Here is a 133058-nt window from a genome sequence, read left to right as displayed (position 1 = left end):
AACTTGTGCTAGCATTTTCTTTTTTTGATTTCTATGTTTTAGAAAACGCACGTCAGCTGCACGAGTGTATTAGCACCCTCCTTGAAGACTTGTAGGGCTAAAAAGCCACCCTGCACTTTAGGGAGTGTTTTAAGCAAATATCACAGCTTGCCAGTGGTAGTTTGGCAAATCAAGGGGCTTGATAAGAAAAGAACAGATGAATCCCTTTCGTGGGTGCTTTCCAGATTGAATGTTATATGCGATAATGATTTTAAATTCTTGAAGCTATCTAGTTGTTTGCCTGCAAATTCAGCAGTAGCTTAGAGAATGCATTTACTCATGGGGTACTCCATGCAATTATGCAACCAGTCTGAACATCGACATCAGCCCAATACTAATATTGATGCAATCAGTTGGTGCTAGAGAGGGTGGTTGGGAGGGCTCCTGAGAGCGCTGTTGTTCTGGTGTTGCAAACAGACCAGGTGCAGAGTCTTCAAGCAAAACCAAAATTACTTTGTAAGGTGGTTACTGAGAAAATAACGTTATTCAGATCTGTTTTAGCAGTCCCTGCTTATTTGGATGGGAAAGAGATTCCTGCACAGAGGCTTTTAGAACATGGTGTCACATACAGAATGCATTTCTGCGTTAAAGCAGGTAGGCATCTGTTGTGTGCTAAAATTTCTGGTTTTGAGGCAGGGAGGGTGACATTTCAAAATGTCATGCTAACCCTGACTAATATCTCTTTAGAGAGGTAAAAAAGATGTGAAGTTTCAAGTGTTCAGAAGCAGATTTCGGATCTCTGTACTTCTAAGTCATACCATCAAATTTGCTTGTGGAAGAGGAGTTTAAAGTGAGGTGTTTTCTTTCTTTCCCTCACTGTTCATGTCTCCAAGATTTGAGTAATGAATTTAACTGTGAAACGAAACAACAGCTTCTCTAAATGGTAGATTGAAGAACACATGAGAATACAAAACTTTTTTTCAAATACAGGTATGTAGACAGATAAATGGAGATAAGTTTTGTGTAGTTTAGGTGTTTATGGGTATAAGACAGCAGTTCTATGAAGTTTTTCCACATAGTTTTAATAATACTGGATGAAAATGCTGAGGTAGAAGAGAGGTAGTCGTGATAAAGCTGGAGGTTGGCGGAGCTCTACTTTACTGCACTTGAAACTGCCAAAATGCGTCAGATTTTAAAATAGCACTTTCCATCAAAGATGTTTAAAGCCTTAATCCTTGCATCATTTCACTAATATAGGTCAACAGATATAATAAAATGAATACGTCGTGGGAACAAACGTGTGATCTAGTTACTAACACACGTTATATTCTTAGTCTTCATAGTAATTTTGAGTATTGTAAGGTGGAAAGGGTAAAACTGCTACGTGATGTATTTTGTACCTCCCAGAATTTGGAGGATCGCTTGTAGGGCTGTGTTTTGCAAGTTCACATGTGCGTCGTAACCGCTACTAGAAGTTCGATCTTCAAAGAAAACGGAGCTGTGCTGAGGGAAAAAAAATAAAAATCAATAGTATTGTTTGCTAAACCTCTCTGTCCACCCCCATACACCCTGTTTAGTTGCCCTTGTCATACACATGAGGTGATTTTAAGAGAGAAATAGCATTCTTGTTTGCTTTGCAATTCGTTATGAAAACGCAAAACCTGCTGCAGGATTTTTGCACCCGCTTTGATGTGAATGAAGCCTTCCGTGGGTGCCTTGCAAGCACAAGGCAGGCAGAGAAAGTGCTCGTGTACCTAATGCAAAGCTGCTGGTGGCTTAGTGCATGCGTGCCGTAGGATATTTTGGGTCTGGTGTGGCTCAGTGAATAGGAGACCGGGGTGAGAGCAGGGATGTGGGCTGGATTCCCAGTAATGAAGCTGCTGGTCACTTTTTTTTTTTGAAGTCTTTAGGGGATATCTTGAGGGTTTTGCAAGTGAAAAACAATATATAGAAGCCAAGTACTATTTTGCATTATGTTCTTTTTGTGTATAATTGGGGTTTTGTTGCTTAGGGTCAGTAGGTTTTTTTTGGTTTTTTTTTGTTTTTTTTTTTTTTTTTTAAAAAAAAAAGGACAATTTGTAATTCTTTCAGTGTGGGAGCTAAATAGAGGCACTCAAACGTATTTTCATCACTACAGCATTAAAGATCAGAATGGAAACTGCCTGGCTGAAACTTGCATTTTACATGCTCTTCTAGCTTTAATTAAAATAATCTGCACTTCAGAGGTTTGATTTCCATCAGTCATGTGTGCACACACCCTCACTGGATTTTTTCCACACTTCAAAATTAGCGAAATAAGCTGGTGTTCCTTCGTTTTGCAGCTTATCCGTGCCTGTACAAGGCAAATGAGAGGCCGAGATCAGACGGTGGGAGTGGCCCTTTGAGCCCTCAAGTGCCGCTGTGACCCAGGAAGTTATATGCAGGTTGTTCATCTTTTCCACTGTGACAATTTTATTATACGGGTTTTGTCCCTTGCTTGCAAGCACTGTTTTCTTAATTTGCAGGTTCTCTTTTTTCTTTTTTTCTTTTTTCTTTCTTTTTTATTTTTTTTTTTTATTTTTTTCTTTTCCAGTTAATCCATGACCTCAGCTGAATAGAGGTTAGCTCGAGCTTACCCCTTGCTCTCAGGTTTTCTTTTCTCCCTTCGGTGTTTGTTATCGATAACTGTAAAAGCAAGCGTGACTAAAACCCCGATCTCTGGAGCACTCTGTGACCATTCTTTCACGGCTTCTCCTACACCTGAGGCATGACTTGGTTTCTGCTGGTGGTTACCACAAACTGAGTAGCCCCGCAGGAAAACAGCGAAAGAAACCTGCGGAGGAGGGGAGAGGGAAACAAGAATTAAAAAACAGTGAAGGTGGGGCTCGAGAGAAAAATCATCGGTGGGGAGAGAAATGACAGGGCTGGATTCTTCGTCTCGCCCAAGAGTTCTCGCTCACTCATAACCTTACAGCTTCCACCATGCCCCTTCCTTTCCATGAGCGCGGCCTTCTGGCTCTCATGTGTGAAGCACGGTGTCTGGCACCTGCAGTGTCATCGTCTTTCACGCCTTGCTCCCAGGGCTGAGCAATGCAGCTGAGGAGGTGTTTGACCTCTTTCTTTTGGCCTGTTACTTAAGAAGGCCTTCGTTTACCAAAAGTCCTTCAGAACTGCTTCCTCTGCTGCAGGCCCTAGACCTGGGCCGCGTTCAGCTGCCAGGCAGGGGGAGATGGTGCCCAAAGGGTAGACCTAGGTTCACATGAATGCTTCTGGTCATTGCTCCCTAAGACATTGGCTCAGTGTTCCCCAGCACATTGGTGGTGCTTCTTGGTTCAGGGGATGGATGGTGGAGTCATTGGTGGAGCTCGGTGCCACGAAAGCACCCATTTTCGTGCTTCTGAAGCTTCACTTCACACTTTTATGAATATTTCACAGATAGTAGCAGAACGAATTTTCAATGTGTGTAATAAATTATCAGAACCGGTTCGGGTCACAAGCCATTTTTTGTTTAATTTGCCAGTCAGTGAGGTTCCATTATATTGGGATTAGTTGTAGAGAAAGATGTCATATTCATAATCCGGCTATGTAAGCAGCAGAAAGAGGACACGCTGCTTTTAATCGTTAGCACTTCTGTTCTCTACATTTTGACACCTCTAAACAGGAAAACACACAAGGACTTTTACCTTTCTGCCGAGGCGTGTTTTTGCTGAACCACCCAGGCAGTTTCTCTGCCAATCTGGGGGATCTGGTCCCTTATGGAAACGGGCCAGTCTTGTTTTAATGCGTATAAATTCACATTTGACAGCTGTTGAGGAAATCACTGTGGAAGAAGAGCCATAATGGCAATTAAAGAATCAGCTTAATTTATTGCTCTGCTGTCCTTCACTAAGAAATCGTAGTGTCAGTTCTTAGTGAAATTAGCAATGCCCCACTTCTGGTCATGCATTCAATTATTTCAATGGTAAGACAGGCGAGAACATAATGGGTCAGCTTAAAATTTCCTTGAAATATAGTGTCTGTGTTTCTTGACATGCCAATAAGAGGAACTGCTCGGTCTTCGTTTCATCCCTTACTGAAGCTTGGATGCCCCCAAGGACTCTGCTGTGACTCGCTTCCCCTGGGAGGCACAGCAGGACTCATCCCTCTGGCCTCTATAAATCACACTGGGTTCAGCATCTTTTGCAAGTGGGTGTGGGGGAAAATATTTTGGTTCCCTAAAGCCTACTACTTGCATTCTTGCCCCCTCAACAAATGAGATGCCACATTTTTCATAATGCAGTCCTTTTTTGTTGTTGCTTTGAGCAACGAAGCAGGTGAACTGTAGCTACTGGGCATAGAGATTAATTCTTGAGCTATCTTTCAGGGTTTTCTGAAATGTAGGTCTGTCAAGTTTTTGAGCCGCGCCTCTAACAGAGGCTTGGTCAGGGTAACCACATGAGCTTCCAGCGAGATAATGCAAGGTATAAATCCAATTTGCTTTAAATACTGTCTCTAAAGTAAATGGAAGTATCCACAGAGTTTTTTGCCTGCCTCCATTCACTCTTGTTTTGCTGTCTTTGTGTAATCAGCCCTCTGTAAACGTTCAGAAAAGAAAACCTCATTGAGCTGATGTGGGGGCGTATGGAAGAGGCCAACAAAAGCATTGCTCAGCTCCCCACCCCCTGCCCGCGCCCAAGTCGGTCCCTGCTTGTGTCACTGCAGGCAATTAACAGTGCTTCAAAACCACACGCGGCTGCTATTCCAGAACACCATTTGATGGTATCAGGAGGCTTGAGAGTGCAAGAAAAAAATACGTTCATTTTTTAAAAGGTGTTTATTCATCGCTGGAAGATGCTGAAATAATCAAAGGCATCGAGTTTGCAACATCAGCAGGTACATCTTTGCTGCAAGGTATCGTCTGTGCAGGACAAAAACAAGCTCCTAATCTTTATTATAATACTTGATTAGAATGCACTGTAACAGATTCGGGTGTTCAGCTTTGATCCCATCATGTTGTGAGGCCGGAATGGATGTGGGTACCATCATCAGAGGAGTAGATCCTTAACACCTGGACGGATGGGCGTGCGCCACGGTTGCCACATAATAAACAAGGGTGTCGGCCCTGCAGAGCTGCCCCCAGATGGGTCACTTTTACCTCCTGCCCTCCCGGGGCTAACAGGTCGCTCGCGGCTCTGCCAGGGCAGGGTGCTTCCCCCGGCACCAGCCAGGGAGGGTTTGCTGGGTGCTCTGTAGCCCTGCAGTAATGACTTTGAGCCTTTGCCTTTGCCTTCAGGATTTCTTCTGAGTTATTTACACAAAGCAGGCTTCTCGGTGTGATTTGAAGTAACCTTAGGACAGGGATCTTTTCCTTGACTAGCACTGGTGCTAATTACGTGAAGCAAGTCGGTGGCTGGGATTTTTATTTAATTTCAACATTCAGCAAGCCACAATTCATTGTAAATGGTGTGGCTGGATATTTCATGAGAATGATTTGAGTTTACTTTGCAATGGCGAATATGGTCACAGAAACAAGACGGTGTGACAGGTTTTGTCCTTTTGCTCGGTGTTTTGGTGTTCACTGTTTGCCAGGAGTGCTGAAGTATCCCTCAGCTATTCAGGTCATGTAGAAATGGTGTTGCACCAGTGGAAAGATCTCCTTCCCCAGACTAGGAGCTGACCTAAGCCTGGTTCTGCTTCCTCTGAAGTCCTGTCACTAACACGCTCCCAGCCATTTAGCTTCCTGAGCGTGGCTGTGTTGGTGCTTGCTCAGCACAGCCTGCGGCTTTATCTGAATTAATTACCTTGCAGGGAAAGATATATTGTGTGCTATTTAGTCAAAATAAATAAATAAATCCTACCTCAACAAAAGAACATCTTAAAAGTTCTCAACACCTGTGCTAGCAGGAGCTAGATGTAACTCCCATAGTGTATCACAAAGAGAAGAGATCAAGTCCTGCACTTTCAGTCACTTTCACAACCTTCTTGATGCTGCAGAAGAGGCAGATTTCTCAACAAGTTGCCCAGTGTTTGGGAGGATACTAAGATAAGCAGCTGTAAGGTCTGTGATGTGAGTACCTTCCGTTTTGCAAGCAGAATTTGTCAGCTTGTGCCGTGAAATCTGCTGTCCTTCCTCTGCAGGGATGTGGAAATTCAGCTTCCAGGAGAACTGTGATACCAGTTTTATTGGGGAAATAAACTGGTAAAAGTCTGGGAATAAAAGATGATGCTGAAACACTACTTACGGCAGAAGGTCCTTCTCAAAGCTTGAAGCATTTGCTGCCTCTTCTAAAGATGGACCGATACTTATAACAAAAGGTGCTTTGTTTTGTTTTGTCTTCTGGAAGATTGATAAAAGATGGTGAGGTTAAAAGGAGACTGTTTTGTCCCCAGCCCAACTTTTGAGACCGTATTGTCCCAGAGAAGCCTGGCAGATCTAGTGGTACATGTGTGAAATTTCGCTCTTATTACTAATATTTTCTTGGGCACGTGAAATTAAATTCATAAATTGGTCTTTAAAGACGGGCTGGAAGCCAAGGGAGGTTCAGCCCACTTCATCAGGCTTAATGCAGAAATCAAAAAATCCTGTAGCGCAAAGGGCATGCGATACTAAATTCACAAGATGGCATAGTCTGCTAAAGGATGCACAGCCTGGGCAGTTTATTTATGGGACAACACTTCCATAGCATGGTCCACCATTAGCATTAAAAGTATCATTTTAATCACCTCAGCTGATGTTCCTCTGAAAGTGCTCAGTGGGTAATTTTAATGGGCGCTGTGCGGAAATCCTTGCAATGGCAGGTACATTATCAGTTCATCTTATTTGCTCACAAATGTTCCAAGCAATCAAGTTTGACACCTTTCTGCAAATGAGGTAATTCCCACTTGGCGCTTAGGCCTCTAAAGAAGAAAACTTTTATATTGTAACATTAAAGGCAGACGCTTTGTTTTAATCGCTTGCCAAAACAGCTGAAAACAATTATTAATTAATAGGAAACATGGACTTTTAACTTCGCGAGCTCTCCAAAGAAGCGTCTGTGACAACTTGCATCTGGATTTATGGATTATTTGGATACAGGGAAACTGGGCATCATACTGCAAAGGTTGACTGCTTTAAATTCATTGTAAGTGTACACATAGCGCTCTTAAAATTAATATGTTTATAAACCTAAATTGGTTCAGTTGAATGCCTTTTGTTCTTTTTCTGGCCTCATTTGAAGCAACAACAAAAAGCTGTGCTTGTTTGTGTGTTTAACCAAAATGCTAAATGCAATTAATCTACCAAAAGCACACAAATATTTCTTGAATAATAGAGGCGCCCCTTTCACAGTGTCTTTGGTATTTAGCACTATGGTTTGGAGAGTTGAAGGCAAGTTTTTCACATCTCATAAATAAAATTTAAAAAAAAATCTCTTGGCTTGTTTAATTTGAACAAATGCAATGCAGCAGCCTCGGAGTTTCTTGACTGTTTCGATAAGGTGGGTACACAGAGTAAGGGGGAGGTGGCATTCCTACTCTTCTAGATTCTGGACCGTACTTCCCCTTCTGGAAAACATTGTGTCTGGCAAATACAGTTCCAAATAAATCAGAAGGGGAGGATGAGCAGTCTGAGACAGAGCTTCTCCGTGATCTCACTCAGAGAGGGTGACTATGCGAGGATTCATCATGCAGACCTACTGTTTTTGCCTCTTGTTGAACCAAATAACAGAATTCCTTGGACCGTCAGAAACAGATAATACCCAAAATATTTCAACAAGATCAGACCACAATAGTTACTTTGTTATCTTAATTGGAAATCTTGAGACATCCCAATTATTTTAACAATGGGAGAGTGGTTGCCTAGCCTGCCTGCTTCTGGCCAATCCACTGCTCATTAGTTGAGAAATGTATGGTGAACACTGTGACAAGCTCAGTAACTGCAGATTTTTCATCAGTTAGGATCTCTTTTCCAGCAAAGATGAGAGCTCCTCTTCATGCATTTGCTACTCATAGAGATTCTTTTGTTTAAAAAATAAGCGCATGATGTCATCTTTTATTTAAAATTCTGCTTGTCCTGCTAAACCAGCAACTCATCCTTTGCTAGATACCTCGATCTGAGGTCATCCTCTGTGCATGGGGCTGTCTCACCGGCTGAGGGTTAGCTGGTCACACCACCTAGCTTGCGTGACTGGCGCTCTGGGTGCACCCAGAGTCTATGCCTGCATGTAGAGAGACGGGCACTGGGCTTCCATGTCATTGCTATTCACCAAGCCATGGAAGACAGAGAAACTGGTCTACATCATCCAGTACTCATGGTTGAGAAGAATGTTGTCACAGGGTTCAAATTTTAAGTTGTGCCTTCAGATAACAAAGCTTTGTTTTTTCTGGAGTGTTTTGCATAAAGTGATCACTAAGCAATTGGACTAGTCCTTGTTTTAACAAATAGAGCTTAAACAGCTACAGAAATGATTCTGGCAGCTGGTTTCCCTTTCCCTTCTTCCCACCCCGTGCTGTGCTCTTAGTGGAAAGGAGGATGGCTTAAAGGTCAGAGGTGTTGGAGGGGGAGGCAGAGGTGCACTCACGGAGCTCACACCTCTGCTCTCATCCACAGTGACCAATGATCAGTCTGTCAACAACCAGCTAAATAGCTGGGGGTTTTATGGACTGAACTGTGGCATCTGCAGAACTAAAATTGAGGTTTGCAACTTGGTCAAGTCCTTCACATGTATACTGAAATTATTTTTATTACATATGGGGGCTCTTTTCATGGAGAACTTCACCATCGCTAAGTGGTTATCTTCCTGCAAGTACTTAACTGGTGCTAGGCGTTTGTTCTCAAAAGAAGAGGAAAAAATGACTAGTCTAATACTTTTTGAATGAAGACCAAAAAGAAAAAGTAATTTCTGCAGTGGATCAGCATTTTATGTCTTCCTGTACCGTTCCACCTTCTTCTTGACACACAGCCAGTCTGGAGCCCAGTAACCAACATCCACCCTACCAGGCGTAGGCGAATGTGCAGAAGTGCACATGTGGCATCTCCAGAATATTGTGATCATTCATGTAAGAAAGCAGTAGGCTGCTTCTGTTTACTCACTGATGTATTAGATTTTTTCCAGCAGAACAATTTTCAGGTTTCTAGGCTGTGGGGCAGATGGAAATAATTGCTTTTAATATGCTCTGGGGTACTGCTATCTGAACACAGAAGAGACAGCGCTGCTTCTCTCTCCTGCCCCCCAGGTTATAGGGCATGCCTAGCTGGGGTGCAGAGCTGAGTTGATTCCTGAGTTTCATTTTGAAGGTTTTTGTTTGTTTATTATTATTATTATTACTATTTCTACAGAAGGAGTTGAGGGATGAATGCAAATTTCCAGGGAAGGTATGAATCAATTTGGTGATGGCACTCATTGAAAATGAATTCAGGGCACTGTTACTTTTTAATCTTGTGTGCTTGGTTTGGTATGTCTTGAGCAGTGTGGATCCTTTCTGCCTCTGGGAACAGTGTTGGTTTAAGCTGTTTGAGCAATGTCCTTTCCAAAGGTTGTACCTCAGTGCCTAATCCCAGGCACAAGCACCATGCAGCAGAAACCTTCCTCAGCTCTTGTGTTTCCTGAACCCATTTTGGGACTGCAGCATCCTCTGAAGCTTGTAAGAAGTTATTTGGCTTTGGTCTATTCCTCTCCAACTCTTTGGATCTGCAATCTCTGTGGAAATAATGGAACATTAAAATTTAAAAAAAAAAAAAAAAGTCAATGTGAGGAAGTGATTAGATATGCAAATGATTAGATATGCTACTGGTTGCAGTACACCTCTCTGTGCTGCCCTCTTGTCGACTGCTGAGTTCTGCTGATGGGACAGTGAAATTTGACTGTCTCACTATTTTCCTATGCTTATGGGAAATGGGAACTCACAGACATCTAGGTATAGAAATCTGGTATTAAGCAAGTGATTTGTTAATTTTGTGCAGTTGTCCAGAAGGTAAAATGCACTGTGTTACTGCAGAGGAGTTTTCACGTTGTTCCTTTAAATCAACAAGCTGCTTATTTTCATTAGGAAAACTTGCTTAAGATACGAGTGACCACGGAGTCTCCTCCATGGATTTGCTCTGTATTTGTGGAGTGTTTTGCTAACAAAAGCTGAGGGTTTGGCCATGCTTTTAAGTGGCATTGCAAATACCAGTTCCAGGACAGGAAAATGTCTCCCTGTCCACACAAGCTGAATTGAACAGATGCTGGATTTAGCAGTTGTTTTGTGTCTTGCAGCATAAAAGTCACAGCACAAACACTGAGGAGAGGCCTTTTTTCAATCAAAACTCTTAAGCAATCTCACCAGTGAGGCAAAGCTGCTTCCCCTGTCCTGAAGAGAACATCAGGGAGAAGCAAGGACTTGCCTGCAGCAATGAACGAATGAGATTTGGTCTAGCTGGTCTTTTTCCTTCCATAAGATCAGCAGAATATTATTTGCCACAGTATGTTTTTGAAATCTTCAGTTGTTATGAATCAGAACTAAAAGAAGTACCAAGATGTCTTTTCTTTGTAAGAGGAAAGAAAGGCTGATCTGAAGAAAATCAGTGGAAAAGAATGCAGGAAGCTGCTGATGTGGAAAATTTTAACCCCATGCCAGGACAACCTTTTAATCAAGCGTTTCTCTCTCTCTCCCTCTCTCTTTTTTTTTTTTTTTTTTTTTTTAAGGTGTCACTTTGAAAGGTTATTGCCCATTAAATGCTGATGGTAATGTTTTGCTGCTAAATTTGGAGGAAGTGAGGCTGATCTAAGTTTTTTTGGGTGAAAAGTTTGCGTGAAGTTGACTTCAAATAACAGAGGTGAAGGTGGTGGAGATGTTCCACTGGAGGTAGCAGGGATAGGGCTGGAGTTGTGAGCACTTCTCTCAGATTTGCATAGATGGAGGCACATTGATTCAAAACAGAAGGATTTTGATGAAGAGAGATTAGCTTCAGCCATAGCTGAGTAAAGAGGAAAAAGGTAGGTCAAATTCAAAACAACGGAAACTCAACAGCTTAATTATACGCTACAGATGGTCCTACTTCTTCAGTCAGCTAAGATGAAAAAGTCCTTTGTTAAATGTTATTAGTACACATGAAACTATGCTGCTCAAGCCAATGCCAACTGCTTCTGAAATCATGACAGAGAATCAAGCTGTGCTGCAATTTCTTTTCCGGAATTCATGCGTTTTAGGTTACAAGTGAAACTTAATTTTGTCAAGTGGGAAGGTTTGGATTTGATAAATGAGTTGGTATATGTGCTTATGATCTTTTGTTGCTGTTCTGCCTTTTCAGTCAAGAAACGCTAAAGTCTTTGGATTAAGTAAGTTAGTGAAAGTAATGCAACAGCTTAGATAATGTAACTTTCATGATGGCAAAAGGATGGCTCAACAGCAATTATACATGATCAGTAACAAGAGTAAGCTAAAATTACAGCCTGACACTGCTTAGGAGGGGACTTGGAGGATATGTGTAATATATTTCCTTCATTCCAAAACTTGTCCAACTAGCAACCTGGCTACAGGAAAATCCTTGTAATTTAGCTTTTGTTGGCAGTATTGCCAGTAGAATCTGGGGCATAAATACATTGCTTTGTATGTATCTCAGCCCAGATCTAACATGGGAGCAAGAGAATATGGAAAAGCTTGCACTGTTGTCTCTTCTTTTCTTAAACAACAGCAGAAATAGCTCAGGTTTGGTCATGCTGCAAACCAGACACTTAAAAACACTGCCTTTTTAATCTCAAATATCCTATTGAATGGAGAGATAGACACATGTTTTTGCTGGCAACCTCTGTCAGGCAGCAGGTCCATTTTTGGGCTGCCTCTGAAGAGGCACCAGGGGAAACTTCTTGGTTCAAGGTTTCAGGCTTTCCCCTTGCACCTAGCCCCTGGTTGGGACACAAGCGGTGATCATTGCTCCCTGGACTCCCATTGTACCTCACATCTGATACAACCATGCCAACCATTTTCTTTCAGCCTTGTCACCAAAAAACATCTGATGTAGCTCATGAGCTTTGCTTTGTGGTGAGTCTGGGGCAGAATTTTTTCCTAATGATAGATATGGGCTATAAATAAGAAATTTCTGGGGGTCTTGATTTTAAATTTTGGAAGACAGCATAGGATAGCCAAGTTATATACTTTAAACATTCAGTTCCACCTCCTGTGAGCTAAGGAAGCACTCGTGGTGATGTGTTTTGCCAAAAAAAATAACATAAACAGACTCAGGTCAGGCCGAAATGTGTCACTGTCCTCTTGTATGGCCCTTTTTGCCCCACTTGTAAGAAACCAGAGAATCACTCTAATCTGAAGAGCCAGACGTTTGATTTTGTGCCAGCGAGCACCTGTTAAAAGGGTTTTACTGAGGTCTTTGACCTCCAAACATAGATAAGCTGCTCTTGTGGGTTAGGAGATTTGAAACTGTTGGGCTGAAATCCAACACGTTACTTCCCAAGCTCTTTACCTTTTCCTTGGCTAATAGGTGCTTGAACTATTTGGCAGGGAGCCAACGAGGTCTGCTGGGCCTGGAGTGGGGCAAGGAGTTACATTAAAAGACCTAGTTTCTAATTAATCCAGGGCCTTGTAGCTATTTAGGTGTCTTGCTCAGGGTCACTGTATCTTCTGAGTGCAGGGAGGGGGAGATGAACACTGAAGCTCAGTATGGACCACTACCATCTTGCAACTATCCATTGAAAACTGCTGGAAAATTATCTGTGAGGTTATAACTGAGGGGCAGAGGCTAGAGCAGAGGTAACTGTGTTTCTCATGGGCCAGAATTCAACACTGACCTATGTTTAAATTCTTCATGCACATGCTGATGGTAGTTTCTGGATGTGGGGAGTTGCTTTGCTTCACCAGTCTGGAAAGTGTTAGCATGGCTTTGATGGAGGCTGCAGGAGAAGGTCCTTGCTGTAGATATGCTTTGGCCTGCTCAGCCACATGATAGTTTTTGATATGCTCTTGGTTCATGGCAACTATTTTTCAGAAGCTGTCTGTACTCTGGTGCTGAAGGACACCACATGTGAAAACATGATGACCTGGTAACTCTAACATTTGACAGAGCTTTTTGGTGTAGAGGTATCATGGTGAATGCCCCTTTTTACCAGTGGGGAAGGCATTTGCTATTGAAATGATGATCAACTACAATAAATGGGAGTTTAATGGTGAACTTGTTAAAGTTGTGCTAAAACAATTCACCCTTACAAGGACTTTTAGGTCCCTCAGATTTTACATGATCAGAAAATTCATTAAAAAAAAAATGCAAGAAGATAACAAGCATCACAGAGGAAGCTTATTTTATTCATTAATAAATTTAGTTCATTAGTAAATTTAGTGTGTTTGTTAATATAGTATGAAATGAGTAGAGATAAAAGATCTATGAAAAGGAACTCGAATTGCCCGAGTACTATACAGTGTAGATTTAATAAATTTTAACTTAATCAACCATTAAAAATAAATATGGCAATTGAGTGGTGCAGTACTAAATACTGTTCTGAAAGAAAACCACATTGAGTAAACTAAAACAACTGCATTTCTTACTAATCTACACAATGCATTTCGTTTAAAATGAGAATTTATAGTATTTGAAATATCCTACCACATACTGAAACTTTTAGTGTAAACTGCCACTTTCTGACTATCACATATTGAAATACTTGTGGTGCATAGTGAAATTTATGTTACATAGTGTAAAATATATAGTGAAACCGAACTGATGTATAATGAGACACACATGTGCCTGCAATGACTTATCAGTTCCATTATTTTCTAACTAACATTGTTTTCATGATCAAGTTTTTCTGGGTCAGAGGAAGACAATGGTGAAGACCAAGACTGGTATTACAATGGAAAGTGTAGACCTGAACTTGCACAAAAACAACAATCAAGCTGAGATATCCTTTGTCCTTTTTGGAGATAAATCCTAAATGCAAAGTCTGCTAATGGTTACAGCATGTCTCTGTTTCTCTGCCAAAGCTTCATTATGAACGTCAACATCACCCAGCCAGGGAAATACCGCCAGCCACAAGTGGAGAGGCCGAGTGCCCAATTCGCAGCAGTTTTTACCAAGATGGGGCTGCCAAGTGAGAGACCCCATTGAGATGTTCTGGGCCCCGCAGGAACACCTGAGCACAGGCCAGGTCATCTGGGACATGGAGACCTGTTCAGGTGCCACAGGAGGAGGCAGCTGAGCATCTCAGACCTGATCTCCCTCATCCAACAGTGCTCCTGACCTCCTGTGAAGGCCAGGGTGGTGGTGGCTGTGGCCTGCAAAACCTCCTTCTCTTCTGCTTAGATTTTTTTTTTCCTGGCTTAATCTGGGTCCTGACTATGCAGCCAAGCATCCCTGCTGGGCAGGGCAGGCAGGCTGCCTGTGGGGCGTGCCCTGCTGGTGGAGGAGGCCTGTAGCAGCTGGTCCCATGGCTGCTGGCCTCCTCGCGACCTGTGGTGCTCCTCAGCAGGGATGTCATCTGCAGCTCGCACTTGATCTCCAACATCAGCCACAGTTTGGGCTGAGGATGTCATCCCCTGTGCTGGTTGGACTGGGAGACCGCTTCATCCCTGTTCTGGTGGACTGTGGTCATGCAATTCCCACCAGGCAGGAGGCTGAGGGACTTCTCCAGCCCTGCCTGTCCCTGCCCAAAGCTTGCCTTCAGACCTGCAGACAAAGAGCTGCCTCCAAGAACTGGCAAAAAAAGAAATTGAGATCCCAACACTGCTTGACCTAAAGAAGAGGGCAATGATCAACAAACCTCACATCTCAATCAATACAACGCCTAACACCATTGGGGCTGTCTTTTATGAGTCTTATTTTGCCTGGTTTTGCACCACTGCCAGTGTGCCCAAAGGCTTTAGCATTCAGAAAGTGTTAATAGCAATGAAATTCCCTCTTTGTGATCTCCTTAACTGCCTCGATAGCATGCAACTCAGGGCGCGTCGGTCCCCTCCTAGTCATTGGCGCGTTGGCCTTTTGCTAAACCAAAACAATCCAGGCCGTCTTGTAATTGAAGGAAGACCTTCCTACCTCACGGCTGTTGTGCAACCAGCACTCATCAGGGATGGTTGAAGGCACAAGGCAAAACACACCCTGCGTTTGAGGGTAACGTCTATTAACCTTTCCACTTGGAATGCCTAATTGCTCAAATATTGCCAACATTGTTCAAACTGCCAGATATGTTAGGGAACAGGCAGAACTGGAGGGACAACTCTATATAAGGGGTATGACAAATTTATTGAGTAAATTGTATGGGAGGGCTTAACCCTTCTTTCTGTTCTGTTTTTTGTAAGGACAACTGCCAAGTAGATTTGATCATGACTAATTCATGTGAGGAAATAGCACAGAGAAGTTAAACAGCAACAACCAGTTTAATTTCACTTGTTACCAATAAGGCCTAACTTCAGTTTCAAAAGGAGATGAAAGGTAAGTTTGCCATTTGCTCTCTATGTTTTAAAAGCTGCAAGAGAGCTTGAAAAGAGAAGTGCTCTGCATTATTAAACCAGCCTCTGTGTTTAGAGCAAGGGGAGGAGACAAACACAATTTAATTTGTTTGTGTACCAGAACAAAAGGTCTCCAAACCATTGGACTTATTTTTTTGTTTTTCTTCTTCCCCATTCCTGTTTATTTTTTAATAATTCTAGAGAGGTATGTTAGTTATTGCTGAAGCAAGACAGACAGTGTATGTGCTCCTACACATATAAATGCACTAGCTGACAAAGATGTTATCAAAATGATAAAGAAGAAATTGTTTCAAGGGAGAAGGAGAAGTAAGCAGAAAACACAAGTTAAGTCTCTGAGCAGCAACTCCAGCAAACAATGCATTACGTGTAAATATTTCCCAGGTGGTACAGTCACCTGCTGCTTCTTTTTTGACCTATCTTATTATCTCCCCTGAATCAAAGGGTGCGACGATGGTGACAGTGAGTGGATCAGGTGCTACATATTTGGACAACATTTTAGTAGATAATTTGTCAACAGGGAAGCAGAAACCATTCATAATACTAGGAAGAAAATTCATTCAGTAATCACAGAATAATAGATTTTTAATCCTTGGTTGTTTCCTCGTATGATACACGCTGCTGAGTGTCATCTACTCCTTTGAAGCCCTCTGCAACTTCATCAAGATAGACTACTGCCTCTTGAAAGATGCTCAGGCCAGACTAAAACATTTACCAGTTCCTTTGTCTCTGTGGCCACATCACTCTCTTGCTAAAGCAGAGCAAAACCACTACATCTCTTCAAAGGCGGTACATAGAATTATTAACCCTTTGACCTAACTTTGGTAAGCCTAGCACATGGTGGCACTTTCATTAGGTCAGGCTTAAACACAGTTTTCTTCATTTAAAATGCTTCTGTGTAAAATAATCTTGATTTATATGTCCACTACACAGGTTGTAGGTGAAGACTGCCCAAAATCAGGCTGCCAAGCAAGACCTGCCCTGTGCTGGCCTAGGTGAATCCCTGTGAGGAGGTTGAAGGCATAACACCCTTGCCTACATTAGCAGCTTAACAATTTTCTCAGCATCCATGGGACAGCTGGTGCTGATCACTTGTCAGTAAAGGGGATGCTTTACTGGTGTGGGCCCAGTCATTTTCTTCCCTGGCTGCCTGCAGCCTGCTATAGGGATGTCAAGGTGCTAACAAGAGCTCCACATGGGAAGTATTGGAAATGCAAGATCGATACATCAAAATAAGGAAAGCCCTGAAAAAGGGAGTAATTTGGCAACATCAACCCAGCAAAAACCTGCAGGTGAGCTTTGGCAGGGTGGCAGCAGACTTCTGAGGAGCCACAGTGCATTGTGGATGGTATTGTTTGTCAAGTCATGGGTGAAATTTCTTGTCTAAGAGTAAAATCAGAGATGAGAAACTCTGGGCCTTTCAAAGTGGGAGAGCTGAATCTATCAAAATAGTTTCATTTTGCATCTACAGACTGTGAAGAGACCTGTCTTTTTTTTTTTTTTTTTTTCTCATATTGTTTCATCTCACCCTTGCCCTCAGTCGCGTGGGTCCCCTTGCTCAGAACCTTTTCCAAGGAAAAGGTAACATTTCACCACCTCCCTCTGCCAGGCCATGGCTAGGGACATCAAAGGGACACGGTGGCTGCTTGATTCAAAGAAAATCTCAAATCCTGCTGCGTTTCATTGACGTCCCCCGGGACAGCCACAGAGCGTTTTGTTGGCCTGCCCAAAGAGGCTGTTAGAATAGCACAGAGGCCTCAGGCTTGGCCACTCGGAGGTTGAGAAAAGCCAGAATTAGGGCTGAGTCAGACCCTTATGGATGTGTGTAATGATGTGGTCTTCACAGGACGAGTGCTACCTATTCCCCGCCACCTTTGCCGTCAGAAACCAAAGGAGGCTCTAATTTGTAAAAACCACATCTTTGTGGTTGTCTCTATGGCAAGGGGTGGGGTGAACAGAGGGGCCACCTCAGGCGGGGAGCTGGGCGCTGCCTGTCAGAAACACATTTTTCACTGGCCGGGGTCAAAGCTGCCGTGCATCACACAGAGCAAGTTGGCAAACCCACATTTTCATAGGCCATTAAATTTGGTGGTCCCTCATTTTAGGTGTCCAGTTTGAAAGTGTTGAGCATACCCAGTGACTCCTGAAGTTAGGGTGAGCTCTGCTATACTCAGATAACTCTTTTTTGGGGGGAAAAACCACCCTGAGAAGTCTGGGCATCCAAAAAAATATTTGACTTCCAGGAAGAAGAACTTCCAAGGATATTTGACTGTCAGAAATAGTGTGGCTAGCAGGGCTAGGGAAGTGGTTGCCCCCTTGTATAGGCACTGGTGAGACTGTGTGTTGAATATTGTATTCAGTTTTGGGCCCCTCACTACAAGAAGGATATTGAGTTGCTTCAGCATCTGCAGAGAAGAGCAACAGAGCTGGTAAAGGGACTAGAAAATGGATTATGAGCAGCAACTGAAGGAACTGGGGTTGTTTAGTCTGGAGAAGAGGAGGCTGAGGGGAGACCTCATTGCTCTCTACAACTACCTGAAAGGAGGTTGTTGCAATGTGGGTGTTGGTCTTTTTCCTCAGATGGCAAGTGGTAGTGCAAGTCAACTGTCTCAGGTTGTACCAGGAGATGTTTAGACTGGATATTAGAAATAACTTCTTCATGGAAATGGTGGTCAAAGATTGGAAGGGGCTGCCCATGGCAGTGGTGGGGTGCCAATTGCTGGAGGTATTTAAGAGATGTGTGGACATGGCACTAAGGGATGTGATTTAGGGATGGAACTTTGTAGGTCAGGTTGATGGCTGGGCTTTGTGATCTTGAAGGTCTTTTCCAACCAGGATGGTTCTACAACTGCAACCATACATTGTTTTAATGTGTGGAGAGGGGGTATGCGTGTGCGAGTGAGTGAAAGTAGCATTAGTGCTTTGATTAGAGCAAGGTTTCCATCAGATGCAGACAGATGTCCAACCCAATACCCGTTCATTTCCAGATGATGTGAAGAGAAGGCCCACTCAGTTTCAGCACACTTCTGGGGGCCCAGGCTTTTAATCATGTGTAATATTCCTGGCAGCAGATGAGAGCTCATATATTGTGCTTAAATCTGGGATAAGTTGCTGACCAGCTGTGGGCTGTGCGAGGAGATACCAAATGCTTCTCTGCGGGTAATGTCAGTTCCAGCCTGCAACCCACATGTGGGTCAGAGGCAGGACCAAGGACCAGCAAAAATTGCCCCTGAACCTCAGGAAACCTTGTCCCCCCTGCAGCAAGTTTGGGACACTTGTCCTTTGACTGTGCAAGCATTTTAGAAAGTTCTGGGCGAGGTGGCTCGTTTTCGGTGTGCATGTCAGCCAAGGCTGGCGGGAGGTTTCTCCCCTTCTGCCTTACCGAAGAGGTAAATTAGTTAAGCAGAGACATGAATTATTTGCATGCAGCTGAGGTGGCAAATGTGTTATCTTAACAGCAGAAAAGGAAATGGTTCTCTATAGATTATTAGTTACTGAAAAAGCAAATGCATGTCTTTTGTTGCTGCCACACCACTGGTCTGACTGTTGAGTAGATACAGATCAATATCCCCCCTTCCTCCTCACCCCCCTTGTTCTTCACATTTTCACTTCGGCTGAGGTGAAGAGGTTTCACTTTAATTTATGTCATTCTTGTATTGCCAAATGGCATGCCAGAGCAACTGAACCAGGCGTGATCTGACTCTGTGTTGTGTGCTCTCACATGCGATCCCCTCGTGGGAAAATGCTGAGAGAAAATGGAAATTTAAGCTCTGCACCTAGCCACTGTGGTTTTCGGGTTTTTAATAGTGCTTAGTTTGTAAGCTCCTTGGGGCAGAGAGAGTTTTTGTTGTGTTCAGGGCAGTCGTCGCCCGTAAGTGAGGACCTGTAAATACTGTGATATCGCAGATAGTAATACAAGCAACCTGTTCTCTCTATGAACAACAAGAACACATGCTCCTCCTGATCGGAGGATCTCAAAACAGGGTACGAATATTAGTATTACACCACAGCTTGCACAGGCCCTGTACGTATTCTACAAATGAGTCGGGTGTTCTATGGGAAGGTCAACTGACTTGTTCCAGACCTTGCTGCCAGTTAATGAAGGTACCAAAACCAGAACCCAGCGGTCTTGGCTCCTGGGGTGAGCTCTCGCTACAAAACCTAGCCTTGAAATACTGAAATTTCTAGATTAAAATAGTCTGTCTTTAAATCTCCATTGGTTGATAAGCTTGAACTTGGCTGCTTTCCCTTGTATAGATGTTTATCATTGTGTTAGTGTTGCAACTGCATTGAAAAATGAATTTTAAAAAGAAATGCATTAGAAAGGGCATCAACAAGCATTCCTGGTTTCAAATACTCCAGAGCAGGGGGAAACAAGAAGCTGTAGCTGTACTCTGTGTCTGGGTCCATCCCTGAATGTATCTTTGGAGTCAGACCCTGCATGTATTTGGGATGTTCCCTTCCTTCCATTTGTGGCTAGCATGCTGAGGGAGGCTGTAAGCAGGAGGCCAGCAGCAGAGAACTGGGATTTAGTATTCTTCACTCAGAGCGTGGTGAGGCCCTGACACAGGCTGCCCAGAGAAGCTGTGGATGCCCCATCCCTGGAGGTGCTCAAGGCCAGGCTGGATGGGGCTTTGGGCAACCTGGGCTGGTGGGAGGTGTCCCTGCCCATAGTGAGGGTTGGGGCTGGATGGGCTTTAAGGTCCCTTCCAACCCAAACCATTCTGTGATGCTACAATTCTATGATTTGTGTTTGATGAAGTTCTTCAGCATTTAGTGGGGTGCTTGCTGCTTCAGGAGAAAGGGTTTGGTGGTCAGGGAGGCTTCTTGTTGTGCAGCCTCCTTAATTCAGACAAGTAGCTGCGTTTTTGAAGGTCACCAAAGAACCCTCAGCACAGCCTGCAGCTGTAGCACCCAGCCTGCCTCTGTGTGAGGAGCTGAAGCAGAATGAGGCTCATCCCCATGCCCTGGAGCAGCCACGGGGGCTTGTGTGCCAGGGCAGGGTCATCTGTGCTGCAGAGGCTGCTCTGCGCCGAGCCCTGGGCTCGTTCTCGAGCTCGAGCAAGAAAAGTGACTGTGCAGCGAACGACACAGTCATTCCTGAATGTTGTATCTGCGGGGGGGATTGAAAACCTCAAGCAGATCTGAGGGAGGGAGGAAATCTGCATATCGCTCTGAGCCGCTATGTAGGTCATAACTTCATTTGAGAACCTCTCAAGTATTTTACGAACAAGCCTCGCAGCAAATTGTGGTGCCTGGCACCAAAGGAGGGTGAGAGGAAACGGGGTGAGGGACATCTCAGGGGAGCTGGGCTGACCTCCTGCGGAATGGCTGCAGATTTTGGGGGGTATATCCTGCGTGTATTCATCCTCCTAGATAAGACTCCTGGGGGTTCTGTTGAGGGCAGCACCTCCAGCACGTTCAAGCCAGAAGGGCTGCAGAGGGCGGTAGGCTGCATGCCCTGGGGTAGGAGCTCGTGGGGACATGGTGGGGCTGTTCTCTGTGAGGAACAGGATTTGGGGGGACACAAATCCCCACAGGACTGGGGCCATGCCCATGCAGGATCCCCTGGGCAGGAGGTACAGGGACAGAGGATGTGGGGCACCTCTTGGTCACGGCCCATCTGGGGGTGGTGGGGTGGGTAGCGTGGATGTTGGTGCATAGTCTACGATGGGTGTTTTAGTAAAGAGATGTGAAGATAACATCATTTGGAAATCAGCTGCGTGGGTGAGCACAGTGAAGGTCACGAGTCTCTGGAGCCAAACTGGAGCCCCTTCCCAAGAGCCACGAAGGACCCTTCCACCCTTCCTGGCTCTGCCCTCGCTGCCATCTCCAATCATGGGCACAATTTTGGCCAGTGGCTTTTGGTCAGGTTTACACAGGACTGGTCCAGGGATCCAGCCTGAGGGGGAACAGGGATGGGCAAGCACCTCCCGCACCAGACCCTCAGTGCTGGGCATTGGTTCCAGGGGCCTCAGGAGGTGCTCAGAGTTTTGGGGCAGCAGGGATGTAGAAGAAGAGCCCCGAGGCCCCGTCTCGACTCCCCCAGGGCTTCTCACAGCCAAGGCTGTGGCTCTGGAGGTGGTGTATGGCCCTGCCCAGTGGGGCTGAGCACTGGGGCTGTGGCGGGTCTGGGGGGATGCTCTAGTGAGAAAAAGCCCTCCGGCCATCACCTCACTTGCTCGGCTGTGCTGGAAGCGCTTTTTCTCAGTTTGCAGTGTCAGGAGGCCGGGGCATGCTGAAGCTCTTTGGATTCTGTATTGATAAGGCAAGTGCAAACTGTCCCCGTGGCTCTCGAGAGCAGAATCAAAGTGAAACTCACCACTCAAAGTAGAAAACACATAACACCCACAGCTACAGACATGCACAAATTTCTGCAGTACAGGTTAGAAAAGGAGCCTCGTTCTGCACCCTTTGGTCTCGTTAAAAAAATAAAATAAAAACCAACACACGCACACACTCATACACACACACTCAGCCCTCTCTGAATGACTACAAGCACCGGCGCGAGTTCCCTTCTGAACCTTCAACTAGCTTGTAACGGCTTATTAAAAAGGCAAATTTTCACTTTTCATGTATCCTCGCTCCCTTTCACACCTGGTTACAGTTTCTACCCCATTTGTAGCTTGTGATGTTTTTGTGACCAGTTGCAGGCACAGCGAAACCCCTGCAAGGAGCCACCCAGCCTGGTGGGTCCCCACCTCGGACACAGCCCCGGTGCAGGCAGCAGAACCAAACCCTTCCCTCCTTGTTAAGGGCCGAGCGAAGGGAAGGGTGCCCGCAAAGGGCTTTGTCAAAAAGAGCAGGTTTTGTTTGCACTAGCCCGTAAATATGCGCAGAACCTGCCCTTCAAAAAATGCTGCCTGAGTGCGCAAGGTAGGCTAAGGACAGGGGAAGGGAAATGTTGCCTGTGGATTGCAGAGGGGTGCTTCTCAAGCAGAAAGGTTTGCCATAAAAAAAAAAAAAAAAAAACTGTCTGGGAACCAAGGCTATAACCCAATAAGTCCTGAACAAACTTCTGCCTTCCTGCTCATCTTCCTGCCAAAAGCTCCTCTCTGCTTTGCTCATTTAAGTTAGGATTTAATATGTAATCTCATCTGGGAGGTGCACCAATGCAGTGGCCCCTCCAGCACATCATGATGGTCGATCCCTCAGCATAGGTGAAGTGGGGGAGAGACCTAACACACTTCAGTGTTTTATTTCGTTGTGCATGGTTTCAGTGTGAGACAAATCACTTCACTCCCCAGCAAAGTGCAGCCACTTTGGGGCTGGAATGCTGTAAGGAATCTCACTTGGTACTGGGATAAGGAAATGATCAAGGACTTGCCTAGTCACAATTAATGGGAAAAAAAAAAAAAAAGAAAAGAAAAGAAAGAAAAAAAAATAGAGAAGAAGAGATGAAGGCCCTTATTAATCATTGCACAATAAGGAAGTCATACTGGTTTGGCTCCCTTCAATGGGGCTATTTGGTCACACCCACCTAAGTGGCTCGGCATCCCAACCATCTCCCCGCGCACCCAGCGAGGTGAGGGACGGCCACAGCGCCCACGTGGCACGGAGCTGCCTGGCCTCCAGCTCTCAGGGCAAGGGGAGTAGTGTCTCCTTTGAGGGGTGTGCTGTCCCCTGAATGTGCCCCATTGTCACTGACAGTGCTCCAGGAGCATAGATCTTGCCTAGGTAAGCCTTTGCCCAGGCTGGAGTTCGCAGAGCTGAATGACCCAAGCTGGTAAAACCCACGCTGTCTGGAGGTGGAAAGCATCATCCTGTCTTCCCTATGCTGGGTTTTCCTGCACAGAGAGCCATTCCACTTGCCCATGCTGCAGGCTGTCGTGGGGAAGGCAGGGATGCAATCAGCCTCTGATCTCTCTGAAGCAGGCTTTGTGCCCATCACACACACCGGGGCAGCAAGGGCTTGGGGAGCTGCAGTGGTCCCCCTCCTCTTCCCCTTCCAGCACCACTGTGAATTGCTGAGCAGTCTTCCCCAACCTCTGTTAAAATGAGAGAAAGTAGAGTTGTGCAGCATGCTTGAAAACACCACGTATTCAGCTACAGACTGCAGTTACTGTGACCACAGCCTCGATGGATGTGAAGCTGTGCCATTTGCACGTCCACATGCTGCTGGAAAGAACTGAACAGCAGCAGCTGTGCTGTGTGTAGGATGTCCTTTTTTCAGCATCTTACGAAAAACTAAACTCACATTTTTTGGGGGAAGTATCAAGCCCTTGATGAAAAATCATGTTTTTCTGCTGTCCCACAAACCAGACAGGGCTGGTCAGCACTTGACAGCGAAGGTCTCCAAAATTTCCATCTGTGCTCCACACATCCCAGCTGAAGCAGCTGTGTAGCCCCTGCCAGCCCTCCCTGTCCCTGGCTTCATGGCTGTGCCAGGGCTCAGACGGGGATCCTGGGTGTGGGAAGGGATGGGACAGCCCTTTTGGAGGAAACCTTTTGGCAACCACCTGGAACACGTCGGCGAATTTTTCCGAGGTTCCCATTGCAGCTTCTGTTTGCCGGATACCTGCCCCGTGACGGGCACATTCCCCGGCCGCACCACATCCACTCAGCCCCGGCTCATGCAGTAATTAGCCAAGTGCTTCCTGGCTGCCTTTAATTACGGCCCAAGCTATTTCCCTCACTCTAATGTCACGCCTCTAAACAACAGCAAAGGCCTGGGCCCCGTCCCGCAAGGAGCGCAGTGCCGGCACGTGTTGGGACGACTCCACGTACCTGCAGCTGCTGACTGGAGCAGGACGGGCTCATGCCCCATGGCTGAGTCACATTTTCTTCTTCAACCTCACGTAATTGCCCACATTTGGGATTACTGGGCTCTGTAACCAGCCAGAATGGCGGGATCCTCCTTAAAGCTGTGTTCGATACGCTCTCAGCTGTCGTTTTCCTGTGTCCCGTGTGAGACAGCCAGGCTGGCAAAGTGGTGGCACATGCTGCTCTCACTGTCATGTCACACTCAGTCCCCAAATTTTGGTGATGATGCCAGTGAGGTGGACATCAAGGTCACCTGCCTCAGTCAACAGCTCTGGGAGCATGCAGCCTTGTGGGTCTCCTCCAAAAATAACCAAACCCAACCAACAGCAACCAAATCTCCTCACACTCAGGCAGTTAGCCATTGCGGCATTGTCACCGTTGCCTTTTCTGACCCCCTCCCCACATTTCTGGTCACATCATGCTCCTTTGGTGACTTCTAGCTGGCCACAGATCCACCAGAAACAACTGTACCAGCTGCCGTGCTCAGCCTCGCGAGGCTGCGATCTATAATGTGCATTGTCTTTTTATGTAATGTGTTTTATTAAACATCTTCTAAAGCTTACAAGTGTCCCCAGGACATAACTCTCCAGCGCAAACGAACGCCTTGCCAAGTAATGAAGTATGATTTATGGCGGTAACGGTTATCCTATGTTTTTTTAAAAAATTATTACAGCAATAGCTCTGTCGAATATAGGAATATAACATGCTGCATTTGGCACATTTATGACAACGGAGCTCTGGTTTTCTTAACTCCACAGCTCTGTGCTGGCAGGATGTCAAATTCTTGAGACAGATGTTTAAATGAATTTTAAGAGGACAGTGAAATACTTTTAAAGCATCGTACAGCGCTGAGTGTCTCAATATGAGACGGCACATTATTTCTTTAACGTTCAGGTAGGGAAGGCCAGCACATGGCCTTTCTGGTTTGGATCTCACAGTAAATGATGGGAGTAGCAAATGTTGAGTTTTCTTTCTGAGGCATCCTAGCATGTTGTTACTTCTTCTCTGATTATTTTTTTTTGGGGGGGTGGGGGGAAAGGACACTTGACCTTCTTCTAGGTTTGGTTCATATTCACATCTCACTTGCAGTGAAAACAGATCCACATTTGTTTTGAATGCTGTTCCCACCACGCTGATACAGGGCTAAGTGGTCTCATGCTGACATTTTGAGTGTGTCATTGTGGTCCCAGTGGTTACAGTTTCAGGCCAGAAATGACAATCATTTGGAAAAATGTAAATGAGAACCCTATTCATATATCTGAGAGGCAGATAGCATTCAAGTATTTCCATTGAAACGCTGACAAATTTTTTATATATATATGTATGTATTAAGGTATTGGCTACAACCGAAGAGAGTGCTATAATTAACAAACCAGGGTGTTTAGCTCTGGCATTGTTGTCTGCAGCTTTCAATCATGGAAAATCAGAGCCCACAAAGGCAAGAAGTCAGCATTGTTGGAGACATCATCGCCATCAGCCCAGAGTGTGTTTGCGGCTAGGAGGGGAAGGCGCCCTGGAACGAAGCTGTGCACGCAGTCAGTGCAGAGAGATTGAAGACAAGGGAAGCATCAGTAAAGCAATGAACACTTATATTTAATTTACATTTGACAATTTGCACATAAATAATGATGTAAACCAATACGTAAACATATGATAGTTTGTTGTTCTAGCAAAGTAAAAAGCCTGTTAACTTTGGTCAGAGTCTTTCTTAAGAGAGACAAAAAAAAAAAAAAAAAAAAAAAACACTGTTGATTGTTGCTACATTCACATGTAAAACTTCTAAGGGAAGGGGGAAACAGTAAAGAGAAGTAACAATTCTTAAAGCTGATGCATATAAATTCTTGTAAAATTTGTATCAAATACAAGAAAGCACTACAGGCAAATATAGGAAAAGTGTGTGTCCAGTGACAGAGTAGTGATACTTTGGTTTATCCTACAAGTAAGTACTATATTTATGAACTATTGCTACATTTAAAAGATGTCAGCCTCACAAGTTGTAGGAGTGGAAATGTAATGAACTGTAGTCCTTCAAAAGCTGTGTAAAGAGACGTGTATGTCAGGATTGTTTGTTTTAAACAGAAGGCATCAAAATACTTTGATGGGGAAAAAAAAAATCACCAAATCCTGGACTGATGAAGCGGGAGACCTTAAAAATCCTAAGAATATAAACGGACAAAAAGATACAACTGGAGGGGAAGACTGTAATAACGCTACTTAGGTTTACATGAGTTGACCATGCAACTCGTTAACGGCAGGGCAAAATGAGACTAGGGGCTCATCCCCACTAACTCAGCCTATCCTTCACTCTGTTCTGTACTTACACCACCCATGGGCAGTATTTGGCTTCTTTTCAAGTTCTTTTGGTTAAATTTTCTGGCTGCTTGTTCACTGACCACCCGCCTCTTCCCCCCAGTATACACTGCCAGGAGAGCAGGGGACCAAAGACCCCGGGGTCCTGCAGACATGGTATTTCCCACTGAATTTGCTGAGACTCCCCGTGTGAGTGATGGTTTTCACATCAGGCGTTTGCAAGTTCAGGCTTCACATGGACAATTGTGCATGTGCACTTGCAAGTGATAAATGCCTTAGTACAACCTTCTGGTTTTGAGGTCACTGGTAATATGCGAAACTGGATAACATTTGATTTTCACACTTAGATGAAAAATAAGTTTTATTACATGGTTTGGCTCACAACTTAAGTGGTATAAATATATATACATATACATATATAGTATAGTGGTATAAATATATCTATAAATATACATGTGTTCTTTGCTACACCTCAAATGTCACCATATCATCTTTGGGCTTAGCAAAACAAAAAGATAAAAGGACGTGCATTCTATCTTTCCCTGTGCACATTTTGGTTTCTTCTCTAAAGTAGCAAAGCATTTAGATAAAACAGCAACGTCTGCACCACTGGACACAAGCACTGAGGTAATTGTTGTTCAACAACTTTGCAATGCCCTTTTCTTCTTTAATTAAATTAACCACAAAATGTACAAACACAAATACTGAGAAAAATCTGAGTTGTACAGGAAGAAAGAAAAAAAATGTATGTGCCAGAAAAGGACTTTGTTCCCCACTTCTACCCAGGCAAAGTGGGAGAGGAAAACACAAGTAAAACCAAACCCCTTAATTCTCAGGGAATCTGACCATTATTTATTTTTATTTTTTTTTTTATCCCTGGAAGGCTCTGGCCAAAAAAAAAAAAAAGAGACAGAGAGAAGAAAGAAATCTGCCAAAAACTCCTTTTAGGCAGAATATTAAGAATAATGGTGTGTTTGCTTTTAAACTGCTGTTGGAATAGGAGGATGTAAGTGATATTTAATTTTGGAAGAGCCACTTTAAGCTGATGCATTCCTTTGGTCATAAAGTTACATGCCGAGGTGTGGGGCTATAGCTGTTTTCTAAAAACCTGTGGTATTGTCCATGGCAGGTAGGTGTTTGCTGTGCCACATCTGTTCCGGGTAGAGCTGCAGGTAGAAGAATCTCTCTCCCATCCTCAGAGAGGCTGGGGCACCAGTTTCTTCTCTGCTTGCTGCTACCCTTTTCTTACTCTTTTTTTTTTCTTTTTCAATCCCAACGGGGTGATTTGCACATAAAAGTACACAGCATTTTTTTTTCAAACCAACTGATCTAGGATTCTGTATGTCAAATGTCCAACTTTGGCAATGCAAAAAACCACATTTGTTTAAAAGACATTGGTACATAAAACACGGTTACTGAAACCCCAATCTTAGGTTCTTAAAACAGATGTGCAGAAAAAATATCTACAAAGAATGGCCATAAAATGAAAAATAAAAACATTTAAAGTAAAAATTACAATGAATTTTCCAGTCATTGTAAACATTTTTCTAATTATTGCTTTTAGAATGATAAATTGCATAATAAATTATGAAGTACTATCATTGAAAAAATAATTATGGATAGATGATTGTCTTTTAGTAACTGGCGAGGCAATGCACAGTCCTTTGCCTCTTTTTATGCCCTGAGAAAACAGTAACTTTGGAGTTCCTTCTTTCAGCTGTAGAGCGTAGGGAAACTACTGTAAGCCAAGATTGCTTTGCAGCATTGAAACTATGTACAAGCAATTGCTACAGGCACCCTGACTTGCCAAGTCATAAATAAAAAAAAATCACTTTGCCAAAAAGTCTTAAGGGTCCATTGGTTCAACTGTTTCTTGCTTGACCTTTACAGGTAACAGAGGTAGTGGGTGACCGTGAGGCAACTTCATAATTGACATATCTGAAGACTCGTAAAGGTTGCATCCTGAGGAGATAAGTCCATTTCCCAGGTTCCTCTGTAAAGATACTTTGAGATTAGCTCCTTCCATTTCCCTTCTGAGCATGGTCAGTATATCCTTCTCCACAACTGATGTTAAGTCGATATTGTCCTCCATTTCTTCCAACTTGTCAGCATTGTCACTGATGTCAAACTTCTCAATCTCCTCGTTGATTCGATTCAGGTCCTCCATCGAGAGGCCGGAGGCAGGGGCAACCGGGCAGTTGCCCTTCAGATGGACCTGGAGGCTGCAGAGGTGAATGTAGCTCTTGTGGCAGTGGATGCATTTATGGGGACGTTCCCGGGTGTGGAGACGCTTGTGCAGCTTCAGATGCACAAACTGGGTGAATTTGGCTGGGCACAGCTTGCACTGGTAAGGCTTCTCTCCAGAGTGGAGCCGCAGGTGGGTTTTGAGATTGCTGGTGCTGCTGAACCGCTTGTGACAAACCTAATGGGGGGCGGCAGAGAAACAGTGAGTGAGTGGGAGGGGATTTTATGTTTAAAACACAGACACCTAGGACGAGACAGCAGGATGATGAAGTTGCGGCTTTTTATATCTTCACACTTTCTCACCGGGGGGGAAAAAAAATCCCCACCTGTTTTATTTAAATATTGCTGAAGAGCATTTCAAGTATGGCTGATGGCAAGACTGTTATCAGGTGGATGGATGCTGCCCTAGCAGGCTAAAGGCAACTGCACTGTCTCACAGACACTGGAGAAGCAGGGCTGGAAACAGCTGTGGCATGGATTTGAATCCTGGGCAGCCCACTGGGCGCGTTGTGCACACAGGGTAAGGAGGGCATGAGCCCTGCCACCCCTTCGGCCTCCAAGGGAAGTTGTCTCCATGGTGTGTTACATACCTGACACTCGTGGGGTTTTTCTCCTGTGTGTACCAGATAGTGCTTCTGGAGGTGAGCCAGCTGGGTGAAGCCCTTATTGCAGGTCTGGCATTTAAATGGTCTCTCTCCGCTGTGTACTCGGAGGTGCACCTAGGGAGAAAGAAAGCAATTAACAATTTGCAGTTGCTAGTCCCGCAATGAAAGTACTTTTAGATGTTTCCTAAAGTTAGCTGAAGCCTCCCATTGCCAAGATGCACTCTTATCTAGTTAATTAGATCCCTGCTTTTCCCAGAGAATGTAAAGGGAGAAATCAGAGCCTTCCAAGGAGGCTTGTGTGCCTTATTCTCCACTGCCTACCTTCAGATTGGAGAGCTGGCCAAAGGTCTTGGAGCAAACGTTGCATTCGTACTTGATCTTCCCGTTCTGCTTCTTCAGTGGGTATGGGAGGGTTTTGTAACCAGTCACATTCCTCTTACTTTTAATGAGATTCATGGCTTCTTCACCGCCGGTGGCGGCCAACACCACTGAGGTAGGTTTAGGTTGCATTATGTGTTCTGAACTGGCTGCTGTACCAGCTGTGGGTGACCCGCTGGTGGGGCTGCATGGCTTGTCCTTCATGCTGGCAGCAGCGCCCGTGATAGAGAAGGCACTGTTAGGTGCTGGTATGAGGAAGTCTCTCGGATGATCAGGCTGCAGCAAACGACGGCCTCCTTCGCTGGGCAGTGAACTGGGGAGCGTGGCGGGGTTCAACATGTGGTGGGAAAGGCTACCTCCGCTGAGTAGGTTGCCATAGAGAGGATACATCCGCGGGAAGAGATTGAAATTGTTGATGCCATTGATATTGTTCAAAGCGCTCAGGTTATTACAGCTCATATTGAATGGAGGTAACAGAAATTTGGGGTAGTGGGGGTTATAGGATGGTAGAAAGGCAGACGGGAGGTGGCTGGGGGGTGCGTATCCAGGATAAGACCCCAATCCCTCTGAGCCGTAGGATCCATTCAAGTAAGAGTACGACTCTCTGTGCTCCTGGGACGTAGGTGCCAGAGGTGAGACTGTGACCCCTGGGCTGCTGTGAGGGCTTGAACTTTTTAAACTTTGGTCTGGGCTGCTCCTCCCAGAAGGACTTGGTGTAGTAGATGACTGGATGGGCGAGTGAGTAACGTAGCTGGGTCTGTCCATCCCATATGCTAAGGAAGCTTTCAGATAGTCTTCTGGAATGTGAGGTCGGATTGGGTAGACAACTCGAGGGAAGAAACACCTCTCTGGGCTATAGTTCTTACGCAAGTCATCCAAGTCTTTTTCTGGAGTAACTGGTGAAATGTTGGTCTGGAAGAAGTCTTTTCCTTTTGGAGGATTGGATTCCATTTTCAGGATTTCTTTCACGCTGTGCTCCTTCTTTGGGATGCTTTTCTGATAGAGTTCATCTTTATCAGCACTGTGCTGCTTTGGATTAACGTGTGTTTGTGCTGAAAGAGAGAGACATGATAATGATTATTTAGATAAGTCACCATCATTATCTCTTTTCAAAACACAGGCTAACTCCTACAAGTTTAGTGGGAAGGACAGGCCACTGTCAGAGAGGAAAAATCATTTAACTCACCAAAAATAAATTTCTCTATAAAGAAATGCCTGATAGTATGAAGTGTTAATAAAAAGCATTGCTAATTTAAGGGACATCAGCAGTACGTACAGATCCAGATGATGATTCATTTGTAGAGTGATAGTCTCCTCTTTGCAAACTGATTTCACCTTTCTTTCCCCTTAAATTTGACTAGCTTCCCTGCTGGATATCTCTTTAAGCTGTATTTCTAATAAATGCGGTAACGAGCATTTGTTCACAATACAGGTTTACCAGAAGGACTTTACAGAACTCAAGCTCCCAGAAATGTTCCTTACTGAAATAACAAGGCATGACAAATCAGCTTTTGCCAAACCGCAGCAGTCACTTCACCAGCCAGTTCAATTACTTACAGTACCAAAAAAACCATGGCTGGCTAGGATGAAAGCCTTCTTCAAAGAGAAGGTATTCTCCATCAGTAAACAGATCATTACTCATTAAATATACTGCTTAGGAACATCTACAACAAAGCAGACTATTTACTGCAGATTTCTGTGGCATTCAGTCTATGCAAAACTCCTCTGCTTACAGCTGTACTTTATAAAAAAAAATGCTGAAGCAAAGCAAAAGAAAGCAAGACTGGTCGGCTCCAGCTTAAGTTGAAATGTACTTTAAAAAGAAAAAAGGAAAAGAAACACGCATTTAGAAGGAAATAGAAGCTATCATCATTTGGCTCTGTTCAGCACATACACTGTTTATTTGTAGTGAGAGACTCTACCTTGTTATCTGGACATAATAATATACAAACAGAACACTGAAGGATAGAAAAAGAATTCTGCTTTTATCTAATCTCCCGAAGTTAATAGTTATATAATCTTGAAATGATGACTTGTAAGATGTTTTATTATAGGGGAAAAACTCCGAGAAGGTTTCGCATTTGTGGTTAGCTCATGTGCAAAGTTTTCCATCAGGAGGTACAAGTCAATGCCGAAGGTATGTGACTTGAAAGCATTGCGGCCCTTTAGCCGAACTTCTACTTCTGTGACTGACTGTTCTTACTTCGCTAACTGGGGTGAGAAACAGTTGTTTCTAATTTTTGGGAGGACCAGCTAAACCCCGTGAGGAAGATGGGAAAAGGCAATGACCACGCCGCTTTCAACGCAGATTCTTTGCTTCACTATTCACTACCCTCACGGAATCTATCATTTGGCAACATTACCCTATAAGGCAAAGAAACTGCCATTTATTAAACGTATCCAAGAAAACAGCTGCTTTCAAAAGCATGCTCCTGCTCACAGCAACCCGCTTTTACAGTAGCATCTTTTTTTTTTTTTTTTTTTTTTTTTCTCCAAACAGACTTACAGCAAGCAAATTCAGTTTGAGATAGGCAGGCACTTTGCCTATTTTCGAGTTGCGATGAAATGCAATTGAACATAAATATGGCCAGTTAAAATATTTATGATAAAATATAGGGTGTGTCGCACAGCAAGCACGTACACCCACAAGTGTGCAGATAGCTTCCCAATTACTTTTCTTGATGTTAAAGTTTAATTCAGAGCCGTTTCACAAGCAAACCTACAACAGGTCGTTGTCTGGCATTAGAAACCATCTGCTTTCTTTAGCAATTTTGTCTGTACCCACGGACTAGTAACTAATTTTCTAAATGCCTGCTCGGATTTTAGGGTATGACAGCTAGGTCCTACTAGGTCTAAGAAGCTCTGCAATGGCAGTGTGGATAACGTTATCTACACCTTCTTATCAGCTGCCTGTCACCACACCAGCATCTCTGAGCAAACATTCCCAGTGACATTATCAGCAACGGGAAGTATCGGGATTGGGAAGTATTGAAAGCTGGGGGGGGAGAGGGAGGGGCAGACTTGTGAAGCCTCGCAGCAGAATGAAGAGATAAATACCACCTTATCAGGCCCGTATTGGTTTCTCTGTGGGGTCTGTCAAGCAGGAAGCTCAAATTGACACTTTTCTTTTTTACAGAAAAAAAATAAATAAATCGTGGGGGAGGGGAAGAGGAAGGAGAAGTGCCAGCACTGCTGGAAAGTGATAGAGAAACCCAGACGCCTGAGCTGGAGGAACGGCTCGCTCTCTCTGTCACAAGGGTAGAGCCGAGGGTGGGGATGTACGTGCCTGATGTGCCGGTGCGAGCCTCTGAGTGACAGAGAGGAAGCTCACATGGAGAACACAACTTGCTGTGCACAGCTGCCCGCCTGACATCCCCACTGGACAGACTGAAGATAATGGCTCTTTCTTTCCCTTCAGATTTCTCAGAAAAGCTTTCCCTCATTCATTTCCATGTGCAGACAGAAATCGCAGTATTTAGAGATTATTTTTCAAGTCTAACTGTGACAGCCCCCTTTAGCTTGCAAGTTATCTTTGCTCCGTGAATCTCCTCTTGACTTTTTCCCCTATTACCTGAGCACAAGGAAGACTTGGGAACACCAGAGAGATCAAAATATAAACAAGTGTGTCAGCACCACGTAAAATAAGCAAAGGTAATGTCGGCGGCCAGGGAGACGTTCTGATGTTTTATGCTGAACGTGGATTTAAACCAGGGCTGAAACTGATTGAGAGGTTTACGACCTTTCTTGTTGCTCTTAAAGGAGACATACTTCAAAGTTAGAGAGATTTATTTCTTATAAATGTTTCTTTTTTTTTTTCCTTTTTTTTTCTTTTTCTTTTTCTTTTCTTTCTTTCTTTTTTTTAAAAAAAAAAAAAACTTGTGATTTTAGATTTAAGCTCTTACTGATCACAATGGCTCTGTCTCTCTTCTAACATGCATCTCTCTCCACCCTCCCCACCCTCCCAACACACACATATATAATAAATATAGGCACACACTCTTCCAAGATCTGTCTAGTTTCTGTGGTCAGGCAGGCACACAGAAAAGAGGTTCATGACAAAACAAGAATAGTGCAGTTGCATTTGCAAGTTACTGATCTGGGGGGGAAAAACCCAACAGACGTGCCTCTTTAGCAGCCTGATCCACTTCTCACTGAGGTCAACAGATTATTTGCTCAGATCTGAGATTCGTGAGTGCGTGCGAGAGAAAAAGGGACAGAACTCCTGTTACTTTTAAGTATTAATAAAACGTGAGCGGAGGGGCTGCCTGAAGTCACTCCAATGTGGGTGTTCCAGTCACAGACGGCTGCAGCGCTGTAGGTTTTGCTCATTTCTTGAGCTCCTAGCTGTAGCCTGAGAAAGGCTTCATAAAAACAATGATCTGTTTTTTCTAAAAACTTGAAAAACGGTTGTAGGCAGACAGTAATTTCAATAGTCATTTCAGGAGTGAAATGGTACTGAACGCTTTGAGTGGTGAAGCTTAATTATGCCGATTCACATTTTCGATCTAAATTAAGCACCTCTTTTGCTAGTAGAAAGAGAACCTCGAAGTTGTGAAGTAGGCAAAACAAAGAGTGTTTCCACTCAAAATGAGAACGGAGACCAACATTTAGAAGTCTACAATTTGATCATCTGTTTTCTAAATGTGTCCAAGGCAGTGTGACATGCCTTTGAAAACATTTTGCTCAAAGAAGGACTTTAAAGGAGCCTTCAAGTAATCCTCAGTATTAAGTCAACTTCAGGTTTTGCAAAGACAACCTTTTATATCATTTAAAAATCATTTTCCTCAGCCCTTTTGAAGATTCCAGTAGGCTAGGCACTTTTTAAACAAATGCAGATGTTTCCTCTCAACCCAAACAGAAAAGCTTTAAAACCAGAAAGTGAAACTGACCATAAACAAAAGGGAAAGCGAAGGGTGTGCTTTAGCTAACGACAAATTTATGAGGGCCAGCATAAAGAACGCAAGAATACATGTAGATCACATTTTAAAACCAAGCATTAAAAAGTTAACCTTCACAGAATACAGAAGATTAGGTAAGACCTCACTAAAACAGTTCATGAAACAAAAAATTGCCAAATGCTTCCTAAATATGCAAATTATCTTCCCTGAACTCAAACTTCTTTCTGAAGCTTGACCAAAATAAGATGTCACCTGCCTGTGCTTGACTGATGAGACAAACATGACATGAATAGCAGGAAGTTGCATCATATGATTGCAATACGTGAACATTATTATCAAATAGTCATGTCCTGAGTCAATGCAATTGTATTTTGTTTTTAGAAATAAAAAAACACTATTACCCTCTCCACCCTCCTTCCCAAAATAATGCTGTTATGATAAGTAGGAATGAAATGCTAGATTATGGAGGAACCCTAAACAAATTTCCTTGGTCTGTTTATCAATCCAAATGCCTACCACAGACGAAAGGTTGATCTAAAGACCTGCTGGAATGGCGTTAAGCACACTTATCAAAGACTAATTTTTTGGCCAGCAGGACACAGAAATCTTGCCATCACACTTAAAACTAAATTTACTGCACGACATCACCATGTCTGAAGGTCTCAAACCTTGATGGAAAATAACATGAGTAGTCTCAAAACAGGCAGAAAGGAAAAGGGAATGTGTTGAAATGAGACTCAGTTTCTTCCCCCAGGACAGACTGGAGTCTTGCTTCTACCTCTGTTGTGCAACCCTTGCAGGCACTTTAGCATCTACTCGAGGTTACGTAGCTCCACTCGGAGCTAATCATGGCCATGCAGGTAGGTGTGTGCTTCAGCGTCTAAAGGACTGGGTCAAAGGCCTCAATTCAAGAAAACACAGAGGACATGGTTAAACCCGTAACTAAGTTCATGCCTAATTGCTGTCTTGGATCTGGATGCTTTCCTTCTACGGTGCAAATGAACTAATGCTAGAGAAGTTACCTTTAATTTGAAAGTTTGCTGTTACAGAGGCAAGTAGATGTTATATGTGGATGTGTAAATATATTTATGCTCTAAAGTGGTAGTTCTCTCATTTTTGAGGCCACTAATTACAGGAAATAAAGCCAGAGAAATTCTCTGATACATTTTTCCCCAGAGGCCCATTCCGCTCAGGTGTTTAGAGAGGATCAGAGGTGCTGAAGGTCAGGACTGTGATCCCAAAACCCCTGAGGTGCCTAAAGCACCTGCTTATAGTCAGTAAAACTGAGGTGACACTGGGAGTTCTCCATCAGTCTGTATCCTAAGCAGCCTCTCATGTGCCATGGCCAGGTAACCAGCCAAGGCACAGCTCCTCTAAAACCTCCTGTGAATTACCCTCCACTGAATTATCACTGATTTATTCAGCTGGAGAAGGCCTTCCTCAGGAGGTGGCTGGTGGAAGGGTCCCCCCGAGCAATATCTTGCCCTCAAAGACTGTGTTAAGGCGTTTTGAAGGGGCAAAGGTCCCACATCTGCAGCCAGTGCAGGGTGTTAACAGTTCAGGGACAAGCTTTCTGCATTTTAGTCATAGGTGAATGCAGGAGGCCTGGGCCAAATTGGTGCTAGAAAGAGAGGCTGAAGAAGCAGTGGGATGCTTGCTAATTTTAGATTTAACTAGAAGAAGTGGCCTGTGAGGAAGGGGAAGAAGAGAGCTGCACAGTGCTGACATTTCCTTTAAATTCATCTGGTTCCAGTATTAATGCTACAAAAACACCCCCTGCTGTGCTGCGGCTACAGACCCACCAGTGAATAAACATCTTTGAGAGAACTATGGATTTTTTTCCATACTTTTCAAGAAATGGAACTGAAACATTAAGAATCCTCAATCCTTCCAGTACGTGAAAGGTTTCTTGCCTAACTGTAGGCCTCAGGCCTGAACATGTTTGTCACAAAGTCAAAGGATAAAAAAGTGAGAGCTACTGTTAATAGTGGAAGATGCTTAAAAAGCTGAAGAACTGTTGCTCATTTTTCTGAACTGCTATTTTCTTTACACGGAAGGGTTAACATAAAATATCTAAGTGGTTTAAACAGCATTATCTTCAAAAAGAAGAAGGGATACTTTAACCTCAATGTCTGGAAAGAGTGTCCTTTCTAATGTTAAGGCTGAACTACACAATTGTTGCTTAAGATACAGTCTCTTCAAATCCACATATTAAATCTACTTTTATTAGAATGGGATGTTCTGCACATGTCCAGTCAGCCCCAGTTTTGACCTAAGAGTAACTGGGTAATTTGTTGACATTTTGCAAATACATTCCTCACTATTCCTGCAAGGTAACTTAAGGTAACAGCCAATGCAGTAAACTGTGTCTGTATTTGTATAGCCACCCTACTAGTGTTCAAACATCTCTGGCTAGATCTTTGCAAACTCCTTGTCCATGGGAACCTTTAACACTGTTGACTTGTCCCACCTGCAAGCCCCAATATAAGGCCAACAGTTCATCGTATCAGAAAATAAAACCACACAGCGAGTGTCAAAATGACACATGTGCAAAGATGACAGAATCAGTGAGATATTTCTTGAACAGGGAATATAGAAGCATAGGACATCCCTCTTCCTCTTCCCTCTGCTATAAAAAGAAAATAAATTTTCTTCAATAGTGTGTTACATTTAGTAGGGAAAGAGGAAGACCAAAACCTGGTGAAAGGGAGACATTCATGGAAGACAGATGTCCTTTTGCTTAATTTCAATCTGTGACATCATTTTCATGATGCAAGGTTACATTTCAGCTCTAATGACCCCCAAAGTAACACTGATATTTTATAACCCATTATGTGTTGCCAAATAACAGCCAAGAGCCCTTTATATATATATATATATATATATATATATATATATATATATATATATATATAAATCTGCTTGCAGTTTTTGCTTCAAATTTCAGCGTAGGTGCTGGCAGAAGGACAAAAGAATGCTCTGCTGGATCTCAGAGCAGCTAACAGGAGGCAAGGAAGCCTAAGAATTGGATATGAAGTCAGCAGGAATCAGTCCCTTTCTTCAAGGGGCTCTGAGTGAGATGCTATGCAGTGATTAATGCTATGAGTAGAGCAATGATGCTGGAAATGGTCAGAAACCACAGCGGAACCCAGAGATAAACTCCTGGAAATACCTCTTCCCCCCTGCTATTATTTTTGAACAGAAAATGAAAGCTGCAGTATGCAGCCAAGAAATGGGGACAGAAGTATTTTCTGATCTTAAAAAATGAGTAACCAGATGAGAAGACCACATGAGGTTTGCTCCCAGAAGATAAGTAACCTTAGATACGAGACCTGAAGAACATTATATAGTCAACATATCTTTTGTCAGACACCTAGACAGAGTCACGTCACATGGCCACTTCCTTGTACAGTAAGGGCAGCACTTTGGAAAAATGACTGGAAAGCCTTTAGTATATGCTGTCAAGGCAGATTTCTGCCCAGTGTGCTAGAAGATCTGGACTTAAAAGTCTGCATGTGAACAAACATCTACAGCTCTGAAGGGAGAGGATATTTTCAGGTTGTCTGTCCAGAATTTCATCAGATAATACACAGATTATAAAAAAGTAGCTGTTGAGATTCTTGATAATCTGTTTAAATTTGAACAAGCACAGAGATCCATTCTGTTGTGCTCTTCTTTTTTTTTTTTTAATTCCTCTTTTCCACTCCAAGCTACCTACTGTGACACAACAGATGATGCAGCTGTGTAATTATACAACTTATTATTAGATCATATAGGCAGAAGAGACATTACTAGCATTCTTTGTTTATACTGTAATCTACTTACTGAGGTTCATCATTGTCAGCTCTCTGGAGGAGGGATAGTGCAGCCTCTCTGCAAAGTCTCGGCAATACCACACAAGCAGCTCTTGGTTGGCAGGGATGGGCTTGATAGTGTAGAAGTAGATGTTCATTCCATTCTGACAGGCTGCCAAGTTCTGTTCCTGAACGGAGTAGCCGGGGTTTACATAACGCATCCAGTTGCTCTTGTCCTCGTTAAATCCATCAATGAAGTGGTGAAGCTCACCACTTGAATAGATCTGGAACAGAGAGGAAGTGCCTGTGATTATATATATGCATGATATACAACGTGTGCGCACAGAGTCCAGAGTGGAAAAACTATAAGTTTTTTTTTAAAGAAAAAAAAAATGAGCAGATATTTCTGAAGTAAGAATTCAAGTTGGGTTTCTTCCTATTCCAAGTATGATATCCTCTGTGTTAAGAAAAGAAGTGCTTATTCAAAGGCAAGAAGTACACAGCTACCTTTTCCATTTCTACTCAGCCTGTGCGTCTCGGCTAGTATGGACAAATGAGACACAAAATCTGAAACACAAAGTACTCTCCCTGCGTGAACAATCTGCCTTAGAGTCCTTTTCCTGGTGCTATGATGAACAAGTGGGTGATGCTAATGACTGCAGGTCTGAGTGCGTGCTTGCATTAATGCTTTGAGTCACCTGTGTATAAGACTGACTGGCTGTGCTACGTCAGAGTCTTTCTCGCCTTTTTCTATGGCCTCTGTACTTGCAGTTTCCTACCACCCCCGCCCAAAGGTTTAAACTATGCAAACATCCTCCACCCCCCCCAGAGTCCTAAAGCAACACTTGCTCATAGTTGGACTGTAGCCCTTTTGTAGGAAGGCTGGGCGAGGCAGAGATGAACTTCACCTGCCACAACTTAGCGAAGACCTGGAAAGGGGCCAGTCGATGAGAAGTCACTTTTCCTATCGAGGGACACGCTCTGGCTTGTTCCACGGAGAGGAACGAAAATGTGGAGCTAAACGCTGCTCAGCAGCTTGGGGGAGAAAGTCCCAACCAGTGGGAGAAGCCACTGTTTCTTAAAGAGGGAAAATAAGAGAAGTATTAAGAAAGAAAAAAAATACTCCAGGAGACATGACTGTTAAGGACACATCCCTTGCTCTCGGGGAGAAGTGGCTCCACACTGGATGAAACGGGCTTCCCCAGTTTCACCAACTAAATGACCAGGCGAACGAAAGGGAGCAGCCTGCGCAAAGATGAGCCTCCCCAGGCAGGAAATGCCTTTCGGAAGGGGAGATACAGCTTATCTTGGGGAGGAAAACACTGGGCAGCCTTTATGCCTGCACTGGGATCTGCCGGGATGGGGTCCGCCGGGCCCTCTCCTCGCCTCCCCGACAGCCGCGGGCGTAGAGGGGCGAGGCGGCCTTGCCCTTTAACGCGGGCCGTAAACACCAGAATCACTTTCTTTAAGAGTAACTTCCTGTAAACCGAGAAGGGGGAAATACATGTGGCCTCATCAAAGCGGCCTGCGAGAGATTTTGCGGTGTGTTTGTTATGAGAAAATGGAAGGGAGCCGGGTGAATTTCTGCTGTCTCAAGAGGAGCCTTCAGGTTGCTCCGGTCGCAAACTTCCAGGAACGGCGCGGGGCTGTGGCGCTCGACGCCAGCCCTGGCCGCTCCCTGAAACTGGGGATGGGATGGGACAGGATGGCAGATTGGGCCCGGCAAGGGTCGGCGGACGCCCCCGCTGCCCCAGTGGCTCCCACCCCTTCTGGGGAAGACGAGGGCAGATGTGCTGAGTCACAGAGCGGTTCCCAGAAATGACGCCGGCCCCGGGCAGCTCGCTCGCCTTGAGCGTCCCCCCGCGTGTGCCGCGGGTCTTCCTGCTCCCACCAGCGAGCCCTGCGTGCCTTCCTTCGGTGACAGGCGGGAAGAGGTCATCTCCCACATTTTCCTTTCCATATACAGGCCTGCTTCAGACCCGTAGGAAAGAATTAATCTCTGGTGCAGCAGCGTGCCTTGCATCAATCAAGAGGTTACAACAGGGAATGTAATGACGCTTAGATGGCTCCTAGGATATTATTCCCGAGGATCCCCCTGCATTCAGGCTTAAAATCACATCATGAAAATGATGTCATCTTTCTCGCTGCCAGGTATGAATGAAGAAAGATGGCTAGCAGCCCCTGTCCTCAGGGTCTGCAGTATCACTGGCAGGGCTAGGGAGCACACCAAGCCTTTTCTACATCAGAAGCAAGCTCCCAAAAAACTCAGCTAAAAGAAAATTTTCGTAGCCTTATGAATGCGAAAACAGCTGCCTGCTTTGCAAGAATACTCATGCAAATTACTGCCTGTGCAATGCTGTATTACATCGCATGAGGACGATCTGAGAAAACCAAAATGATGCAATTAGGTAGGAAGAGCGGGGTGTGGGGAATGCTGGTGCTTGCCCTGGGTTTCACCTGGATGTGAGGTTGGGATGTTGCTACGGCAGGCAGGCACCTGGGCACAGAGGCTTGGATGTACTCCCAAATCCACTGATTTAGACACAACCTAAATGGCTAGAAGGCAGCAAAACAAATCCATGGGAGAAGACGGGGCTGAAGGAATGTTCTCTAACAATTAATAATGGGTCTGCAAAGGAAACTGAGGATTATGTTAATTGATAAACTGGAAGCATATTCCCCAGCACAGAATTCCCAAGCCAAAACAAGTTGGCTGTTGCTCTCTTCCAGCTTATAATGCAAAGTAGGAATTAGGCACCACCTCTAATGTTTGTTTGCCATTAATGAATTTTCTCTTCACTAAGATCCATGGGCTGCTCTTTTAACACTTTCTGAGGCATACTAGAAAAGCCTACAACTTGAATGATACATGCTGAAGATCACCACCTCTATGTTACAGTAGTTCTATTCAACACCCAGGAAAAAATGCTATAAAATATTCCATGATTCCAGAAAAAAAAAAAATTAAAAAAAATTATGAAAGTACTTTCACAGCTTCTTAATAGCTGGAAAAATTAGGTACAAGTGACATTTGCATAAACAAGAATGACTTTCTATCATGTGAACATTTCATGTGAAGAAATGCAAAATAACCTGCCCCTACAGCCAGCAGCAGAACTATTTCTTTATCCTATCAAGCACTGATCTGTTTCAGGGGACACAGCCAGGAAGGGCTGTGAGTCTTCCCTGCTCTCTCCACCCACAGAGCCCCTATATCCAAGACAGCCAGGCTTTTACTCAGCTCACCACATTCACTCTGCTCGTGCATGGCAGCAGCATACAGAAGTTGCCCCCTGCATTCATGCAGGTCTGAAGCAGGAAGTGACCCAGCTTTTCAGCTGTACTCATTTAGTGATCTGCTTACTGCAACAACATGGTGCTGTTTTTTCCTGCTTACCCGCCAAAAGTATTTTCTGTTCGCATTCTTGGGAACCGTATCGCTGGTATAGATCTCTCCTACCAGGGGTCCAAAGCGCGTTCCTTTTGGGATGTACTCTTTGCTTATAACTCCAGTGACCTACAAGAAGAGCAGCACAGGGTCAGTCCATTGCCAGCAGAAATCGAAATTTTTTCCTTCCTCTCCCCTGCCCCCCCAAGTTAGAAGGTTAAGCAACTAATGCAACAATTTTTTAGTGACAGCTCAGCAAAACAGAAATACTTAAAAACCACATTTTACATGATAATGAGCAGGTTTGTTAGATACTAACATCTTACCGAGCATATAGAAGACAAAGATGAATACAGCCTGAAAAAATTGTTTTGTGGAAATACAGCTACAAGAAGAAACAGTAAACAAAACGTACAGACTGTCAAATACCTTCAACAGTTATTTTTCCTATCAAAGGCAACCCCCAAAAGTGTAGTTCCAGCAAACAAAAATATTCAAGAACTATCAATCACTTCACAGCTACCACAGCCAACTATTCTGCTAAGTTAGGAATTGGAATGACTGCCCCTCCAGGTCAAAATGAAACCTCACCCGCCCCCCCTCCCTTTCACTCTGTACCCTTCCTGATAGCAAAAAGGAGAACAATAAAAAAAAAAGACCTACAATCCTCTCATCAGCGGTGGCATACAAAACAGAATACGAAATGGCTTTGGGACATGTACTCACAGATCACCCTCTTTTATAAAAAGGAGGCAGCAGTTCCGGTAACACATGTCAAGTGGGTTTGGTCAAAAAGGCGTAAGGGTTTTGATGAAAATGCTCCACTATGCTAGGTCTAAGAAATGTACTCTAGTTGTTCAGCTTCCTTCTTGACAGTAATTATACCAAAAAAAGTCACTGACCACAAATCAGGAAGCAATTCATCATTATTCAGAAGAACGTGCCTTAGAGTAACCCTTTGCAAAACACTGCTGAGTTATTGGTTTTGTCTCTCTCTGTTCCTCAGCAATCTTCTTAAATTTAATATAGCCAAAGAATGTTTAAAAACCAGCAATTCTGTAAACCAAAAAAAAACAAGACTTTGCAAGATTGATCCTCCTTCTCAGACAGGGCGAAAAATGAAGGTAAAAAGCCCATTAATTCAGTATTGTAACAAAACTTTTATGGCAAAATGTATCAATCATGTCCCCTTCACACATCTTGCCACTTAAAAATTGTCTTTTCACTCACTAGGATCTCAGAACAAGACAGTAATAGCAGAGGTTGTTGATAAACACTGAGAACAGGGATTACTGCTGTCTGTACTCAGCAAGGAATGAAGGTTCTTACCAAAGCAGATTAGCAGGCATCAAACCCTGCAGATAGCTCACTTCTGTGAGCTTTTATTTTCTTTGTAACAGCCCTTCACGGCAAAGGACAGTAAAAACCTTGGGCTGTAGGCACCACTTCACAAATTAGCTGAGCCTTGTGATTTTCTCATGCTACATTTTCTTCTGTTGTCTCACCTTCGGTGTGAGAGAGGAGGAGAGACAGAGAAATACTTGCCTGTGTACTGGTTAAAAATTCCAGTAAACAGCTAGTGCCCAGCATAATTTCACGTTAGATGTCAAAATAAAGGGAACAAATAACAGCCACAGCATCAAGGAGATAATCCACCCGGAAACAGATTGCTGGGTGTATGTGGTGTGGTTGTTGTTTGTGCCTGTCTGTGTTTTAACATGTGTTTCAGAACACCACACCAAAAAAATAACGTCAACAGTAGAGGTAGTTAAATGCTCCATTGATCTCTGCATCTGGACTGGAGAGAGAAAAGGGACTTCCAGAAATTTTCCTACACCTACCACAAGCTGAAACAAGCTCAGTGGCTCGGTTTTATTTTTGTCTTGCTTGTGCATTTCTCATAGAGAGCTGAAAAAGGCAGATGTTCCTCTCATCTTCCCCATATATCTTCATTTACATCCATCTGGCCTCTCAAGAAAAGTTCACAACCAAGCTACAGCACACCCTACCAGTTTGACTGCGGGGTAGCTTGAGTCTCTTTTCACGGTTTTAAAATATCTTGCCCTTAATTAAAATGACTTTAATGAAATTCTCAGAATCTCTAGAAGTCACTCCTTGAACTAGTCAACTTGAAACACCCGCTGTGCACTGGTGGCTCTGACACAGCAGATACTTTTTGATATCCACCTTAGATACAGCGTTTGCTTCTCCCCCGGTGTGGCAGAACATGAAGGCAGCTTCTCACCCTGTACCTATTGGAAAGGTGTTTTGGCAGAAGATGTTCTGGGTGCTTTGTTAAACTGGTCTAAAGCTGCCCAGCTGAGTTTTAGCCAAGGATTGCTTTCTGATCAGTGATTCTTGGCCTCTGCTGTGTCCCCAGGAGCTCAGCCACTATGTTCAAGCAGGGCTACCCTCCAGGAGAGGGGCACTATCAGTGCCAAGCTAGCACAGGGCTCCATGCCACCATCAGACACCCTGCACTGCCAAAAGGGGCTCCTGCCCCACTGTGGTGGCTTCAGGGGGTGCTCAACAGGAGCCCCCGAAGTACAGAGCCACCAAGGGCTGTAGGCACAGCAGTGAAGGAGCCCCACACCAAGCCTGAGGGGAAGCTGGCTCCCGGCTGCCGGCAAGCCATCGCAGAGAGGCATTTCAGACTTGTGTCCACCAGGTGTCCTTCAGCACATTTCTCCCTCTCTGATGAGACCTTGTGAAACAGTCTCAGGGCAGGGAACCACAGAGGAGCATGGCCTGAGCTCTCCCTGCACAATTAAAAGCCTACTGCCCTTATGCAGCCTCTGCAAGCGTGCCGTGCCTGAGCCATGCAGGAAGGGAGCACGATGCTATTTGCAGAACACCATCTTCTCTACCTACAAACACTTATCCCCTCTCTTCTCATGCTACAGCCACTTAAAAACTTCTAGCACTCCCCGCAAGTGGGCCTCTGACACTCCTCTCCTTTCACTACAACATCAGTTGTACCACGAAGGTTAAATCAAACCCGAGCATCACCACGTTTAACACCAGCTCCTGGCACTGTGGGATGGGGATGCGCAGCAGGGACCCACGCTGTCAAGGGAGTGCCCGTGGTGGGAAGGAACAGCGGCTGCACCCTGATGGGGGGCCACAGGGAAGGAGCCCAGTACACGGGGACACGGGGGCTGCGTGGCAGGGAGCACCCAGCCCAGGGACGGCCGCGTCCCTGGAACTGACCAGGGTCCTAATGCAGCGCCGGGGGCCGAGCTGCCGCGCCGGCCACCAGCCCTCCTGCTGAGATGTTTTGATGCTCCCGTGCTTCGTCTGACCATATGGGAGCCCTTCCAGGGATGCTTAATGGGCAGTGCCGACCTTCCTGCCATCCGAGAATATCTATCTTCATCAGCAGGGTGGGTTGCATGGGTAGCAGCGTGCATCCCAACCAGCCCGCAGCTCCCGGACGAGGGAGAGCGGGTCTGAGTCTGAATTCGGTATTAAAAAGCACTTTAAGAGACCAACGCTCCTACATCTTTGTGTGGAGCAAGGGCACTGGAAGTAAACAACGACTCCTATGAATTCTGAAATAGGAGGATGTTTTGCAATGGGGCCAATAAATTGCTTTAAAAATAATAAGAACAAAAGAGCGAAATAAACCTTACTGGCTTCAGCACACTGTGAACTATCAGTATTTTCCAAATGTAAATCAGGGCAGGCCATCGTGTGCCCTGGAACAACACAGATTTTTCTTCACTATGAGATCTACAGTTGCATAAGCCCACATAAATTCAACCCTTCACTCAGCTAGCACTTTTCTAAAAGGGATGCCATGAGAGGAAATGTTTCCAGACTGCTTCCTCTCTGATTGTATATTAAAGAAATAAAATAAAAGCAGTGCACGAGAGCAACTCTCTGAGGTCAGACGGGTACACTTGGCAACAGTTCCAAATCACCGCTTCAGAATTCAGCGTCCATCCCTTATCAGAGAAATGCAACAAGTCATGGGTTTGCCGAGATAGGTTTCTCCCTGTCAAACTCACGGACCGGGATGAGGCACTAGCAGTATTCAAGACAGCAGAATAACTGACCTTTGGTTTCCAGAAGGGCTGTTTGCCCTCTAAGGACCGAGACTAAATGGAAAAATTATCCAAAAAAAAAGCTTCTAAATGTTCACATGAAAAGGATTATTCACGTATGGCCTGCTAGAGTGCGATTTTGGCCCCACGTTTCATCATTTTTTGTCAACTGCGAGAACTGAAGCAAACATACATAATTCACGCATAGAAATAAATAAATGCCTTCGTGTAAATCTAGCCACCTGAAATGTTACAAGCAGTAGTAATTCATTTTTCAAAATGCTGACACATACTGTGAACTCATAATGAAAAATGCGTCCTTCAGAAAAATCCCCGATCAAGATCCAAGAATAAACAAGAGTATGATGTGTCACGGACTCCCTTGCAAATTCAGTAAACCTTTACAGAGGCGCTACTTGCTTGACAAAGCATGCAAGGGAAAGAAACACAGAAAGCAACCCTCCCCAAACAACAGCAGTTGTACTTCCTCCCTCCTAGGTAGGCACGCAGTACTTTTCCTACTCCAAACAGAGATACTGTGCTAATCATGACAGCCTTAGCAGTCCGTGATCTAATCATGACAGCATTTAGCATTTCACAAGCGATGTATTATATATGTTTTTGTCAATAAATTGACTCAGCATTTAAAACTCTCAGCCAGATGAGGCCACAGTTCTCCCGAAAGTTAACAATGAAGACAGCTCACATCTGAAATCCACTGGCAAACACGCACGCATGCATCCCCCAAAGTCTTACCTCATCCTGTTGCGAGTGAAAAAAAACCACCCTATCGGGCTGTCAGGACACCAGTGGTTTTCCATAAGGTCAAAACCAGGATCAGGCTCCCTCTCTGACCCCACAAATGCCAGTGTGTAAGGGCAACACACAGCCAGTCCCAATCCCACTGAACAAAATCAAACTTGTAAGGCAGATAGAAAAAAATCACACTTCAGGTCGGGAGTTGCGAGAAGGCAAGCGGGTTATGCCATTTGCAGCTATCTCACTCCACAGACAAGCAGCAGACGAGTGACCTGTCCATACATTTACAGCATGGGAGCTTTCACATTAAAAAAAAAGAAAAAAGAAAGGCCCTTTCTTTCAGGGCTATATTAGAAATCGCCAGGGCTCAGAAGTTGCTATTGCTCCTGACGGTAGGTGCTACTTGGTGCAAATAAACGAGCACGGGGAACTTGGGAGAACAAAAGGAGGATGTCCTATATTCAGACTCCCACTAGCAAAGAACTGTACGGGTCACGCTTTACAAGGCAGTAGTAGGAATCTCTCAACGACTTTTCTTTCCCCCCACCTCCTTTACGGAGACCATAGCAATCCTCCCACCCCGATTCAGTGAGCTGCACTACAGTGCGAGGAAATTGCACACTGGTGTTTCCAAACACACCACTGGGAATTTTGAAAGCTCCTCGGACACCCGCCGCCGTGGCAGCAGAACCAGAGCCAGCAGCCTGAACAGCCAGCCCGTCCCCGGATGGCTGCCCGGACAGCCCAGAGCTCTCTCTGCATCGCACACAGAGCCCTGACTTTCTCTCCCCCCAAAAGCAAGGCCTGTCTCCCGAGGCAATAAGGCAAAACAAGGTTCGCGCTTTTTTTTTTTTTTTTCGGGAGCGCGTCCTCCCTCTGCCAAGTTCTGTGGGGCAGGGCAGGGCAGATGCGAAGAGAAGAGTGAGTTTACATGGGAATTTATCTTTAACCTCTTAGCAAAACTTCCAGGCATCGTACGAGGTGCTGCCAAGCTAAATTCCGAGGTGCCAATACCCTCCAGCCGGGGGTCCGGCCCTATTTCTGTCTGCAGGATTAAACAAGTACCTGCTCTGGAAGGAAACATTTGATAGGCACGGATGAGTGTACCTCTTCTTTTCAGCTCTGTGGTCAGTGTGTTTAGCCAAAGTAGAAGCACAGGTAATAGCTGCTATACCACAGGTCTCAGCACAAGGAGAAATGAAGGGTTGTCCCTTGGGTTATTACCCTGCCGAACATCACACCTAGCTATAATAGCTACTCTATATGAAGGAGTAAACACAAAACCAAATTGCTCATCCGGGCTCATTTCTTTCCAGCCCTTCTGAAACAACAACAAAGAATGTACCCACTCCAGGGACGAGGATAGGACGGACTCGCACGGCCAGCTACCAGTGAAGATACTGTCCCAGATAAACACAAGTTAATTTAAGCTACGGCCATCCTGCTGTCAAACTTGCTGCAGTTCTACCATCACTTCCTTAATCGATATGCCGGTGTTTTTAAGAATTTAGGAAGTCAGGAACACGGCAAGCTCATGAAAAGAATAAAGCAATTTCATAACCAAAGGGAAAACAAAAAGAAATAATTAAACACATTTCCAGGAATTTGTTTTTTTTTTTCCCCTCTACTTTTTTTTTTTTTAAAGCTATTTATTAGACAACTGAGGCACTTTAATCTCTGAGCCAGAGGCAATGAATGGTCCTGGCAAACAGCAGTCTAGAAATTGGCACAGAGAACTGCCCCACAGTTTAAATATGCTTATTCAGATGCTGCTCAAATTGTGTGAAAATTTAACTGTTTGCGAATTGGTACAGACCCGGCTTGAGGGACAGGCTGGCTGCGAGTTCCAGTGAGCATACTACAGGACGGATGACCAGTTTGCAGGTTCTTAAAAGCAATATGAGGGTCCTGTCTGAAAAGTTGGTGGGCAGCATTTGGTGGTGGTGGTGCGTGCGTGCGTGCGTTAAAGAGTGGCAGCCGGGGTGAGTGCACGCTTTCCAAAGCGCTGAGATTTGGCTCGTCTGACTCCAACCTTCCCCAGAGCATTGCCGCTTACCTCTTTGCAGTTTGATGCGTATTTGAAAGTCAAGTTCCTTGGCAAGGAAGCCTCTGCCTGAGTTAGGGTGCCTCCGTCGGCGCTGGGATCCCATGGGTGGTCGTTTACAATGTACGTGCACTTCTCTTCAAAATCGGCTTCCGTCCACAGAGTCATGTCAGCATCCTCCATGTCCATTTTCATTGTCCACTCTCTCCCTTTCACCAGATTCTTGAAACTCACAGCGTCCGAGCTACACTGTGTAGCAGCCTGGAAAATAAGAAAACAGCCTTTAATCCTCATTGTCCTTCAGTGTTGTGGTTTCCGTTGAGACAGCGTGACTAATACAGTAGTCTGTGACACTTTAAAAGCGTACGCAGGATAGTTGGTACAGTTGAGTAATAGCCAAAAAGCAGTGTAAACTAAGCTGCTCTGACTGAAGCAGCGCCTTAAAATGCCAGCCTCGGTAATAACGAGGAGGGAACGAAAACAAAGAGGAAAAAATCCCCAGGCTGACAACTGCTTTACCTTTTTCAGACCCTCTCCTTAATGCCTCAGAGGAAAAAAAAGTGCTCCGTGCCGAAGAAAACGCGGGGTCATGGCCGCGAGACCACTTAGTTGCCTGTGGAAAGGCTGCCTTAGAAAAGTGTCACAAACAAGGAGAGGAAGAGGAAAGGAGCTGCTGTCTGCGTCTGAATGAAGCTAAAAATGGAAAGCGCATGTTGGAAGAGCGGAACCCAGCCTTGCCTTTTCCAAATGGGGAAGCCTGAACTTTCCCACCGGCTTTCAACACACAAACAACTTTCAAAACAACCTGCCCCCCCCCCCTCCTCCTCCTCCTGACGTCCCCTTATCCTTTGGCATGGGAGGCTGAGAGAGCCGACATCCTGCCAGCATCACTGCAGCGACAGCCCTTCACAAAGCGCTGCAACATATTCCCGGGGACCAAAAAAAAAAAAAAAAAAGAAAAAAAAAGAAAAAAAAAAAAAAAAGGAGCGGGGGGAATTTGGGAAAAAAAAATAGAAAAAAAAAAGTTCTTGTATCCCTTTTGATTTTGACGGCGCCTCCGAGAATTACTCGCTCAAAGCACTCAGTAGGATTCCTCACAAGACCAATTCCTCCTTCCAGTCCTCCTCCCCTGCCCCTTTCTGTGCGGGGCAAAAGCTGCGTGAGGGTGCCCAGCGCCGGGCAGGTAGCAGGACGCTGTATCCGCAAGGTAAATAAAGGACCAAACTCCGTGCCTGCGCCGGGAACGGCGAGCAGCCGGGCAGGCGAGCTCTTCCCTTCTTTTTCCTGTCCTTTTTGTTTTTGTTTTTGTTTTTTTTCCTTCTCGGCAAAGGCAGCCAAATTCCCGGCAGGAGGCACGGCGGGGCGAGGAGCTCCCAAAGCCCCGAGCCGGGGGCTGGGGGGCGCCGGGCACCGGCTGGAGGGGGCCGGGGGCGCTGCCCTCCCCGGGGACAGCACCGGCGGCCTCGCAGCGAGCCGAGACGGGGACGGCTCCGAGAGAAAACCCCCGGGGAGCCGCCGCCGAGCTCGGGGAGCCGGGAGCGGGCTCGTCCCGGCGGGGAGCCGCTCCCCCAGCCCCCGATCCCCTCCGGTCCCCCCGGTCGGGGAAGGGCCGAGCCCGGCGGCGGCTCGGCGGCATCGCGCTCCTTACCGGGGCTGAGTCGGCGAGCGTTTCCTCGCAGAAGCCCACCGTCCGAGGCGAGCCTGGCTCATATCTACCGAGTAAACATTTCTCCTTCCTTCCAGCCGCTGGGTCCCCGGGAGACTGACTCACACCTAGCGCCTCCGCTCCCTGCCGCTCCTCCTCCCGCCGCAGACAGGTGCTGCCCGCCGCGCTCGTTGCTTTTGCCTCTCGGAAACACTGGAGGGCTGAGTGCGACAGCAAAGCTCTCGGCAGCCCGCTCCCCTTCCCTCCCTGCCCCGGCTTCCCAATCAGCCGCCCGGCGGGTGCGCCGCCGGCCGCCCGCGGGAGGTGGGGCGATACCTGCGGCCCCAGCCCTCGGCGCCGAGCCGGGGAAACGCAGCTCGTTTTGCTCCTTTTGCCCCCTTTTCGGAGGTTTTTTTGCTCTTTTTTTTTTTTTTTTTTTTTTTTGCCCGGCCAGCAGGACCGAACGGCTGGGGAGAGCCGGGAGCCGCCGCTGCTTTTGCTACGAAGGGACACCTTCCCCACGAGGGGACCCCTTCCCCACACGGGGACCCCTTCCCCACGCGGGGACACCCCTTTTACTGCCAGATATTCATTACTTTTTCCGTGCTGTTTGAATCCCACAGCCCCAAAGGTCTCCGTTTCACACACACACCCCCTTTAAGTATACAGGATGCTCTAAAAATTGCACCTCCAAATGCCTTCCAGGTTACAGAGCAGGGGGTTGAAACTCTGATTTAAAGCCCCTACTGTCAAATCGGAGAGATTACAGAGTTTTGATATGCCCAATCCAGGAGCCTCGTTGCTTTGATTTTATGCCTTTCTAGACCCTCCTTCTAATCAACGTTTGTGAAAGGAATGAGGAAAAACCCCTCTGTTTCTTCCTTTAAATAAAATATCCCTCTCCCAACAGAACAACAGGGAAGTTCGGGAGAGAAAGGCAAAGCAGGCGGCATTTTAAAACTTGACACCTCTTTTGCAGTGTGGTAAAACGAAAAAAAAAATAAAAATCAGCACTGGTCCTTGTGAAAGGCAACAGGCAAGGGATGATCTGGGAGCATGCTGGTCGTGGAAGGAGGGGTGGTATAGTAATTAGCAGACCCTGAACCCCATTTCTTCCTCCGACCCAAGTCAGCATGTTGGCTGAAGGAAGGACATCCTGTGATGATGGCATACAATGTCCTGTTTGTTTATTATTAAGAGCATTCCTGCTTCTCATTACACAACAACCAGATGCCTTACTTCCTTCAGTGGTCCTGTCCCTTCAGTGAGGAATCCTCCAGCCCAGAGGAACAATGATGCACAGCTCCATTTATAGCCGTCCATAGCCCACTGCAAACATGAGCTGCTTCACCGAGAGGCAACTCTCCTACTTCGCCTTCTTGTATCATGTCTGCAAACATATTGCTCACTGCTTCCCCAACACTTTGTTTCACATTCCTCTTCTGAACAAACGCATGCTTATATTTCGGGGCGATCGGGACGTTATGTATTTCTTTACAGGAGGAAGAAAGGAGGAAAGAGCACGTTTTATGCAGCCGGATGCCTGCCAGTCTCTCTGACAGGTGTACACACACATCCCTTTCCCTTAACCTGCTCCTCCTCCCCCTGATAAAAAGTCGGGTGAAAAGGATTTACTTGCCATTTTTGGCCTGCGATGCCGAGAATAGTATATCTGGGTAAAGACCTTCCGAAGGCTCTAGCACAGGAGGGCTCGTGGCAGCGGACATAAGTAGGGCAACTGCTCGCAAGCGAGTGTCCTGGCTTAACTTCCACCCCTGCATAATTCCACAAGAGAGGTGGCCCGAGCACTGGGCTGCGGGATGTAAATGTAATTGGATATACACAGTAAAACCGAGGCACATCCAAAACGAGGTCTAGGAAGGCTCTGAAGTAGGAAGAACCATTCATTAAAGGAGAGAAATCCGGCCTACTTGATTGGGTTAATTAACTGATGCTGAGTCACACCGCATAGAACAGAAAAACAATGTAGTCATACTGAAGGTGATTATTTTACCAAAAAATAGTCTCACTTTGAGAGGCAGCTGTTTCAGAGCTTTTCACTTCCCTGTTAGCTTGAAAAAAGAAAGGAGGGGGCAAGAAAAAAAAAAAAAAGAAAAAAAAAAGGTTGATGCATTTCCTTCACAGCCTGATCTTCTTAATGTAAAGGAAAGCTGGAGAAAAGTAAATCTCTCTTTCAAGGAACTGAAAATGCTTTTGGGGCCGGAGGAGAAGAAGAGAACAGATCAGATCAGATGAGGTGAAATATCCATCAGGACGACAGGAGGATGCCAATATCGCAGGTCAGTACGGATCTCTCCCTAGGGCCAGGGAAGGTGAGTGCAGCCCGTGCAGTGCACGGACTTCAAATAACTCCGTGGCACACTCTGAGGCTAGCCCAAAATTAGCTCCAGGTGTTTCAGCAAAGCTGAGAGCAGCCTGATCTCAGAACTACAGTGGTGCAGAAAGGATTTCACTGGCACGCAGGGCTAGCCTAGCAGTGTCTGATCTGGAATAAAAGTGAGTTTATCAAGAAAGAAGAGACAGAAACAAATTGCTAAGAATGTGTGCCGAAGTCAGAATCATAAAAGAATCTCTGCTATTAAGAAATATATAGATTGACCTTCTGACCTTCCTCCTTAACAGAGAAACATAAAAAGACGCCCTACTCAACCAGCAGTTTTCTGCTCTTTTATAAAAAATCTTTCATAGCAGTAGCTGCTATTGTCTGGAATGTGCAATCTCAAAATGTTGTTCATTTCAAAAAAGAACATTTTTAGTCACATTTTCATTTTTTCCTTCTCGCTCATAGAAAACCTCAATTACCTTATTAATCAGCATTTCTTAGGCAGCTCTCTCTGCAGCAGCTTTCAGCCTGGCAACAAATCATGAATGGCCCTAACAGCTCTGATCTCAGAAATCCCCATCCATTTCCTTTGATGCTATCACCACTTCAGCTCAACAACAAGCCGGTGCGCCTCAGCCTCAGCTGCTGCTGCTGCTGCTGTTCTCCCTGCGCCTGCGAGAGCTGTAATTGTAAGGGGAAGAAGGAGGGAAGGGAGCTGGCTCTAATAGATGAAACTGCTTCAGAAAGTCGGAGGGGAGATAAAATGCACACGAGAGATTAAAGCGCAGTCTCGTTTTCACATCCTCCCCTTCCCCTTCCCCAAACAAGGTCAGTGGCAGATTGACCACATCAAGGGTAACTACCAGACCCACCCCCATTTCCCACTTCCTGCATGTAGGCATCCTTGTGCTGGTAAACATTTGGGGACCAGTTGTGGTCATTACTCGGGGAAGGTACACGATGTAGTCGCAAGACTGCACATCTTTCAAAAGCCAACTGAGAAAGAAAACTCGCAGAAGAGCCTCTTTCAAGATCTGCTGAGATACGCTCACGTTTCAGGGCCGCAGTTCTGAAAACGTGGCCACTGCCAGAGCCGGGGGAAAGACACCCAGCACAGCCCAGCGACTGTGTGACGGGACGAGCTGAAGCCTTCTTCTCACACAGTGGCCTGACCTTTGCAAAACACAGCCTATAGGCTTCAGATATGATCTCAGAGGCTTTGTATGCCCTGGACTACTCCAGCATGGGACTGCCTATAAGGAGAGAAATTAAAATTACGATTGAATCTACATGAAGGTTTTTGCAAGGGCATTTGGGGTGGTGTATGTTGTAGCCAGGAGGCTTTTGAATTAGTACATGCAGCTTTCAGGGACTGCCTTTAATTACAGAGCACCCTGGTCATTGCCTCCTAGCACTTCCAAATGCCTTTACGTTTATTTTTGTCTCTGCTGTGCAATACCACGAGCAGATCTTTTGGCTGCACTCTCAGCTACTGCCTAGTGCAAGCCTTGGTGGCTCCTTTGATTTCACTGCTCTTCTAATCTCTAAGGAAATTTTCCTTAAAAAGAGAAAAAAAGGAGCTGAACTAAAATACCATGTCCCTTTCTGTTTCCAGCTATGCCTTATTAAAATACTGTTCAGATGACTTCTGAATAAGCCCAAATTGCCCTCCCTGAATTATAAAAACAGCCTTGCAGCACGCAGAAGCGAGAAGTAAACTTCAGCCATTTCCTCTTGTTGGGGCTCGAGTTTGAGGAAAAGGAGCCGAGGTTGTTTGGGCATGCTGTCAGGAGGGTGAGAAGTCACCGTGAGAAGTTGGGCTTCTCGTTGCTGTGAACGCAGCCAGGCAGCAAAGACGAAACAGTGTGAAGCCACTCGCTCTTGTTTCCCAGGAGGCAAGCTGGGGTGAAGGTATTGAGAAACCAGCAGCAGCAGCAGCAGCTTTGTCATTGCACTTTTTTTTTTTTTTTTTTTTTTTTTTTTCAGAGTAGGAGAAGGCAACAGACTTCAAGGGCTGGAAGAGGAGAATTGACTAATGTAAGGATCCTTCTCCCTGACCTTTATGAGAAGGGAAATGCCTCACAGTGAGGACCACAGATGATTTCCTCTTGGTGATCAGCAGCCTTCCCATCACACTTGGGAGTAATGGTGGTCTTGGGAGAGTAGGGATGACAGCCAGGAGCCCACACAACACTTGTGTTGTCTTTGTGTGCTTCTACCAACTCAGATTTATACTGGATGAGAAAACCCGAGCACAAAAATCTACCTTCCAAATTTCTGAATATTCTGCCTGTAGTAACCAAGCCTGTGGAAAAATGAATTAAAACAGCCTGGCCCATTCCAACCACTTACCAACCTCACTGGTATCAGAGCACAAGCCTGATATAGGAGGTGTGTTTGGAGAAATCTTCCTAATTTCCAAGTGTTATGGAGGAGGAATGGGATGCTATACATGCATGTATATATTAGAGGCATCACTCCTATGAATATGTCAGTCTTGTCAGCCCTGCACCCACCTCACAGCAATCTGAGGTAACAAAGCCAGCTCAGAATTAACTGCACGAATTCAACTTAACTGCCTCTTCCCAACCTGACAATCCTGACACTTTTTAGGGCATCCTCTCCTCATTTGGACCATGGTGAACCTCAGTGAAACTTCAGACTGTCCCTGCACTGTTCTGGTTTCATTTCAAGTACTCCTTGGGCTGCTGGGCTGCGTGGAGCTTGTGAGCACAGCTGAAGCAGGGTGAGATCCATGGGTGGAGGAACCACGCCACTCTTAGACAAAGGACTGGCCACTGAGCACATTTCAAAACAGATTAATGAAAACAACAGCTCCGCACCATGACAAAGTGCATATGGTGGAAATGAAAATATTTATCCACAGATTATCACGGACCCAGCAATGCTGCTACCATGCACCTAGGACCAAAGGATTCAAAAGAGTGACAGCACGTCACCAGTTAGGGAATTTGGCTGGGACGGGCTGACTGACCACACTTTAAGCTTCTCAGAGTACAGTTGTCATTTCTCCACCTTTCCTAGCCCACAGTGGTGAAATAACAGTCTTTTCATACCTGTGTGTTGCGTGGGGGAGGGAAGAATTCCTCTGCTATTAAACACCACTTCTCATTAAACAGTTGACACCTTATCCTTCTTTAAATGTTGTAATGTTTACTTTGCAAAACCCAGGAAAGCTTTTAAAATAAAGATAGCCGAGAGATTCTTAAGCCCTGTGTCCTTGCTTATCTGCTCTTTATCAACCCGCTATTGTTTCTGGAGGAGCTCGCTGGGGAAGGTGGAGCAAAGGGGGTTAATGTTCAATAGGTATCTCTCGGCTCCCCTGCAGGAACCGGTGCTGCTGACAGAAGAGCAGCACTGGGCTCTCCGCTACTTCCTGCAGAATGGGACAAGCCACAGAGAGAAAAAACCTAGGGCTGCAGCTCTTTTTTTTTTTTTTTTTTTTTTTTTTCTCTCCCAAAACAACTAGTTTGAAAGAAAGACATTGTCCTTAGGAGAGATAATCCCACAATAGAGAGTCCATTAGAGGTATTAAAGCATTGGCAGCGCCTGATCTACAAGAAGGGCTCTGTCCTGACAATAGACAATTAAAGCTGATAAATCTGCACTACTTGTTGCCGTTCTAATTCCTCGTAATTGTATGCTACTTGTCCCTGCCTCCTGCGTCCAGGGATGAAGCATGCTTCTTTAATCTCCAGAGTACCTGACCTAGTTCCTATGTGGTCTTTTCAGGACCTGTTTTCTTCCCATCTGGACTTCCCTCCTCCTCCTCTCCTTCCCTGCTCCCCTCCCCGAGGCATTAAGAAGAGGTTACGGCAGAGGGCACGGAAAACATCAGCACACAGCACCCGGATCAATAATTCTGGAGCCCCAGACAATGCACTAATCTGCAATAACAGCTAATCATGCTCAATTTGGCACACCAGTGATTAAACTGTACTTTTCATTAGGCTCAACAAGTAGAGCAGACGCACACCGACCATTCAAATCACCCTGTCAGGAAGAGCTGCCAAACTCGTGTGCGCTGCTGTATTTCTGGCTGCTGCATCACCAGTTTTGCCAGACGAGGCGCTTTGTGTGGACTTACACTTTTCCTTTGACGTTTCACGGGCTGCAGCTCTCAGCTACGCTTTCTATGGCAAGCAAGTCCCTGCTTTGCTGTGCTGCAAGGAGCTCTCCCTAGCTGAAGGGCCCAGAGAGTCGCGCTGTGATGTGCTGGGTAGGACACTGAAAAACGATCATCGCCATTACGTGTTTCCTCCTGGTGCTGACAGTGTTCCCGGTTTTGTATTACCTCTCAAAGGTATTTGGTGTTTTTTTTTCAAATTCCCCTTTTTCTTTCTACTTTTTTTTTTTTTTTTTTCTGGAGAAGGCTTGGAATCCTACCAGTGACAGAGCAGAATGATAAAAATGTGCATCACTGGACTTCAAAGATAGAAAACAAATGTAAATTACCTTGGATTCACTCATTTTTCATGCTGAACCGTTCAGCCAAACTCACTAGGCATTTTGAGACTGAAAAATGGCTTGGTTTTTCCTTTTTCACCCCTGAACGTACAAACAAGCTGCCACCATGCTTGCTTTAGAAATCTATACAGTTATTAATGCTTACATGCTGCTTCAATAGCAACCCTCCAGTCACCCTCCCAGAACTGGGATCTCACACCAGTTTCTTCTGGTTCCTACTGGACCCAGTGGACCTGTTTCGCAAACTGCCCCGCCGTTTACCACAATCTTTCTGTGAAGCACAGCACCGAATTCCAGGACTCCTAGAGACCGACCCCACACACTCAGGGGTCTCCTTCTGTTTAACTTTAGCTTATCATCCTTGTATTAACTTGAATAAGTGTTAAAACTGCACTCCAAGTTGCTCTTAAAAAAAAAAAAAAAAAAAAAGAGAGAGTGGAAGATGTCAAACGAATGCAGGAAATGTCCATTCTACTATTAATATTAATGAATCCCTAATGCATTTGAAACCCACTTGAGGTAAGTCAGTAGAGTTCTTCTGACAGCTATTCCTCATCAAACTACCACTGCTAAAGATGTTGATGCTTTCCCTTTTGCTTTGTAATCTTTATACGAAGTTTAAATCACACCAGAGGCTACCACAAAATAATGTATTTTACCCTAAGTGAACACAAAGCCCTGGAGACAGAGGTTTAGAGCAGCGCACACGTCCGTCGATTTATCATTTTCAGATAGGAAGCTGCCGCAACAAACAAAACACCTCCTTGAAAGTGGGACAGCAGCAGATTGCGGTGCAGAAAGCTCTGGGATCTTTTGTTTTCCTGGAGAGCAACAACGGGGCTTTGCAGAGAAAGACAACAGCCTCCCTTTGCTGAAATCCAAATCAGTTCCTCTATGAAAGCCTGCCAACTGCTAGTTAGACAGTAACAAAATATTGCAGATAATTCACTTTTCACGATAAAGCAAAACCTAGCAGGCATGCAGCACCCAGCAGGGGCTCAACTGATAAAACAGTGTCAAACTCAAACCATTTGTCAATTGGGAAGGGGGAGAGAGCAAGCTGAAAGATGGACTCAGGAAGTAGATTTATCTAGTGCGACACATTAACTAGTATAAATACTACGGAAAAAGTAAACACATTTACCCAGCAGTATCTCCAGCCAGCACAGAAAGGGCTCCTGAGGCTCAGCCCCACGCTGGCCACCTAACCACTCAGCTGTCAGCTACGACAGCAGTAGCATTTTTCTTCTTGTGCAGCGCTGCAGTGCCATTTAATTCCCGGCACTAAAAGGTTTTATTAAAAGCATACATTATAATTAAACAAAACAAAAGCATGACTCCTCTGCTCTCCTAGTCTCCTCCCTCCACCCAGTAGCCAAAACAATAAAACCACCTTGGCAGCAAACAAGTCAGGTAACATACCCCAGAGAAGATCACAGATTTGTTATATCATCACCGGCTTTACATTTTGCCTGCTCCAAACCACCTTATCAGAAACTTCTGGCCAGGAGGCTCCCAAGGATGCCGAGCGGGCTGGCAGAGCAGGGCAGGCACAGCCCCCGGCGCGTTGCCAGCAGCCTAATGTGGGGCACGCAAACAAAACGAAATCCTGCTGGGCAGAAGGGGCTCTGTGGACACATGCTTCCCATTGAAAAGTCAAAACAACACAATTTTGGGGTGGCACTTCTCTGCTGCAGCCATGGGGAAGGTGGTTCAAAGGGCTTTAGGATACCAACCCATAGCTATGTACACCGATATTGTGCCGGCAACCCTGTAACATCAGAGGATGGCACGTCACGTCAGCAAACCAATCTGACACTCAACCAAACACGAAACTCACAAAAGAACAGCAAAATAAGCAATTGACATCGCTCAAAGAAAAACTAAAAAAGAAAAAAATAAGAGAGAAAAGGAAAAATAGAAAGGAGTTAACACATAAAGGAAACCACAGCCCGTCTCTTTGTTTAGCTGTACCTTCATGTGTCCACACAGAGTGGGTTCCCCACCTCCAGCTCATGCATCTCGGGATGTTAGTCCGCAGGGAAAGCCTGACATTCGTCCTGGTCCCGGTGCCCGTGCACACCCGGGCACGCTTGCACACCCGCGCACGCACAGCACGCACCCGCGCCCTCGCTGCCCGGCACGCACTGCCTGGAACCGCTCCGAGGATTTGAGAATTTCCTCTTGCTAGCAGATTCCTCCCTCCCCTCGCATCCACTCCACCCCATTCTGTAATTAGGCTTAACAAGAGCAATTAACAAAACAAACTCCTCTCCGCCTGGTGGCCTGATAATTCTGATTGTCATAATGTATTAAGATGTGTAAGCCAGTTTAAAATAAAGGTAAATTACAGCATTGCACAAGAGCCGTTTCGCACCTATTTTTACTGCTTTTATCATAGGGATAATGAACACTTGGCCACGCCTTTAATTTAAAAAGCAAAACCCCAAACTCTGAGCAGCAGAGCTCAAAATTGTCACTTTTGGGCCAACTGGACTCTTTTGGTTTTGCACGAGTTTATTAGAGGGCAGCTCCTTCCTCCTATGTACAGCAGTACCCATGCTGCACATAAATACGCTTTCATTTTTGGAATTACCTTGTAACTCTAAAAAAGTAAGACATAAAATGAAGTTTAAAGTCATTTTCTGGCATTACACGTGTCTGCAGAGCAATGGGCTGTAATCGCTCCCTTTTCCCTGCCTGTTGTCTAGTGGCATGACATGGGAGGCCCCAGCCTCGAAATTTTCCTGATGTTTTTTTTCCCCCCACTTTCACTTCTTTTTCCTTCAGCAATCCAATCAAAGAAATTTAGTGTCAGAATCGGCAATAAAACAACAATTAAGGACTGATTGAAAAGGCAGTCGATGGAGAAGCTTTGATGTCCTTTGATTTCGGTGAGCTATGGGTCCAACCCACACAGCAGATTACACAAAGCCTGTATTCAATTGGAAAATATGCCTGTTTGCACTGAGACCTGCTTCTAGGTCAGATCTAGTTCTTGTTGTGTTTATACACTCCGGGAGTGTGTAATTAAAACTGTCAACATAAAATTAGCAAACATAGCAAAATCATAAGCTCACAGAAAATTCACGCGCAGAAGACGAGAGGATAAAACCAGTTTGGTGTGTGACACGGGCTCGGCTTTGTATGAACTGAAAAACTATTCTGCACCCTCAGATATGCATAACCTGATTCACAATACCATCTGCCAACTAACAGCAAACAATTAAAAGAAAAGAAAAAAATAAGGCTGGTGTTGCCAGTACATTGTTGGAATCCTGCAGCTTCTGATAAGCTAGATGTGTTTTCCTAAGCCAGTGATATCATCCCTGCTGGGTGTCAACATTTGCACAAGAATAATTTTGGGGGTCAGAAAGACATCAGCAACTGAGATTTCAAAAGGTTTCATAAGAGCTCAGATTGCTCAAACACAGGGAAAGGAGGGTTTCAGCTGCCAGAAGTTCACTCTTCTGCTTCTTCATTCCTCCTTCCCTGAAGCTGAATCAAGGTTCTACAAAAACCCAACGCGAGCCGTCTGCCTTGCAAGACAACCCACTCACGTAAGAAGCCATGCTTTGCAGTGAGACAGACACTCCAAAATAAAGGGAATTGAGACTATTCTCATGCAAAACTAGGCACTCTTTCCAGTCTTTGGTAGAGAATAAGTCAGAAACTTCATCCTGCCCTCCTGGTGTAGCAAGCACCACCTTCTTTTCCACCGGATCGCTTCCTCATTCGGTGTTTAGAAAGAAGAGTGGTGACTTAAAAAGTCATTTTCCAGATTTATTCTCTCCTTCTTCTCCTTGAAGGGCCCAGTGCCTTCTTTTTACCGCAAACTGTTCAAATGGAAGGCAAACTAAGCAATTTTGTTTTGTATTTTTCCACTTTGTTCATCACAACAGCACTCCTTGAATGCCTCACAAATATCAAATAATGACTAATCTGATTTTCACAATACCTCCCCCATATGCTGATGAAGGTATTATTGCTATTCTTGCTCAGCGGAAGGGGTACAGGGACGCAATGACATTAACATCAAAAGCAGACATTAATTTTGGGATGCAGAGCAGCTGATTTACTCAGCACTACGCTTTACTTTCTCAGTTCAAAGTGTTTCTCTTACTGGCATCAATGACAGATCTGTATTTTGCAGGGCTTTGAATCAAACACCCAGAAGACACCAAAACTGATGAGCACCTACAAAATGCTTTGTGGAGGTGAACTGCTGTGAGACTTACTCAGAACCATGAGCAGAAACAGCGTTGAGTTCCTCGGAGCAGAGCTCCCCTGCAGCACTTCTCCCTGCAGCTGCCTTCATACCTCCTTACTGTGGTGAAGGAGATGGGGGCAAGAGGTGTCTTCAAGTCAATGTATTATTACACCACCCTAACAAGCTTGTCTCATGCTTGAATGAGGCAAGTAACCAGTAAAAAGAAAAAAAAACAACAGTAATTAAATGAGTAATTAACAACTGTATCAGAATGCATAAAATGATCAGACTGAGGTTAGGCAAACAACCTAAAAACTCTGGAGAATTTGAGTTTGCAATTTTAGTAATTTTTTTTTCAACAGTTTTTGTTTAGTTTCCTAATTTTTAAAACTGCAAATAGCAAAAGTGGAGATCCCATGACCTGGCATCACACTAACACCCACACAGATCACCAGCAGAGCTAGGATACTCATCTGCCATGGACAGACCTCTGCCAGGGTAGCTGACAGACCCAACTCTGAGCAATGACATAGGGATTTTTGGCAAGGCCAGCACAAGCACTGGGACAGGACACTTCTGCTGGTTGGCTTCCCCGGGGGATCAATGGAAGCAGAGAAACAGCTGCTGTCAGGCATCTTGGTTGCATTCCAGGTTTGGTGTGGAGTTTGTTCCTCCATTCCTCTCTTCCCATCTCACTCCATCTTCCAGACTTTGGCGCAGACTTTTGATCGGTTTCCTTGCCCAGCAAGCCCTCATCTTGTCCTTCCCCTACCCTCTTGCAGTTTCCCTTTCCAGTCACTCCCATCTCCTCTCCCACACCCAAACTCCTTGTGCTGGGTCTTCTCACCAAGCCGGTTTCAGTTCCTCCTGTTTCCTCAGCTACTCCCCCTTCACCTCCTGATCTGAGAAAAGGCAGTATGCCCCCATCCCCTCCTGCCCCTTCCCAGCCTGGCCTCCGCCACCTGAGCAGCATCGTGTTATAGTCAGGGCTCCAGGCATCTCCTGGTGCTCCTCGGCAGGCTTGCAGCACTGAGCTCAGGGCACACTCGGAGCAGGCATGGTGCCCAGCCAACTGCAAGCCCTGTGACTCTGTTAGTATGGCACTGAGCCCGAGCTAATAAGCCCTGGTGAGAAGCCGGATATATTAGCTTGGGCTTAGCACCGTGCTAATGCAGCCAGGCAGCTTTTGGATCAGAGCTGGCTTACATCCCACCCGCTTTTAACACCGAGCTTGCTCGTCTTCTTCTACAATAACCCATAAAGATAAATCCCTCGATCTCATACCAACCTTACTCTCAGTTTCCCTTGTCCCTGGACACTGCTGATCTCTAGGCGCAAGCTCTTCTCCTTTATAATCCCCTCCAGGTTCAGCTTTTGTCTACAGGCTTTTAAAACAGCTCCTTTTTGTGGTTCTCCTGGCTGAGGACAGTTTGCAGTAGGCAAGCACCAAACACCCACTCTCCAGCTCTCAGTTCAGGCACTCTATCCTACACCCAACAGCATTCACACTCTGAAAAGAGCTGTGATGCCCTCCTACAGCCCCAGGGCTGTTGGCTTGCCAGTCAGGGACGGTGTTGGAGCATCCCTGACAGCAATGGCCACTTCTCTCCAACCACAAACGCTGTCCCCTTCCCCACATAGGCTGAACCTGTCATTCAGACTCCTGCTCCAGGAACTGGGGACTGTCACGGTGGAGATCAGTTTTCAAAGGAAAAGTCATCACACTCCTCGTGTCAGCAACACCAGTTTTTTTCCCATAGCCAAGTTCTTGGAAATGGCAGAATAGGGTTTGAGGGAAAATACAGTACAAAGCAAGTGACATGTAAGAAACATCTGAGCCACAAGTTTGGTAGATCTATGAACACCTAAAAGTAGGGTCTCCTAATGCAAATTGTTGATCCATCTTCACAATTGGTGATGCTACCAGCCCCCCTTGTATTAGAGATTAGTTTGCTGGGGTTAATTTTAGGGATATGTTATTGAAAATTGTCCTTTGTATGAGAATGAGAATATAAACATAATGCACAAATCACATATAACACATGTGCAAAGATTTAAAACCTATTTCCTTGGCCTGCTATTCCTCTTTCAGTGGCCCAGGCCAAACAGACAAGAATTCTTTCAGTTATAAAAGATGACAAGGTTTGATAAAGAAGAAGAGGATATTCCTGCTCCAGTAAGTTTACATAATGTGCTCCTTTCCATGTACTAAATCCTGAATGGCAATGAAGGCAGCAGAAATGCTGATGCTACCATTCTTCATTACTCTTGAGATTAAAAAATAAGTAAGTGACTATCTAATTGCAGTAGTCTGATGTAATAAAACCAGATCCCTAGGTGACTAATCTCATCACTAAATAATAATGAAAAAAAGAAAAGTCTGAACTAATGAAATTAGTTAATGAAAGATTAATTTGCACCAGCCTGCCGTGGCATTCTCATCTCAAATCGCTAGCACTATACGCACACAAATCAGGCAACAGGGAGTAAGGGAAGCTTGCAATCAGACCTAATGCCTTCCCTTCCTCTCAGCCCCCAGTACAGGACAGCCACTTCCTTTCTACAAACACTTTGCTCAGATCTGTACACAAGACAGGCCACATCTTCCGGGGAGGCTCAAAGTCTTTGCAGACACACAGTTGCCTTCAAAGCATCACTGGAAATCTGTGTGGGAAGACTCTGGAATATTAAAACCATCCTATACTCTTTTCTTCTCAGCCAACAACAAACTCCTCTAAACTTATCTATCACTTCTCTGTTCAGTTTATTCTGGGTTGCAGAATTAGCTTTCTGGCTACTGAAAAAGATGCACACGTACATAAGCTGCACCACACATGCAAACGAAAACAACAGAAAGCAAGCTCTATGTGCTTTCCAGAAAGACAGTCCTCTCCCTGAACATTAAAATTATGAATAACTGATTTTCTTCCCTCAAGGTAACCACTCACCCTCTAGCAGATTCAGAGGTTATTTGAGCCATGATCTTCGGTCTTAAGAAATCCCCAGCTGAAGGCTTCCTTGAGCACAGCAGAGCAGTGAGGGCAGTGCTGCCCAGCTCCTGTTTACTGACTACAGACTAGAGATTTTCATGTTTCCTTAGTTTCCCCATTTCTAACCTGAGTGCTACCCTTTTCAGCAGGACTGCTATCAGAAGACACATCCTTTGCACCCTCTCCTTGCTGCAGGATGTCCTCTGCAGCCAGTTCATAGCTTTGGTTTTGTATTTCACGCTAGCTTAAGAATTTCAGTAAAAATTCAGACTGCTACTACAGAAAAAAAAAAAAAAAAAAAAAGGCATGTACAGTTCTTAAAGAAGGTGGAGAAGCCAAAAGAACTGCTTTCAGTGAAATCCTCTGAATTTCTCTCATTTCATGTCTCTTTCTGACAGTTAAAGCCAGGAGAACCAGATCCCTTTGAAATATGGTCAGTCTGACAAGGTGTGGGGTAGTACAATCTCGATGCAATTTCTCCGAAATACCTGGCACATTTGCAGTGTGCTAGGACACCAGAAGAGTGTAAATCAGCATGACTTGTTGCAGAGAGAGGAGTGAGCTAGCAGGCCTTCAGAGACTCATGGCCAGCTTCTGAGGATGGATGCTGTAGCCACACAGATAACAAGGAGGCAGGGTAAACTGGTTTAGGTCCATCAAAGGTCTAAAGACAAACAGGTACCAGAAATTCAGAGATATTCTCTGAATGTGGTTATTGAAGTAGTGGAGACACATGGATATATATATATATACATTTTAAGATGGATTTACATAAAAATAGATTTGACTTTTGGATGTACAGTAAACATGATTTTGCTGATCACCATGCTGGGGAAATCTAAACAAAATCCATTTGAATGCTTATAAACACGTAAAAGTGTTTAAGGGACACAATATGTTAAACAAAGCCAACAATAATGGCTAGTCCATGCTTCCAATTATATTCTTTCTTCAATTAGTCTTGAAGAAACTAACACCTCTATTAATCATTTCAATTAACTACATGCACCACATGACATCCGCACCAGCAGCCCATATGTTGCGTTCCAATCACCCAAATATTAAAGCCTTTTTAATTGATTGATCTAAAGAACATTCAACAGGCTCAAGGTGGCAGCCAGCCAGGAAATCCCAAAAGAAGATGACAAAAAGGTGGGGGTGCTAAACCAGCTTCCCAATTTGTTTTTCCTCTTCCTCCCGGGTTCACTAAGTTAATCCAATCACAGCCCATAAAGCCCCCTTTTAATAAAATAAATAAATAGATAAGAGAACACACATGTTGGCTTTCCCCCGGAGAAGCCCCCTCCGCCACAGCCCGAGAGCCATCCTGCTAAGAAAGTGCCGCATGCAAGGGTGCATTTTTTATCCGGCAGAAATATTTAGCTTGGCTGCCCGCCAGGGAATGCTGAAAGAATAGCCTGAATTAGGGGATTTACCTTCCACGTGTTTGGCACGCGTCATTAGAGGCTCTGAAGAGCTTGTCTCTTTCGCTCTCTCACTCTCTGTTTTTTCTCTCCCCCCCCTCTCCAAAGCTTTGATGCAGAGAATAAAGTATGAGCTGCAAGAGCAGGCAACGTGTTGCATTGCTAAGTGTTGGGACAGTGGCTTTTGTGCTGTCGAAGAAAACTGATGCCCAGTTTCAGAAGGTAGACTTTTTTTCCCCCCCCAGTCAGGTATGGGGTGATATGTTTCAATAGCATTCGCTTTAATGCAGAAAAAAAAAAAAAATGCTGTTTTTCTTTCTCTCTTTTCCTATTTAAAAAAAAAAAAAAAAAAGTTTTTGAAGTTTTCTCTAGGCAGATTTAAAACCTGGAGAAAGTGGCTTAAAAGCAAATTCCTCAAGTGAAACTCCAACCACAGAGTATTTTGGGAACTCATTTGAAAGGTTAGTTTTGTAACAATAACCCATGAATTGCCCTGTCATTTGACTTTTATATGCTGTCATGTGGACTTATGTTATTTTAAAAAACACTTCTTTACATAAGTGCTTTGGTCCTGCAAATACCTCTTAAGATCTCTAATCAGAACACATTAGTCAAGCCGGCTGGTCCATACCTCAAGTAACCCACGTAACTTCCCACGGCTTCTCGTTTGTGAAGGGAAAGATGATATAAGTCAGCCTCTGGTCCCCTTAATCTACTGCGGTGGGGGGAAGTTTCCAGCTGAATAATAGCACGGAGGTCCTTAAACCAACAGTAAATTCATGTGTTTGCGTCTGGCACACAGACCAACCCTGTTTACAGGGCAGAGTTAAGCAGAACTCCATTTCCAGTTTCCCAGCACCACTTCCCAGCATTTCTCTGAACATGTGAGTGCTGGGGATTGCCGGGCTGAAGCTGAACTGGCCACGCTGCCTGTTCACACCATTAGTTAAATACAGGCCCTTTTCACGCATGGGTTTTATCATTCTTGGTTCAGGTAAATCAGTTTAGAAGCTATTTGCTGACACGCTTACTCAAAGCAAGGTTCAGGCAGAGTTTCTGAACTGATGCTGACTGTATCTTCATCCTGTCTTTGCTTGCAAATAAATCTGGGTCTGACTCTGTTTCAGCTGAATTCATGTCACCAGATGACAACGTGATTTTTAGCTCTCTCTCAGTGAAACTGGTTCATTGTGCCCTGCATATCAGCACATCCTGGTGGCTACAGAAAAGCAACTTAAAGGAATGGATACCAGCCTCAAGTGAAAATGCAAGGAAGTAACTCCCATGTCAGAAGGGTGCCTGAGACCCATCTCCTTGCTGAATATAAAACATCTCAGCCATAGGGACCTCCCCATAGTTTATCACTTTTAAATAAATAATTCATCATTCATAGCCAGGTTAAAAACCACACAAATTATCAGCTCTCAGTATTACTCAGTGGAAAGTGAGAATTGGAGTTTTCCACCCAAAACCATAAAGGCTGACATGCTCTGACATGTTTTTGTGACCTCTGTCCCGGACCCCGGGTTTCTAATTCAATTTAAAGTAAGCCAGGCAGCCACTTCCCCCCTCTCTTTACATAAAAGAAGTGAACATCCGTGCTAATAATACAGGTACCTGTTCTTTCTTCAAAGCCTTCAGCAACTGCTTAGGGTTTCAACACAAGGTAAAACTGCAGAAATAAAGCCACCCAGTCGTGCTGCTAACAGTGGAGGTTTGGCTATATACCACGTATGGATGCTGGCCAGCCGCTGAAGCACTGTGGCTTTATGTTTGCAGTAGAGCATCTTTCCTGCTAATTGAATCTCTGAACGACCGGCCCTTCAAGCACTTGACTACCGCAGTAGCTATGGGAGCGGACAGATAATTCACCGCCGGCTGTTTCCACTTTATCAGAAAACAGAGGTGTTCCGGATGGCCAGTCCCAAGCTGGATAACTCCTCCACGGGAAGGCTCCCGGCTGCCCCAGCGTGGGGATGGCTACCTGGGAGATGCTGTCCCGCTGTCATGTGTGACCACAGGAATACCTTAGTGCCCAGACCTGGAGCCAGGGCTGCCCGTCGGCCTTGCCTCTGAGGCAGCTGCAGCGAGGCCAAGTGCGTTGCGGAGCCACAAGGGGTGTTCAGAAACTTGGGCTGAGAAACAGGGAGTCATGGCCTGACAGCATGAGTTCGGTGGAAAATCAGTGGATGTATTCGTCATCGCTGCAAAGACTTGTTATGTTTAAAGAGTCTGAAAGGCTTATCATATTTACAGATTAAAAATATGACCTTTAAAAGTGAAATAAAAGGAACTCCCCTCCACCTCCCCCCCCCATCTCCTTCCTCTGTGATTGTAATTAAAACCACAAACCAAAACATTTATCCAGCCTTCTTTCTGTAACAGCTCGGGACTGCACTCTCAAACACTATACAGATAAAACCAACCTTTATGTGTTAGCAATGCACAATGCAGTAAATTCTCCTTTCCAAACCTGCCGTCTTCATTAAAATCTTATTTGCTTGGTAATCTCCTTTGATCGCTAAAGTTATAAGAAGCCCCCTCCTCTTCTTTTGATACTATCAGTGTAGCTTTTGACCAGAGAGCGTGATGAATTAAATGTATGACAGATATGACAGGTGAGGAGTGCTTGGAGAGGGCTTAAACAGCAGGGATAAGACAAAGCCCCCATTTAAGAACAAAACCCCTACCCGATGGCTAGCCCGTTAATGACCAACCACTCTATTTGTCCTGTTGGATGAGGAGCAAGCTGATACTACAGACAAAGCTTTGTTAGCCACAGGGCTGTTCTTCAATCAGGCCACACAACCAACTAATTGAAATGCCCATTTTTCCCCCCTCAGGATTTGATATACAAGCCAAGGGTTTTGTAGGTATACTTTTTTTTTTTTTTTTTAGCCTCCCTATAATGTATTAATTCATCCACCACAAGTTTACAGCTGGACTAAGTGGAATTACAGCATATAAACCTGAAAATCTATCTGCAGGGATCCAGCTAAGCCCTGGAGAGAGACAAGTCCAGCAATACAAATCCAAGGAATTTTGGAAGTCAATCCATTAGGATTACGAGGCCTTTGATTTTGGAAGTCATAGGCTCAAAATATGGAAGCAATGAACTCTCAATCTTCCTTTATTTTAGCCTCTTTTCAGAGGACTTACTGACCCCCCTTTTTTTTTCTATTAAAATAAAAGTAGATAGAATTATATCATTTTTCCAACACATTTGCAATAGAGGGAGACAGGAAAATATCTGTTTTCCAGATCTCATTTTTACCGTGCCCTTTAAAACTTCTTATGTATTTTCTACAAGTCTGGAGTTGTCACAAGCAAGCTGGCCAACTTTCTTGTCAGCTAAAGACCACTCTTCTCCTCCTTACATTTCAGGTTAATTTTTGGCATGCTGCGCTGTACCTAAATGAGATGTTTCGGGCTCTGGTTACTACAAACTACAAGCTGCCTCCCAGAGGTGAAGAAATCTCTGTGCCCCCCTACAGACAGGGATTATATTCTCAATGGGCAGTCTCTTATTTTAGCCTCCCTATCTGTGGTTAGCAGAAGGCCAGCAATTTCCTGAGGTAGGTGCCAAAGTGATATTCATTGCTAAACCCAACTGTTAAAAAAAAAGAAAAGAAAAAAATGATTTTAGGGACACAGCAATGAATCTGACTTTATCTTTGCTTTGGATATAATGGGAAACACCAACTGAAGCAAGAACAGTCTTCACTCTCAGAACAAATTCAATTTTTAACTCTGTTTCTTCCTGCAGGGCTGTCACAGCGCACTGCGGCCAGTCACAGGTGCAAGTATCAGGAAACCTGGGCTCTGCTCTCAGCCCTGCCCCAGGCTTCTTACGTGGCTTCTGGCATGTTGCATACCCTCTCCGTGCCTCGGTTTCCTTATATAAAAATGCAAATATTCCTACCTATTTCAGAAAGAGTGTGGTCTAGTGGTTTAAACCACAGAATCAAGACATCCTAATTCTCAATCTGAATAGGCCGTCAATTTCTGCTGTGGCTTTGAGGTGACTGCTGTCACCTACCCAAGGGGTCAGCTGCCCCTGGAAAACCTCGAACAGCCGGAACCGAAGTTTCTCGTCAGGATGTGCATGTTGCTTTTCAGAGGAGCAGCAATTCAGGCTGGGACGAAAGCTCAGCATCCCCTGCAGTGAGGCTGCCAACCTGGAGCCCTGGGAAGAAAGGGGCTTGGCAATGGCCAGCCAGATTTTTGAGGGCTGCTCCACTAGCAGGCCCTGGCCACCACCGCTTCCTGCAGTGACACTTGTCCCCAGGCCACCCAGCAGAGCTGGCCTGGCTCTGGCCAAGCAGTTATGGTCCTGATTCAGCATGTGGAGGCGTAAGGTTCAAGTCCCAAATCTGCAACAAGCAGAACAAAGGCCTGAAACGATGCTTGTCCCTTCCCAGGGGAGCGCTCTGGCTATTTTGCAGCAGAGCGGTTGGTCTCCCACGCTCTTTCCTCCCCCACTTCTCCTTGAAAAACTCCCCAAAGTTTTGAGGCTGTTCTACTCAGAATATGTAGCCTTTTGAAAACTTTCACAAGGCAGAGAAAGCGTTTCCTGCCTGGCTCTGCCTCATGGCTCTCTGGTCTAGTGGACCCCTGCAAAGGTTAATGAAATAATGCTCGGATATTTATGATGCGTAAAGTCCCAGACAAGCGATGAGTATTAATGTCACAGAGCATAAAAAGGTCACTCAGGGAGAATAACCTTGCAGAAATCTAGAGGAATGTATTGTTAACTTACCCAGAAATACACGTGCCCTCATTATGAATGCAAATAAAGCCAAAAGTGGTTGTTACCAGTATAAAGACCAGTTTTTAGGAAAAGACTATAGGACTCTGATCAAGGAATGGAAGACAAAAGCATTAATCCAGGATATTTTGGTTTTGAATGTGCAGATCTGAACGGAAGCTGCATTTTTAGACAGCCTTCCAATACCCCTATTAGATATAATGTTATAGTCCTATTACACATGTTGCCTACTAGACGTGCTCTGACTTTTATAGATGTCAACTCCATTTCTTAATTCAAGCCATTTGTCTCCTGTGATCTCTGCGCCTCTGGGTTAGAGTTCCAGCCAAAGAGGTGAGCCAGCTCCTATCTGCAACGCGGCCATAAAATCCACCGGCGCTGCATCCCTGAGAGCCGCTGCTGCCCCGTGAATAGGCCTGGACTTTGTCTGTCTGCAGCTCAGCACCCAGAAAGGACATTTTACAGAAGGGCTCGGTGGACATCCAGGAAAACTGCTTTCAGGACCTTATCTGAAGGACAATACTTAACTTTCACCACCTGGGCCTGGCCCCTGAAAGGAAACAGTCGCACTCAATTATTGTCTTTTTCTAGACAATTACTATTTAATCAAACCTCCAGCTGATATTAACTGGTGGAAAAAAAGGCTATTTTTAGTCAGGACAGTGATTCCCCCTCACTCCTTTCATCTATGAGTAATGTATTTCCTTTTGCTCTCAGTACCACAAACCAGTCCACACCAGATGCTCAGTATTAGGTAAAATTAAAAATGTGGGCATCATACCCTTTGAAAGATGCTTTGAACTCAAATTAATATACCTAAACCCACTATTTAAATTAAAGATATCCTGTCTCTCTGCTGTGTAGTTTTCCCTTTTATCAGAAGGGAAATTTTAGTCCATTTAAAGATTTTTTGGTTCAGCTCCACAGACCACGCTTTGACTTAACAACACATTGTAATTTCCTTTTAGCCACAAGAATAAAGGAAATGTATAGAAGCAACACCATAATCTTGTCAAGCACCCTCTTTCGTTTCCCTGAACAAGCCTGTTCAAGAATATGTGAGGCCTAAGATTTTTAAGATGTTATCTGGAAGAGGTTTAGATCACGGAATACTTTTATTGAAAACAGATACGTGTATTTTTACGTATCTACTGATGTACCCACATACATAAAATATATGCCTACTAAATTCTTTTATGGACAAGACCAGAGCAGCCTGCAACCTGCAGAGGTTTTGCAGAGTTCAGTCCCTCTGCCTCTGCACATTACCTATTCCAAACTTTTGTTCATAATCCATGTGGATATTCGGAAAAAAGACTTCAAATTCTCACATGCTGCCCGAGTGCACAATGAGAGGGGCTGTCTGCATTCACGCTTACTGGTGAACTTACTGGCTCTGTAAATGCTCTTGGAAAGAAGAATGTGGGAGCAACGTAAAATACACTGTTTTCTCATTTGTGTATACGAATAGATAAGAAACAGACTCCTGCACTATTTGTGCCATTTATTTTCATCTTTTTTTTTTTTTTTTTTTTTTTTTCAAAACACAGTGATTTAAATACAGCTGCTGCACTCCTGGTTTACAGTATGAGAGTTATGGAACTGGACAAAGTTTGCTGAACCTACTCAGACTCAGCATTTGATAAGCAAACACTGCCCACCTTCACATTCAGCCCATCCACTCCTGACATCACCCTTGATTAATTAATATTAGCAGCCTGAACATACACGCAGAGGTGTAAGGGCTGCCTGTTCCCTTGGGCGAAAGCCATGGACAGTGAGAGCCATGGCAAAACGAGGTGGCCTTGTTTTAAGAAAGACCCAACATACATGGAGGGTACTGTGGGGCACCCAAGTGTGCATGAATGCTGCTGCTCTGACCCGACACCATCACCCAAACCCCAGTATGGCAGTGGGAACCAGACTGGCCCTGACACAGCACAGGGAGTGAGAAGTGCCAGGAGAAACACCAGCCTGGAGGAACTGATGCTCAGAGCCTGCTTTATTTAGTGAGGGGAGAGTTACTAGTTCACAATACAAATTATGCTAAGAAAACTTATTTTAGGACAAAGGCAATGGGCAAATGAACCATCTGCGAATCTTCCCGGTGCCGTGTCGACGGTGATAGTAGGGCAGTTTATCCCCAGGAGCTTTCTCCTCTCTGGAGGTGTTGAGTTAACTCGCCATGACCTCCGGCTGACCCACGCACAGCTTGTGTAAGTGCTGCGCAGCAGTCACAGCCAGGAAGCACTGCTCCCAAACACTGCCCCGAAAAGCAGCGGCCGAGGTGACCCAGGAGTCAGCTGCCCATCCTCGCCCAGCATGGGCGACGTCTCCCTTCACCCTTTTGGGGTTTCATCCATCTTCATTTGCCTTTTCTTGCTGCCATTTCCTCTGGCTTTTCAAACGTGGGACACTGGCGGCTATTATTCATTCTCTGGTTTCTGACCAGTCACACAGCAAAGGGCTGCAGCTTTCTATCAATACCACATTAATGCTTATTTAACCATTATTTTAATCGCTGTTTGTTTTTTTTTTCCTGCTCAGGTATCAAGAGCCAGAGTACAACTGCTCTTGGGCAAAGGCAGGTTTTACTGCTTTGTTACAGTTTAGATTTGTAGGAGAAGCATCTGAATACAAATATTTAGTGTAACTCTGTGTAGCTGCAAAAATAATTCACTAAAGAAAATTCTGAATAGGAATGAAAATATAACTGAAGTATGAAGAAGGTAACTGTCCAGACATTTGAGGTTAAAAATATGAACAAGCATCATTGTAGAGCTTAGGGATATGGTTTAGTGGGGACTGTTAGCGTTAGGTCAGAGGTTGGACTCGATGATCTTGAGGTCTCTTCCAGCCTAGAAATTCTGTGATTCTGTGATTCTGTGATCTTTACTGTGCACCCTTTTTCTATAAAAAGGGCAAAAAGGTGAAGCACTAGGACTTACCCCTTCCACCATTAACCATGGCACAAACGCTGCACGCACTCCTATTTCCAGCTATAACAAATTTAGCTTGGGATAATTCCAATAATTATAATCACCAACTTGGGAAACTGTGCAACTTGTACTTGATTGACATCGATTTGAGCAATCTTGTTGCCCCATCTAGTTCATAGAAGACTGATATATTTTGGCCCTGAAGATGAGGAGTAAAAAACAAGCCCTGCTTGTTCTGGCCACTTCTGGGTGGTAGTGAAGGGATGGGGAAGAAAATGAGGTGTTGGAAGGGAGGAAAATTGAGAGGGGAGATTGAAGAGGCAGACCTGGGCACAGGATCATGCTCTCCATTGTAAGAATGGACCCAGAACTCTCACGTGTGACCCCTCATCCCCAGATGCAGGAAGACAAGGCTGCCTTGCTTCACTACCAGCCAGCGATTGACCGACCTGCCCCTCTGGGAACCATACAAATGCACAGCTGCTGGAAAGCATCTACCAGCTCAACAGAAAAGACAGAAAGCGTCAAAGATTTTGCGTAAGAGGAAGAGATTAAATGACTTCCCCAAGGTTTCACTGAAAGCCAAGAGCAGAGACAGAACCTGAACCCACACATCCTGATTCACAGCCCTGTGTCTTAATCACAAGACCCTCCTTCCTCTTGTATGTTTTGCACTATCAAGAAAAGGACTGCCTTGCCCTACTAAATCAAGAATTGAATACCAAACCTATAAATCACCTGGAAAGTTCAGATGTCTTGACAGAAAGGCAATGAGTTCCAAAGGAATGACAGGCCTTGATATTGCTCCAGAAGGATGGAATCATTTCCAATGCTACTCATCCACACTGAATCAAGATTGATTTAAATGGTATAAAGTTAGTCAACACAGAGCCTTTATTAGAAAAAAATGCAAAAGGAGATGCCTACACCATGCAGCACACTCTGCGATAAAGAGCCAGCTCCGAGCATGCTGACTGTGGAAGAGCTTAGTTCCACAAGGGGCATGGCTACATCAAGATACTAGCAGCTAAGTTAATAAGCCTTACTGCTCAGGAAGGCATATGTAGTTAAGTCCAGGGACACACTTTACTGTTTCTAAGGCTACCTCAATTGCTGTTCATACTCCTGAAGGCCCTTGAACCTTGTTCCATTATGCAATGCAAGCATGATCTTTCTTGCTTTCTGGCTTCGCCAAGGTTGGGAAAGGATATGGTTGTGCTCTATAAATAAGTCATGGGATAAACAGCAAGGAAAGAAGAGAGATATTTCAGCTAAAAATTTTCACACAAGAACAAAACTGACCTGAGCAAGTTCTGGCAAGCCCTTCAGTCTGAGTGGTGCTCTTCTGTAACCACAGTGGGGCAAGAGATCCCAGCATTGGTAAGATGACTGGAGGGGCCAGGGAGACTGCCTCTGCACTCATCTTTTCTAGAAAATGTTCTGAGATACTTCAAAGAAATATCACAGTGGTGTAGATGTTCAGGTACTTCCAAAGGAAAAACTAGGATAAACCAGTAAGATATCATGCATACATTTTTCAGAGCATACCATAAATAATAAAACAAAACAGTTTTCCACCTTTGGAGAAAATTTTAGCTGACTGTGCAGGATAAATGCAAGTGCATGCACACAAACACATTATTTTCAATATCGAGACCATCTTCAAGCAATTTCTCACTCTCATAATGCATCTATTTTATGTAAAACAGATGCATGTCTTTGGGGTAGGCTTAGTCTTTCAGTCTTACATTGTGAACGTCCCTTTTAATTAAAACAGGAAATACAAATTTCCTTGTCTAGTTCCAAGCCTGAAGCCCACTAGCACAAGCAGCTGCTTTCAGATTCAGCTGGAACCCTTTCAGCATCCCACAGCATGTCTGCTGGAATTCAGGATCTTTGGACCACTAAAAATCAGTGCAGCTCCACTGAGCTGTGCTTATTTTCACCAGCCGTAAAAAAGCTGAACTAGTAGTGATGCATCTGGCCCAAGTTCGTCAGATAAGTCCCGAAGCTCCATAGCAAATTGTTACATTAGTACTATTTAATATTTGCACTGCTGATGAGCCTACAAATGCCAACTTTGGATTAAGGTCACTGTTATGTGCTGTGCCTAGTGGGATGAAGAACAACTAAATGCAAAAAGGAGCAAACATTAAAAACTGAGATTATCTAACTGCACCAGAAATCACTAGAAGTGAACTGGGGAAAAAAATAAAAATAAAAAACACAACCTTCTGAATTCAAAGTAATTCATACCTATATTTCTAATGTAAATACATTTTCTTCAAATACCTTCCCTTTTCTCCTCCTCCCCAAATGAAGGTGGAAGCAAGCATTTCCTTTACCAACGATGGAACTGATACTCAGCATTATGTCAGTATTCACTGAACTTCCTCCCATCCATTTTTGTTGTGTTCATGTCTCTGATTCAAATGTGATTAATAAAAGAGGGCTGTTCAGTTCCCACAAATGAAAGCCTTGCAAGTTTATAGACACAATTGCTCCAGGCTCCCCCTATGGTTGATGAGACAGGGTGTCTTTTGAATGGACTCAAAAGAAACACATTTTCACACCTGTCAGGCCTAGATTAATATCCCTGCTAATTGCACTTTAGGAACGGCCAATTAGTTCTAGTTATAGAAGCTGTCATGGGCAAGGGGGAGAAGCAGCCTGTTATCACCATCAGGGCTCATTGTTCCCCTGAACAGATTTGTGTCCAACACTGCGCGTGCCTCAGAGGTTTGACAGAAGCCCTGCTGCACGCCACGGCAGTAACGCCTTTATCCTAGCCCCAAACCTACTTTAATGATGATGGAGACAGCAGAGGTGACCATGATGGTAAAAGGGAAATAAACCAGCACTACACTGACACTACAAAGGCTAACATCCATTTTCGAGCTAGAAGTGGTTGGCTGAAATGTCTTAACTATTCCATTTTTGTTTTCTAAGAGAAAACCTCTTTTTTTGTTCTAAAGGGACAGTGTGTCATTTGTAATACCACACTTTCCTGAAAGGGAAAAAAAAGCCAGATAATGTTGCTGAAATCACAAAACAGGGTTAAGTAAAATTCTGGCCTTGCAGCAGCAGCCAACAACACCAACGACCCAAGCACCAGCGATACCAGTGGAGCGCTTAAAAACAAAAGTAAGGGACCAAGGGTTAGTCCAGTGATTCGAACGTGACAGGAAGGCTAGTTAATAAACACCAGCTAACCCCTTCAATTACAGCAATAAATTGTTCAATTGGTTAAATGTCCACAGGTTCTGCCCCAAACACCGTTGCGAACTGTTTAATTAGCAAACTCTTGCATCACTGGACAAACAGATACGGGCAAGCTCGGGGGGACACTCAGCCCCTTGAAGAACCAGCAGCGCTGATGCCCTGTGGGCTTGTCCTCGGCAGGGCTCACTTCACCCTACACAGCCCCGGCACTTTTTAAACGGCTCTCATGTACCCCTTGGGCATTATTCAATCATTACAGCCTATTTTTCAAAGTAGAATTGAGACTGTACGGCCCAAACATGACTTAATCACCATTTTTTCCGCATCATTTTTCTGTATTTTGATAAGAGGTCCCACAAATTGCAGCTTCTCACCTGCCGCAAGATTAGATAGCTGGGCAAACAATATGGGTTATATGACACAGGAGATACTGAGTACCTGGAAATTGCATGCTGTACAAAACAGACCTGCAGATTAAAGTCAGCAGGCCTATTTCTTGAAAATATTTAACACACTAAATTTGGGATTATCTCATGAAAAGTTAAGAACATCCAAAGCCTTGTGAAAGGATTTATCATTAAGATCACTATTGGCCTCTAAGGGTATTTAAGAGTACACCCATGAGGCATATGCCATCATCACATTAAGAATTTTGATACAAAAATGTTTTTGATAAACCTGTTTTACCAACATAATATTATTTCTGTTGAATAAAGCAATGAGTTTAAGTTGATCAGTGAGGATCAATTCAGAGTTTAAAGACTCACTTTAGTTGCCTTCATTGGACTTTTGATCACTTTGATGAACCACTGATTCTACATACTCTGTAACTAACTACAAAACACATGCTGATACAGGGAAAAATATTTTTTAAAGATTTCAGATTCGTCAGATCCGTTTGACTAAACCTCACCTCCGAAAAACAACCAGCCAAAGGAGGTAAGTCCTATTTGTTATGTTGAGGAGAAATTGCATTTCCCTGCTGAAATTTTCTCTAATGAACTACAACAGAGGTAATTTATCACAGTTGTGAGTAAAATACATACTGTGCCTGTGGAAAGCTGTTAAGCGACCTCCCTGTCTCTGGCATAAGTATTTCTTTGGAAAAGGGCTTTAGGCAGAAATGTACATTTAGAACCAATTTTTTTAATAACACTGAGGAAGTCTACCATTTTGTGCTTCTGCCTGAGAGCCAGAGCCTGGCTCCTCAAAGGATAATCTGAAGGACAGACAGGCAATTCAACTTATTTGGGCAGAAGGGTGGGGGTTAGCACATCCCTATCCTCCACTTTGCAAAACCACACAAATTGTACTGCTGAACTGAAGTCGTGGTGTTTCTGGCTGAGCATGCTGGCTCCTAACTCAAGCCTGATGATTCTCCCCCAGGCACCTACCACAAGGGTCCAGGTCTGCTTTGGGAAACAAGTACCTGTTGGCAGTGTCCTGCCACCCCATGTCTAAAACATAAACGGTCTTACTTGATTTAGCATGCAGATCCTTGCAGAGCTAAGTAAAGCTTATATTTGGTTGCTATTGCCTCCAGTAGTCACTACAGTGATCTTGTAGACAGTATTGTGAATGGAAATTGTAATCTTTGTGTTGCCAGACCCAACAGAGGAAAAAAATGCTGCTAACAAATTACATCCGTTACCTCCTGTTTGCATGTGTTGATTAACGTTGCAGAAAGTACTTCTGTTAAATCAGTACCATTAAAGTTGTGTGCTCACTTAAAGAGCTTGCTGAATCCAGGTTTTTAATATCTGTGCCTCAGGAGCAGACAATTTAGAACTATGTCTCCCTCTTTCTTTTTTTTTTTTTTTTTTTTTTTTTTTTTTGGTTTTGTAGTACTAACTGAATTAACATCTCTGAAAAGCCTCAGGGCAGGCTTTCAGTTGACACCGATTAGCATAGCCTCCCTGAATGCCATAGACTGAAGCAATTCACACCATTAAGAATCCAGGGGGGCAGGCTGGGGAGAAAATGGAAATTACGAAAAGAATAGAGAACACAATACTAGCACCGATGTCCTCGCACATAGGCTTTTATTCTGGAGATAGTTTACAAGCAGTTCATAACCTTTGGACTCCAGACAGTCTTTAGAACCAACACGAGGAGGTTAAAGATTCGGGCTGAACTTTCCATCCAACCACAGCACTGTAAATATTTGGAAGGTGCACTGGAACTCATAAAGTTCCCATAAAATGGATGTTAGTGAAACAAAACAAGAAAACCCTGAAACTTGGATTCATAAAGTGATTTCAGATTTTATTGCTTTAATCCAAAGAAGTATTAGGGCAATACATATTTATAACTTTGCTATGCTTAAAAGAGGAATTTCCCAGCAGAATAGCAAATGCATTTTTGTTTAACAAACATCGAGTCCAAAACCAGTCTTTCATTCCAGATTACTAATTTCAGATTCACTTCAAAATTTTTGTTTTATAATCTTAAATTTTCTGTGTCCTAAACTGAGTTAACATAATACTTCACAGAAATGGTCCAAATGTTTTTGTTTGTTTGTTTGTTTGTTTGTTTTTGCCTACAAGAAGTCACTGGAAAATTTACAAAACAAAATCACGTGTGATTCAGACTTGTCAATACTCCACTGATCTGTTTAAAATATATGTTTACTTCATCCTCCATTATAAAACAATTCAGTTACCATATTTTACCTTACTCACACATGAGAAAGTCTGTCAAGAAAGAAATGATTTTAAGAAATAACTTCCAGCTACAAAGCAAGGTTTTGTTCTTTGATAATCATTTTAACAGACTCAATACGAAAAGATTTACAGCTACAGATTTTATTTTGTGAATGAAAGATTTTAAAAATAATCATTATATACTCTGGAGGCTTTCATGACACGTTAACTATGAAGTGACACTTTTAGCTGTTAGCTGAATTGACAGAGACTTTGTGCAAGCAAAGTCAAACGAAGCATACTGTTAAAAACCAACAGAAAAATAAAAGAGAGAGTTATTTTAGTATTCTTCCATTGTTTTGTTTCCTCTCATACATTTAATACTCTAAATCACGCTGAATTTCATTGACATAAGTGTACTTACACCAGCACAAGGACAACCTAAATGAAGAAGGAATTGAGTGCCCAACAATATTTTAACAAATAGTTTTCATCTCATCAATAAAAATACCTTATATTAATCAAACTAAACTTTGGTTATGAACAGAGGCTTTTACTTTATCAGTAGATGCTACACAGTTATTATTCAAAGCTAACAATCCCATTGTCTGGACAGCGAGGTCACTTAACTCATCAAGAGAAGAAACGTTAGTCAGAAAAAATAATCAGAGAGAGGCTATTTCTGAAGTACTTAATATGTCTCCTACTAGCCATGGTCAAAAAGCTGAAATACAATCTTACTCTGATCATAACTGAAAGACCGAAACATACTGATTTTGCTCTGGATGTTCTTTTGGAGCTTTCCATATTCAGCTTTGGGCTTCTGCCTTTAGGAGTTTGCATATGATAAACCAGATACAGCTTTTCTTACTTCAGATGTATAGATGGAAATGGTGCTTGTCATTTAAAAACTGAGAGAATTACAGCTGATCTAGAAGCAGAAACTCTAACAGTTTAAGAACTGTTCAGACTAGAGATATTCACGCACCCCACTTTTAAACCACAATGATTAATCAAGCTGACAATGTGATGCTATCACTGCAAAAACTGCACTTGGGTGAGACGTCTCTCCCATACATAAAATGTACATTTTTGCCTTGTTGTAAGTTCAGAAAACAAAACTATTATCCCACATGCCTTATGACAAGCAATTTCCACAAAGTTTTCACAGCCCCCAGCATATAAGCAAGATCCCCAGAGTTTTGACTCACCTGATCTATTAGGTTTTTGCCTTGTACAGAAAGCCCAAAGTTTCAGCACTATCTTGCCCCTTCATTCACCATACAGAGTATCTCCACACAGTAACATCCTATGTAAAGCATGATCTTGCCCATCTCTCTCCTCTGTCTCAAAGCGTGAAAGCAAAGTTACGCCAGCTATCTTGAGAAGCTTTATGCTGCACTGAGCACCTGTTCAGACAACAGTCAGTTAAAAAAGCAAGCCAACAGCTGAGTTGAGGTCAGCCACCCTATGAACTTCAGGACATATTCAGAGATCCCAGTACCCTCATCCCTCCCATCTTTACTTGAAAATAGCAGCTCTAGTAACGTGATGCCTTCCTTCCCTTCCCTGTTTGAGCAGACAGTGAAAGCCCTCCTGCTGTCCTCTACTCTTTAAGAAGAAAGCATTACCCTCCCAACCTGCACTATGCTTCTGTCTGCAGAAATAAGACAGCTCATCCCACACTCGCGGTGTTTGTTTAAGGAGCACAGGTTCAACAGAGACAGTTAACCATTAGCTAGCACCCATGCCGATCATGTTACACTCGCTATGCATACTTGTTCACATATTCCTAAATGAAGTCTAGCTCAGGATGGGCACTTGGGTTAGTCAGTCTTCTCCAAGCATTGCTGAACAATAATGCTGACTGTCACAACCCAGAACACCATGATGCAGATTGAGCCAGGCTTGGGCATAAGCTCCATGTCTGCAGAAATGATGATTGTCAAGTGCTTTGCTTATACACTTCCAGTGTTTATTGCTGGTACCAAAAGCTGCTCAGAAGGAATTCATAGGCACCAAAAAATCATACTAGAGTTCTGCATATATCCATCCCTACAGGCAGTTCATAGAAAAGAGGTATCTTTCCCATATATTCAGCTACAATCAGCTCAACTATACCTGCTGAAAAATACAGCAGATACCTTTCCTAATAATGGAAAGTTAGCACACTTGTTCCAATCTTTTTTTTTTTTTTTTTTTTTTTTTTCAGTCTCACTAATTGCTCACGCTAGTCAAAAAAACTACTTAGTACTGACATTATCTTATATTAACTTCAGTCTTGACAAAAACTTTAGCTGTAGTGATACCCCATCATATCAGATACATTTTTTTTTTGTCAAGCACAAAGCACAAGATTTACTATCATGGGATTTTATTACAAAAGTAATCTAGAAACCCCAAGCAAGAGCACTGTGGCAGGCATCACATAAACACATGGAAAGAAACTTCAGCTCCAAGAGTCTGCAATCAGATAGAGAAAGAAAAGATGCAAAGGGACAAAGGGAGGTGGCATTACCTTCACTTCACAAGACAAAGATTAAGCCCCTTCTCCTTCCACTTTAGACTTAGGACAGCAGCTATTAATGTTATAGGGCTTTTTATGCATGCCAGGGCTCACCAGGATCGTCAAACTTCATTAGTTTAGTCTAAACAGATATGGGAACTGAATGTGCCCCTTTCCTATGACCTACCCACTATATGAACACCATTGGCTTTACCTCATTTGCTTTACCCCATTTGTACACCTATACACCCTTCCTCTTGTGACAGTTGGTGCTACCCTGTTACCGGTTTATATTAATGCAAGATCCCAATCTAGTGCCTAGCTTTCCAATCTTTGCAGCACAAATAAGATTAATTTTTAATTTTAAGGCCCTGATTCAGCAAAACATTGAACTACATGCTTAATTCTATCCCTATTCAGTAAAGTACTTAAGTATTTGCTTAATTCTCATTTACTCTGCTGAGACTTGAACATGTGCTTAAAGATAAGCCTCTTCTTAAGTACTTTGCTGAACTAGGGCCTAAACTGTGACCTAAGAGCCAGGAGGGAAAAATAGATCAATAATGTGTTATTTCCTCCCAGATATTAGGCTAACAGATGAAAGAAAAAGATGAAGAAAAAAAATCATAATCACTTTGATTCAAATAGAACAGTTAGTACAGTTGTTTTACAGGAAGAGACAAATTTTATACAATCCTGCTAAGAATTATCTCTTCAAAAAGTCCTTCTCCTTGCCCACTTATGGACATAGACTATCCAAGTTACATTATAGCAATGTGCTGAGCCAACCAATCACTCTCAGTTACATGACCAGAATCTTAAAGTTTTCAAGTTAGGCACCTGGTGATTAAGTATAAAATGAAATTTAGAATAGGATCCAATTTAATGAGTACACTGGAACAGAATTCAGTTTCGTATTATCTTAAGACAAAAGTAATGGGGAACCTGGGGAGATGCCAGGGAAGGGGCACCATGGTAAAAAGCAAGAAGAAAGGTACGATAGGTACTCCACTAGGAAGAACCTGCTGGAAATTAGTCATCATCAACAGAGAACATGCAAACACAGTATTATACATTTTCCTTGAAAAAAAGTCTCATCACTGGGGCGACACAGAGATAATTACTAAACCAAGATCAAAAAAGCCCACGGAGGCTAGGGAAAATGTGTCTACATGCTAGTGTAGGCTTAGCAGAGTAGGCAAAGCATTATTTCAGAAAAGACAAATACATTTGCATTTGCCTGCCCTACCCTTAGGACCCTGAATCATTCAATAAACCATGCTTCACCAATGATAAGATCCTAAACTGACCAAAGATACTCTTTTTACTGCAGGTTCACTGTTCAAACTAAAGCTACCTTGCCTGTTTCAAGGATATCAGTATCAGTTCAGCTGACAAGGCCATAAAAAATTGGGAAGCTACAAGTCAGGAAAAATATCTGCAAATAAAAGATACATTCCAGTTTGGCCAACAATGCATCTCTGTAACTTCACTTGCAAAAATGTTTGGTTGAGCCTGAGTACTAAAATGGGACACATGCTGCTGAACACTAGAAAGACACTTCTGGTATGCATGTCCCTACATGACCGTGACAGGATGCCCCAGGTGCCTTCCACCCTTTGGAGGAACTGGTCCTTTATCATTGTGCCAGGAGAAGGAACCTTCTCATAAAAACAAAGACCAAGCCCTTATGGGTTACCAGCAGGTCTTTTATTGGCAAATCTTTCATGTCAGCTGCTGTGGCACTTTCTTCAGGAACTGCTGTGATTGTGTAGCTGGAGACACTTTTCATCTACCGTTTGATTTCTAACAAACAGGAATGCTATTTAATCTCTGCAATTCCTAACTTGCAAGGACTTACACATATGCTTAACTTAATGCACTGTGAATGATTGTACGAAAGCCTGAATTACAGTATGTAAAGCTAAAACACATGCCTAAGCGCCTGCAGGATTGTGGCCTAAAAACCTGAGCATTATCCTTTTGATGGATCCATCCCACTCTAACGAAGGATAAAAGTGTTTATAAAGAAGGCTTTGAAGATGAGGAATAGTCCGTAAGTACATGTGTGGGGTAGGGGAAGTGGAAAGGGAAAAGGGATATAGACACAGATTGCATTGGCTGTCCTGATGTTTGCCATAGAAACCACACATCATTATTAGCAGCTGTAGGATTAAGCCTACATGGTTGAGGAGGTTCCTCATATTTTGGATGAGCACAGCCAGATATTAGAGGGTGCAATTTCTCAGTTTCCACCTCAGTTTAATCTTTGAGAGGAAGATGTCCCATGTGATCGCGCTGTTCTTTAGAAAGTTCAGATATGATAATATATACTCACACCCCACCTTTTCTGAAATGCCGAGAAACACAGTGGGCTCTGCAACAGGGTGAAAGCAATCTCACCTGCCTGCCTATGGCAGCTCCCATCCTGTCTCCCAGACACATGGCACGAATAGCTGGATGCTAAGGGACAGAAGAATAATTTCCAGCCCAGTAAAACCTGAGATGTCCTCAAAGCGAAACGTTCTAAAAACACACCCGAAAATACATTAACAGTTTGTTCAATTGCTAGCTGTCTTGACATTTTCATTTTGAACAAAACCAGGAAGTGTTTGAAACATTTTGCCTTATTGCCATCAGGCAGGCTTCTGCCCAGGATTGCCACAGTAAAAGAAATATGGACGATTCATCTTGCTTACTTCCACCTAGCTCAGATCTCTGTAAAACCCTTCCAGTCTATGAGATGGCAAAAGATATATACATTCTCACATGCGTGGACTGACCCTACTTGTCCTTTACCCTCTTGGCTGTATTAAATGTTCCACTGCAATTGCAGGTGACAGAAATCACCTTTCCCTCCCGTGATGCCCCAAGCGGAGTTTGACCCCCGGAGCTTTGAGATCTCCACGCAGCCCTCTTGCTCTCTGAGGCCACTTGCGCTGCTTTTGCAGCCCGAAAAGCAGCTCTCCAAGCAGACAATATCAGCAGCTACATCAGGAGCACATGTGACATGGCCTTGGTCTCCATCCTGTCAGGTGGCGGTGGCCATGGGCAATGATTAAGACAGACAATGGGCAAGAGATGAAAAATGTTTTGAAAGGGTAGGAAAGGCCACACAGTACACTCAGAGTGAGGTATCTGCCGTTCCCTCCTGACCTAGCAGGGCTGTGAGGGTGTAAAGCATTTTCTGATGAAGAGGAAGGGGATGGCTGGTCTGGGGAGCCACCACGTTGACTCCAGCGACCAGGAAAGGCCACTCTAGCCACTGCAGTGACTGCATGCCTCTGATGGCAGAAAGCAAGCCCACCTCAGTATCCATCCAACACAAGGACTGGCCTCCCTCCTCCCGCCAGGCTGAATGTCAGGCTAATCAGTTTGATCTGACAGATTTTAATTAAATTAATTAAGGCCTTTCTGAATGGGCTTGATTAGCGTTCCACAGAGGAATCCCTGGTGACAAGAAGCCCTGTCAGGAAAGGCACTAATGTTTTTCTCCTCTCTCAATGAGAAGCTTCTTGTGTTGTTACTGGATGTTTTTTTACATCATTAATAAGAGCACTTTATAAACACCTACGATGTTTTTGAAGCTTGATATTCAATTATATCAAATTAACAATAGCCTTGTACAAACAAACACACACGAGATTTTCCAGGTCCTCCTTCAAGCAAGTTCATTACTCGGCAGTTATTGCCAATTCCAGCATTACAGATACGTCCACTTATTGATTTACACAGAAATATGCCAAATCAAGATGCAAAATAATCCTGCTCACTGCCATCAGCTTTCTCAGGGTGACTTCTTGTAAAGATGTTGGAGGTGAACCACTTGTAGAAAATCGTGATTGCTACAACTGTGAAAGGCCAGGCTGCCTGCACCCCCATGCACTCGGGCCAGGACAACGACCACTTTTGTTCCACAGGGTCTGCCTGCGATTGTGTTGGCCACTGCAGTTTGCTCCGACCCTATTCAGTACCTCATGGCGTGAGGATTTCACACATGATTCAAAAGCAGTGCATCCTTCCTACCTGCGGCCACAGCCACTCTACAGAGACCCAGTCATTCTGAAAGGCTTCGATATGGGCAAAAAACCCACTGTTTGCACAGAAGCAACAGCATGACCGAGTTAAAACGCATCGTCTTGCTTCCCATACTGCACTTGTGATCTGCAAAAGTGCTGAAGCTGGAAATCCCCTGGTGCTGGTAAATGACAAGCAGTGGCCACAGTCACACACTGTCCATGAGGGACGCACCGTGCCGTCGCTGCAGCTGCTGCCGTGCTTTGGCTGCAGTGGTGGGCTCCTCGGCACGGCTGGGCGGCAGAGATGGAGAGCAGCCCCAGACAGCAGGGCTTTCTCGTCTGGTGGTGCAGATGAAGGAGGACAGGCTGCCCAGGGATCACAACGATCCCTGCTCTGGTTCAGCAGGCAGTTGGCTACGCTGGTAATGTGTAGCTTTCTGCTGAGACTGTCCATGCAATGGGTCAGTGCTGTATGACTCTGGTCATCCCCAGGGTCCTCAAGGAAGAGAAGAGGTCCCACAGCCTGACACCAGGACACACAAAGTACCAGGCATGGCAGCTAATAACCACTGCTGCATCAGAGCTGGTCAAATGGATTTGCAATTCAGAAGCCTATTAAAAAGTGATGCGAAATCCTAAATTTACAAATATCACTGTACTGTATTGTATTTACAGTAAGGGTGTCATTGACTAGATGACAGCCATAAAAATGCAGGTAATTCTTATGGCTGGATTAAATTAAATTTACTTTGAGAATTAAACTCACCTCTAAATCTTTTTTTTAATTTTTCTTCACGTACCAGGAAGGAAGTGGACTTCTCTACCTACTTTCCCTATCTTCTGCTTCTCCCCAGTTTGTAGGTTTAATTTAACAGTAAATGAAGCGTCCTAGAAGCTTCCTTCTCAGAGGAAGTATATCTTGTTGTGACTGAAAGGATGCTAAGAGCTCTGGTGCTGGAAAACCTCCACTTCATCTACCAACTGAAGCCAGTAGACTTCATCTACCAACATTTCCTTTCCCTCTGATGCCAGAGTGGACACTCAAGACACTTGACCTTGAACTGCTAAGTCATGGCGAGCCCTACAATATTTTTTTTTTCTTGCAAAGACTGAACAAGGGAATGGGATTCTGAGGTGGGAAGATAACTGTATTTGGAATGGAAGCTTAAATGAAGAAGGAAAAGAAAAGCAAAAGGAGTGGAGCATGTGGTGAAAGAGAGAAGATTAAGACAAGGGTATCTGAGGGAGAGCGAATGAGATAAAACAAGAGGTGAGGCTGCTATTCTCCAAAGAAACAAGAGATCCTGGCAAAGAGAAGATAGTGTTAATGAGCACTTAAGTTATTAAAGACCAAATAAGACAGAGGAAGGATGAGAAAAAGACCACTATTCCATTTCCCTTTCTTTGTGTTTTCTTCTTCCCAGTACATTTTCAACATATCTGTTATGCTATATATGTCACAAGAAAATCCTGTTTTGCTAGGTCAATACCCACTTACTGTAGTGTTTCAGTAAGCAAAAGCTATTTCAACTTATCTGCTGGCCAGTGTGAATCCAGCAGACCCAATTGTGTTTTCTGGTGTGATTTTGATTAGAATCTCACAGTTTTCTGAAGTTGAGATTCATTATTCTGAGCTTTACTGGGGCACTACAGATCTTGAGCCAATAGCTAACCTTTCATTGTACTGAGATCAGATTTACATTTCAATGTACAAACTCCACTCTCAAAAACATACCTGGTTGTGGCATCTATTGGAGTTTTATTCTCACATCTACACTCAGAGAAGAAACATAAATTGGCTGAAGTGTAATTCTGTCTAGTAATAGCAACAGAAACATCTATTCTGAGATTTCCAAAATGGGATATTTTATAAGTACTTCAAGGAAAAAAGGCAGATAAGTGAAGAGGGAAACGATTTGCAGGAAACAAGAAAGGCACTGTTTAATAAATTAGACAAAAATAGGTGGCAATAAAAAAAGACGCATCCAGGAAGAAAGAAGAATTCAATGCGACTGACCTTCAAGTTCCCTCTACTCTTTCATTAACTGTCCACTGAGGTGATCCCTGGCCAAATACGGGCAATTCAGAGCCTGTCATAGAATTACAAGATGAATTAGGGACTGCTGCCACAAATTTACAGCTACCAAGGCCTTTGCTGATTAAATTTTCCCAGACTTGAAAGTAATTTCACTGGAAACACTCTTAATGGGGCCTTACATCAGCATCACGACAAATGAGGAAGGGGAATAACACTTTTCCCTTCCAATTATCACATGCTTTTTTCTCTGGTGTGATTGGTAAGCAAATAGACACAATTTAAGGCAGCGTGACTTAGAAGTGCTAACACAGATTGCATACCAAAAAATCTCCCAGAAAAACCTCAAACAATTTTCAATTCCTCTAAGGAAAAGTGTCTCCTGTATTTTCTTTCAGCCTCTGACTGGCAGAGCTTACTAAACAACGTCAATTATCACACTGAACAATTACTGACTCAATGTGAAATCAATTGCAAAGCTAATGTAGTTGAAACTGTATACAGATACGCACACTACAGGTGAGTAACTCCACATGCATGAGTAGTGTCACTGCGCTCAGTGGCATAACTCATGTGCATAACTATTTGCAAAACCAGGGCCTCAGACTGTAAACTCACTGAAGCAGAAACCAGATCTTATCTGCCTGTAAAGCACCTGGCAGAGCACCTATCTTTGCCACTATATAAATTAATTATCATTAGCATCTGAATTTTGTCAGCTCCACCATTCTCCCCTAACCTCAAACACTGAATTTCTTCCCAGAGAGATGTTTTGTGCAGTGGGTGATAATAACGGATACATGGATATTTAACTATTCTGGGCTTCGACCAAATATTTCAGTACAAGATGAACACGTGTAAGGCATTTGAAAAGCTTCTGAAGTCTGAGATCTGGGTGGAGTAAGAGAAAACTTTAAAGGTAAAAAAAATGCCGAATTCAAACCCTCAAACACTTTGACCTTTAAACGGAACCTTCCTCCCCTTCTTAGGTTTAAGATAAGTTCAGCAAACAAAATTTCACCCTGGGCCTGACACATAATCTGCTAAACTGCTGAAGAAATAAACATGCACTTTTTCCTCAAAAAAATCTCAACATATTTTTAGGGGAAAGAGACCCCACTGCTCATGACAAATGTTGATGGTATACATGTACAAACTTATATATGAGGTAAAGCACTCTTAGATTTTTTTACAGGAAATTCAAACTGAGAAAGAAACAGTTGTGAAATAGCAGCTTGAAGATAAGGAACTCTGAACAAGATGACTTTTGGTCATCTGAAGAAAAGAATAGTTGTCTTCCCTAATCATCTCAGCCTGATTGCCTCAGTTTGCTAATCTCACATTTCAATGGGTTTTTATTGCTGAACCTAAAGAAACCGCAGGCCTAAATGAGAGGGACGAAGGGGACTGGAAGTGCTGGTCAGTTTATTCAACACTTTTGGCACACCTCAGTTAACATTTTTAGAAAGTTCTGCATTTAGTTTTCTTTTTAAATTCAGCATACTGGCAGATTTTATTTTCAATGGCAAACCAAATCAAACCACCACCACCACCAACAGCAAAAAAACATGAGCAAGCGAGTAGGATGGAAAAAAGGAAATCTATTGGTCTATAGTGTTTTTTTTTTTCTTATGACAGGAAAAAAAAAAAAATTGAACAGGACATTTCCAAAGCAAATTGTATTTATTAAGACAGCAGCTCGCTTCAATGCATGTATTGGTGTCCAGTGCTACTCTTTTTCTCCTTTCTCTTCTGCTATCTAGTCTTTGCTAGTGAACTATTTAGACAGCTCCTTCAAAGGGCACAAAACACTCCAGTGACCAGTGAAAGCGAGTATGTGGTCAACAGTCCCTAACTAAACTGAAATGGAGAAAAATATGCAAAACCAATGAAAATATAATGAAAAGGAGCAGACTCTTCATTAATTTGTATAGGTAAAACAGAAGTCCTAACTTAGTAACCACATGCCAGCAAAGAAATTAATTCTACCTGTAGTCACAAAGACTCAGATTATAATACATATTACATAAAAAGACGGTCTCATTAAAATGCAAAAAAGTGCATTATTTTTTATTCTTGCCTGAGGCTCTTTTGTATTTGTATGCACATAAGAGCTCTTTATTTGCTACCTTATGACAACACTGCTTAAAAGCATATATTTTTTTTAATGTTCCATAAAAGCTCCACAAATCGGTTTCTGGTAAAACTCTTAGCTGTGAATAATAATAAGAAATAAACAAATAAATAAAAACCCATAATAAATAGCACATGAAAATTTATTTATGTTGACCATTTCTGTAGGCAGCATGATGCCAAGCTCTCCAGCACAGAGAAGTGCTACGAATTCTTATGCTTTAAGTCAAAGAGAGCAGCATGTTTTTCAAGTCTATGTTAAAAAAGAAGGGAATGGCAGATTACATCTATCACATAAAGGGTTACAGAAGCAACAATGAATGATTAAAACACCACCACAATGAAATCTATTCTACTTTCAATCTTCACCTCTTTCACAGCCTGTGACACGTAATGGAAAACCTAATACACTGACGGCATCCCACCCCAGAGAGAAGCGTCTCCCTTCATGCAACATATACCACTTTGCATTTAATAAATATGTATTCTTTTTTAAAAAAGTAATTTAACTCACAAATGTGGTTAAAATTACAAGTGATAATTATAGAAATACTTTCTTAAATTCTCCATCACCTTGGGAGCTGTGCCCACCTCAAGAAGCAACTCTTGGTAGCAGCTACTTACTCACAGCTCTTTCTTCAAATTGAAAAAAAAAATACACTAAAAGCCTCACCTTCAGGATAGGTCAGAATATAAAATGCAGTCTAGCAGCCAGTGTCGCTGGCAGGTGTGAACAAGGGCCGACCGCTTTCACACTGAGACCCAGACAAGCAACCCCGGGTCTTTATGAAGTGGGAAAGTAGAGCAGAAGCTAAGAGTACATCTTTTAAGCAGGATATTTAGGAGCCTCCGCAATCCCTTTACCAGACACACACATGCAACCTGACTTTTTTTTTCCCCCACTCTAAAAATACTAACCTGTCCAGTGAACTACTTGGAAGGGCCTTAGGAAGGGGTGGAGTAAGAGAAATCAGTGCAGCAAGTCACCTTTCAGCCACCTATGACATCAGCCTGCTGCCCTGATTCCTTCATTAATACCTTTGAGCTGAAAACAATGGGCCTGCCATTAAGCACCACAGAGTTCAAGATAAGAAAGCCCTAAGCAGATAATAATCGGTGCATTTAGCTGGATTTCAAACATTCAGCTGCTTAATCATTTCTTCCTCGCTGCATGCTACCCAAACACACAGGGAATGCTTTGGATGCCTTGGGCTAAGGAAGAAGGAGCCGCCGGGGTGTGGGGAAGAGGAGGGTGAGCGCAAGCCACAGGATGGGGATAGGGGGGGAGAGGGGGGATTTCATTGGCAATCCTCTCCCTGGGAAATGAAAACATTTCTTAATTGCCATTAGGGAAATAGGTTAAATACAGGCTTGGTAAGCTGCTAAGGGCTGGCTAACAGATTAGAGCGGATGGCTGTTGAAGTATACTCATTTCCATTATATGGCAGAGCAGGGAATTTTTATTTTCTTAATAGTCTTCCAAGACTGTTCCTGTCAGGCACTGGGTGTGAGACTGCTAGTTAGCTTTTAACTAGTCACCCTCCAGCTGACGAAACGAGGCTGAATTCACCAGCCCTAAAGTTACTGCTTTGCTGCTTATGCAAGGGAACAGAAACTACGGGGCATGCTGACGAGGGTGTGTGTAGAGGAAGGGACTGCGATACCTGCCTGCTTTGCTAACACAAAATAACAATGAGTAATCGCAGAATCAGAGAAACTGAAGGCATGATGCAGTATGCCTGCCACAGCAGGAAAGGAGGGGGGAAAAAGCATCTGGGGATCCCCAAACACGGAGCAGACGCAGAGGCTGAGCCTGGGCTTAGCAGCAGCCCTGCCAGCTCTCAGCAACTCCTTACCCGCGGGACCTCGGGGCCGAGTGGGTGGGAATACGGGCAATTTATGAAACTCAAATGGCACCGCTTGCCTGCTCAGATCTTCAAAGCCTGCTAAGATCTTCTCCTTCCCTGCGTTCACCCAAGGCACCTCCATCTGGGGGTGCCTCTCCCTCCTCACCGATGGGTTCGTTGACAGCCCCACATCTTGTAATCCTCCGTCATGCAAAACTCCCCGGGGCAGGAGTGGGAGGGAGTTTTATCTGAGTAAGGGCTGAGTTTGCTAAGGCGGGCTTTGTTCTGGGGCTCCCTGAAACCAGCACACTGAGCCATGCAAACGGTGGTGGATTGGCAGGTGAGGCTGATGGGGGGGGGGGGCATCTGCAGAACAAGTTTCTGGCAGCAATGCCAGGTCGAGCGGTTACTGCCAGCCCCCTCTTTCTACCTGTGGACACCTTTACCTTCCCCCACCCCATTTTCCCCAGCTGTAAAGACATGCATTTGTACAGCTGCGTGTGAAGTGGATCAGAGAACTGCTCTGGCTGTAAACCACCCTGGCTGGGAAACTTCCTACAAGCTTTCTTTTAGGCTCGTCGACAACCCTGAGGCAGGGAAGGCTATTGCCATAATTTAAAAAGCATGGCACAGAGATGCACAGGCTACAGCAATGCTGGTGAGTTACATGTGGCTGCAATGACTTTGTGGCACTGTAGACAACTGGCCCAGAATGGCTGGTGTCTTCTTAGCACCTACAGTGGTGCTGCATCCTTTCCTATTAGGAACACCTGCCCTGTGACTAACACACGAACTGCATCTAGGAATTGTCCAAAAGACTAAAAAGCTAAATAGTTAAATAAATAGCTAAAAGGCTAAAACTATCAGACAAGGCTAAAACTACCAGCAACCTTCCAACCAAGACTACTATCAGTATCCCAACCCAACCAGAGCTGCTAGCAACCATCCCAACCAAGACTGCTAGCAACTATCCCCACTGGTCAGCAAGACAGACTCCTAGCACCTAGGACTTCACCATCCCAAAGGCTCAGAGATGGATAGTTAAAGGTATTTTTTCCTCGGGAAACACAGAGAACCCTAGAATGAAATCTCCATCACCTTTTGATAGGTCCAGTGTGCATCCACCCACATCATCGGGCAGCTTATATACATTTCAAAGACTAGTGCTAGGTGTTGGCTTCATCGGGCTAAATGTAAAATTCTCAGTTGTGGATGGCTGTAAGAGTCGGGTAAGTTTGTGGCAAATGTTTGCTTTTCTCCGTAGTCAGTAAGAGGAGCTCTGAAAGAGCTGACTCAAACTCGGGCAATGCTGGTAACAAACGCTCTGCTGGCCCAGATTCGGCCGGTATGGACAGAAAGACCCGCATTTACATGGCACTGGCCAGTGTTTTTCACTTGACTAGCAATCCTGTCCACTTCATTTGCATGGAGTGTATTTCCCAGCACTGCACTGCATGGTGAGCAGAAATCAACAAGAAATGGAAACCCCAGCACTTTCCTTGGTTCTTGCTCCTCCTTATCACCTCTCATTCAGAAATGTTTTCCTTGGTTCCTGTGCATAGGAAGTATCTGTGAATTGACACAAGCCCCTGGGCTACGGATGGGTATTCCTCCTGGATGATCCAAGAACTAAGAGGAATACATACACCCCGGCAACCAGTGAACAGAGGCTATGGTATGCTTGTTTTAAAGAGCTGGGATACATCCTTTGCATCTGCCAAACATTACGAGTCGTAAGGTTTTAAATATGTTTTTCCCAAGACCACATATTCAGCCACAGCCAACCCAAACCAGCCACAGCATTGCCAGAAAGAAAACTGAGTAATAAAAGTACATTTCTGCATGGTGGCTGTATGTGATGCCCCTAGCAGCTGAATGCTGGATTTAAAATCACTGGTTTAAATCTGTGGAAATCAGTGGTGATACACCAAGGTAGGCAAGCTGAGAATGTGCCTTTAATATAAGTTTATGTAAAAAAATAATAAAAATCTCTTAATTATTAACATAGGGTTTCTTTATGTTTTATCTTCCTTTTCAGTAGAGAGCTAGCAGCAGGGAAATAACAGAGGTGGCTACTGCTATCTCAGCCTTTTTGACAAGGCAATTCTTTTTTTCCAGCATAGGTACAGTTTAAGAATGTGCACCCTTTAAACTGTTTACATCTGGACACACAAGTGTAAGCCTTACATGCACGTGAAAGCCTTTTCCAACACTTGACTAGGCTACAATTCAACTCTTCCTAGCAAACAGTATGCATTTAATTCCTGTTCACAAACATCTGAACGGCACTGCATGCCAAACCACCAAAATTCTGGTTTCCAAGTCAGAAAAAAGATGCTATCTTAAATGCAATAGAAGGCCAGTTAATATATTTTTTTCCATCATTGAAGAAAGGAAAGGTACTGTTTTGAAGTACGAGCACAGTGGCAGCAGTGGACACACTGTGCTTTACATCAAGTACTTGCCTTGACAACATAAGTAGCATACAGATAAATTGGCTCATTCTGCAAGTTATGACAAGTCCAATTACTCTGAACCCTACCTTTGGTTTAAGGCACTTGAATTCTCATTCCTGTCCATAAATTCTTTAGCATGCACATTCCTGTAATAGAACAAATTCCTTTTCCCCGCTTATTGCAAAAACTTTTATACTATTTTTTTAAATATAGCAATAATGCATCTATGTTACTGAATATTCTTCAGTATAGTATCTTGACACCAAATGGTTATCCTTTGACGCCAGAAAATTCTCAAAGTCAGTGGAAGAAGCAGCTTTATGGTAAGTAAGGGGACTACTGCCACAATGAGGACTCCTGAATCCTACATGTATATAAGAAATATAAATAATTCCAGAATTTTTTTTGAAGTTATTCTTTAGACTTTTTTTTTCCCTGTACATCTTGTGTATTTAAATGAGAACATCTCTGTTATGATGTAATTCTCTACAAGAAGGAAAATTAACCTCATCAGCCCTTCTGGAATCCCCCACATTATGAATTACATCTCAAACCACACTTGGCAAACCAACAACACTTTGAGGAATCCCGGACAAGTTGTTGGACTGAAGTCTACTTATAATTATGAAAATATGTTGTGCTGGGAAACAAGTTACTTGTGAATTAACTATTAAGGACAGGCCATTTTTCATCAAGATGTTACTTGCATCCAGTAGCTTTACACCAAGGTAAAATGAGGAACAAATGGACCATATTCTACAGTGAGTCAAACCAGCATCTCAACTACACTAGAGCAATTCTGGTAAAGTCCACTACAGACACATTAGCAAGAAACTAGATGAAGTCATGGAGAAAAAGAGTGGAATTTTAAAGATAAAGTTTTATTTTAAAAAGCAATAACAAAGTGAAGACATGAGTGTGGGTGGTTCTGCATTACTTAATAACTTTATATCAAGATTAGATGACTTTCTAAAAACAAATTCTACCACATTCAGAGGACGTGAGATTTGTGCAGGAATTACTGGGTAAGTTTCTCTAACTGATGTTTTGCAGAAGATAAAACTACCTGATCATAACAAATTGAGGCTTTAAATTCTATAAATCTGGGAATGCAACCCACCATTCCTTATGATGTGCCAAAAGATCTCCCTCAACTATTTATCTGAAAAGGAAAATTAATTTTCAAGACTAGTAAGTGAATTTTTCATAATCCAAGAACACTGTTCACTGTTACCTTCCTTTCCCCCTTTTTATTCAGGACACAAATATACAAGCCTATTTCAAGATGAGACCAAATTAACGTGGGACTGACTTTGTGCATGAAAGGAAAAGAAGTCTGAGTTCCTATAAACCTTTCAAGCTTTCATTCCACCTCCCTTCCCAGTTTGCACGGAGGAGTCTATTTTACAACTTTATCCATGTAATGGTCCTGCAGACCGCTTCTTCATGCCAAAATTTCTCTTTGATGTTCACTCTCCCATTAGCGTTTCAGTGTAGGTATTCGAACTGATCACACAAGCACAGCAGAACTCCAGAACTGTCCACGTTCCGTCGAATACAGTTGTTTCATGTTGCCTGTGATTTACAGTCTTAATTAATGCTCAAAAGAAGAAGAGCACATCTTTGGTGGAGCGTCCCCCCTCCACACACACACATACCCCTCCTCCCTTTTTTTTTCCTTTTTTTTTTTGTACAAAACAGCACTCTCAGGGTTTTGTTGGACATTGTGCAGGATGGCTTTGCCAAGCAGAATGGAACACACTTAATACTTTTCCTTTATAACCTTTGCAATAAATCAGCTACCACTCCACTTGCACGAGAACGGCCATTAGTGTCCTGTCCCCTCCCCCAGCACTTCCCGAATTTTAAACAAAGTAGGAATAAACTGAAGCTGAGCAGAGCCAGTGTGCCCAGTAAATCAGTTTAATGAGAACTGAATCAGTCGTATGAAGTCCACTACTGAACAAATAAGGTGGACAGAAGAGGCCGGGCTTTCAGTGTAGGTACTGGGGTGCAAGCGGGAAAGCAGCGCTCGCATATTTGATCCTCAGCAGTGACGTATGTCTTCTGTGAACACTCTGTTCTTTAATATTCACATTCGTGGCAGCTTGCTGCTGAGATTCATTGTTTAGATTTGGCTGTTTCCTCTCCTGCTTGTGGTTTTGTTCCTCCATGTTTTCCCACAGAAGTGCAGTTTTCTGTTTACCCGTTTTCACCACTTATCTCCTCTGTGATTCATTTTGACTTCATTTATCCCTTTCAGGTCTCCCCTGTTTCCACATTTACTGTAAGTGAGCACAACCACACATATATATACATAGCACTGTTCTATTCAGAAGCCAGACAGCAAATAGTCTTGTACTTGCAAGAATGTAAAGTGTTACCGAAATCGTATCCACGTTTGTGTATGACAGCATGGGGACTCGGGACATTTGACATTAAAAAAAAGACCTTTTCAAAAGTGTAAAAAAACAAACAAGCAAACAAACAAACAAAAACAATTAAAACAAACAAACAAAAAAACACTGCTCAAACATTTCTTCAAATGTGGGGCAGCACAAGTGGCCAAACATGGATTTCTTGGTCACAGGGGATGAAGAGGCCTTTTGCCTGCCACACACCAGTCCCCAACTTCTTGTCCACTCGGTCTCAAGCACTCAGAGTAAGAAGCTGGTTAGATATACTGATGAGCAAAGTCGGGAATGAATTTGTCCCCCTGTGCACAGCACTGAGCTACTGCCCTGCTCCAGCCACAAGGACTGAGGGACAAGGAAGGGCAGAGACCCCCCATTCACATCACCTCTGTCTGTTGGGGCCTGCTGAGCCTTTCTTCACCTTCAGCTCAGTTAGACAACTGCTTTCCACCCCAGGTGCCCCACCTCCAGCTACAACCCTTTCCCACTGGAAACATTAATCCCTTCTCAAATTAAGGGCAGAAATATGGATCACCTTTCCTCTTCTGCCTTCTTAGCTCCCCAAGAAAGAATGACCAGAGACAACTTCTGAGATCCTGTTATCACATATGTCCCGAAGTTTGGACCACGATATAAGCCCGTAGCATTTATTTGTAAATCTGATCGGGCTTCCAGAAGACTACTGTCTTTGCTATGAGCCTAATAAAAGAGTGGAAGTTAATTCATCTCTCTGAAACACTTAAACACCATAAAGCCATATTTTTAATCCTAGCAGGCTGGTCAATGAAACCCATTAGATCATCCTGTGCTGCTTCTATGCCAGTGCGCCAATTTTTTGAATGCACTATTGCCTCTTCCTCTGGATGACTTAAAAAATTCAGCCTCTGTTCAATTCCCAGACCAGTTTCTGAAATGGAAAACCTGTAATTACTGTCACCCCTCCACCATTTCCACTGCTTCTGGGAAAAGATAACTAATTAAAGTTTCTGTGAGAGACAAGAGCCACCTCCGCATCCTCCTGCTCCCTTGCCTTCTCCTTGCTCAGTACAAGGGCGATAAGAGGACACACCTGGAGCTGCTATCCTGGCCTGGGAGATGGAGAGCCTCTGGTCTCTGCAGGCACAGCTGAGAATATTCTGTACAGTTATGGGTGGCAGGAGCTCCTTAACAGTTTATGAGCACAATATTTAAGGATGTTAAGATGGTATCTATCGGATTAGGTGAGGAACAGAATGCATTTATTACAGTCAGTTTGGAGACCTTGCTTATCTATCATCAGCTTGTACTTTATGCAAGACTGGTGCTGTGAGCTCTTAAGAATCCTAATGTGAGACTTACAATGCAGGTTTTTTTTAAAGCCTTGTATTAAAAAATCATGTGATTTTGTGGGAATCTCAGCCTTCCGTAGAAAAAGAAATTAAGTGCCTAGTCTTCTTGGTGACAGAGAAAAGCCTGAAACTGACATCTAATAGCACCAAACCCCAAAGACTAATAAAAGAACCCAGAATATTACTTTCATACTCTGTGATTTTTAAGTCAACTTCAAACCTTACTTCAGACCTGACTTACCATTCTTAGAAGCTGGGGTTTGGTTATATTACAAGTGATAGACAAACAAAGACCCTATATTCTCCGTACTGATTTTAACGTTTATCTTGGCTCTTCTGCAGGTTTTTGTTTTTGTTTTTGTTTTTGTTTTTTGTCCTGATACTTTTCTTTTCTTGTCCTCTTACTTTTCCTTTCTGCAACCTCTAGTGTTTTACTCTTTCTTGCATTGAGCAGCCATGTTCTTCTAGTGAAGCTTGTGGTTTTCTAGCAAAGCAAGTGCACAGTGTTCACAGGACTCAGTTAAAAAAAAAATAAAAAAGAAAGCAAGGCTGCAAGGCACATGACACTAACAAATCAGCAGTTTCAAGCTTCTATTGCTCAAAAACACATTGAAGAATTTAATACATAACACATTGATTAGGACAAACTTTTGATATTCCCTCAGTCCCTCCTGTTCTCTGTCTCTTTTTCTGTGTCATGGGATCACCTACAGATTCAGATGATACAACAAACTGAGCAGTAAAGGAAAAGAAAAAAAAAGAAAATTAAAAGCATTAGAAGTCCTTGGCACAGCTAATTCACTCTTTTTGTTCCAAATAGTTACAAGTATTTCTAAACTTTGAAAAAAAAAAAAAAGAGAGAGAGAGAAAAGAAGAAAAGGTACTGCATTCAAAGTAGAATAATAAGACAGTCCATAAATCATAGTTTCAAAGAGTTTGGAAAAGGGAAGGAGATTTCATTTGAAGGCAGCTGAAGGTTGTTCTTTTCTTTCTCCTCTCACCAAAACTTTGCAGGCATCTGTGAAGCAGGAATCTAAAAATGATTTATTGTAACAGACCATCATTCTGGTCATAGCCACCAATGGGCCAGATCCAAAGCCCTCTGAAATGAGAGTCTCCCTGTTGATTTCATAGCCTTGGATCAAGACCAATGTTTGTGCATTTTTTTTCAAGGAGCAATTTTTCCAAATAAGCCAGGGTTTATTTGGAATAATTCCAGGGGCTACGTGACACTTTCAAGAGTTTATATTCATCCAAGTGACTTTTAGGAGCCAGTTCTGTTTTCTTACACGGAAAATGGGGGAGGGCGGGTGGAGGGAAAAGGGAAAGAGAAGCACTTTGTGAAACCATCTAGATTTTTCTAGATCCTTCTTTGGAGGGTGTCCCTCAACACAGGGGCACACCATCCTGTCTCTTTGTCAGCCTTTCCTGAGGAGTAACCATGACCTACCAACGCAGCTGTGCTCAGTGGTGGTTAATGGGGAGGGAATTAGTTGCTCTGCCCTCGCTAGATGTTTTTAGGGCTGGGAATGTGGCTCATGCTATGTTTGCTTCACGTCTCCAGAGCAGTGATATCTTACAGGTCAGGTGGGAGTTTGCCTGATGTGGGGCATCTCCCAGGTAGGGTGAACCCAGCATCTTGGTGTCCTTTTTCCCTACAGATCTACATAAGGAATAGCCAGAATTAGGGGCAATGTTGTGATATTACAATCCTGAGCTGGCAGCATAGCTCCTTGGGCAACTTACTTCTCCAGAGCTGAAAGTCATCCATTGTTTTCAGTTGGCTTTTACCATTCAATTTCTCAAAAGTGCCAAGCATACAAGCCCCAAAATGGGGACTGTGCAGACTGGCATTGGCTGCACTGGCCCTGTGGCTGCTGTACTTTGCACAGTAGAACCAGCCCTCGGACACCACCAAGCTAGGAAGAGGAGGGGTAGGGGGGAAAGAAAGGTGATAAAACATCTCCAGGGTCTTTCATTTTCCCTGCATGCCAGGACATCAGAGGCACAGAGCATCTACTGTGGGGTACATTGTCTTTTTGGTGCAGAAGAACTCTTCTAACTGCATTTTCATCAGTATCTCCCTATTTACGAGAAATGAGGACTTACCATCTCCAGAAGAAATACAAAGGGCTAAAGTCAGTATATTTGCCTTGCAACGACAAAATCAAAGCACTCTGGTAACTGCTGTAAAGCATGAGCAAGCAAAAATGAAACCCGCTTTCTCACAGTCACACTGTATAATTAGAGGTAAGGCTGAAGAACAGAAGTCCCACTCACTCACTCTGAACACAGTTTTTTAGTACTTAGAAACCCTTGTGATACACTTAAAATAAATACCCAGCTACAAAAATACTGTTAACATTAAAATTCTGTTAAAAATTCCTTGGCAGACCTCTGGGAGCTACCCCACCAACATTCAGTACCAGAGCACTTACAGATATATAATTAACACAGCTTGAACCCTTCAGTACAAATGTTAAGCAGCCTCAAAATTTACAGTTTTACAGCAGTACTTTTGCACAGATGCAGTAATCCTGTGATTTGTTACAGTGGCCTGATAGAATAGCAGCGAAGACAAGACAACATCTTTATTTGTTAAATCACAGAATCACAGAATCACAGAATTTTCTAGGTTGGAAGAGACCTCAAGGTCATCGAGTCCAACCTCCAACCTAACGCTAACAGCCCTCCACTAAACCATATCCCTAAGCTCTACATCTAAACGTCTTTTGAAGACTTCCAGGGATGGTGACTCCACCACTTCCCTGGGCAGCCTGTTCCAGTGCCTCACAACCCTTTCAGTGAAGAAGTTCTTCCTAACATCTAACCTAAAACTCCCCTGGCTCAACTTAAACCCATTCCCCCTCGTCCTGTCACCAGGCACGTGGGAGAACAGGCCAACCCCCACCTCGCTACAGCCTCCCTTGAGGTACCTATAAAGAGCGATAAGGTCACCCCTGAGCCTCCTCTTCTCCAGGCTGAACAAGCCCAGCTCCCTCAGCCGCTCCTCGTAGGACTTGTTCTCCAGGCCCCTCACCAGCTTTGTCGCCCTTCTCTGCACCCGCTCAAGCACCTCGATGTCCTTCTTGTAGCGAGGGGCCCAAAACTGAACACAGTACTCGAGGTGCGGCCTCACCAAAGCTGAGTACAGGGGGACGATCACCTCCCTAGCCCTGCTGGTCACGCTGTTAAATCGCTCCCTTCTGCACTCGGTTTTCCCTTTAGTGAACACAGAACCGTATTCAGGTCCTTTGATGCTAGGAGAGTAAGCATATGATATTCAGGGGCAATGTGCTGAGGTAGGTAGGTGCTGAGCCTCTACTGAAATCAAACAGATTTGTTAGTGTGTTAGGGACTATACTGTGACCTTAGCAGCTTTTTATAGGATTCACTTAAGAAACTTTCTGCCAAGAAAGCCAGGCCAAAAAGCCCCACTGCATACTGAGCTCGAGCTACCACATTTATATTAGCTACTCTGAGTATAAAATACCGTGCCCATAAAAAATTAAAAGTGGCTCAATTCAACATGAGCTGATTGTATAGACCTGCTCTTATTCACTCGGTGATTTTGATTGCGTCTTGCAAGCACTACTGTGAAAACTCAAAAGCACTTTTTGAAATGAAAAAAAATCAGAGTATCTAGTGTCAGCAAGCCTTGTAAAGTCCATACATGTTTACACTTGGCATCAGATTACACCCATTTGACTTCATGATTTAGTGTGCGCACTTGTGTTTTCCCTTCTTTTGTCAGAAATAAAATACAGCTATTCTTAAGAGAAGCCTTTGTTTTTAAAAAGACCTAATTTGTACTGTATGTTAGGAGAGTTCACTTTTTGCCCCACCCACAGAGGAGCCCGATCCAAATACAGGGGTGGAAAAAGAGTTAGAAGAGGTTAATTTGGGTAACGGCAATATATATTTTGCAAGACATAAGAGAGAGACAGAGAGAAAGAGAGAGAGTAAAATCAGTGAAGTCCTTGGACAGTCTTTTTTTTTTTTTTTTTTTTTTTTTTTTTTTTTTTTTTCTGCATCACAAAAGCAATTCTGCTGAAATCTTATTCGGAACATCAAGTGAGTAAAAAAGAGAAACACAGTTCTTAAATTATTTTGTACTTTCCATGTATAGAGGAACAGTCAGAACTGTATGGGGTTTTACGCCTTCTTCGTAGCCAGCTTATAAACAGCCTAGCTACCAGTATTTCCATAGGAAAAACAATGTTCTGTGGATAATAATAACATGACTAACTGCTCGAGCTGCAGGGGCAAAGAGGCATCTACCTAAATAACATGTGGTATCTGATGATCTATTAAGTAACAGACAGCGATAAGTAATACAAATAATCAGAAAGAAAAATAAGTGAGAGTCGGGAATTTAGGTAATAGTCTCAACACAGTGGAAAAGTTTGTACTAGTCGACCTTTCTATCTCTTATTTCTGTGATTCTCCGAGGAGAATGTTACACTACAACTGGTTGAAACAGAAGTTATTTTATTTGTACAATGTGTGTTAACAGGCCATCAAGTGGAACATCAGTATGTAAGTGTTTGTAGGATCAAACTCATAAAGATAGCAGCAGCCACAACAAAGTGAATAACTAGGTGAGACTTGAAATCTTCAGCATGTTGTTATGGATATTTATATGCAGGAAAAGGAAACTCATCCAAATGTAAAAACCAGGTCAAACACAAACAGTTGTATGATTTCCAAGCTAATTCTGACATTACCCTATCATTGATCATTACATAAATAAAAGGCTAGTAAAGTCAAACACCATTTGTGCCTGTTAATCATTGGAGGAGAAACCATAATCCAAACCATTTTTTCCAAATGTAACAAAGTTTGCCTCAGAACATGGCTTGATGTCCGCCATACACATCCAACCTGAAATCAGCCCCAAATAAACCATTTGCAAACAAAAAACTCTGTCATGAATCCTGCTCTCTCTCTAAATTGCCTATCTGACAAATGGGTATACTTAGCTTTGCTGCCATGGGAGATCTCATTCAATGTTTGGAGAACTGGTGTTCTATGGACATTTTCTCTGTACTGTATTAAAGCAATTTTTTTTACTGTATTAAACTTATTATTAAATATATATATATATATTTAATACATAAACCATATCCTTTTTACTGAAGAGTAACCCCATAGCATTTTTTGTACATTTTCTCCTGTATCTCATTACAGAAGGAAATAGTGCTTCTAACACACAGCTTCTTTCATAAATCTATCACAGCTCAACTTCAAATTAGCAGTGACAGAGAAATGTGTATTTTCTTACTTTTATGACACTTATGTTGGAGGCTGTGCTGTTCAGAGCTACTGTGCGCGCATGGAACAAATACAGGCCCACATAAAACTTTCCTGACTGTGCTGCAAGTGCTAAGCTATAAATTGCCTTTGGGAATAGGTTGTCAAATTGTTGATAGCATAAAACTTTACATCAATTCATGATCTTGCCTTGAAACCTCATGACTGAACAGAAAATTCATAGGCTCAACACAAAACCAAGTTAAAACCATATTTTTCCCGATTGCAATTTTGTCATTTTTTCAGAGCCAGAACCCAGGACCAAATTTGTATGAGAGGACACGGATACACATTACTTGCAGAAGCCCATGGTAAAGAAAACTTTGGGAGTTTTGTTTTCAGCCGAGACGTGAAATATCCTCCTGGGAATTTGTATGAGACAGCAGTTTGGGAACTCCAGGTTCAATTTGCACAGTTATTATTTAGGTTGAAGGGCTACCACAATAAATAGCAACTTTATGCCTCCTCGGGAATTCTCTTTGTGTTGGTAGAAATCTCTATGAGGGAAGTCACCCCTACTCTGGGGAGAGCTGCAGCTTTGTTATTCATCACTTCTTGATCTACGAGATCTTAAACCAGTAGCATAGCATAGCATGCAAACAGCTTGTAGAAGCAGGGAAACCACATTTTAAATTATATATATTAGGGTTCATTTTAATGAGTTTCAAAGAATTTTTCCCATCCATTTTATTAGATTTTGGAAAATAAGCTGTGTGACATACTGATGAAATCCAAAATAGGAAGGTCACTACAGCTGCCTTGTTTACAAGAAGAGCAAGAATGTTTCTCTTTAGATTAGAAGAAGAGAAAATAACATTTATTGTACACGATATTTTTTTTTATTGCTGATGAATAATCATTTTAGCAACTGGGCTGTGTGCTTTAATTTAGAGAGGCTGCTTGTCTGTTTTAATAACCATATTAATTATAGTTTTATGCTGATTTTTCTGGAAACCAGACATGTTGCAACAGTAGAAGAGCAGACTTCCTAAAGTGGCCTGGCTCATAGGAAATTTTGATGGGTTGCTCACAGATCCTGGCACAAAATCCCAAAGTGCTTTAAAGCTTCTTGATTAAACATTTTCAAACGGAAATACACTAACTGGGACCTTCTCCAAATGTGCACCCAATTGTATACAAAGTAGAGCTGCCATGGGACACATCTTTGGTGGCTACTGCTTGGTGGACACCTGGCACAACTCCTAAATCACAGGAATCTAGCACTGTCTAAGAAAGCTTGCCATTTAAGTCACAGCAAATGCAAGAAAGCCCCTTGGGAAGAAGAAGCCACATAGTCAATGAACCTCAGCCAAGGATCAGACCCTCCCTACCCTGCAGAAAACAACCAGTGAGAAGGACAACAGCAGCAGCTCACTGACATCTTCTTTATACTCCTACTTAATAACATTAGAGTACCGCATGGAATGAGGACCTGTGCAGCTTTTTTCTTTAATGCTTTTTTCTGTAACAACATCAGATCACTTTTTTTTTTTTTTTTTTTCATTTAATCTAAATGGGAAATGTGTTCTCACTTTCGTCATCGTCAGGATATGAAACTGTGTATGTATGGGACCCTCCCCAAAAGCTCATATGAGACAGGTGCTGTAAGAATTAGCCCATATTTAAACACTGCAAGAGATCCAGGAGACACTACTTAGAAGTGTGCTATTTGCCTTGAGATTGTTCACCTACAGTTTCCGGAGAAGAGCTAACAAGCTTTTAAAGAATTACAGTATTTCTGTGCTGGGCAGGATGGCAGAGGAATAGCAAGATGTAAGAGCTGAAAGTGTAACAAGAGAGCTTGACACAATTGATACTGTGGTTGTGGTTCAGATATTCAATTACAATTTGATTAGCCTACTTAGCAAAGTTCAGGTGATAAATGTGACTTTGCTGAAATTATTTTGCTGGAAACAAAATCTTATTTAGACTACTTAAAGGCATGAGGATGTTAAATACTGTGACAGTGATTTAATGAGTATTTGGTTTCACTGCGACACTGGAAAATCAAACAAGATAGTTTCAGTTTGAGCTTGAGTAGATTCTGATCAAAGGATTTCATTATTTTCAGTTTTAACATTTTTTATATTTTTTATACGGTTGATTTTTTTTTTCAGGGAGGGGATTGTTGGTAAAAAATTATCTGTGCTGTACAAAATCCATGTCACTTTCTTTTTCCAGCAGGGCCGTGGAGAGTTCTGGCAGGATTTCAGGTCACTCGGACTTCCTCAGTTTACACTGAGCAGTACCACTCACACTGCAGATAAATCCTGCCGTCTCTGTAACTCCCTCCTACTCATCTGCTACGTGCTGACCATGGGGCCAGTTCATTTTATTCTAGCGTTTGACTGGTTTTGATTTGCTTGTGCCTGCAAGACCTCCAGCTTCCAAGCAGCTCTGCACTGATGTACAGCGCACGCCTTTGCCTATGGCTTTTTAAGAGCAGCTGCCTAAATTTAGCCCATTAAGCCTGAGACCCTTTGTGCAGGTGATTTATTTGACAGTGCCCTGTGACAAGGACTGTGTAGTTCTGCTGACTGCTTTGGTATGGTCTCACCTGGATCCTCCATGCTTCCATACAAAGAAAAGCAATGGAGGCAAAAGAAGCAAAGCAATTAGTAGAGCCAATTTCAGGAAATCTTTGCAGAAATTGAGAAGGTCTAAAAGAAAGAAAGAAAGAAAGAAAGGAAGAAAGATAGATTTAGATATAATTAGCAATTGTACAGAATACCTCCGTCATGGTAGCCAGATGACAATGAGAAACAGGAAATCTCACTTACTCGACTAAGTGAGAAAGGCTGGAGACCTTTAGTAGTCTAGCTATAATTTCCCGTATTTTGTATTGCTCACTTTAAGGAGCCAGAAATAGACAGACAAGAGACCCCCGTATAAACATGAAGTAGTATTACAGGAAACATGCATATATATATTTTTTTTCATTTTAGGGAGATGCTTGCCACATTTGTTTACGGAATCACTCATTCTGTTTACAGGGACATTAACTGCATGAGTATCATTTTTCCTCTCTGTAACTTTTATACACTTTTCACTCATTCTGAAAGTAAGTCATTGGACCCTGTTTCATGCAGTTCAAGCCTAGCACTACGACACAGTCATTACAGTGCTTCCTACATGCAGTAGTTATTGAAAGGGCTGACCCCAAAACAAAGCGATGCAAAGCACGGTAGTGCTCAAACTGAATGCTGGTGTGCTAGCAGAAATGGGAAGGCACAGAGGGGTGTCTGTGGCACCACAACTGCACCGGGGACCCGCTCAACCAAGCTGCAAGATTCACTGCTGAGGCTGGGGATGGCCATGCAAACCCAGGGCTGGCAGCTCAGAAAGAGGGAGAGGGGGGACCAGGGGAAATGGCATAATCACAGAGGAGAAATGAAGAGCAAAAGGCCAAAGGAGAGAAAATGCATGCTAAAACTTGAAGAAAACCAGAGTGAAAGAAACAGGTGTGGGCAAGCAGATAAATGAGAGGAAAAAACAATCAGTCATCATTCTTATTTTTGAAAATAAAAGAGTAGATGAGAAGGGAGGCGCAAGCCCACCCTTTAGATAGGACACAGGAAGAGGAAAGGTGATGAAAAAGGTCAACATGAAAAATGGAAAAGGAAGAAGGGAAAGAGAAATGAACCATAAGGTGTTTTTTGTTTGTTCTTCTGAAACAAAAAGTTCTCCCATCTTGTTTTTCTCTTGAGAAGAAGAAAAAAAAAAAAAAAAAAAAAAAAAAAGGAAAGAAAGAAAAGAAAAAGCAGACCAAAATAAAGCAAAATGGTGATTACAGTCTTGAAACAAGGAGATAAAGGAAGAGGGAGCAACTTGGATATCAAACATTTATCAGAGGATATGTAAGGGAGGAGCTGAATTCAAGAGCATTGCAATGCAAAAAGGACATTTCTTCAAGGAGGAAAACTATCTGTCCAGCAGAATTCCTGAAATATTACTACAAGCCCACAATTTAGTCCAAAAAAACAGTAAATAAAACTTCTGTCTGAAACTTTTCCCACCATTCCAAGACAGTTGGTATTTAATCTAAATAACCTCCTGCTGAGTGTTGATCGCAGCCTGTAGCTCTGCAATCCAGTCTCATCACAGCCCAGTCTAAATAGAGCTTTAATAAATACTCAGCTTAAATTCACTCAAATTCCAACTTGTTTAGAGTATGATCTCTATTTGTGAACCCGTAATGGCTGGACCGAAAACTGAAACTACTTGATGGTTGTGGAATGCTGAATTTTTGCGTTGGGTCTCCAGCTTTAGGGCTGTTGTGAAGTCACTGCTGCTTGGCATAGCACCAGTTTTGGCTGGAAAAAATAAAAATAAAAAATGACGTGCTTTCAAATCTAGGGTAAGCCTACAGCAATGGCCAGATGAAAACATTGCAAATGCCTCCACATCAGACCTATTGGCCCTGTACCTCAAGCAGGGTAAGTATTTCCTGACTGTAAGTATTAATCAGCAGTGTGGGAGATGGGGAAGGGTAGTCAGGGGAACTTTTTTTCCAGCCTCCCATCTCCCCGTCTCTTCCCATCTCACCCCAAACTCTGCTTTTGCACCAGTGTGCTTCCACCCACATGCACACAGCATAGCAGTGCAGGCACTCTCCCGCCTGTCCCGCCTGAAATCCCACCCAGCCCACTCCTAGTCACTGCAAACCCTCACTGAACAATAACAGGTTTATGGACACACACAGGGGTCCAGACGTGTGAAAATTAGTTTTGTTCAAATCCAAACTTCACGGGAAACTGGAGCCTAAAAACCTGCAGGCACCGTTGCTATTTACGTGGGCGTTTTCAAGCCCCCTTGGTGACCCTGCTGCCCTCCTGACAACAGTCTTTTTTCCTTGAGAAAAAAAAAAAGTGAGAGCACCCGTTTGGAAGTGAACGAGGAGGCCTCACCCCGTCCTTGCTTAAAAGCGAAGCACTTGCTGCTGCGGAAGATCGGGGACTGCAGCTGCTCGTCGGCCAGATACCTCATCCAAAATAACCCCTGCCCCACCTGCCAGCCCCCGTCAGCCACCCAGGAGGAGGGGTTTTATGAAGTCCAACCATCGCTTCCTCCCGCTCGAGACCCAGTGACCCGACGCTAACATCATTCCCTGCTACAACATTATTACACTGACTGACAGGGTCAGTCCTTGCTAGATGTCACTAAATCAACATCCCTTCGGGGGGCTCTTTCTGAAGAGAGAATAAGTTCTCTCGGGTGACCTTCAGGGTTCAGAAGTGACTGACGCAGAGCCACTGCACCATCCATCACCCCGGCAGGAGGGGACATTTGCGCAGGGTCAGCGTGGCACAGGACTGCCGTGAACTTCCTGCACCCTGCTTCCCTGCATACCAAGCCTTGCCGCTTCCAGTGATTCATTTCCCTGGAGAAGGGGACGGGAGGTGAAGTCAATGGAGCCACGGTGCGCGCAGGAGAGGTCAAACCCAGAAGGGAACCCGGAGCGCGCGTGCACACATACGCATGAGAAGCAGAGATGGAGAGAGAGGGCAAGAGTGTTTTCTATTAGCTGCCTGCTATAAATATTACCTTTCAGGTCAAATACTTTGTTTTGAAAATAGCCAAATCCCAAGGACTGCTTCCACCCATCAATCTAAAAGGAGGGGAAAGAAATGTCAATGCTTTCTTCATCTGAAAGCTAGCTCCAAACAAACAAGGTCATGGCTGCTTCACAGCTAGCAGCGATCAGCTACTTCTGCTGGGTCCTCTTTTGTTCCTTGCAGAGGTGGGAGAAAACCCACATCCCTGATGCACAGAGGAGCAGTTCCCAATACAAGTGAATGGCATGTGGAGGAACAAACCCTAACGTAAGCTGTGACTCAAAGTGCCTGTACAGCAAACTGATCTGTGATGTGAACATGTAATACAGGTAATGCTCTACCATACGGATATTAAACCTTATAACGAAAAGTAAAAGACCACACAGTGGAATAATATGCCAGGAGGCATGGATCTCTTTTGACTGCCAACTAAAATAATAGCTCCTTCACAATTAATAATTATCTTGTTAATAATAATATTATTAAGGAAATAATATACCATCCTTCACCTTATACTACATGTTGCTCCCTGAGGAATATTTGGTTAAAAAAAATAACTGCTTGGCTGACAGTTAACATCCAGGGACAGCTCTGTTTCCTTGCCCCAACCTGAGCAGGCTTAGGAAGAGTGAAAGGGACACAAATCAAGGCTCTGCCTTTCCAACCTCCCCTGCCTGTCCTGTTTTGGTGGCTGTACCAGTTTGCAGCCTCAGCTGTGAAAAGGGAGGAACTGGGAGCACACCTGCTGCCTGCCTGGCAGGCCGTGGGGGAACCCAGCAAGTTACCTCCTCACTGCTTGCTTCCTCTGTCTGCTGAGCAAATGGCAGCGAGGGGGCTCACCACGCTGCAGCGACGTGAGGCTGGGCACCACAGGCACCTGGAGCTTATGGCTCTGGCCTAAAAGAAGTCCATGGGGAGGTGAATTTTCACGGACTGGCCCTCAGCTCCAGCGTGCTACCCTGGCTTTTGTCAAGCGGCGTGTAAACATCCCAGCATCAAAACCTAAAGTATCTCCCTCCCCCTCTCAAGACACCATCACGAGCTTCACAAAATCAAGTTGTTTTTTAATTTTGGCAGCTGCAGCTGCAATTACGTAGGATAATTCCTCGCAATGTACTTTTTATGGCCTGGTAAATACCCTGTGGTATGTTTTGAGAAACAAAAGGCCGCTACTGAAACAGGATCACATGCCTGCCTGACAGTGGGCTGCCCTACCTGGCGTGCTGGCTCCCCTCCACCGACCCATCCTCCTGCCCCACAGCACAGCACAACAGGCAGCTCAAGGATGCTTTCTCCCATCCAGGTATCATCAAATGCACGTATTTCACTCCAACAGCTGTGCAAGCAGCATGTAGCTGTCCTCTAGCCATTTTTATGGCGATGGCTGCTGTGCTGTGATGGCAGGTGGGACCCCGCTGGTTTTCAGTAGTCAGGCTGAGCATGTCTAACCCCTGAATGTGAAATCCCATCTGCTGCCATCCTCACTGACAGCCTGAACGTCAAAGGAAGTGAAACCCTCACACACGTGCCTGAGCGGCTGCCCTAGCATGAGTGCTACGTGTGCAGGAGCTGTGTGTGGGTCACTCCTCAAACCAGCCAACGCTGTTTCAGGGCTGAGGTACGAGGACCAATGATCCATGTAACAGTTTAATTACATGAACGTGACTGGAAGGACATTTCCTATCTAGCAGAAGACCTTACCCCTTTTGTCCAAAACATAAAGCTACTTAACAGAGGCAGCGTGAAAAGAGTGTAGCAGAAAGACAGTGGTGGAGACAGGGCACAAGGGAAGAAATAATATAAAGGGGATGGAGAACTAAAACAAAAAGATACAAAGATTTGTTGGTTTGGTTTTATTTTGTTTGTTTGTTTGTTGAAGTTGCCCAGGCTCTTATTTACTACATATTTTATCTACCAATTACCAAGCTTCCACTGCCTACAAAAGATGTATTTGAAGGTTTGTAATATTCCTATCTCCACATATAAACATCTGACCGTAAATAATTACAACTGTAGGAGGGACACTGTCCCTTCTTAGTTGCCAGCTTGGGATACCAAAATGAGCTCCTTTACAGTGACAACATGCCTTGGCAAAGAAGGATGGTCTGAGAGGAAAGCATGAACCAGGGACCCTTTGGTGCACCCTACAGAAGTCTTACCCAAGGCACAGAGGTGGGTAGCAGTAGCAGTGGGGTGAAAGCCAATTCTAACATTAAGAAGGGCTATACATTCAGCAAAAGTAGAAACTGTAGACACTGAAATTGCCACTTGTTGGGAACCAGAGGGAGAATTGAGGCACTACTTGGCACCTGAGGTCCATTTGCAGTCCCCCTACCTGCCCACCTATCTCCAATAGGTACACCTGAAAGGAGCAGCTACTGCCCAAGAACCATGGTTGGCTGCTCTGATTTAAGCACTGGAATGGAATTATCCAGAGTTTTTAGGTGACTGGGCTGGGATAAAAACTGGCTGGCTGAAGCAGAAGCCAGCAAAAACAGAGATCCCAGGAGAGATGCAGAAGGTGGCTGGGGGTGGAGACAACCAGCAGGATAAGCACATATCAGCACTTCCAACCAGTGCAGCAGCCTTTTATACACAAATCAAGTTTGCAGTGCAGAGGTCTTGTTAGAGACAAAGCTGATACTACACTACAGCCACATCAAAGAGCTCTTTTTCTTCGTCTTCGCTTGGTAAAGAGCTCGTGACCTCTTATTTCTGATGTGGATTTCTGACATTTACCAAATTCTGGTCACCTCAAGAACAGGCTACTGTAGCTTCGTTTGCTTGGCTCCTGAACATTACTCAGAAGCTTAAGTGAAATCCAACACACAGCAGCCTTGAGCGTGGTTTCATGACTATTTATGCATGAAGGTTTGCAGGTTGAATTTAAAGCAGTGGTATGGATCTGTAACCGTAAATGCTTTCAGTTTCCTGAAAGGTATGTCTGCCTGTGCTGCCAGAATAAAATTCAGTGGCACTGAACGTCTGCATAAAGTTATTGATATGCAAAAAACTGTGTGATCTAAATGCTAATCTTAGTTTTGTACTCAGTTCACTGGAGAGGGACATTTGTCTTGTTTTTGGGCTCTTCCCTCAATTCTTCCTGGTCTTGTTTGCTTATTGAGACTGTTGGCTTTACATTTCTCAGTAGAGATAAATCTTATGTTGAATCTGAGCGGGCGATTAATCTCTGCATCTCTGAAGTAACAATACACACAAAACTCTTATAAACTGTTAGGCACTGACTGCTGCCATTCAGTACTCCAAAATCAGTGGTTATGCTGTATATACTTCCTCTGTACAGAAGCCATACTGTACAATCATACAACTTTCACAGTTCCCTCTGCAGTGAGAGGAGATGCAGTAAGATAACTGTTCTCACTTACATACACACACACACAAAAGGAATGTCTAGGAATTATGCATATGGAAATATGCAAAGCTACATCACAGTCCACAAGATGCGTCTCATTGTAAGGTGAACTCAACATTTCTCATCAAAAACAAAACAATGTAGGAAATATTTATGATACCACCATAAAGCATTTTCCTTCTTTCCTATTATCATGATTCTAAAAATAGAAAGTGATGAAAAAAATATTTTTTTTTGCAGAGAGAAGCTTTACCAATAAAAATACAGTTTACAAACCTCTAAAAAGTTCAGTAAGCACGTTTGTGGAAATGATCACTTCTGCAATGTTCCCAAAATAAATGATGCAGCAAGGTGCTGGTGTATGGGGATGAGAAAGTGAAATGGACAGGAGTCAAACTGAACAACTTCAATTAGATGGTCTGAATTAAGAAACACCTGGAAATTAGGCTAAAACCACATGTATTTAGAAGTAACAAAAAGAAAAGTAAAGAAGTAACTTCCTTTTATTCCAGGGAAGAAATACAAGTTCATAAAATAGGTATGCAGTTTATTATTAATTTTAATTTAGTAATAGCTCCTAATGGACATTAGGCATCTGCTCTTGGTGAGCTGACCACAGGGAAGAGTGCAGCAGTACAAACAACAGTTTACTTTCGTGAGTCCAGAGACATTCTGCCTTGTTGCTTTCCTTCATTTTTTCAAAGCTCTGGAAAGCAAGCCTAAATAGCTTCAAGACACATGGAAATACCAGACTCTGTATCTCCAAGATACAGAGATCCAAGAAAAGGACACAGGGAAGGGATGAGGGGGAGAGAATTGTTTCAAAGCAGTTAAAAAGGCAGGAGGGCTTTTTTCTGCATGGTGAAAATGTTTTGTTTTGGAACGAATGAATAATGTTCAGCAATGTGAAACAAAACATGTCTCAACAAGAGTTCCCAAACAAAATCTGAATATTTAAAAGAAAAAAAAAAATCATGCTTTATTTTGAAAGGACTCTCTGAGATACAGTGCTTTGAAAATGATTAATGAAATTCAAAAGTTTTACAAAGTTTCAACTAAAAACTTTCCAACTCTTAACCAGAACAACAAACTGCATACACAACCAACCAAGTTAACTGCTTTGGTTTCCAGAACAGCACATTCTGGCAAACAAAGTATTAGTCACAAAAAACCCTTTTACCCAACTGTAGCTGAAGAACCCAGGACAATTTCCCCAAATTCCAGGGGATAAAAAGAGCTGTACTGACTTCCTTCAGATCATGGTATGCCAGGGTGGTTGCCAAAGCTCGCCAGCGATCAGCAGAGCTCTAACTGCACCTTATTTTCACTGTGATCACTCTGAGATAGGATAGCTGAGAGATAACTAACACAGTGGCATGGAAATCCCCCCGCAAGGGGAGGAAGGCTGGAGGGAGGGGAAGCGTGTCGGGAATTTCCTTCTCAAGAGGTGAATTTCCTGGGAGCCATGCTGGCGGGCTGGCAGCAGAACACTATGAGCCTCATTTCCGAGAACCAGTAATGTCACTGCATTAATCAAATCCACTTTCAGCAACAATTTGTGTCCAGCAACAATTTTACCTAATTTTCTTCCACACTTCTTGAGTTATCTTCCCTCTGCAGCTTTTCCAAGCCTAACCTCAAACCATCTGCCAGGTAACCTTGCTGAATATGGCTCCCTCTTGCTCTCTCCATGCCTTTACAAACACCTCTCCAAAAAAACAATTTTTTAAAGCTCTCCTTAAATAGGAGTCTCCTCCCAGTTGAGAGCTGAGGACTATTATTACTTATCTCCTATTTTTTTTCACCTGTTTTAATTCATGATGGGTATTCACAGCTACAGTTACTCTAGTACTGTTGGGAAAGGTTACATTAAAAGGAATATATAAATGTTTCAATGTTTTGTTTTTATGCATTTTTTTCCCTATTTTTCCTTTGTGAGAATCTGGAACACCCACCAGCAGCATGGTGCACCCTACAAAACCCCTACAACTGCTTGGTGTCTGATACACTTCCTCCCTTAGCAGTTACCATCAGTTAGCCAGAGCAGAGATTCATTAGACTGCTGAATAATTAATTCCTAGCAACATTCTTTATGAATCTTAGGGGAAAATAGTGTAACTCACATTACCAAGTCTGTTGTTCCCTGTGGTAATGCTTTACAGGAGCATTGAACGTGACTTTTCACATCTACCTCAGCTATTTCGGTCAGTCTTCACTTTCTTCTGAAGTTGCCACAAAAAAAAAAAAAAAAAAAAAAAAATCCAGACTTGGATATATTTCAATGTATTTTGCTAAGCTTCTTCATTTCATTCTTTAGGGGAAGGAAAAAGGGAAATTTGTTGCCTTTTTCCAATTCCTCAACTTCATAACGGGCAGTGAGTAACTCCTGGATGGTTATTTCCCTCCATCATCCATTGTGGTGAAGCTGACACAGTTATTCCCAGCACATGGCTACTCAGAAAACCCCCACAAAGTGTTAATTTTCATTATACAGTGCTAAAAGCACATGCAAGTGTGGCTAAGGGGCTATCAGGTAGTGTATTGAAGAGCTATTGTGTACTGAACATTTACTTCTTGTTTCAGCCAAGCACTGAGCCAAAGCTTAGCTCCAGGAGTATGAATGACCCCACCAGCTTAACCCTTACCTCTCATGGGGGCGATGCTGGGGATGCAGAAGGATGGGGGTGCCAGTACTGAACAACAGCTCTGTGTACCTGAGCACAACACAGACCTCTCCCAGATGGAGAGCAGCCTGACACCAGTCTACAAAACTTGCCTCTACCACTTGACTCTCAGCCACAAACACACCTGCACTCTTAAGCTCAGGTGAACAAGTGACAGCAAACATTTAAACTTTGCATTTTTCATTGTGAGGACAGCCGTTCAGATTTATGGGAGCACAAGCCTGCCACTCAGGCTGAGGTCTACAGACTTCTGTGAGCTTATATCTGCACTCCTTGATGCAAAGGGAAAAAAATAACTGGTCAGAGGTTCGGCATATAAAGTTGTTGCAAGAGGTGCCAAAAGAAATCGTATTGAGGCCAACAGTTGGTTTGATGGCTCCACTAATTACAGGCCAGCGCTGTTCCTGCTGAGCTGAAGAAGGCCATGGCTTGTTGTCAAGCAGACAGATTAGCCACTGTCACCCATTAAGACCACCGCTTGAGTGTAGACAGAGACATGGAAGGAAACATAAGAAGGCGGCATGTGCATAACCAAACAGGCTACCTTGCTGAAAAGAAACCCCCTAAAGCCACATTCTGCTTCATTAGCACATGAAAATAAGGTAATTGAATACTTCATTCTCCCATCTAGAGCCAAGATCCATCACTCATGGAAATGGAGTTTTGATAAGGTGGGGTGTTTAAATGAGGCAGAAAGATTCTTTGAGTGTGTGTTACTTTGTTTATCTGGGAGAAATCCCACTTAAATATAAGTGAAAAAGACAAAAAAAATCACTTTATCCCATGAATCACTGTAACACAGCAAAGCCCCTGTGAGGATGAATCTTAAACAAACCCATCTTAACTTTATTCCAAGGACAGGAGGCATTATGCTTTTTGCTGTGTTTATTTTTGTATCAGAAATCCCCATTTCTCTGTCTCCCCCAATTTTTTTTATCCTCATCTCCTTTAGCTCGCTGACTCACTAGCTATTTTTGCTGTCTTTTAGCATCACATATATTGAGGTATTTTATTAAGCTTTGTTTTGTATTTGTTTGTTTTTAGGTTTATTCATGTCATATTCTCATGTTTTCAGCTTGTTTTTTTTTTTTTTTCCTGTTGTTGTTGTTTGTTTGTTTGTTTGTTTTTAAACACTTCAGCCCATGACCAAAATAAGAAAATAAATTTACTAAAAGATCAATAATCCCCAGTCCCAGACTGAGACAGCTCCTGCTTTAGTTCTGTAGCCTTTTTTAGGAAAAAATGGGAAAGATAAAATATTGTGATACTTGAGAGGCAAAAACATATAAGCAGAAAGTGCTTTATCATCTTTAGCAAGCTAAACAACAACAAGCTCATTTTCTCCCACTGGCTGATCACCTTAAGTATGAAGTACAGTGAGTGGCATTTCCTCCACAAAAAAAAATATTTACGTAAATACTGCAAATAGACTCTTTGCCTCAGCCAAAAATGCCTGCTGTGGCAAATGCCAAGTCTTTCAGAGAAAGCAGGAATTACAGAAGCATGAAGATGGACAGATCAGACCCTTGTTTCTTGGGTTTGTCTAAACAGAAGTTAAAGTGGTACAGTTTCCTAGTTTGGAAATTGTTGTGCTGGTATTTTATCTCCAAACTGAAAGAAAAATAATAGGACAATATGGAGCAGCTCTCAGTCACTGGCTACCACAGGGATTTTGGTACGTTTTAAAACAAACTTCCCCCAACACACTTTTCTCAGGCCCCTTAAACAGCAAGGTATAAAATGTCCCCCACTTTTCTGTTGTTCTCTCAATGTGCTAAAACATTTAAAAGGCTTTCCTTCTTACAAATTTGTGTAGGGACAGTGGTGCTAGGAGAGAGAGTTCACATTAGGATTAGCTGAGCTGCATGTTTATGACACTTCCAAGATATCTAAATAGTGTTGGCACTATCGCAGCGCTACCACTCCTCTTCTAGGCCTTCTGCTCCCACCCCATCTTTGCTGCTGGCAGAGCAGCGCAGCTGATCCCTTCATGGAGATAACCCTGTGGAAAGCTACTTGATTTTCTGTGGTCTGGTCTGCAGGGTGAGGGCTGTGCAGTGGCTCGGGTAAGATCAGCTGTGAGCCAGCTCCAGATCCAGGAGAAGGCAGAACTGAAGGAAAGAGAGCTTCAGCCATCACGGTGTGGCACTCTTGGAGAAACACCACTTTGGCCAAATGACCAAGGATAGACTAGATGGGTGGGGGAAGACAACAACCACCGTCTGACAAGGGACAATGCTGGTACTTTTTGAGCAAGGAGAAGCTCGTCCGAAGTGAATGCCAACAACTTAGCCTCATGATGGCAGTGGCAGAGCTGCCACAGGCAAAGGCAAGGCCAGTAACCCTTTTTTTTTTGCGCTGATGGCTGAACAGACCTTCCGAGGAGAATTAGCAGGCCACGAATTAACATCCCCTTTAGTGCCTGCCAGCAGAACTTGAACATAAAATAAAACCATGTGGCCGAGGGTTGTGTGAAATGGTGTCACAGGCCTTACTGCATATTTTCCCCGCCCTTGGACTAGCAGAACACGCTGTGACAACTGTGCAACCAAAGCAAACATTTGCAAATTATACACAGCTTGTGATTTTCTGTGGAATAAATCTGGGTAAAGCAAAATGGGAACTCGATCTGACTCGCTATCTCTGAAACAGTACCTTAAATAAAACTGTCCGAACAACAGTCCTTATCCACTCCCAGGCCCGAGCACAGTAAGCAAACAATGTGCCCCAGGAATTCATCCAGTGCAAACTGGAGCTGCAGAGCCCACAGGGAAAGAGAAAAATGTGCATAATCAAAGAGCTAATAGCTTTCCACAACTTGTTGAGAAAAGATTGCGAGAGGTCTTCCATGCATAGAGCACGGACAGCAAGCTAAGCCCTTGATGACCACAGTTACCCCACAACCCTGCCTCACTGCCTCTTACTAAACGTGCCTCAGAGCCTGACCCACAAGTAACTTCCCTCGGGCTGTGCCCGTGCTCAGATCCTCATGTAAAACCCTCACAATGCTGCTACTGGCTTAGTCGAGCCAATGGAAAATTCTTCCTGACATTCCCTGTTGCTGACAGGGTCCCAGCACTGAAGCAACAAGAGAAATTACATCATAAGCTGCCAAGACGTCCATCACGACCAAAATGTGAATGCAACGGAGGGAGAAAACTACTGAATACTGTGATGAGAGAATTTTTGACTCTTGTTTGAGGCACCTTTGTCATACAGAAATCAGTTCAGGTATGTCACAGCAGTGATCAGGAATTTGATTGTAAAAGTCTCTCTCCACCTTAATAAACAAAAGTTAGTATTTCTAATTTAAGAAAATTCAGTTACAGAAGAGCAGAATTACTGCCAGATGTAATAGCATGTATTATTACTGCATCAATATGTAAGAGCACAAATCCACATGAACTACATAAAAAGAAACATGGTTTTGCTTATTCTGCATATCTAAAATTAAATCTTTTTTTTTAAAAAAAAAAAAAAAAGTGCTTAACAATAGGAGATGATTTAACAGGTGTCATTGTTTCTCCCAGGTGTAATCATCTTTTTCATTTGCCCAAGTGAGAAAAGAAAAGCTATTTAATGAGCAGGCTGAAAGTGATGATTAATTAAACAACTTCCAGGGCCTGGGGGATCCTCCTCCATTTGGGATACATTTCCTCTAGCTGTAAGCAAGCTGGAAGGCAAGAGACAGATTCCTCCTTAGCTATTTGTTTTAGCCTGCATGTATTTGTAAAGGGTCGAAGATGGTTAGCCTGGTATGTGTCTGTAAAGGGTTGAAGGTGTTTCTCAGCTTACTTGTCAGCCATTCTGGCATCAGCTATCTAGGAGTAATGCCCACTGTCCCACAACACAATTTTTTTAAGCACTTGTAACCATATCTCAGCCCTGTCCAATGCATGATTGGGCATCAGTTTCAATATTTAAGTAGCAGAACTTGCTTGTAGTGTTTCTTCTTTTAGGCACTTAGGAGACCCAAAGCTGCTGCTTTTTGAACTCATTACCCATACACACTAAGTGAAACACTGAAAGTAATTCACCTCATCTAAGCTGGCTTGTGACTGGTTTTCTAGTGAAAACTTGCAAACAACGAGCAAGACAACAGGTCAGAGTTGGTGAGACATGTGGCCCCTTTCCCTTTTTCTTACTACAACAACATCTAGAGGACCTTTGATCTGGATGTCAGTGGTGAAAACACACAAACAGATACTCTCTTATTATATACTCACAGGTGTACATTCCTAAAACTGTTACATTCCACAACCTTCAGCTGTGCTACAAAACAATACCTTAAGAAGCTGACCCCTTCTCTGCTCAGATCACACCGGCATCCCAGCAAGTGTGGTATTCTGGAAACTGGCAATAACCACACCGACAAATTCAAGCATCGTGTGTAAGGAGGGGGCTGCGTTACTTGTACTGAGCACCCAATGTGCAACTCACAGAGAAAAGGTACTTCTGCTCAGCACATGAAGTGCTGGCCGATATGCTTCTGAGGCAGGCAGCTGGAGTTTTGATGCTGAGAAAGCTGGATTTAAGTCAAACTTGACTTGATTTTACCAGTGCGACAAGAATTAGAAATCTTGTGGAAACACAAACAGCCCCTGTGGACGTTCAGACTGCTTCCCCATAACAGCATGCAATGGGATCGTTCACCTGGCCAGGGCTTTTTAATGCTTCCACAGAATTAAAGTTCCTTCTTTTTAAAAAGCAGCCTCCAGCTTTGATGGCTTAAGACAGGAGGCAGCGTTTTTCTCCTTCTGTTAAAAACATGCCAATATACTTCTGTAACTGGAAAGGAGGAAAAAAGCATGCGGAATTCAGCAGTCCATTTTTCTCTCCGATTGTTCTGCGCTGTGTTTATCAGCAGGCTGGTACTGCATCCCCTTTTGTTCGAAAATTAAAAGTTGAAACTGCAAGCATGAAAGCCACCGTGAACCATGCAATAACCTTCAGGCATTTTAAGAGCAGCAGAGGTTAGAAGGGCAGCTCCTGACTCTAAACAGCACCTATTGTTTCTTTTTCTTCTTGAATAACAAAAGCAAAGCTGAAAGCTATTTACCTGGTTTTACCTCAAGTCAGATCTCATTTCCCCCTTTATTTTCAGTAGATGATCTTATCAAATAGTGTCATTTTAACAATTGCTTTGGTCGGCTATTTTTTCATTTTATTTTATTTTTTTTTTAATTATTATTTCATTTGTAGGTTCTATTATACATAACACAGCATACTGATTTTCTACACGGCAGAAAAATAATTAGGAGATTTCGGGATTCTATCAAATGCACATTTAAATTAAGGGTAACTACTTTCAAGATTAGAGATCAATATGCTTTCTTTTTAAAATCATGAGGGCCAGCTTATACTACAAGGCTCTGATCTCGCTAACACTCCCACACGAACAACTTTCGGTCTGCACAGCCCCATGTGTTCCCTCCACGCTGCAGGCAGATTCACAGAGCTGGACACTTAACTTGCACAGGCGTGACTGCAGAACAAGGGTGGAAGGACAAAATCCCCATCTGCCAAAGTTATGGGTGTTCTGTTACTGAAAGTAGCCAGTGCAGCATATTACTCAAATTATTTATAATATAGAAGCAAAAAAAAAAAAAAAAAAAAAAGTTTGATTTCAAAACAAAAACCTTACATGAGTAGGCATCACACCGAGTTTTTGTGACAGGCTGGGAAGTGATCTGCAGTTAACATAAAATCCTCTGAGATCTAGCCTTAAAAAAATCCTCACTACAGACAAAAGCAGTCTGTAACATGTCATTTCTTCCAATGCTTTTAAAATGCAATCGCAACATTTCTAAAACTTAAAAACAAACAAACAAACAAACAAACAAAAACTGTCAGAGGTGTTTTTCTCTTTATGGGCAGAGTTCGCACATAAGCAATCATTTCTAGCTTTACTGAACTCCACTTAATAATTTATTTGCTTATTTTATTTTCTTTAAATCACTTCCCAACATCAACCTCTTGTGTTTTGTACACTTTTAATATATCTTAAAAAAAAAAATTAATTGAAAACATTTAACAGAGACCACTGTCCATTTAATGACCTGCTGTTGTTACAGTCTTTGGGGACTGAATAGAAAAATGGTTTTATTATATCCATGTATTAATTAAATTCCAGTGCAGTATTTGCAACCCCAAAAACACCACTAGACACAGCGATCTACAGTGCAAGTTTATGGCATAATGACTCTTCCTCACTAGATGAAGTTTGCAAATACCATACAAAAGTCGAGGACAGACATTAAAAACAGAGAAATAACAGGACTTTCCTTTCCTATTAAAATATTTTATTTATTTGTATTTTTAGGAAATTATTGGATAAAAATATGGAAGTTCAATTCTCCTTATAACAACACGATGTAAATGAAATTTGAATTCATTGAATGTTATATGGGCAGGACTGGGTTCTCAAGTCTGTACTGTCTCAGATCCTTAGCTGGTATAACCTGTCATAACTCAAGTGGAGCTGGTGTTGCATCAGAACTAATTCAAGACATACAAACTTTTTCTGGCAACAAAAGAATAGATACAAAAAGGATCAAAAACATTTCTTCTTGCACTTGTTAGCAGTATATTGAAGAAAAACATTTTTGAAAATGGCTAGCCCTTACAGCTTTGCAGTCAAGTTTAGAATGTAGTTTGAGTATTTTCACTTTCTGCAAAGACCGTATCACCAACAGAAAATAAGACAGCATCTGAAACGTGCTTTATTTTTTGGCACCAACTCTTGTCCTCTTGCACGATTTCCATCCAAAGTTTTTCCTTACTACGAACAAAAAGGACATCTACATCTGAGTGCCTGTAAGAACTAAACATATTGCATATATTATTGGTTTTCTACACATCTCTACTGAGTCACTTCAAATGTTGTAATTACATATATTTCCTGCTTTAATAAAATGTTGGTGAAAGGTTTAGTTCCTATGGTCCTTTATAGCTCTGGAAGAACTGTCAAGGTGGAAAGAGGAAAGTAACTTTCCAGTCAGTTCAAAGGAAATGGAGAATGCTCATTTCCACTTGAGGAATCCACTCTGTATCAGGCTATACAGACATTTCCATGTAAGTTTTCCAGTGCAGCATCTGGGCACAATATTTTCATCTTATTGCCTTTTTTCCCTGAAGATATTAATAGTTTATAAACCTCAAGAAAAAAAAAAAAAAATGGGCACAGGGTGAGAAGCTTGAGCAAAAATGTATGATTATGCAGTTAATCACATTCTCCTCAGAGCTGCTGGTGGTGGTGTGATGCGGGGGGAGGTAGCAGGATTTATGATTTTTCACTTGCTTCCAAATCTGAACACACACACACACACACACACACACACACACACACACACACGTACCCCATCTTTCTAATTTTGGCACTTATCTACCAAATTCAATTACTTTGCTTCATTTCTTAAGAAAGCAAGTTCCATTAAAAGCATTTATGCTGAAATTCTAAAGATTGCATTATACTCTCAAGAGTAAAGAACAAGATTTAGCTTGAACTTTTGAAAATGAGTGGCTCCCTAGTCTGAGACAGTTTTCCCATGTCTAACAAGGACTAGTTTACTAACACTGCCTTGAAAAACATTATTAGTGGCTTGGAAGAGAAAGAAAAATAATTTATTTCTCCTCATTACTGCCCAAATATCGCTCGAGTCTTCTCACCACACAAGATGTACACACTTAACATTTTCAATTACTTCATATGGATGATGCAGTTCAGTAACTAAAACATTAAGACACTTGGCAGACACAATAAAATGATTCTGGGAAATAGATGTGGGGGGCAATGTTTCTAAGCTTCTTCACATCACACAAATTTCTAATAAGAGGGTTCCTAACAACAGCATTCAGGAACCTTTAACCACAAATACAGGATAACTGGGAAGCTATTTATAATACACCTACATCTGGCAAGCTAGACAAGACCGGAATGTTTCTGAATATAATGGCACTCCTTTTCAGACGTGACTTTGAGGGGGACTGCTACCTTCATAGGCTTGAAAGTGGGATTAGAGCTCATATAATTAATAAAGCATACACCATCATACAATAGAAAAGCCGCAAAAGGCTTAAAGGAGGAGGAAAGTAGGGAAATGTTATCCCATCTTCATTCCACGCTTCTGGAATGTGGGCAGATCATAGTAAAAGTTTAAGTGGCAAGAAGATTAAAGGAAAACTGCTAAAGCCAAAAAGGACACTCACATCATCTGGTGCAAGTCAGCCGTGTCTCTACAGACCTCAGTGGAGTTACACTGATTTACGCCAATGTTTTGGACCGACGGCTTCACAGAAGATACTATCGATTAAATGTGTGTTCTGTTTTGATTAAAAGCTGCTCTTGCCGTCAGAGCACATCTTGCCCCAGCTGGAAGCCACTCTGGCATTTTTCTTTTTGCTAGAAAGCACCCTATAGGCAAATTCCGTAATAAAAAAAATAAATGTCTACATAAATTATCAACTACTGTTTGTTATTATTTATCATTTTCTGGCACATACAGGCATGCCAGCCACTTTTTCTGAAAATACGCCGAAGACAATTCCCTGCCCTGAGGATCTTAGAACACAGGGGCCAGTCAGCTCTGCAAACACAGGGCACTGCTTTATGGCAAATTATTCCAACTACTTCAGATCCTCGCAGTAATAAGGCCTGTAATAATTCCTTACGCATGTTAGCGATTTCAGGTCTTAAAGCGATGAATGCAGCAAACAAGGGAAGATAAAACACAAAGATATATGTTAGGGAGAAAAGGCCCTGCACTCATTTGGTCGAGACGCACCTACAATTGTAAATCTTCCTGAACCTGAACACTTTCTCTGTAGGCTGACTGCACCCAGTTCTCACATAAAGAAGCAAATCTTGAAGGCCTTATCTTCCAAAATGTCATTATGCAAGTGCTTGATGTTAAGCATGTGGCTTCTAATGCGATACATTGCTAATAAAGAGATCCCTAACATTGGTTTTAATAAGAAAAGAGGAATCAGGAACGGTGACAACAATTCTTGAATAGCAACACCCATATGGTTTCAAGCTTAGCCACCCATCCCTGCACTGAGCAGTGCAACTGCAAACACTGACAAGCCTTCCGCCCAGCCTTCAAAGCAAAAAGAAAAGTGGAACATGAGGCCAACTGTGAAACTGAAAGAGCTATCAGGTTTGAAGAGGGCTGGAGGGAGAAAACTCATAAATTACAAGGCGTAACAATGCATAAAAAAAACACTTCTAACTTTGCATCCTGAACATTGGAAAGCCACAATCATGATTTCGGAGCATCCAAAAAGAAGGAGTAACCTATCAACTACCAGCAAGTGTTTCTAGAAGTACTGTGCCTTCACATTAGCAGGTATCTTTCTAAATGTTATTTGGACCTCACAAATATGTAATTTTAATGGACAGGACAGACCCACACTGTGAAGGAATGTCTCAAATCAACATAGCAATATATAGTGAATTATATGTAAAGGCAGACTTCCTTCTTTGCCCTATTCTCTGCACCATAGCAGTCTCACAATACAATTTCAGTCGTGTCTCAGGTTGTGTCTTTCACTTTTACAAAAGCTAACGCTTAGACAACTTTTTGGCTATAATGTTATTGTCCACCCACAAAGATAACAAAAAAATCTCTCAGACAAGAAGTTTTTACAAGAAGTATTCATTTGTACAAAGCTTTTTGGAAAATAATTGACAACTTTTATTATTTAACTATTGTTACTTTTACCACAGGCATAATCTAGCTAGTTTTCAATAGTCTCAAATAAATTCTGTAAACAAGCAACAAGAAAACAAGTTTGTGACAACAGATAATCTGCATTCATTGTATTAATTTTCAAAAATACAATCTTGGATGTTAGGAAGAGTATTTCCAAACTTATCAGTTAAGCACACAGCACTGTCTTTCAGTCATAGACACAAGACATGAAACATTTATTATCAAGTGCCTTAGCGAGCTCCTAACAGCTGCTAAGAACATGAATGTTCCTACGGTTTTTGACAAGATTTAGCAGGTTTGGAAATCACAAAGATGAGATCTAGCAAAGGTAGTTTTAGGATCAAATCTCTCAAAAAATAAAAATCATAATCTAAGCAATCATACATGCAATTTGCAGTTAAACTGTCAATTGTGCTACTTTGCCTCTTCTGTAGTCTCACGTTACATTGTAATCTTTTAATTCTGCAGTGGAAAAAGTCACTATGAGCTTTAGAGGTACTCAGAAAACTTTAAACCTCCCACCATGAAACAGCTTGCTGTTTGTAAGCGTGGATACTCCTGAAATTATATTAGCTGCTTTTTAAAGGTTACCCATTTCAAATCAAAATTGACGGAGCAGTCAATTTCACTTCCATCCAAAATACTTTACGGGAATTACTGGCTGTTTTAACGTGCTGGACATATTACACTGACTTACCTATTTCATGTAAAATTAATTCCTCTTTTGAAGTGTTTGATAAGTATTCATTTGAAGGATGCAGTGCCACACATAGATTTATTACTACTGAAAGGTTTAATAAAATCACACTGCTAGAAGTAGAAATCATAGGAATACTGTAACACTGGAGATACTTCAAGGTAATCTAATCAGCTTTTATTTGCCTGAAAGAAATTCAGAGGAGAGGTATATTTTGCAATTCTTCTAGTTCAACTCGAATCAGTATTTAATATTTACCCGTCAAAGCAAAACAGAATTCATCTGAACGGGAGGACTAAGACTTGAGTTAATTTGTCATCCGTGATTATCACTTGGAAGTTCGCTGACTTTATTAAAGACAACTACTGTGTGATAAGGACAGCAGAGACACTATTAACCATGTCATTTAAATTGCTTTAGTTGGCATCGTGCCCAAGTCCTTCAGATCAGTATATCAACACACTTGTTGCTGGCAGGGACTCATTTAAGGGACGGGAGGGGGGGGAGGGAAGGGGAGGGGGAGGGAGGAACTCTCTCAGGACTGAGTATGCTGTACAGATTTCTACAGTAACTCATGAGAATAAGCAGTATCACTTTGTATTTTCGATGACTAAAGGAGAGAATGACAAAATAATGACAACCAAATGAAAGATGCTGCTCTTCTTAAGGAAGGAGAAAAAAAAAAAAAAAAAAAAAGCCTTTTACAATTGCTATTTGAAATTACCTGACTTTGTATTTACTGGAACAGCACTTTTTGCTTATAACTGCAACACACAAAGTTCTCTCCAACACTTGCTCTGCCAAATTCTGCGATCCCATATCTCCCTCACCCTTGCCTCCTCCCCAGGATCTCCTGCTTTCACTTCATTCAGCCTGTACAAGGGAGAAAAACTCCGGTGGCTAGGCAGAGTTTATTTTCAGAAGCAGTTAAGAGTCTTTTCATTTCATTTCAGGCAAGAACCATGCCACAAAGTAACATGCAACACATTTAGGAATGCTGAAACGAAGAAGGTATGGGGATTTTTCCTTCTGATTCACGTGGAAATTAATACTAACATATTTGTTGAAAACAAATCTAGTTGTTAAGTTAGGCATATTACTTTCACATGCAGCAAACAGTTGCAACAAGAACTTTTTCACTGTGCTTTTCATCTCCTGTTTCCCTAAGCTTACTCTGTCCTGACTCACGAATGAACGAGTATCCCTTTTTGGGATGGGAGGAATCCATCAGCTCTAACAAGCACCTCGGCGTGTACCAGCAGCCGACTTGCTTTCTGGAAGAGCTGTGCTCCCTGGTGCCCGCACTGCGGCCAGCACAGCTCCGTGCCCCATTCACCACTTCTTGGGGACACGGGCACAGGGAGTCTGCTGGCGCGACGGGCCTCCGCTGCACGGCCACCGGAGCGGTAGCCGCACAGTACGAGGCACCAGAGGATGCAATCGCTGGGGGAAAAGGCTTCTCTTACCTTCTGCAAACCGTCCTCTGGCGTCTTCAAGTGACTGATCTGGAGAGACAAAAACAAAACCCCAAATGTAACAGCACAGCTCGCAGCCAGCCCTGCTGCCTCGCCGCCCCCCCGCGCCCTCCAGACCACTTTCCCACCGCCTGCACTGCGAACGGCAAACTTTCCCGTGGCATTCATTTTTTACTGGCGAGCCATAAAATCGCCCGCTTGTCCAATTAATGTGAGCATCATCGTTTTCATTTACCTTTCACCATCTCCAGGGAAGGGAAGCGGGGGGGGGGGGGGGGGAAGAGGAAAGCAAACGCATAAAAGAAGCTTCAGAAACATGAGTTTCAACTCATTTACAATCCCAGATAAAGGTTAATAGTTAAACTTCTTTCTCTCCCTCCCACCCTCACAATTATTGATGCCCTTCAAGAAATGAAATGTTTTTTTTGTTCTCGTTTACCAGAGGCTAGACAAACTGTCAACATCTCCACTTTATTTACGGGTTGAGCAAGAGCAGTTCCTCAAACATCAACATTTTTTACGTTAATCCTGGAGAGAATCCACTTCTCTAAAACTACGAAAATTTGCCAACTTCTGGAGTATTTATTTTTAACAAACGAGAGCGGGAGCCTCGAGCTACCTCCCCTTCTCTCGAAGGAGAGGAAGGGGGGATGCACGGCTCGGCTCTCCCCTCTTTAAACCCTTTTTCCCCCCCCTCCTTCCCGCACCCCTCAGCCCCTGCCCGCTCCGCATCCCACCCCCAGCCCCTCTCCCCCGCCGGTCCCCCACCTGCTCCGCGTCCACCGGGATTTCAAGGGAGGGAACAAAATCTGCCCAGCGCTTCCTTTTTTATTATTATGATTATTTTTGTTTTTGTTTTTCTTCAACCCGTCTGGAGGTTTAAACCTGCAAAACAAACACCTCTGTTGAATGCAAACTAAGCTTTGGGGGGGGTGGGGGGGGTTGTAGGGTTAATTCCTCGGCAGACGGCTACTCGCAGTGTCTGGTTACACAAACATACCTACGGACAGGTTGGAGAGGGGTCCCTGCGAAACCACAGCCGGGGAGTGGGGGGGGGGGGGGGACACAAAACTCAGAGCAGGCACGAAGGTGGGATTTGGGGGAGGGCTCGGGGGGCAGGGTTAGGGGTGGGGGGGGGGGGGCAGGAGGAAGGATGGGGAGAGGGGAGGTTTAATATTGGGATGGGACGGGGAGAGAGCGCAAGCAAGGCGAGGGGCAGAGCCCCCGGGGGTGCCGCTGGGGCTGCGGGGAGGGGGGAGAAGGGATAGGGGGAGGGGGGGGGCGTCCCTTCGGGTGGCGGCGATAACAAGTACGGCCCAAAGAGCACAAAGGCAGGCAGGGCGAGCCTTCCTCGAGGGAGGAAGGAGGGCGGGGGGGGGCAAGGGGGGCAGGACCGGGCTGCGCTGGGGGCGGGCGGACGGGTTGGGGGGGGGGGTCGCGGCCCCAGGGTGGCACCGGGGACGCTCCGCCGCCCCCCGCCCCCCCCATCCCGCTTACCTGGCGCTGCCCGCATCGCGCCGGGCACCCCGGGGAGCTCGGGGCTGACAGCGGTGCGAAGCGCTAATTGCGGAGCGCAAGGCAGCGACCCCCCCCCCCCACACACACACACACACAACCCCACCACCACCCCCTAAAGACCGTGCCGCAGAGCAGAGGCGGGGCTGCCGCCGGGGGCAGCGCTGCGGGGCGCGATCCTGCACGGCCCGGCCCGGCTCGGCTCGGCTCGGCCCGGCCCGGCCCGGCCCGGCCCGGAGCTTCCCGGCTGTCACATGGCGGCCGCCGCCGCCCCCGGAGGGTTTCGGGCCGCGCTGCGCTTTCGTTTTGGCCCCGCCGAGCCGGGGGGGGCCTGGCCGGGCAGCCCCCTTCCTGCCGCCCCTCCCGGAGAGGGTGCGTGGAAGGGCTCCCCTCAGGCACCGTGGTGGGTCGGGGCGCAGGGTGCTGCCAGCCCCCCGCTGGCCCTCCGAGTACTAATAATATTAATAAATACTGCTAATAATAGGAGCTCCTGGGTGGGGAAGGGCATGTGGTGCTGCACAGGCTGGGGGTGCTTTCTTTGAGTTTTCCTGGGACTGACCTTGGGTACAAACCCGTCCCCCCACAGATCCCCATGATCACTGCAGGCAGTGTGGCTAACGGGGGTGATGGAAATCCTGCTGGTGATGCTTGTGGAGGGGCAGGCACTGAACACGACGACACTGGGTGCTGCCTCCCTGCTCCGTTTTGCAAGAGCAGTTAAATCAGGAAAGGGAGTTAGGATTTTGCCTCACGCCCCTCTTTTACCACGGGCACCCATTTGTGGACACAGTCCTCATGCACAGAGAGGGAGTTCCTCCTGTGAGCGCCGCTCACCTAGACATCACCACTGAGGGACTGAAAACAGCAGTGCCTTTCTCCAGAAACACCGTTCATGTACTTCATGTGAAGAGCCCACCACGGGCACATGAATCACGTAACGGAGCTGGTGGCTCCCAGCAAGTCCCGCAGCCGTGGTGGCACTTCGCTAATTACGGCCTTCCCAGGCTGCGTGCAGGGAGAGCTGTGCGTGAGGCAGTCAGCTGCCGGGACGTCCCACCAGTGCTTTTGTGTGACCACTGCCATTCTGGTCGCCTCTCAGCTGTTGTCAGACATGGCACAGCACACGTTCGTGGTCTTTGGTGGACCAGCCTGCAACCACGATCCCCAGAGCCCTGCTCACAAACACCGCAGAGAGCGGTTGGGTTTACCCCAAGCTCAGCAGATGCCAGTGCCCACCATGGGTCTGTGCCTGCTGGGTTGTGCTAGCTGGTCCCTCTGCACCTCAGCCTGCCCTCCGAATGGTTGGCATGTTTTACACAGCATGAACAAGCGAAATACAGTTGTAGTGGTTTTTCTCCTCTTTTTTTTTTTTTTTTTTTTTTTCTTGTTTTTTCAAAGTGCAACTAGATAAAAGGCTACCGCCCAGAACAGATCGTATGCATTCCAATGACAACAAACAAAGTCTCAGTACTGCACATTTTAGTACTCCGACATGAGGTTTCGGTTTCTGAGCTAGAACCATTGGACTTGCTACTCACTGCTACATGTAGCAAAAAAGGCTGTGACATTTTTTTTTTTTTCCAGCTTTTATCATGAGGCATCAAGAATTACTGATAAATCAGACTCTGTGAACAAATGCTCCTTCAAAAACCTTTTACTAGATGATCTCTTATTTTGCCTATTTGTTAACTTGCAGCTTAAATGGCAATTTGAGACCAAAAGCATGCTGTAGTCCTATTCCATAGCATTCCTTATCTTTATTTAATTTTTCCTTCAATTACAAGGACAAATTTGACCCCTTTTATCTGTATTTTCCTATAAGAAATCCCCATGAAATCAAGGGCACTAGACAACAAGATACTGCAAAATGGCAAAATAGGGCAGAATCTGTCCCTAATTATATGTTTCCCTCCTCACATCCCCTCTCCAGTGACAGCATGCTCACTGCCCAGAAACAATGTCCTGAAGTTAAAAAAGAAACCATTTTACAATAAGTGAAATGCAGGGAAACAATAGCCTAATTTACCAAATAAGAATAGTGAGATATCATCCCCGAAAGAGTAATCCAGATAAAAGAAGAGAGAGTGAAGAGATGATCAGGCGGTCATTCAGGCCTATCTGCTGATGCTGCCTGAGAGATTAAATCTGCCCTAACAAAACAGAGCGAGGGTCTGGAATAATGTTATCTTCCCTCTCCTCCCCTCCCGGCTCCCCCTGCCCTGCTGCATTTTTATCAAGTTCTGCTACCTCTGGAAGCACTGAAAACAAAAGGGAAGGGGGAAATGCAGAAAGTGAGAGGAAGGGACTTTACTTTTTCTTTCTTTTTTAGTTTAAAAAGAGGCATCCACCTCCTCACTTCTTATCTCACTTTTCTTTCAAGGCATTTTATGCTACATATTTGCAATAAAATATCATCACACAAGGAAAAAGGTAAAGAAATACCAAGTAAAGTTGAGTCCAAGCGTCCATGGTGTTTTAGGTAAATGATATTTTTGGCTTTGTTTGCTTGTTGGCTTTTTTAACACAAGAAAAGCTGGTGTCAGGGAAGTGAAACATATTCTTAAATCAACTGAATGAAATTATTTCCACCTTCAAAACTACAGGGAGGAGAGCTGCCTAGCAGAAAAATATCGTAACGATCTGTAGCAAAATGACGAGTGCCGAGCAGCGGGGAGAGGGATGAGTGAGCTCAAAGCTGCCCCTTGAAGTCGTTTTCACAATATTATAATTTACCAACATATATGAGGAAATACAAACCAAAACACAACAAAACAAAAACCACATAAAGGACAAATTAAGATGTATACCTGGCACAAAACGAAATTTGTTTCCAGATGCTTGCAAACTCTGTTCATGATTTAAGTAGTTCTGAGGTTATTTATGATAATGGTATGCGTGAGTCTAAATGACATCCTGTTCTGAAGAAAAGAGCTGACAGAAAAGTGCTTTGGGGCTGTCTACACCCTTTTTTGTCTTCAGGCCATAAAGGCAACCAATGTACAAGCTGTGGCAGAAGCGTAGCACTAGGGTAAGTGGGCCAGCAGTGTTAAATACAGTGTGGAAAGGTGCTTTTGCCACAGGAATTAGAGAACAGCTTTCTGTTCATGGGCTGGACAGATTTCCTGTGTCCTCGGATGGGACATTGCGCCTCACTTTTTTTCTCTGTAGTGGAAGGAACATTTCTGTGCACTGCAGTGTGTAAGGATTGTTGTTTTCAGGTTTGTAACCTGCTGCAGCAGTCCTCACATGGAAGGTGCTCGATCCAAAGTGGTGAGGCATCAATTTAAGACACTTCCTTCCCTCTGAAATTTCAGTTAACAGAGTTATTGGTATTGAAACCCAGTGCATACCGAGGGAGAAATTACAGTAGTGGAGTCCTGGAAATTTGCTGCTTGTTTTCTTTCTAAGCTTCAAACAGCTTTAATTTACTGAAGCTTTCTTCTGTCAGCTGCCCCACTCTGCTTCTCTTGTCTAGATTAGGTGTTTGGCAGGGCAAAAATAGTGTTGCAGGTCTGTAAGGGTAGTTTATAAGTGTCAGTAGTTGCCCTTGAGTTTATTTAAGTTGAGATTAAAAAAAAAAGTATTAAGTCACTGTTTGTCCAGGGTGCTTAGAACACCGGATATGCAGGCACTATCTGATAGACTGCAAGCTGCCCAGATGTGTTAAATTAAAGTTATTCTTATTAAAAGATTTTTTTTTTTAAAAAAAAAAAAAAAAAAAGAAAAAGAAAAAAGAAAGGGTGGAAGTTTTCTCTTTGTAGTTTTAAAGAAACTTTACATTGCATGGTAGTACTCTTTTCTAGTTCCACTAAAAACAAATCTAAGTCCCCAAATTACAACACAAATATAAAGATTTCCTGTAGCAATTACTTGAACTGGAAGGGAAAGTTAAACTGATTCTGCCACATGTGAAGAACCAGACAAACGGTCATGATTCTTACTTTGAGTAGGTTGAGGAAAGAGTTTATACATTATTTAGACAGTTAGTAATGTTTTTGAAAGCTCCCAAGTCCCATCTTCAAAAATTAGGAGACTTAATATTTTTCTGTCAGTCAATGAGTCATCCTGAGAGAGATGTAGAAACAGGGGACTGGTAAAGCTACTTCGGTCCAAGGTTTATTCAATATTCGACCTCAAATTTTGGATGGTGGTGGATACTTCAGAGGAAGCTGCAAGAGCCCCAACAAAAAACATCTGTCAGTTGATCATCATCATTAACCTGTCTCCTGTTAGTTAGATTTACTGACAAAGCACAAAGATTTGCATCACTTCTACATTTGATAATACAAAAACGGTCTTATCTTTATTCCATATATATATTTCTTATTTTCTGATTCCATCCAGATCTTGCTTTTAATGGCATCTTATGACAGTGAGTTCCACAAGTTAACGATGCCTTGCACAGAAAATTCCTGAGATCTCTTTTCCATTTCCTCTTGCCTTGTTTATCTGTTACTCATACAAGTCATAAGGGTGGCCAAGAACTTCCTAATCTACCTTACATAATGCCCATTATATTTTACACATCTGTGTTATTCGTCTTGCCCTCTGATTATCCCCTCCTCCCCAAAGCAGCCATCGTTTGTTTCAAATACCGCTGTTATCTGCATCACTGACAGTTCATGTTGCTTTTCCCTGAGCCATTTTATTTCTGCTCTGTTGTTTTTGAGATCCCATTCCTGGCAGAGGCTTCCCACTGATCTCCGTGATGACCATGCTTATGTAAACCTT

General features: G+C 43.5%; 1 protein-coding gene across 6 annotated transcripts; it reads right to left on the bottom strand.

Moving 5' to 3' along the window:
• Nucleotides 1-25690: 25690 nt before the first annotated feature.
• Nucleotides 25691-127633, bottom strand: PRDM1 (PR/SET domain 1; the record flags this gene model as incomplete). Of its 6 annotated transcripts, XM_082757973.1 has the most annotated exons (8): nt 25692-28858; nt 29271-29399; nt 29607-30715; nt 38387-38639; nt 41753-41872; nt 48605-48853; nt 126804-126842; nt 127581-127633. In XM_082757973.1, the coding sequence occupies 6 exons, from the start codon at nt 48785-48787 to the stop codon at nt 28283-28285; spliced, it is 2370 nt and encodes a 789-aa protein (XP_082614099.1). In that variant the 3' UTR covers nt 25692-28282. The 6 variants fall into 6 exon arrangements, with proteins under 6 accessions (XP_082614094.1, XP_082614099.1, XP_082614096.1 ...); XM_082757970.1 differs by lacking the exons at nt 126804-126842; nt 127581-127633 and adding an exon at nt 80476-80584; XM_082757969.1 differs by lacking the exons at nt 126804-126842; nt 127581-127633 and adding an exon at nt 49112-49555.
• Between the last annotated feature and the right edge of the window lie 5425 nt (nt 127634-133058).

This window comes from Aythya marila, assembly GCF_965140915.1.
Source record: "Aythya marila genome assembly, chromosome: 3".
NCBI lineage: Eukaryota > Metazoa > Chordata > Aves > Anseriformes > Anatidae > Aythya > Aythya marila.
This window is presented reverse-complemented; position numbering and strand designations above follow the sequence as displayed.